This window comes from Mobula birostris, chromosome 2 (assembly GCF_030028105.1).
Source record: "Mobula birostris isolate sMobBir1 chromosome 2, sMobBir1.hap1, whole genome shotgun sequence".
NCBI classification, from domain to species: domain Eukaryota; kingdom Metazoa; phylum Chordata; class Chondrichthyes; order Myliobatiformes; family Myliobatidae; genus Mobula; species Mobula birostris.
In genome coordinates, this window is record NC_092371.1 from 201836896 (window position 1) to 201981074 (window position 144179).

At 41.5% G+C, this 144179-nt stretch overlaps 1 long non-coding RNA gene across 1 annotated transcript; it reads right to left on the reverse strand.

The window, feature by feature from the left end:
- Positions 1–44737: 44737 nt before the first annotated feature.
- Positions 44738–99034, reverse strand: LOC140210012 (uncharacterized). Its single transcript, XR_011889125.1, has 3 exons — positions 98962–99034; positions 57443–58020; positions 44738–45903 (listed from the first exon to the last, which is right to left on the reverse strand). It is a non-coding gene; the product is annotated as an uncharacterized lncRNA (long non-coding RNA).
- Between the last annotated feature and the right edge of the window lie 45145 nt (positions 99035–144179).

Sequence of the window (144179 nt, forward strand, 5' to 3'; positions counted from 1 at the left end):
ACGCTCCAGGGAATAAAGTCCTAACCTATTCAATCTTTCTCTGTAACTGAGTTTTTCAAGTCCCGACAACATCCTTGTAAACCTTCTCTGCACTCTTTCAACCTTATTTATATCCTTCCTGTAATTTGGTGACCAAAACTAAACACAATACTCCAGATTCGGCCTCACCAATGCCTTATACAACCTCATTATAACATTCCAGCTTTTATACTCAATACTTTGATTATTAAAGGCCAATGTACCAAATGTACAATATGTATGAAAAACCAAGCTTCTTTAAGTCTGGGGGTAAAAAGATACAGCCTTACGATGATGAGTAAAGTTCAGTTCAGTTCAGTTCAGTTCGTGGTATTGAGTTGAGTAGTGATGGAGAGAGAGAGGGAGAGATTTGAGTCTTTAGGTGAGCTGACGCCGTCGATCTTCTCGTTGTCCTTCGAAATCCTTTAAAAGTCACCGACTGTGACTTTAACAAAGGGGACCAGTTTTCTGTGGTGGAGCTATCCCCCAGGCGAGGGTGGACACATGGATAACTGCCCACCAGTCAACCGCTTTCCTTCTTTCCACCGTTAGAGCGATTGGATCGATACGCCTGATTGATCCTCCAAAACCCACTTTTTCTGCGGGCACAACAATGCTCATTCAGTGTCCAGATCATGTGCCTGAGGTCTGTATCATCTGACCTCCTATTTATCTCACCATACTGGGTACACCTGTCATTCAAATAACTCCTCCTTCCTCTCGGTGAAGAAATGCACAAGCAGGAGAACTGTCCTTGAAGAACTATCAACAACCTGCCTTCAGTCACCATAGCAACTTACGAGCTGCGCGGTGCTGTCTCCAACTCCAAACTCAGTAGAAATCCAAAGTTACTTCCAGTGCCTTAAAGTGACAGTCCAACCGTTAATCTTCGTCTCTCTCTCTCTCTCTTTCACAAACAAGTTGTTAAGTAGCCCTTTCTCTCTCTCTTTTCAAAATCACAGTTAATATGGGTACTTCAGGATCCCCTCACAGTTCATACTGGGAAAATAGGTGCTGTGTGTTTAATATCCAAATGTTATGATGCTATTGACCTATAAGTGACTTATAATTGACTTATCACTATATTCATGCAAGGAAAATATGTCCTGTGTGTTTAATATTAAATTTGTTAGATAAACCCTTTTAGAAATGAAATTGAGTGTATTAGCCACTTATCACCTATGTTCCGGTGGTGATTAACAGCCACCTCCCCGCACCCCCCCCCGAATAGAATCGCCAAAAACGATTTGTAGCAAAGAATCGGCACGTACACACATGCGCACTGGTGTCATGGTAGTCTTTCTTGGGGTAAACACAAAGTATTTGACTGCTACTCTAGTCCGTTGGCAACACAACCCACCCCCCCCCCCCACCCCAGTCAGCCAGTCCGCAAGAATATTGTCATTAATAAACCGGTCCGCAGTGCAAAAAAGGTTGGGGTCCCCTGGTGTAGAGGATTGTTGAAGATTGCAGAGAGACATTGATAGGATGCAGAAGTGGGCTGAGAAGTGGCAGATGGAGTTCAACCTGGAGAAGTGTGAGGTGGTACACTTTGGAAGGACAAACTCCAAGGCAGAGTACAAAGTAAATTGTAGGATACTTGCTAGTGTGGAGGAGCAGAGGGATCTGGGGGTACATGTCCACAGATTCCTGAAAGTTGCCTCACAGGTAGATAGGGTAGTTAATAAAGCTTATGGGGTGTTGGCTTTCATAAGTCGAGGGATAGAGTTTAAGAGTTGTGATGTAATGATGCAGCTCAATAAAACTCTGGTTAGGCCACACTTGGAGTACTGTGTCCAGTTCTGGTTGCCTCACTATAGGAAGGATGTGGAAGCATTGGAAAGGGTACAGAGGAGATTTACCAGGATGCTGCCTGGTTTAGAGAGCATGCATTATGATCAGAGATTAAGGGAGCTAGGGCTTTACTTTTTGGAGAGAAGATGAGAGGAGACATGATAGAGGTATACAAGATATTAAGAGGAATAGATAGAGTGGACAGCCAGCGCTTCTTTCCCAGGGCACCACTGCTGGATACAAGAGGACATGGCTTTAAGGTAAGGGGTGGGAATTTCAAGGGGGATATTAGAGGAAGATTTTTTACTCAGAGAGTGGTTGGTGCATGGAATGCACTGCCTGAGTCAGTGGTGGAGGCAGGTATACTAGTGAAGTTTAAGAGACTATTAGACAGGTATATGGAGGAACTTAAGGTGGGGGGAGGGTATATGGGAGGCAGGGTTTGAGGGTCGGCACAACATTGTGGGCCGAAGGGCCTGTACTGTGCTGTACTATTCTTTGTTCTTTTGTTCTTTGTTCTTTAAAACTGGATCAATTCTCTTAGGTACACTGTCTTGTAATTTGATGAGGACATTGGCTGGTAGGTTGCTCCAAGCATCTTGGGTAACTTACCACAATTCTTCTGCAGTCTTTGGCTGCTTCACTTGCTTCTGTCTCTCTAGGTAATCCCAGCCAGCCTCAATGATGTTGAGATCAGGGCTTTGAAGAGGCCTTAACATCTGAAACAAGATTTTAAATAATTGTGTGCCTAAGGATTTTGCACAGCACTGTACTTTCTACAAAATGCATGGCAGATACATGCCCAGATTGTTGTGACAGCACAGCCCAAAACTCCCAGCACCACAGCCAAAAACGACATTAGCAAAAGGCATAAAGTTCAACCCCATCTGCAGGTTCCCATCCAAGCTGCACATCATCCTGCTGTGCAAAGCTATCATCAGTCCTTATTCATCAATGGATCTAAGTCCTGGAACTACCAACACAACAGCTCAGTAGGAGGGTCTTCAGCAGAAGAATTGCACCAATTTAAAAAATATGTTCATCACACCTTTCTTGATGGCATTTTGGGAGAGGCAATCAATGCTGGTCTTGCCACTGAAGCCCAAAAAACTTCAAATCCTGCGATCAGTATTTATTACTAATCTATCAGACAAACATAATAAAAATGTTGTGGCAGCATAAAAGTAGCTACAATATTGTTTTGATATTGTACTTTGTGAAGGGGATGATGTTTTCTGGAGATGGAAAATTGAAATATTTTCATTCTATGCTTCACAACCAAAAGTGAAGAGAGCTCTCGTTTTTACCTAGTGCATTTCCCACTCTCTGGAAATCAAGCTCATTTTCTGGACTGTGGTGTGTATTCACTATCATTCTGCAGCCAGGCTAACACAGGTTACTGATTAGTTATTTTATGCTTGCAGTTTTGAAGTTGGTTGAAGCTAGGAATTGGTTCAGATGTTCTACCTTCAATTTAGACTAAATAAATAAATTTAGGGGAGAACTTCCTGCAGTCATTCCTATCTGGAAACTTCCAGTTAGCTGGTTATATCTTGTAAGGTAGAAGTTGGGCTTTTATTATGTAAAACTGTAAGTGTGGTCTTTAACTACCTTTAATGACATAACTTCAGTAAACAAAAGAAACTGTGCCATTCTCTCCTAACTAACTCAATATTTTCAGCATAACTGAAAGGTACAGCAAGCATAAAGATACTGCTTGAATAAACACTGACACCTTGATGCTTCCAAATAAGCAGACAATTCTTGCTGGAATGTCATCTGAAACCTTTCACAAAAATAATTACACAGGACTAACAGCAGCTGGGTGCTGAGCTGTAATAATTGGCTAACTACCATAATCAAAAGAAATAGAATATACACCCACATCTCAGTGAGGTAGCGGGAGAAAGTGACCCCGGATAATAAAAAAAAGTCATTAATAAACAGCAATTAAGCTAGTGATAATCTCTTCATATTTTGTACCAAACAGACACTGAATTATGACAACAAAAATAAAGTGTTCATAGAAATGTAACTAAATAATAGAAAGTCAGCCTTGTCAGCTTAGTCTTTAGCAGTACCAGCAGGATATTGAGCAAGATGAGTCATAAGCATAGCTAATAAAGTAACACTTACATTAGGATATGTATAGTCTAGTCGCTTTCTGTATTTCTTGTGTTTGCTTCAATCTGAACTGAAATTAAATATCTGAAGAACTCTAAGGCCAAAAGAAATTGGACTTCACCTAGTTCCTGTGTAACTCAATAAAGCAGTTTGTTGAATGCTTTTGGGTCTTTATAGAGTGTTTATCATGAAACACGACTCTGGCTTGCAGTGTAAGTTTCCACAAATAAAATGGAATGAGTTGTTTTATGTTTTATGAAACCTGTAACACATTTTATTGGACTTGAAAACCTAATCACAAAAGCACACTAAAAATCCTCATGTCACCTCGTCGTCACGTCAGACCAGCCTCTTAAAGCGAAACCCCAACCAATGTCAGTGGTTGTAAATGATGTACTTTTCTCCCAATTACGTTACCCTACACCAGTATCACAACATTCCCAGACATGGATATGCCAAACCGAGCGACCCAGGTGCTGATGAACATCCAAGCCACATCTGCACCCATTGTCGATACTAGAGGGATGACCTCTGGCCACCTGGTGGTGCAGTCCACCATGGTAAGAAGGTGCGTGAAACTGTGGGATGAGGGAAGAGGATTAAGGTCCACATTGACATGGTCAAACGCTTGCGCAGGGTCCTCAAAAGTTGCCAATGGTGACTGAGCATGATGGTTAATTTTTACCCACTGACTGCAGGTTGCAGTCCAATCATGCACGTCCTTTCTGGAACTGTACCAAACAAGCTTGAGTGAACCAGTTTCTGTAGGCCTTCTGGCCTAGATGTGAGAAGCTATGTATGGAGTTGAAAACTGTCCATCTCCAGTTTGCGGGCACAATAGGGGATGGGCAACAGGTTGAAACATCGCACAGGAGAGAAACCCCAGCCCGTGACTGCTGTTTGGTAAGCCTGATGCTCTGGGTCAGTAACTTGGTCAACTGCCATGCTGGCATAGTTAACTGCTATGTTTACAGCCACAACCCCTGGCTGGGAGAGGCAATCAGCCGCAGCATTATTCTGCCCCTTGATCTGTTGTATATCCATTGAGAACTTGGAGATATAGGTCAGATGGTGCTGCTGCTGTGTAGACCAAAGGTCTGATATTTTAACTATCGCATGCATGAGGGGTTTGTGGTTAACGAATGCTGTGAAATGGCGACCCTCTAGAAGAAAATGTGAATGCTGGACAGGCTGAAAGAGACCAAAAAGCTCATGGTCAAACATGTGGTACTTCCTTTCAAGGAGCAGTCTGCATTGGCGGACATGTTCAATAACTCTGGAATCATCCTAGACTCTAGGACCTAGAGCATCAGTGTCACCAATGTAGGTGTTTGCAAATAAAACAAAGTAAGTTGTTTCATGTTTAGTGAAACCTGTAGCACATTTTATTGAACTCCAAAACCTGAACACAAAAGCACACTAAAAATACTAATGTCACCACGTCATCATGTCAGACCAGCCTCTTGAAATGAAACCCCAAGTCAATGTAAGGGGTTATGAATTATGTACATTTCTCCCAATTATATTACCCTATACCAGTATCACAATAGGCCCAGACATGGATATGTTGGGTACACAATAGAAAATCGAACTCAGCTGCAACATTGAACAACACGTTTGGGATGAGAAAATGTTGTGGACCGCAAAGCAAACTGCAGGCACTAATAGAATGAAGTAGCCCTGCATAAGCACTAGCTAAAAGGAAATACCCACAACTTGCTTCACTGTGTGGAGACAGCGATAAGAGTCACAGGTGGATTGAGCTCTGGTGTAACAGTGAACCTGATTTCTGAATACTGATTACGTGAAGTATTTCTACGCTTTTTGTGATGGAGTGCCAAATACGTTCACCTCAGCTGTCGCAATATCAGATCAAGCATCAAAGAAGTAAATTGCCTGTACCAATGTCCATCCTGGTACTCACCCATTTCTTCCTGCAGGAATTCCAGTCAAACTTCAGCCATAATGGCACATCTTGCAGGTTAGTTTGCAAGTCACATGTGCCTCCTAGAATGAGGTATGCAGCACTGTCAGAAAGGAGGCTTTGAATCGTGCCACTTAAGTGCTACTTAAATCCTGAAAGGATTTAAAAATCGTGACTCACTCACATTGGATGAAGTTGGTGAAAGGGCATGTGCTGCACATTTCTGGTACATCGAACATTTAAATTCGAAGCAGGAGGAGGCATTCAGCCCCTTAAGCCTGCTCTGCAATTTAAAAAGATTTTCACTTTAACTCTACCCTCAGTAAACCTGTCACCTCTTACTTATCACATATCTATCTGCCTCTTCCTTTTCTTCCTGAAATTCAAGTGATTCATGGCCCTCCAAGAACCTGTCTCAAACTGAGACCTCTTACTTTATAACAGTAACTCAGGTTTCTAGAAGTCTATTCTCTCTGCGAGAAGAGCTTGGAGCATTTTGAGATTTTCAATACTTTAAACTTGCTTGTTTGCTACTTGCTGTGGGTATAGTTCAATATTTGATAGTTGTGAGATTCAGTTTTAAATAAATTACTGAACATCAATTCATGAAACTTAAGAGGAAAAAAACCTGTACAGGAAAGTTTTATTTTATTTTATTTTCCACACCACCTTCAAATTAGACTGATTAATAAATAATCAGAATCAGAATCAGATTTAAAATCACCGGCACACGTCGTGAGATTCGTTAACTTTACAGCAGCAGTACAATGAAATATATGAAACACAATGAAAGCTCACCTCTGTCCCAGCATACTGACAGCCTTTTACCGCTGTACCATTGAGAGCATACTCACCAACTGCATCTCAGTGTGGTATGGCAGTTGTCCCGTATTGGACCGCAAAGCACTCCAGCGTGTGGTGAAAACTGCCCAGTGGATTATCAGCACCCAATTGCCCACCATTGAGAACATCTACCATAAACACTGCCTAGGCAGGGTGAAAAACATTATCAGGGATGCATCTCACCCTAACCATGGACCTTATACTCTCCTCCCATCCAGTAAGTGCTACAGGAGCCTCCGCTCCTGTACCAGCAGGCACAGGAAGAGTTTCTTCCCTGAGGCTGTGACCCTGCTGAACCTCTCATCACAGCGTTAAGTAGTATTGCATCCGTATTGTACAGTCTCAGTACTTTTATATTTGTGTGCTGTAGCACATTTTTTATTCGCAGTTATTTTGTAAATAAAACTATTCTTTGCATATCTGGTCAGATGCTAAATGCATTTCATTGGCTTTGTATCTGTACTTGGCACAATGACAATAACGTTGAATCCAAACTAATAAATATAGAGAAAAAGGACTGAATTACAGTAAGTATACAGTATATATGTCTAATAAAAGAAACATGCAGAAACTAATCAAAAGAGCTTAAATATTCTTCTGGTTTCTCATGGAATGTCATGTTTACATTTTTGGACTGGGTCTTGTGAGGCAGCCGTATGCTATGAAACTGAGGAGTATGATTCTTCCTGGCACTCAAGTGCATCTGAAACATTTTGAGAGCTGCGGTCAACAGGTTGATTGCTCTCAGCAACTCTCAGAGCTACAAATATATATGTGAACTTTCTGAAAGTTGCCATGGTGATGTCCCAGACCATATTTTGAAAACTCTCATTTCCCACATGTTACAACATCTTGAGTCACAGGCCTTCACTTACATGAGGAATTGTTGTCAAACTAACATCAGACATCGCCATTGGGGAACCACGTATGCAATTTCATCCAAAGTGAGCTGAATTGGGCTAGATTGTTCTTCATTGTCAACCTGTGCCTTCAAAATATACAGAAATTCTTCTTCCCCCATTCTTTGAGAGAGTTCCAAAGACTCATATCTCTCTGAGAGAGGCAAAAAACACATATCTCATCCTCACCCTACTTGTAGTCTTCGATCAGTAGTTCGGAGGATCATCAATGGAGCTCTCGTCACAGATCAAATGCTTTCTGAGTGTTCTGCCCACATAGTAAACAGTGGGTGGGAGGACAGGTAACTTTGGTGGTGACTTTGGACATAGACCTGAATCTAGTTGGACAGGGCCTATTATATTCGTGTCCCTTCCCTCACCTTTCCATTTCGCAGTTACTAAAAGACACTTGGAATTTACTAGGAATGAAGAATTGTGCAGCACAGGAGTAATAGGAGCATTGCCACTGAATCAAACGTATCAAACTCATATCTTTCCATCTCCCAGTTTTGATCTTCTCCTGACTTCCACCTTCTTCTGAGCTTGTGCCTCATCCAGGTTTCACTTACTCCAGATTTTAACATTTGCATGATATCCCAACCCCAAATCTGTCCTGAACTTGACCATCCCTGACCTACACCCTTAATGACCGTGATATACTCCTCAAATTTCTTGATATTCTCCCAGTCTCAACCATTTCCTAAACCTCAGTCCTTCCCTGATTTCAACATTCTTCTGGCCAATATAAAGGTCTATATTGACCTTTATATTACCACCCTCCACCTCCTCCTCACCTACTCATTTCCTCTTCCATGTCAGTGTCAATGTCTGGCATTTTCCACAGACAGAAACTTCCACTGCATTTCAAGAAAATAGCTCATGTTAACTCCAGGCTTTTTTAAGCATCAACAAAGGACAATAGTATTGGATTTATATTGGGAAATACATGAGAGCTGAACGTATTTTTTTAAAAGTAGTTTAGCTCCATTTGACAAACCACCTCTTTGAAGGTGAATGACATTTTAACTTGATTCTATAAGTGGGAGTTGTTCTCCAGATAAGTTCGGATATAAATTTGGCTTGACATTTCTGGTAATGATTTAAACATTATCAGAAAAGGTTAGGTAATATAAAGCCATACAAAAAGCAGAACTTTAGGCAGTGCAGACCAAATTTGATTTCAAATGCTTCCCTGCATTGCCTACAGGCACAGAAAAAAGAGGTAATTACATTATTCTTTTTTATATGTTCAACTTGTTTGAATCCTTTCTCCTGAGGTCTTTCAAATCTTCTTCATGGCAATCACTGGTTTTATGTATCTAGAGGGATTTTGATGTTACATTCTGGAGAATAATGTGTAATAAATCAGAAATTACCCACAATATTATTTCAAGGAACAAAAGAAATTAGTCATGAGTTGTCTTTTTGCTATTATTGTATTGAGTATTCTTTACCACATCACTATCAAATTAAGATATCTATTTTTTGATTACCAACTAAATTCTCTTTTAGAATAAGAATTTCAATTGCAGTTGAAATGAACCATTTAGTCCACTGTAGATTAAAACCAGAGTGAATATAGCAAGTTATACAGTATACTGCTTGTACCTGTAGTTACATCCATGTTGATTATACAATCCAAAAGGAAAAATCTGTCAAAAATTTCTACTTTGATGTGCTTATAGTATGCTTTTGACTAATACACATATGTAATTCAGTTCTAAATATGTTCTGTGACATCTGGTGCTAACTCTGTTTTTTTTCTGCATATGCCATCTAACCCATTGAATGTTCACTACATTTTCCAATTGTGTTTCAGATTTTCAGAATCTGCAGTTGTTCTTTGATTTTTGGTCTTGCCACAAACTGTATTTTATCACCTATTAATATATTCAGTAAACAAAATTATACTGCCCCTCCATCTTACTCTTTTCAGAGATAATAGGCCTTATTTGTACAATTATTCTTCATGATCCACCCTCCATTCCACAGTCATTTTCTTTGCCCTATTCTGTTTACTTTCAACAGATTCACTTCGTTTCTCACATGTACATGTAAACAGTCGACATTTCGGGCTAGACTCTTAAACAGCTGATTACCCAAAACTTCCGCTGTTTACATTTTTCCATAGATGCTGCCTGGCCTGTTGAGTTCCTCCAGCATTTTGTGTGTATATCTTCCATCTATATATTATAGCGTTACCTCAAGCCTATCCATACTCAAGGGGTGGACAGTGCAGTACAAAAGAAATGTGTTGGTAAAATATAATCCAGACTTGCATAGAGCAAAATCAAGGAGAGAGGACCTCAAATGCTGTAGGATTTTTGTGTGTCAAAAATTATTACGTATTCATTATACACTCCTGAAAATCAGACTGCTGAAGTGAAAAGATATTTGAAACTTTAATTCAGAGGAATTAAAATAACCACTAAAGGAAAAACAAATAACAATAAAAAGGAAAATAAATGCATTTCAGTCAGGCAGCATCTGTGAAAACACAAGAGACAACTGATTCTAGAATCTGGAGTAACAAACAAAAAGCTGAAAAAACTCAACGAGTCAGGCAGCGTCCATGATGGGAAAAGGATGGTCATCATTTTGGTTCAAGACCTTTCAAATTGATTGAATCGGTCTCATTCCAGACATAGGGTCTCAGTCCAAAGCATTGACCTCTATAGATGCTGCCTAACTCGCTGAGTTCCTCCACTGATTTGTGTGTAGCATGTATGGAGAGAAAAAAAAAACTTACAGGTCAGTTCTGACAAAGGTCATGAACTCAAAGTGTGGACTGCTTTGCTGCCTGACGAGATGAGAGTTTCTAGCATTTTCTGTTTCTGTGACAAGGAGAAATTGTATTGGAGTAGGCCTGCTTACCCTTACAAAACTACAGCGCAAATACATAAAATGACTATAAACTACAAAATAATGAGGTATTGTTAATAGGTTCATGGACCTGTGGTTTAGTCCGGGCCAGGGACTGGAGACTTGAGGCCCCGAGGCAGCCTATCCTGTGGTTGGAGCCCTGTCTGCGTGTAAGTGCCTGAAACAAACATTCATTTGCCAAGACTGGAAGTCTTTTTATTCAAAGAGTAGAAGGAATCTCATGAATACAGAGTTATGTTAGTTGAGTTCAGAATGAAAATCAGAATCAGATCTATTATCACTAACATTGTCATGAAATTCGTTATTTTGAAGCAGCAGTACAGTGCAAGATATAAAAACTACTATAACTTACAAAAATAAATAAGTCATCAAAAGATGAATTAGAATCAGAATTATAATCAGGTTTATTATCACCATCTTACATGACATGAAATTAGTTGTTCTGTGGCAGCAGGACAGTGTAACTATATAAAATTACCATAAATTACAAAATAATGAGATAGTGTTCATGGACCGATGATTTAGTCTGGGCCAGGGATTGGAGATCAGAGGCCTGGAGGCAGCCTGTCCTGTGGTTGGAGACCTGTCTGTGTGTAAGTGGGTATGGGAGGGAGAAAACGGGTGTGTTTTGCAGAGTTGTTGTGTTGTCATTGCTACTTGTGTTTTTTTTCTGCTGAATCGTAAGGGCATGCTATGTTGGGTTGGAATTTGTGGTGAAACTTATGGGCTGCCCTCAGCACATCCTTAATTTATATTAGTTGTTCACGCACATCTGGCATTTTACTGTATGTTTTGACATACGTGTGATAGATGAATCCAATTTGAGTCTGAGGCTATGATGCAACCAGTCAGAATGCTCTCCACTCTATATCAGCTGAAATCTGCCAGCATCTTTTCTAATATATCAGATCTTCTCACACTGCTAATGAAGTAGAGCAACCAGTGTGTTTTCTTCATGCTTGCGTCGATGTGTTGGGCCCAGGATTGACCCTGCCATATTGACACCCGGAAACATAGAGCTGCTCACCCTTCCCACTGCCAACCTCTCATTGAGGACTTAAGTGCGTTCTCTCGACTTCCCCTTCCTGAAGTTTACAATCAATTCCCTGGTTTTGCTGATGTTGAGTGCAAGGTTGTTGTTGTAACACCGCTCAACCAGCCAAATCTATCTCACTCCTGGATGCCTCCTCATTGCCAATACAGGTTCTGCAATACAATGAAACATGCCTTTAAAGCTGCTGAAGAATGTCAGCTACCTGGATGATTAAAGCAGTATTGATTTTTTCTCCCTTTTGCGATGACAACTCAACCAATTTTGATAAATTCTGATGTAATCACAAGAACAATACAGTGGATTGAAAGAGTTTTTTTCACAAATAATTTACTGCAAAGAATTAAAGGACTTTTTAAAATGGATAAAATACTCATTGAGTTATATAGTGTAGAAATTGGCCATTGTCCCACAATACCCATGCCAACTCTTGTGCCCATCTACATTCATCCATTTGCCTGCATTAGAATTGTATCCTTCTATGCCATGCTTACTTAAGCATTTGCCTAAATGTTTAACATAGTAATTGAATACAATGTTACTACCTTATGTGGCATTGCTTTCTTGATATCAACTATCCTCTGTATGATAATTATTACAACTGAATTAGAAGTGTTCAAACTCCATTGCATCCTCGAGAAAATGCAATACAATATTGAAGATATGAAGCTGAACGAGTTCCTATCTGCTCTTAAATGAGAAATAAATTGTAAGCGAAGGGTTTGGGAGGAGAGATGGAGTAGATGTCCAATAAGCTTGTTATTGTGAAAATGCTTCCTTTCAGCCCTCAGTATGCCCAGTTAATCCTAAAGAGAATGAGAAACTGAAATTGCACTCATGCAAAAAAGGCTGTTATTTTTAATTCAAACATGAAAATGTGAACATTTGGAGCTTCACCACAGCTGTCAATGTAGACTGAAATTTCTATCATTCAAAGGATTTTATTTTATCTTTCATTTCATGGGTAGTAAGTTAAAGGGACCTAAAAATATCATGAGTCAATAGAGATTTTAATATCTCTTCTCTTTCACAGACTGAGCAATTCAGCCCATCAATCAAGCAGTTGGAAGCTCCTGCCACTATCATAGAAAATTAAGGTAATTACACAAAAATTAATATTAATCACACACAATCAAGCATCTGTGTTTCTCTGCAACTACACACAGATTTAAAATTAGATTTTTTTGCTTTCTTTTGAGATTTTGCAAGTTAAATGAGCTTCTGTTTAATCTTTGTGTAGGTAGATCACTTTACGACTGATAGGTCATAACCTCAAATAAAAAAAGGACTTTAAAAAAACCTAAATGCTTTTGTAGAAATGTGTGTGAATAATTACAATTTAGTTGTCACTGTTGTAAGTCAGATTTAATTGGTAGGTGGCAAACTGGTTTGTAATAAAGTTTGCTCTATGTTTGGATAGTTTCTTGTAATTCTTAGATGTATTTTCTAGGATGAAGCAAAAGCTTAGAGCTTAGTATGATTAGTTTGTAAAACTTAATGCTTCTGAATTTATTCATTTAAAAATGTTCTCCTCTTCAGTTATCAGTGTTGTCAAAATTGGTGAATGAGTTATTGCAGACACAAATGCCCTCAGGAATTAAATGTTTTGTGACGTATGCCAATAGTTCTCCCAAGATGTTCAAATGCTTTGATGTGTGTGTATCAAACTCTTACTTTTCCCATCACACAGTTAATCACCTGCGAAGTTAAATAAATTGGGCACTTACCTTGTTACTCAGTCTGGTTTACAGCAATCATTTCTCCCTGTAGTACATTGATATGAGCCTATTCTTCACATCTGTTTGAATCTAAAATTGTGCCACTCTCCTTGTAAATGCTCAGTTCTTCCCTAGGTATTTGTTATCAGGGAATTTCTGACAGGTAGTCTTGCTTGGCAAGTCAGCAATAGTCAAATATGGTCTTAATTTATGCCATCCACTTCTTTCTTTTCCAATATTTTTATTACATATAAGAATACAGAGCACAGGGAAAAAATATATCAATACATTATACTAAATCGCATATAAGGACTCCTTACTCTATATTCATACTGTTTAATTAATTCGTAGCATTGAAATATAGTAATTCTATTATATTAAAATAATCTAACCCACTACCAAGACCGAAGCTGATTAGTGAAGAAAAAAAGGAAAAAAAAATTATGAGTCATCATTTGTGCTTTAACAACAAATCAAAGGTTTTGAAAATAATTGAGAAAAGGTCCCCACCATGTTTGAAAGTCTTGACTAGATTCAGAGATTGAACATCGAATCTTCGCTAAATTTAAACATGACATCACATCACGTAATCATTGGGCGTCAATAGGAGGGCCACATCTTTCCATTTAAGCAAGAGGTCCTTCTGGCCATAAGGGAAATAAAAGGCAAAATCTGCAAGTCAGATGACTCCAACGATACCAAATAAAGTGGTCAAGGGATTAGGCTTAAAGTTTACTTTAAAAAGTATTGAGAAAGTTTGAAATAATTCTTTCCAATATTTTCCAAGACTCAAACATGTCCAAAACATATGAATGAGTGAAGCTTCTCCATTATTACATTTGTCACAATATGGAGATATATCTAAACAAAAACGAGACAACTTATCCTTGGTCATATGGGCCCTATGGACCACCTTAAATTGTAGGAGGGAGTGGCCGGCACATAACGCTGAAGTGTTAACCCATATAAAAATTTGATTCCAAGTTTCCTCAGAAACTGAAGTCTGTTAATCTTGGTCCCATAGAGATTTTTAACTTTATCTAAAGGAACACTTCTCATTCCCAGCAACATATTATAAATATTAGATAAAGATCCACTATAAAAAGGTTTCAAATTTAAAATTACATCTAGTAGATTCTTATCAGGACTTTTAGGAAATGTACTTATTTGAGACGGTAAAAAAATCTCTTATTTGTAGGTATCAAAAAAGATGAGTTTTGGGTAAACTATATTTAGTTGATAGTTGTTCAAATGAAAAGAGACTTTCCTCTACAAACAAGTCTTGAAAGCATTTAATACCTAATTTATCCCATTCTTTAAAAGCCACATCAATCATAGAGGGTTTAAAAAAATAATTAGAAAAAATTGGACTCGAAAGAGAAAATCTCAATAAGTCAAAGTATTTCTGGAATTGTATCCAAATTCTCATAGTGTGTTTAACTACCAGATTATCAGTTAACTTACTCAGAGACAAAGGGAGTGAGGATCCAAGAAGCGAAATAACAGATGCTATCCACTTCCTGGTTATGTTTTTTAGTGGTCCATTGATTGTCCAGTGAAAGCCTATGTCACTTTGTAGCAGCTCCATATCTATTTCTTTCCTCTTGGTGAAACATTGTACAGATATTTTAAGAAGGAATCCAGAAGTAAACATTTCAATGAAGCAATGTGACTGGTTGTTTCAATAACTGGAAGACGAAGTAAATCAATGGGAACTTACAAAAACGTTACAAACAATTAACCAATGAGTGAAGAGAACTAGGGCTCTTTGAACAAACGAGAGTGTGAGATGACTTGATGGAAGTGTACAAGATAAAAAGAGGCATAGATCGGACGAACACCCAGTGACTTTTTCCCAGGGTAGAAGTGGCTAATAGCAGGGACCATAATGTTAAGGTGATTGGAGAAATGCATAGGGGAATGTCAGAAGTACCTATACATCCTTTACTCCGAGTGGTGAGTATGTGAGTTTTCTGCCAAGAATGGTAGAAAAGACAGATACATTAGGGTATTTAAGAAAATCTTAGATCAGCAAACAGATGATAGAAAAATGGAGGGCAATGTGAGAAGGAAGGGTTAGCTTGATTTTATTTAGAGATAACAGGCCCTTTCAGCACAAGCCCTTGCCACCCAATTTCACCCATGGGACCAATTAACCTACTAAACTTTACGTCTTTGGAATGTGGGAGGAAACCAAAGTACCCAGAGGAAACCCATGTGGTCACAGGGAGAATGTACAAATTCCTTATAATCAGCAGCAGGAATTGGACCCAGGTCAATGGTACTGTAATAAGAGTAGGTTAAAATATCAGCACAACATCTTCAGCTGAAGGGCCTGTTCTGTGCTGTAATGATTTATGTACTACGAGGGGTGAATGATAAGCTCGTGGCCTAAGGTAGAAGGAGTCAATTTTAGAAAACCTAGCACATTTATTTTTCCTACATTTACACACTTAGTCCAGCAGTCGTGGAGCATACCAGTCCCTTCTTTGTAAAGGTCGGTGTCTTGGACCTCCAGAAAGTGGCTCACAGCAGGGGTGATTGATAAGCTCGTGGCGTAAAGTAGAAACAGATCAGGAGAAACTTCAATCTTTCTGCATTTTCACTCAAAGAGTTGAACTGCATGGGCATGTGATGAGAGCTGTGTAACTCATCTCCTTCTACCTTAGGCCACAAACTTATCATCCCTGCGGTGGAACATTTTCACAAAGAAGGGATCCGTATACTTCACGACCGCTGGACTAAGTGTGTACATGTAGGAGGGGAGCAACACACATCAAAGTTGCTGGTGAACGCAGCAGGCCAAGCAGCATCTCTAGGAAGTGGTGCAGTCGACGTTTCAGGCCGAGACCCTTCGTCAGGACTAACTGAAGGAAGAATGAGTAACGGATTTGAAAGTTGGAGGGGGAGGGGGAGATCCAAAATGATAGGAGAAGACAGGAGGGGGAGGGATAGAGCCAAGAGCTGGACAGGTGATAGGCAAAAGGGGATACGAGAGGATCATGGGACAGGAGGTCCGGGAAGAAAGACGGGGGTGGAGGGGACCCAAAGGATGGGCAAGAGGTATATTCAGAGGGACAGAGGGAGAAAAAGGAGAGTGAGAGAAAGAATGTGTGCATAAAAATGAGTAACAGATAGGGTACGAGGGGGAGGTGGGGCCTTAGCGGAAGTTAGAGAAGTCGATGTTCATGCCATCAGGTTGGAGGCTACCCAGACGGAATATAAGGTGTTGTTCCTCCAACCTGAGTGTGGCTTCACCTTTACAGTAGAGGGGGCCATGGATAGACATGTCAGAATGGGAATGGCATGTGGAATTAAAATGTGTAGCCACTGGGAGATCCTGCTTTCTCTGGCGGACAAAGCGTAGATGTTCAGCAAAGCGGTCTCCCAGTCTGCGTCGGGTCTCGCCAATATATAAAAGGCCACATTGGGAGCACCGGACGCAGTATATCACCCCAGTCGACTCACAGGTGAAGTGTTGCCTCACCTGGAAGGACTGTTTGGGGCCCTGAATGGTGGTAAGGGAGGAAGTGTAAGGGCATGTGTAGCACTTGTTCCGCTTACACGGATAAGTGCCAGGAGGGAGATCAGTGGGGAGGGATGGGGGGGACGAATGGACAAGGGAGTTGTGTAGGGAGCGATCCCTGTGGAATGCAGGGGGGGGGGGAGGGAAAGATGTGCCTAGTGGTGGGATCCCGTTGGAGGTGGCGGAAGTTATGGAGAATAATATGTTGGACCCGGAGGCTGGTGGGGTGGTAGGTGAGGACCAGGGGAACCCTATTCCTAGTGGGGTGGCGGGAGGATGGAGTGAGAGCAGATGTACGTGAAATGGGAGAGATGCGTTTGAGAGCAGAGTTGATAGTGGAGGAAGGGAAGCCCCTTTCTTTTAAAAAGGAAGACATCCCCCTCGTCCTAGAATGAAAAGCCTCATCCTGAGAGCAGATGCGGCGGAGACAGAGGAATTGCGAGAAGGGGATGGCGTTTTGCAAGAGACAGGGTGAGAAGAGGAATAGTCCAGATAGCTGTGAGAGTCAGTAGGCTTATAGTAGACATCAGTGGATAAGCTGTCTCCAGAGACAGAGACAGAAAGATCTAGAAAGGGGAGGGAGGTGTCGGAAATGGAGCAGGTAAACTTGAGGGCAGGGTGAAAGTTGGAGGCAAAGTTAATAAAGTCAACGAATTCTGCATGCGTGCAGGAAGCAGCACCAATGCAGTCGTCAATGTAGCGAAGGAAAAGTGGGGGACAGATACCAGAATAGGCACGGAACATAGATTGTTCCACAAACCCAACAAAAAGGCAGGCATAGCTAGGACCCATACGGGTGCCCATAGCTACACCTTTAGTTTGGAGGAAGTGGGAGGAGCCAAAGGAGAAATTATTAAGAGTAAGGACTAATTCTGCTATACAGAGCAGAGTGGTGGTAGAGGGGAACTGATTAGGTCTGGAATCCAAAAAGAAGCGTAGAGCTTTGAGACCTTCCTGATGGGGAATGGAAGTATATAAGGACTGGACATCCATGGTGAAAATAAAGCGGTGAGGGCCAGCGAACTTAAAATCATCGAAAAGTTTAAGAGCGTGAGAAGTGTCACGAACATAGGTTGAAAGGGATTGAACAAGGGGTGATAAAACAGTGTCGAGGTATGCAGAAATGAGTTCAGTGGGGCAGGAGCAAGCTGAGACAATAGGTCGGCCAGGACAGGCAGGTTTGTGGATCTTGGGTAGGAGGTAGAAACGGGAAGTGCGGGGTGTGAGAACTATAAGGTTGGTAGCAGTGGATGGGAGATCCCCTGAACGGATAAAGTCGGTGATGGTGTGGGAGACAATGGCCTGGTGCTCCTTAGTGGGGTCACGATCGAGGGGTAAATAGGAGGAGGTATCTGCAAGTTGTTGCTGTGCCTCGGCAAGGTAGAGGTCAGTACGCCAGACTACAACAGCACCCCCCTTATCGGCGGGTTTAATAATGAGGTTAGGATTAGTGCGGAAGGAGTGGAGAGCAGAGCGTTCCGAAGGAGTGAGGTTGGAATGGGGACAAGGTGCGGTGAAGTCGAGACGGTTGATGTCCCGTCGGCAGTTAGCGATAAAGAGATCCAGAGCAGGCAGAAGACCAGAGCGGGGTGTCCATGAAGAAGAGGAGGGTTGAAGACGGGAGAAGGGGTCATCGGTGGGGGTATGTAGGAGGGGGCTATGTTGTGCTAGGTTTTCTAAAATTGACTCCTTCTACCTTAGGCCATGAACTTATTAATTACCCCTCATTATGTTCTGTAACTACATAGCTTTAGTCATACAAATAGAAACAGAAAGCTCATTGTGAAGGTTTTTGATTAGCTTTATTTAAGTACTTAAATATACTCAAAATATAAGACCTAGAATATATTTTGCACTCTACATGAAGGAACTTTATGTAATCTTTATTATAAAATCAACTTTTTTCAGACTGTCTATCTGTCTTGCTGGTTACACACAGGCAAACCCAGAGATATGAACTGGGGTCAAGTGACTGTTTGTACTACTTCCATCACATTCATTTGCAATTACTTACAAATGAAAGGACTGGACACCACATACCTTCAAAAAATATATTCAGCTTACTGCAATCTAACTTAATCAGGTTCTGCCTGACCAAGTCCCTAACTCTGTGAAATTTCACGGATAGTTCTCATTTAAACGTATTAACTTGTCACATAATGTAGGTCTCCATTATGGCCCACTAGATGGATTACAACCCTGACCTTACCCCATGACCTGATCATGACCCTAATTCTAACCTCAGCGAGTCACAACCCTCTCTCACTGGCACCCCTGTCTGAAACTGAGGTCCAATCCTCTGCCTAAGTCTCCACCCCTCTCAGCAATAACCTTTCCCTAATGATCCCTCCCCTATCTGAGCTTCTAAACCAGATCTGCAGAGATGGAAGAGCAGTGATATGTTTCTTCATTTAGACTTGGCTACCTGTTCTATTGCACATGACAACTTAGTTCTGGTGCCAAATAAACTGCTCTGATTGTGGTACGTGGGGGTTCTCTAAAAGTAACGTGAGCATTATCAATTGTGGCTTCTGCTATTAGGAGTGAATTTTGGTGAAGTTCTATTCTCTCTCCAACTGGTGTTCTCTTAGGAGGGTGAAGGAGATCTGTTAGCATAGAATATTGATCAGGGTCAACCATTGATGTTGCACCTTAGCTGTCTAGATATGCAAAACCAGGGCGGTACAATATGGAGAGCAAGTTATTGCCCGTGTAGCAAGCTCCTGTCTCCACGCATCTAATGCACCCAAAGAAATGGCAGAGACCGGTACAGTTTAGCACCTGTGGCATCACTGAAGTTGTCATTGAGCACTGAACTCAATGTAAAGCTTCCAGCTCTGGATTTTCCCTCTGAGTATACACCTGAAACCTTCCCCGTGTGTGGGTATAGACGCATAGTAGCAGAGGTTTGGCATCAGAGTTTTCCTCCTCCTAGACCAGCTGTCTACCATGGCTGCCAAGCCCTATCTGCCTGAAGCGACTGGTTTTAAGGTGCCAGTAACCTGCCTTTGTCCCCTTCTCCTGTCAGTAGAAACAGTTCTGCAGGGCTTAGTAGCTAAGACACACGTGAAGGCCAGGAGCTGGACTTGGTTGTCGGAGGCTATTTCAGGCACACACCATTTAATAGGTAGTGGGAGCTTATCCCTATTACCACCCCCTGCTGTGTGAATAGAAGGTTCAATGAATAAGGTACATTTGTCTTAGCAGCTTTCTATGGCTTTCCATGATAATTCTGAGCCTTTATAGGCCGCACTTGGAGTATTGTCAACAGTTTTGGGCCCCATATCTGAGAAAGGATGTGTTGTCATTAGACAGAATCCAGAGGAGGTCCACAAGGATGATTCTGGGAATAAAGGGATTAGCATTTGGCAGCTTTGGGCCTGTACTCAGTGGAATTTAGAAGAATGCAGAGGGATCTCATTGAAACCTACCAAGTGTTGAGAGGACCAGATAGGGTGGACATGGAGAGGATGTTTCCTATAGAAATAGAGGGCACAGCATCAGAATTGAGGGGTGACCCTTTAGAACAGAGATAAGGAGGAATTTATTTAGCCAGAGAGTAGTAAATCGATGGAATGCTCTACCACAGACTGTGGTGGAGGTCAAGTCTGTATATACTTAAAGCGGAAGAGGATCATTTCCTGATCGGTCAGGGCATCAAAGGATATGGTGAGAAGACAAGTGTATGGGGTTGAGTGGGATCTGGGATCAGCCATGATGGAATGGTGGAGCAGACTCAATGGGGTGAAAGGCCTAATTCTGTTCCTATGGTCAGATGGTTTTATAATTCTCATTAATTTGAAATAACAGCTAGAATAAGTAAAATGCGAATATTTATTGGTGTTACAAATTTGTAATCAGGGTGGAATGATCATTCCTCATGTGAATCAAGAAGGGCAAAAGTACATATTTATAAAAAAAGATTACAGAGCCAAGTGATTGGAGCTCCCTTTAGAGTTGGAAATGACTGAGCCCTTTTCGAAGAGTACATGTCGGTTATTGTAAAAATGTAATTGCTTGCTTGTCAGTACTCATAGACGGTAATACAAAATGGTTGGAAGTTAAACACATTTCATTCAGTACCAGAGAAATATTGAAGAATTGATATCTATTTGCTGTTGCCATGGTTTAGCTATATCACAGATAATGGTTCTCAGTTTCACGTACTATTTGAGTGTTTTATGTAACAACTTGATGATAAGCAACTTACTAATTACACTGTACCATTCGGTGACAAATGGTTTGCTCAGAATCAACAAGAACTATCAAAGGAACACTGGGAAAGAAAGTATAGTGAGGGCGCCCAAGTTTAACAATGAGACACTGTGCAGCAAAATTCTTGCTAAGCTACAGAAAACCATCAAGTCTACAATAATTAATCTCCTGCTCAGCAGTCTCCGAACATGTTTCAACAAATCATAGAGGAAAAATAAAAGATAGGGAATTCAATTGTGAGGGGAAACATAACGTAATAGAGTTTGTGCATTAATAGCAAATAGTAAACATGACACCCGAGATGTTGGAGTGATAACTGAACTATGCAATGGAAAGAGATAAATAGTGAAAATAAGAGATAAAATGACAAAACTGTGCACATACATCGCATAATTTCTGCAAGAGATATACAAGAGAACATCAAAAAGTATGTGATCATGAGTCTACTCCAGAAATTGATCCAACGGAACTTACAAATGAAGCAACATGAGAGCGATTGTGTCAAAAACTGACAGCTACTTTGTCAAGTTGTGAGCAGAATTACAGACAAGATTTCAGAATTTTAGAAGATTAAAGTGAGTCATTAAATGTGAATAATATGAATCTTCCTTCCTTTACAAAAAAGGGGAATGAGTGTACATAAATATATGGCATCACATGCTGGCGCTGGAATGTGTGGCTATATTTGCGTACTGCCCCAGCACATCCTTAGGTGTGTTCATAGTTAATGCAAATGACACATTTCAAGTACATATGATAAATAAATCTGAATCCATGTTTGCCTTTTGCACACTGCATTGTGTAGTTAGAGAACTGAATAAACAAGATGAAAATATTCTAGATGCTTCTAAAAGCCCCATATGCTCCTCCATGATTGTTATAGCTAGAATAAGTGACATGTGCATTATACACCTTCTTTTCATCAAATTCTCAAATCTTCTAGCTTCAGACTCTCTCACTGGAAGAATAGCCTCTTGTACACTATAAATCCCCTTCAATATATTGCATTTCTCACTCCGCTAGTTGGTGTGTGGATCATTTACTGAAAAAAGAGGACAAAAGAAGGATACATTCTGTGATTTTGCTATTTAAGTAATCATTTGGTTGGGAGTAATTTGAAACAGAGTTCACGCTATTCCACTGGGAGTTTAACTGTAATTACAAATTATGTGCCAAGTCGAGATGGATTCAAGTTTGCCTTTCATTGCAGTTGAGTTGGGCTTTGAATGTTGCAGGAGAAGAACAGAGGAGATGAAGATTTGGAAAAGCCCAAAGGAGGAGAAGTAGAAGGGCTCTGGTAAAGAGCTATCTGGGAACTATACCACTTCCTCCAGCATGCTCATGAGCAATACATTCAGGGATGAAGGATTTCTAAGGCCATAATTGGAGGGTGGAGCATAGTTATGATGGCACTAAACAGCGACTCCTTTGCTTACATCTTTGGAAACAGCTCTATTTCTATCTTAGATATCTTTTTTTCCCTTTCAAGGTTATTTTGAAGACCCTGACCTGGAGTTACACTCTGACTTTGGTTCTTTGCAGGAATGAGATGGAAGATCGGAAGTAGCGGGCTTGCTGATGGCAGAGACCCAAGATCTTTGGATACAGAGCTTGGGAAAAGCGACGCAACATACCTTTAACACCATAAATCAGTGAGTTGTTTTGTTATGTCTCCCCTCTTGCTGTGAAATGGGGACACTTTTTCCCTTATTAGAGAGAGAGAGAGAGCGAGAGAGAGAGAGAGCCGAATTACCGGGTGAATGAGTAGTTTTTGGGGTACTGCAAGTCTATGTCTTTATTGATGCTTTGCTACATGCTTGAGTGCTCAGTGAGGGGGGGTACTGTTACTTTCTTGCTGGTGGGGAGAGAGGCCGTTGCCTTGCTGCTGCTTGTGCATGGGAGGAGGAGGAGCTGGGGGGGGGTCTTTGGGGTTTTAACATTTAACTGTCATTCATTCTTTGCACACTCCTCTGTTTTCGTAGATGTTTGCGAAGGAAAAGAATTTCAGGATGTACAGTTGAAGTCAGAAGTTTACATAAACCTCAGCTAAATACATTTAAACTCAGTTTCTCACAATTCCTGACATTTAATCCCAGAAAACATTCCCTGTCTTAGGTCAGTTAGGATCACTACTTTATTTTAAGAATGTGAAATGTCAGAATAATAGTAGAGAGAATGATTTATTTCAGCTTTTATTTCTTTCATCACTTTCCCAGTGGGTCAGAAGTTTACATACACTTTGTTAGTATTTGGTAGCATTGCTTTAATTTTGTTTAACTTGGGTCAAATGTTTTGGGTAGCCTTCCACAAGCTTCTCACAGTAAGTTGCTGGAATTTTGTTCCATTCCTCCAGACAGAACTGGTATAACTGAGTCAGGTTTGTAGGCCTCCTTGCTCGCACATGCTTTTTCAGTTCTGCCCACAAATTTTCTGTTGGATTGAGGTCAGAGCTTTGTGATAGCCACTCCAGTACCTTGACTTTCTTGTGTTTAAGCAATTTTGCCACAACTTTTGAGGTATGCTTGGGGTCATTGTCCATTTGGAAGATCCATTTGCGACCGAGCTTTAACTTCCTGGCTGAAGTCTTGAGATGTTGCTTCAATATATCCACATAATTTTCCTTCCTTATGATGCCATCTATTTTGAGAAGTGCACCAGTCCCTCCTGCAGCAAAGCACCCCACAACATGATGCTGCCACCCCCATGCTTCACGGTTGGGATGGTGTTCTTCAACTTGTAAGCCTCACCCTTTTTCCTCAAAACATAACGATGGTCATTATGGTCAAACAGTTCAATTTTTGTTTCATCAGACCAGAGGACATTTATGATTATGAAGACATGTAGTCCTCTTTTATTTTCATTTAGTAATGCATGCATTAAGAAATGATACATTATTTCCTCCGGTGTGATATCACAAAACACAGGACAAACCACCATTGAAAAAACTGACAAAACCGCATAATTATAACATATAGTTACAAACAGTGTAACAATACCATAACTTGATGAAGAAGTCCTTGAGCACAGTAAAGTTCAAAGTTTCTCGAATGTCCCACATCTCACGCAGACGGGAGAAGGAAGAAAAACTCTCCTTTCCATGCCGACCACAGTCCGACTCTGAGTCATCCGAAAACTTCGAGCTCTGATCAGGTCTCCGACACCGAGTACTGAGCGCCATCTCTGTCCGAATGATTCAACCTCCTTCTCGGTCGCCAAAAGCAGGCAAGGCAGAGGATTTTGAGGCCTACCCTCCGAAAGATTCACGACCACACAGTAACGACAGCAGCGAACGGGCATTTCAGAAATTTCTCCAGATGTTCCTCTGTGCTTTCACGTCCATTCTCCATCAAATCAGAATCGTCCATGGCCCCTTTTTCACCGGAGAGCTGCGCACGCGCAGCACACCGCCATCTTCTACTCCCACTGACATTTCTCCAAAAAGTAAGATCTTTGTCCCCATGTGCACTTGCAAAGTGTAGTTTGGCTTTTTTATGGGGGTTTTGGAGCAGTGGCTTCTTCCTTGCTGAGCAGCCTTTCAGGTTATGTTGATATAGGACTCGTTTTATTGTGGATATACATAATTGTGTACCTGTTTCCTTCAGCATCTTCACAAGGTCCTTTGCTGTTGTTCTGGGATTGATTTGCATTTTTCGCACCAAAGTATGTTCATCTCTAGGAGACAGAATGCGTCTCCTTCCTGAGCGGTATGATGGCTGCATAGTCCCATGGTGTTTATACTTGCGTACTGTTGTTTGTACAGATGAACGTGGTACCTTCAGGTGTTTGGAAATGGATGAACCAGACTTGACATCATTTTCTGACCTCAATCTGATAGAAAATGTGTTGACAGGACTGAAAAAGCGTGTGCGAGCAAGGAGGCCTACAAACCTGACTCAGTTACACCAGTTATGTCTGGAGGAATGGAACAAAATTCCATCAACTTACTGTGAGAAGCTTGTGGAAGGCTACCCAGAATATTCGACCCAAGTTAAACAATTTAAAGGCAATGCTACTAAATACTAACAAAGTATATGTAAACTTCTGACCCACTGGGAAAGTGATGGAAGAAATAAAAGCTGAAATAAATCATTCTCTCTACTATTATTCCGACATTCCACATTCTTAAAATAAAGTAATGATCCTAACTGACCTGAGACAGGGAATGTTTTCTAGGATTAAATATCAGGAATTGTGAAAAACTGAGTTTAAATGTATTTGGCTAAAGTGTATGTAAACTTCTGACTTCAACTCTATATTGTATACATTACTGTGACATTAAATGTATCTGTTGAAACCTATTGATGTTAGTGATGCTTCAATCTTTACTGGCTGAGCTCCAACTACATTCCTGTTGCTGGACTACTTTCTGGTCACTTCCTGAACTTCTGAGTTGAGTCCACCTGTTAGTAGCTGATATTTATGATATTTCCAATTAGAACTTGCATGCATACAAGATGCCACAGAATGTGTAGGTCAGTTTTGATGAAAAGTTTAATTTGGAAAAGTTCACTCTGTTTCTACTATTATAGATGTGGCCTGACCTTCCAAGTATTCCCTACAATTCCTGTTTTTATTTTATTATTTGAGATGCCACAGATGTTCTGGGTCAGGGAAAAGACAGCTTATCTTCATGTGGAATGGAAACCAGCAGGTCCACGGGCTCATGTTTTGCCAAGATTTTGGGCTCCAAAGGATTAGGAAAGTGATAAACTCTATTCCTATTGTATTCCATAAGACCATAAGACAAAGGAGCAGAAGTAGGCCATTCGACCCATCGAGTCTGCTCCGCCATTTTATCATGAGCTGATCCATTTTCTCCTATTTAGTCCCACTGCCCCGCCTTCTCACCATAACCTTTGATGCCCTGGCTACTCAGATACTTATCAATCTCTGCCTTAAATACACCCAGTGACTTGGCCTCCACTGCTGCTCGTGGCAACAAATTCCATAGATTCACCACCCTCTAACTAAAAAAATTTCTTTGCATTTCTGTTCTGAAAGGGCGCCCTTCAATCCTGAAGTCATACCCTCTCGTACTAGACTCCCCCATCATGGGAAACAACTTTGCCACATCCACCCTGTCCATGCCTTTTAACATTCAAAATGTTTCTATGAGGTCTCCCCTCATTCTTCTAAACTCCAAGGAATACAATCCAAGAGCGGACAAACGTTCCTCATATGTTAACGCTCTCATTCCCAGAATCGTTCTAGTGAATCTTCTCTGTACCCTCTCCAATGTCAGCACATCCTTTCTTAAATAAGGAGACCAAAACTGCCCACAGTACTCCAAGTGAGGTCTCACCAGCGCCTTATAGAGCCTCAACATCACATCCCTGCTCCTATACTCTATTCCTCTAGAAATGAATGCCAACATTGCATTCGCCTTCTTCACTACTGACTCAACCTGGAGGTTAACTTTAAGGGAATCCTGTATGAGGACTCCCAAGTCCCGTTGCATCTCAGAACTTTTAATTCTTTCCCCATTTCAATAATAGTCTGCCCATCTATTTTTTCTGCCAAAGTGCGTAACCATACACTTTCCAACATTGTACTTCATCTGCCACTTCTCTGCCCATTCCTCCAATCTATCCAAGTCTCTCTGCAGACTCTCTGTTCCTCAGCACTACCGGCCCCTCCACCTATCTTTGTATCGTCAGCAAACTTAGCCACAAAGCCATCTATTCCATAATCCAAATCGTTGATGTACAATGTAAAAAGAAGCGGCCCCAACACTGATCCCTGTGGAAAACCACTGGTAACCAGCAGCCAACCAGAATAGGATCCCTTTATTCCCACTCTGTTTCCTGCCAATCAGCCAGCACTCTATCCACGTATGTAACTTTCCTGTAATTGCATGGGCTCTTATCTTGTTAAGTAGCCTCATGTGTGGCACCTTGTCAAAGGCCTTCTGAAAATCCAAATATACAACATCCACTGCATCTCCCTTGTCAAGCCTACTGGTAATTTCCTCAAAAAATTGTAATAGGTTTGTCAGGCAGGATTTTCCTTTAAGGAATCCATGCTGAGTTCTGCCAATCTTGTCATATGCCTCCAGATACTCTGTAACCTCATCCTTGACAATCGACTTCAACAACTTCCCAACCACCGACGTCAAGCTAACAGGTCTATAATTTCCTTTTTGCTTCCTTGCCCCCTTCTTAAATAGCGGAGTGACATTTGCAATCTTCCAGTCTTCCGGAACCATGCCAGAATCTATCGACTTTTGAAAGATCATCGCTAATGCCTCCGCAATCTCCACAGCTACTTCGTTCAGAACACGAGGGTGCATTCCATCTGGCCCAGGAGATTTATCGACCTTTAGCCTGTTCAGCTTCCTGAGTACTTTCTCTGTCGTAATTGTGACTGCGCACACTTCTCTTCCCTGCCACCCTTGAGTGTCCGGTATCCTGCTGTCTTCCTCAGTGAAGACTGTTGCAAAATTCCAGGACCATGCAAATCAAGACTACTTTATAACTCACAAAGGTCATTGTTTCTCTAAACACATAGGAGATGTGTGACTAGCAACAAAAAACCTTGAGCCTCCATCATGCACTCAAGAAGCATGTACGTGTGTCAACACCAAGCAGACAAATTGATGGCTGACTCCTGTGGGACAAAGATTACCCCCTTTATCCTTGGTCCCTACCTACAAACAATGAAGATGGCATTTCTAAAGTCACATGACTGAACATTATCTTTGCCCTAACCTGTGTTTCCTGAGTCCTCTGGGAACTTGGTGTAAAGTATCTTGCCTTGCTGATCCAGCTGAAGACCATTCCTGCTATGTACAGATCTGTCTCATAATCCATTCTCCACTCCATAGTGAAGTTCCATAATTCATGCTGATGGGGCGGGCTTATTCACCAGATTCCTGTGGCTCCACTAACATTCCACAGGCAGAATCTCCTGTGTTTCTGAAATGACAAAGGCATAGGAAGGGCAGAGTGCAGGGCAGTTAAGAAGCATGTTAATGGTGTTAATACCATCTGGATTCTGAAAGACAGAATAAATTCTGGACAAGATGAGTGTGGGATGGGTTTAGAGATCAATGCACCTCCACTGTCTAAAGATTTCTCAAGTTACAACTGGCAACTGGCTCAAAACCTGGTTTCAGCTGAGCCTATGGACACAATCCAATCCTCGACTCGATGATCTCATCCCCTCAAGCACCCAACCCACCCAACCTCTAGTAACCTAACTGTTCACATCTATCCCAAGAACGAGGCAACCGTGTGTTATGATGTTTATGAAATATCCTCTTGGTTGGATGGATTTGAAAATAAAGCAGAAATAAGAAAGTAAGTATGACAGTGCAAGCATTGGAAGTTGAGGATTGCTGCTGCTGCTGCCACTGACTGACCATTCACAAGAGGGCATTTTATATCTTGAACTATTGGGACAAAGTCAGTGCAGTCATTTATCGCTTTCCCTTTATCACTTCAATATTGCACTTGATGGCGTCCTGCAGCCTTTAGCATGTAGGATTTACCAGTGAGTGGTTAAAAATGATTTTGAAGGGCCTCGGTGAATTGAATACTTGATCACAGGCCGTTAAGGTTCTGGGGCTCCTTGGCTGCATAACCGCTTTCCACAGTAACTGGATGCAATTCCTTTCAGAGGAGCAGGGAAGATGTTACATTTGTTTTCTTGAAATTATGTACGCTTAACAACTGCTAGTGGGGAGAATGCAGTGACTGGTGACACACTAGGCCTTAAGCAGAACCCATCTGCCAAAGGAGTAAGCCATCAATCAATTCCATTCTAACACATGATCTTATCAACTAATGATTTTTTTTATCTCTTCATATTTACAATGTAAGGCCAATTAAGTAATTTCAGAAAATTTTGGAAGGAAAGTGAATTTGAACAACCTTAATAATTTTCCATATGAAATTACTATGCTCATTTCACATAAATTGTTATCAACTCAACAATGCTAATCATCGTACTTGAGTATTTGATGCAAGAGCCTAAAATGTGGCTGATGGAAAATATTTTTATCACATATGATATAAGGCTGCAATATGATTTCTAAGTGAACATTGAACCCATGAACACTACCTCTTTCTTTTTATTTCTGTTTTTTTGTACGGCTTATTTTAACTTAACTATTTAATAGACATTCAGTGTAAATACTTAATGTAACTCAGTTTTTTTTCCTTTTATTTCCTGTATTGCTGTCATAGAGTTAACAAATTTCACAACATATGCCAGTGATATGAAATCTGATTCTGAATACAGCATATATTGATTGCGTGTGGACATATTTTTAATAATAGTGTTTATATGTATTTCATGTGGCGAGATGCCTGATTTACAAAGCATGTGTTCATTCTGATTAGTATCAAGGTGTCATTTATCAGGGAAATAATTTCTTTGGCCCACCAAACCTACACTGCCCATCAAAAAGCCATTTATACTAGCTCTATGCCAATTCCATTTATCCTGCCCACATTCCCACCTATTCTTCCAAAATTCTACTGTTCACCTTTACAGTGGCTAGTCAACTTATCTATCTGCAAGCCTTCAAAATCTGGGAGGGGACTGGAGCACACAGAGTGACCCAAAAGGTCATGGGGAGATTGTGCAAACACCACAGAGAAGGTACCAGAGGTTAGGATTAAACAGTCAATAGAGTTCTGAGACAGCAGCTCCATAAGCTGTTGTTAATATGCTCATTGCCTTTTTTAGTGCACATGCATGCATATGATTAAATGCCTTCACTAGAATATGTATGAAGGGTGAGTTGTTCAATGCCTAGTACACAGTGTAGTTAGTAATGCAGCTGGTATACAGCCCCGTTTAGAAGCAGTGAAGGGGAGGAGAGTAACACACCCTGTGATGAAGTTAAGGCATAATTAACAAGAGACAATGATTGCAATTGAAATATTATGAACATCTGATCAAAACTTTTCTTTATCTCAGTGTATAATTTGAGTGTGTCAATTGCATTTTACAACCATCACTCTGTCCCATGATTATACTTTGTGACAAATTCTATGCATTAGCATTGAACAATTTGGGTTTGTTAAATATATAACTTTACAAAAAACTGCTTACGATATTAACTAATAAATACTTGAAGTATTCTACATGTCTTCCTTTTCTTCACAAAGTTAATAGATATGTTAGTTAACACATTCATTTAATTGATTATAGTATCAAGTGTGCAAGACATTGCTGCAGTAATTTTAAGCAAAATACATTTGATTCTTGTTTGTCTTGATTAACATACTTTTCACAGTCCAAAGTCAAACAACCTTGGAGTAAGACCATAGCCGAAACCCTGGTGGAATTAATTGGCCTGGAAAATGCATTCTGCTCTATTTAGACTTCAATTTGCCATGGAACACTGGAGCTAAAGAATCCTGGACAGGAATGTGAGGTTAGTTCACCAGCCTTATTAATCTGACAAGTTGCAGAAACCAACCACTGCCTGGTGGCAGCTTGGCATTTACTGGTTAGGGTGGGGAGTCAGGATATTCAGGAAGAAGGAATGAAATTAACGTTCCTTCTCCTCCCTCAAGAATTCTATAGTTAGCCACTGAGCGTGACCTCTAAATATCTACTCTGTCTCTACCACCACACCTCATTCCAATTTTGGACTGGCTGATTTATGGAGCTTCCAGACTTGTGAAACCCTTGGCAATATGAGACACTACGAGCGTTGGTAGTTTGAAAACAATATTGTAAGAAGTACACCTGCAAGTGTATCAGCCATCCTGTAGAAAGACAAATGTAGTGACTTCACACCTGAATTAAAATCATCCCCAAGCAACTTCTAGAGCATAGATTCAGAAGGGCGGGTAATGGTAAAATAATAAAACACCCAAATCACATGACTTATAAATACTGCAAAAATGTTTGTGCACTACAAATTTAACAGTATAAGAAATCCCCGATTTTCACTCATCATCAGGGACCCCCACCACTCAGGTCATGCACTCTCCTCACTGTTGCCATCAGGACAAAAGTACAGGGAGTCTCAGGATTCACACTACAAGGTTTCCTCAACCAGCCGGCTCTTAAACGAAAGGGCATAACTTCATTCGAGTTCATTTGCCCCAAAACCTATCGACTCACTTTCAAGGACTCTTCATTTCATGTTCTTGGTTATTTATTACTTATTATTATTGTTTCATTCCTTTTGCATTAGCACAGTTTGATGTCTTTTGCAGACTGGTTGAACACCTAGTTGGTGCGGTCTTTTGTTCATTCCATTATGGATATTATTCTATATGGATTTATTGAGTATGCTTGCAAGAAAACAAGTCTCAGGGTTGGATATAGTGATGTACATGTACTTTGACGATAAATTTATTTTGAATTTTGAACTTCAATGCCTTCCAAGTTTAAATATTTTTACGCCATGGTTAAGAGTCCAAATAGCTAAGACTGAGAATTGCAAAAAGCCAACATTATTGACTATGAAATATCCTAATATAATTATATATATAATACTAGAAAGAGAGTAGAGAAAAAGATCAAAGGTTCTTCTGTGCTTATTAGTTAAAATCTTCAACTTCGTGAGCTGAAATAATGTAATGGAAATTGGATCTGAAATTTATGCTCCAAAGCTAAAAAGAAAGATCACCCCTTTTAAATTCTCTTGGAGCTCAAGGAAAGTCAACGTTCAGTGAAGTCCACTTCAGTGTAATGTGATCAGAGTGGTCACACTGTTGCCAAGCTGTAATGGTGATTATCGTTTGCTGGATGGTTCAAGAAATGAATGGTTGAAAGGAACTTGGTCATGTGCCACTTCTGGCTTCATTACCTCCTGCCCGATGAAAGCTTTAAAAAGATGGCATGCCATGAATGGTAGAAATCTTTGATGATAGATGCTTCCTTCATGCCCATTCACATCCTCCCTCACATCCATTCTGGGTCCCAGACAGTCCTTCCAGGTGAGGCAACACTGCATCTGTGAATTTGCTGGGGTCGTCTATTGTGTCTGGTGCTCCCGATGCAGCCTCCTCCACATTCCTGAGACCCACTGTAAATTGGGCGACAGCTTCACCGAGCACCACTGGCTCCATCCACCAAAAACAGAACTTCCTCAGTGGCCAAAAGTTTTAACTCCAATTCCCGTTTCCATTCTGATATGTCGGTCCATGGACTCCTCTGTGCCAAGATGAGGCCAGCCATAGGTGGATGAGCAACACCTCATATTCTGTTTACGTAGCCTCCATCCTGATGGCATAAATATCCATTTCTCTTTTGAAAAAAATTATCTCCCCCTTCCCGCTTCCCCCTTCTTCTCACTTGCCTATCACTTCCTGTTGTGTCCCCTCCTCTCTCCCTTTCTCTTATCATTCACTCTCCTCTCCTATCAGATTCCTCCTTCTCTAGCCCTTTACTATTCCTACCCACCTGGCTTCACCTATCACCCTCTGGCTAGCCTCCTTCCCTCCTCCCCCCCCATACTTTTTTATTTTGGTGCCTTTCCCCCTTCCTCTTCAGTTCTGAAGTAGGGTCTTGGCCTGAAACATTGATTGATTATTCATTTCCATAGATGCTGCCTGACCTTCTGAGTTCCTCCAGCATTTTGCGTGTGTTGCTTTGTATTTCCAGCATCTGCAGACTTTCTTGTGTTTATGATTTATTAACCCATGCTTGTTCTAATTTAACACAAAACAGGAGTATATCTCTAACAGGTCAAGTGACTGCAAAATCCTGAGAGACTCTTGGAACGGAAATTACACTCTTGCCTTAAAATAAAATAATTCTCATGAATAATGAATAGCTTATCTTCTTAGGCTGATGTATAATAATAACATCACTGTTTACTATCTTCACTTCTGTAGTCAATGTACCGTTCTGGGCTATGTGCGCTCATTAATAACGTTCTTATCAAACAAAATAAATGTAGCGGGATGAATGTCTTTTCTTTTATACTTAACATTAACTGCTTACAGTAAACGCTCGGTATCTTGATACTCTTATAATTTCTTGATGTTAAGGATGGACAAAATAAGCCATGATTTATTATACCATGGAGAATTTTGTTCTTGGTGGTAATACTCCTAAAACAGGCATGCTAATTCTCTAGCTCTATTTCACCTCACACTTCGTTAGTTTCTCTGAAAATATTAAGATAGTAAGGTATAAAATATGCTCATCACTTATGCATTTATGGATATTTGAATAAAAATGTGTAAACAGTTTCAAATAGCACAGTCGCATCTAAGGAGACTGCCTTGAATAGGCAATTTTTGATGAGACTAAACAAGGAGTTGGCACATTGAATGCTGCATGAAGTAAAACTGAAAGATGAACAATTTCAAGAAGCAAAGGAACTGTTGATGCTGGCCAAGTAGCATTGTTTGAGAAGGAAACAGAATTAATGACTCAGGTTTATGATTTATCATCACAAATTATTTTTTCTTTCACTTTTCACAAATAAAGCCATGTAGAAAAAAATGAAATGTTCTCTCAAGCATATGAATCAGGATCAGGGGTAAGCCACTGTCCACAGAGTTTTCTCATGTATTTAGTAGTATGATTATGGATGATTTGACTGTACTCTCAGCTCTCTGCTCCAGCCTACCTGCAGTAATGTTTCACCTGATTGCCATTTCAAATATCTATCAGCCTCTGCCTTAAAAATACTCAAAAACATTGCTTCCATTGCTCAATCAGAAATAATGTTCAGAAGACTCAAGACTCTCTGAAAGAACCAAAAGTTCTCTCATATCTGTCTTAACTGGCTGACTCCTTATTTTTAAACCATGACAATTTCCTTCAAAACTCTGCCAGAAGAGGAAGCATCCTCTCATCATCCACTCGTCAGTGTCTCTCATTCAATGCTTCTCTCAAAAATCACCATTAGTTACAACCAGAGCCTATCAAACCTCTTGTCATATAACTTCCGTTAAATGCAGCCCAGTATGTGCAGAGACGTTTGAGTTTTAAAAACAGCTGCATAACATGTGTTCTTCAGAAAGGAAGACAAGATCACGTTTTTTTTAAGTCAGAAAAAGGAAGAATTCATGGATTCATAGAGTGAGTACCAGGTAATAATAATCACTAATAAGGAGTAGAAAAGGCTGGTTGTATCAGGAAGCTTGGTGCAATTGATTCCACAATAAATAACTACCTCATGTATACTGACAACACACATCAAAGTTGCTGGTGAATGCAGCAGGCCAGGCAGCATCTGTAGGAAGAGGTGCAGTCAACGTTTCAGGCCGAGACTCTACTGTCACGTTTTCAGCTTTTGCAATTACACCGATCTATTCATCAGAATTCTCAAAATTTCAAACTAATCCAATATTCTTCAAGATTTTATACGTTTTTCACAGAGTTTCTATTGCTGTTTTCTGCTGCACCTTCGTTACGTCTGTTAACCTGAATCTCTTAAAGTCAAGCAACACACATCAAGGTTGCTGGTGAGCGCAGCAGGCCAGGTGGCGTCTCTAGGAGAAGGTGCAGTCGACGCTTCGGGCCGAGACCCTTCATCGGGAATAGCTGGGAGGGGGGGAGCTGGTGGGAGATTTGGGGGTGGGAGGGGGAGGGGGAGATCCAGGGTGGTGGGGGAGGACAGGAGGGGGAGGGATGGAGCCAGGAGCTGGACAGTTGTTTGGCAGGGGGGATGTCGGGGGATCATGGGACAGGAGGCCCAGGGAGGGGGAACCCAGGGGATGGTCAAGGGGTGTGGTCGGAGGGACAGAGGGAGAAGGGGGAGAGAGAGAAAGAATGTGTGTATATAAATATATAACAGTTATGTACCCCTTGTTGACTGACTATTCGTAGGCTGCAGGCCCCCCTTCAAATCCCCTGATCCTTACAGTCTGTTTGTATTCCCAAATCCTGCTGAACCTGCTCTAATCGATACTTTCTCCCATTGTAACCAATCTCTGAAAATTGAACTTGGACTTTAATCAGTGTGCCAAAGTGCCTCAGGAGTCTCAAAAGCCAAGGGAAGATGGATAATAAACAAATGTAAATAAAGGATTACCACCTCTAAAACACAAAAAAAAAGTTCTTGACGAAGGGTCTCGGCCCGAAACGTCGACTGTACCTCTTCCTACAGATGCTGCCTGGCCTGCTGCGTTCACCAGCAACTTTGATGTGTGTTGCTTGAATTTCCAGCATCTGCAGAATTCCTGTTGTTCATGTATACTGAGCTAATTGAACAGTATTTTGAAGCAAATTTGTATGGCCAATGAGAAACGAGTACCAATTTTGCTGAGTACATTGGATAAAAGCAGACAGTTTACTTTGGTTTGATTGTTCCAACCAAACCAGCAGAAATAAACTTTGCTAAATTGTTTAAGTAATGCAGGAACTTTTGGAACCAAAGCTATTTTGATTTCAGAATATTTTAGGTTTCATAAAAAGGAATCAAACATGTGAATGTGGCTGAATTGAAGAGACTGTCAATAATAGCTTAATGATGTGCTGAGAGATCATTGAGTTTGTGGAATCTTAGCAGAAAGCATTCAAAAGCAACTCCTAGCTGAAGCATAACTTACATTTAAAGGAGCATTTGAAATTGCTGTATCAACAGTACAATTACCCTTCACTTAAGATTAAACAAGATTGGGAAAGAGAGCTTAACATGACCTTGATAACAGAGGATTGGTTGCGAATTTTGAAGTTGGTTAACTCTTCTTCAATTTGTGCCAGTCACTCTTTAATTCAATTTAAAATTGTATATCGTTACTATTTGACAAAGGAGAGACTGTCTAAAATATTTCCTCATGTTGATAGTCAGTGTGATAGATGTAAAACCAAGACAGCTACATTGACATATATGTTTTGGTCGTGTTCTGTATTGAAACAGTTTTGGAAATCTATTTTCTCTACAATTCCTAAATCTTTAAAAATTAATTTACAACCTAATAAATTGACAGTATTGTTCAGTATAATCCCTCAATATATTCATGGTATTTCTATATCAGACCAACATGTAATTGTATTTGTTATATTATTGGCTAGAAGGGCTATTTTATTGAAATGGAAAGATGCCTCTGCTCCCACTTTGATACAATGGTTCTCTCAAGTGATGCTATGTCTTTGTATGGAGAAAATGAGAAGTAGAACTTTTGATCCTCGATTTGACTTTGAGAAAAGGTGGGGTTCTTTTGCCTGCTACTATCATCTGATTTGAGTTAATTAAGATGGTTTCCTTCAGATTCTTGTTTAAATGGATCTGAGTTGGCGGATTGATGTTTTTCTTTTATGGAAGATTGTATGGCTTATAGCTCCGGGGTTGTGCTCCCAGTGGGTTTTTTTCTTTTCTTTTTTTTTGTTAGCAGGAGTATTTTTTGTTTTAGTTAGTAGGGGTTTCTTTCATTCCTTCTTTCTTTTTTCCAAAAGAAATATTCTTAACACATTATTTTTCTTATTATTATTGATATATTGTTTAGCTTTGATATATTGTTTAGCTTTGTTAATCAGTTATTTACATAGAAACATAGAAAATAGGTGCAGGAGTAGGCCATTTGGCCCTTCGGCCCTTCGAACCTGCACCACCATTCAGTACGATCATGGCTGATCATCCAACTCAGAACCCTGTACCTGCCTTCTCTCCATACCCCCTGATCCCTTTAGCCACAAGGGCCATATCTAACTCCCTCTTAAATATCGCCAATGAACTGGCCTCAACTGTTTCCTGTGGCAGAGATTTCCACAGATTCACCACTCTCTGTGTGAAGAAGTTTTTCCTCATCTCGGTCCTAAAAGGCTTCTCCTTTATCCTCAAACTGTGACCCCTCATTCTGGACTTCCCCAACATCGGGAACAATCTTCCTGCATCTAGCCTGTCCAATCCCTTTAGAATTTTATACGTTTCATCAGGTCCCCCCTCAATCTTCTAAATTCCAGAGCGTATAAGCCTAGCCGATCCAGTCTTTCATCATATGAAAGTCCTGCCATTCCAGGAATCAATCTGGTGAACCTTCTTCGTACTCCCTCCATGGCAAGAATGTCATTCCTCAGATTAGGGGACCAAAACTGCACACAATACTCCAGGTGTGGTCTCACCAAGGCCTTGTACAACTGCAGTAGAACCTCCCTGCTCCTGTACTCGAATCCTCTTGCTATGAATGCCAGCATACCATTCGCCTTTTTCACCGCCTGCTATACCTGCATGCCCACTTTCAATGACTGGTGTACAATGACACTCAGGTCTCGTTACACCTCCCCTTTTGCTAATTGGCCACCATTCAGATAATAATCTGTTTTCCTGTCCTTGCCACCAAAGTGGATAACCTCACATTTATCCACATTAAATTGCATCTACCATGAATTTGCCCACTCACCTAACCTATCCAAGTCACCCTGCATCCTCTTAGCATCCTCTTCACAGCTAACACTGCCGCCCAGCTTCATGTCATCTGCAATTTGGAGATGCTGCATTTAATTCCCTCATCTAAGTCATTAATATATATATTATAAACAACTGGGGTCCCAGCACTGAGCCTTGCGATACCCCACAAGTCACTGCCTGCCATTCCGAAAAGGTCCCGTTTATTCCCACTCTTTGCTTCCTGTCTGCCAACCAATTCTCTATCCACATCAATTCCATACCCCAAATACCATGTCCTTTAAGTTTGCACACTAATCTCCTGTGTGGGACCTTGTCAAAAGCCTTTTGAAAATCCAAATATACCACATCCACTGGTTCTCCCCTATCCACTCTACTAGTTACATCCTCAAAAAATTCTATGAGATTCTTCAGACATGATTTTCCTTTCACAAATCCATGCTGACTTTGTCCAATGATTTCACCGCTTTCCAAATGTGCTGTTATCACATCTTTGAGAACTGACTCTAGCATTTTCCCCACTACCAATGTCAGGCTTACCGGTATATAATTCCCCAGTTTCTCTCTCCCTCCTTTTTCAAAAAACGGAGTTACATTAGCCACCCTCCAATCCTCAGGAACTAATCCAGAATCTAAAGGATCTTGAAAAATTATCACTAATGCATCCACTATTTCTTGGGCTACTTCCTTAAGCACTCTGGGATGCAGACCATCTGGCCCTGGGGATTTATCTGCCTTTAATCTCTTCAATTTACCTAACACCACTTCCCTATTAACATGTATTTCCCTCAGTTCCTCCATCTCACTAGACTCTTGGTCCCTTACTATTTCCGGAAGATTATTTATGTCCTCCTTGGTGAAGACAGAACCAAAGTAGTTATTCAATTGGTCTTCCATGTCCTTGTTCCCCATGATCATTTCACCTGTTTCTGACTGTAAGGGACCTACATTTGTCTTAACCAATCGTTTTCTTTTCACATATCTATAAAAGCTTTTACAGTCAGTTTTTATGTTCCCTGCCAGCTTTCTCTCATAATATTTTTTCACTTTCCTAATTAAGCCCTTTGTCCTCCTCTGCTGGACTCTGAATTTCTCCCAGTCCTCAGGTGTGCCACATTTTCTGCCTGATTTGTATGCTTCTTCTTTGGAATTGATACTATCCCTAATTTCCCTTGTCAGCCACGGGTGCACTACCTTCCCTGGTTTATTCTTTTGCCAAACTGGGATGAACAATTGTTGTAGTTCATCCATGCGATCTTTAAATACTTGCCATTGCATATCCACCGTCAACCCTTTAAGTATCATTTGCCAATCTATCTTAGCTAATTTATGTCTCATACCTTCAAAGTTACCCTTCTTTAAGTTCAGGACCTTTGTTACTGAATTAATTATATCACTTTCCATCTTAATGAAGAATTCCACCATATTATCATCACTCCTACCCAAGGGACCTCGCACCGCAAGATTGCTAACTAACCCTTCTTCATTGCTCAATATCCAGTCTAGAATGGCCTGCTCTCTAGTTGGTTCCTCGACATGTTGGTCAGAAGTCTATCCCTCATACATTCCAAGAAATCCTCTTCCTCAGCACCCTTACCAATTTGGTTCATCCAATCTATATGTAGATTGAAGTCACCCATTATAACTGCTGTTCCTTTATTGCACGCATTTCTAATTTCCTGTTTAATGCCACCCCCAACCTCACTATTACTGTTAGGTGGCCTGCACACAACTCCCACCAGTGTTTTCTGCCCCTTAGTGTTATGCAGCTCTACCCATATCGATTCCACATCCTCTCGGCTAATGTCCTTCCTTTCTATTGCGTTAATCTCCTCTCTACCAGCAATGCTACCCCACCTCCTTTTCTTTCATGTCTATCCCTCCTGAACATTGAATATCCCTGAACGTTGAGCTCCCATCCTTGGTCACCCTGGAGCCATGTCTCTGTGATCCCAACTATATCATATTCATTAATAACAATCTGCATATTCAATTCATCCACCTTGTTACGAATGCTCCTTGCATTGACACACAAAGCCTTCAGGCGCTCTTTTACAACACTCTTAGCCCTTATACAATTATGTTGAAAAGTGGCCCTTTTTGATTTTTGCCCTGGATCTGCCAGCCTGCCACTTTTACTTTTCACCTTACTACTTTTTGCTTCTACCCTCATTTTACACCCCTCTGTCTCTCTGCACTTGTTCCCATCCCCCTGCCACATTAGTTTAAATCCTCCTGAACAACAGTAGCAAACGCTTCCCGTAGGACATTGGTTCCAGTCCAGCCCAGGTGCAGACTGTCCTGTTTGTACCTTAATTCCTCATTGTACATATTGACATGTTGACTTGATTACTTTAATGTACTTTTTGTTGATCTTCAATAATAATTACTAAAAAATGATTTTAAAATGAAAATGAAATTGCTGTATCAATGGAAACACCAGACAGGTCAAGAATGAAAGTGAGTGTGAACAAAATTGCAATCTCTAAACAGAAGCTTGTCTGGCCAAACAAATTGTGTTACTGTTGTGGCAGGGGCTCACACACACCAGATCAATGCAGATTTAAAGGCAGAAACTGCAGAAAATGCAACAAAGTAGGACATTTACAAAGCCCATGCTGAGCAGACAAAAACAAATGGACTGCTCAGGGAAGAGAAGAAGATTTAAAGTTGTGCCAATTTTGAAAAGAGCCCTAACCTGCATGCTGATGATGAAAAATCTAATAATGATGGGAGTGAAACTGAGTATCCTTAAGATTTACTATGTGAAATCTAACAATAGACAAGCAATATGACTTACCCCAGAAGTGAACAGAAAATTAAATAAAATGGAATAGGACATTGACTCAGCTGTTTCTGTCATTCCACGAAATGTGTTTGAACAGCATTTCCAAGATACTAAACTGAAGCCTGCAGTTATCCAGCTAAGTATTTATACTGGAGAAAGGATAAGTCCAGTAGCATGGCATCTGTAAGAGTGAAATACAACATCCAACGAGTCACATTGAGTTTGCTTGCAGTAAGAACAGAAGGACCAACATTTTGGGGCTGTGGTTGGCTGATGCAACTGCAACTTGATTGGAGATCCATCAATCATTTGCATGCCTAATCCCCTGCAATGAAATCAACTGAAAGCAAATTAACAAAGGTAATGGATGATGCCATAACTGCGTCCATATCAAACACTATGCACTGTTGCCTAACAAGGAACAAGCAGATGTTAATGTAAACCTCTATGCCTCTGGTTGGACAAAGGAGGGACATGCTGCTTAGAGGAATTGTGAAAGAGATGACAGCAGTGGTCCAACTACAACAGTTTTTGTAGGCAACATATCTGAGGAAGTTCCTTACATGTTAATCAGGCAGTTACTTGCAAAATCTGGCTTGGTTTTAAGCTGGAGGAGGGTTCAAGAAGTTTCAGGAAAGTTGCAAGCATTCAGATTTGTGAATATAAAGAACCAAAGTCTACTTTGTGTGCGTCAAGGTTATTGCATGAACTTCAAATGGGAGACAAAAAGCTGCTGATAAAAGTATACGCAGAGGCCAAAGACCAGCGGGATGAATGGAAGGCCAGAAGGAAAGGAATCAATGGAGATAGGAAAACAGAGACATTGTGGATGAGGAAACCAAGACGAGAGATCAGATCATAAAGGGAGTAATAGAAGGATTAATAAGAGAATACTCCAGTGTACTAAATGCACTTTCCAAAGAATAAGATGCACAAACTAGAAGAAGAATGAGAAAGGTGTCCAAAGTTGTCAGTGGAATAAAGGAACTTCAACAGCAAAAGAGGGGAACTTTGGCCAAAGTTGACTGGAAAGAGACACCAGCAGGAAGGACAGCAGAGCAGCAATGGCTGGAGTTACTGTAATAAGTGAGGGAAGTGCAAGACAGATATATTTCAAATAGGAAGAAATTTTCAAAGGGAAGAAGGACATTACCGTGGCTGACAAGTGAAGTCGGAGCCAAAGTAATAGCGAAAGAGAGGGCATACAAGGAAGCCAGAGCTAGTGGGAAGACAGAGGATTGGGGAGCTTTTAAAAACTTGCAGAAGAAGACAATAAAGTCATTCAGAAGGAAAAGATGAATTATGGGAGGAAGCTGGTGACTAATATCAAAGAAGATACTAAAGGCTTTTTTAAGTATATAAAGGGTGAAAGAGAATCGAGGGTAGATATGGAACCAATACAAAATGACGTTGGAGATATTGTAATGAGAGATGCAGAGATGGCAGAGGAACTGAATTTCACAGTAGAAGACGTCTGCAGTATACCGGACATTCAAGAGTGTCAAGGAATTGAGGTTCGTGCAGTGAAAATTACAACTAAGAAGGTGTTTAGGAAGCTTAATAGTCTGAGGGTGGATAAATCTCCTGGACCTGATGGAATGCACCCTTGGGTTCTGAAGGAAGTAGCTGAGAGATTGCGGAGGCATTAACGAGGATCTTTCAAGAATAAATAGATTCTGGCATTGTACCGGATGACTGGAAAATTGCAAATGTTACTCCAATATTTAAGAAGTGTGGGAGGCAGCAGAAAGGAAACTATAGACCTGTTAGCCTGACATCAGTGGTTGGGAAGTTGTTGGAATCAATTGTTAGGGATGAGATTACGGCGTACCTGGAGGCACATGACAAAGAAAAATAGACAAAGGAGATGCAGTAGACATAGTGTACTTGGATTTTTAGAAGGCCTTTGACAAGGTACCACACATGAGGCTGCTTAGCAAAATGACAGCCCGTGGAATTACAGGGAAATTACTATCGTGGGTGGAGCATTGACTGGTCGACACAAAGCAGAGAGTGGGAATAAAGGGATCCTATTCTGGCTGGTTGCCAGTTACCAGAGGAGTTCTACAGGCGTCGGTGTTGGGACCATTACTTTTTACGATGTATGTCAATGATTTGGACTACAGTATTAAGGGATTTGTGGCTAAATTTGCCAATGATACAAAGATAGGTGGAGGAGCAGGTACTGTTGAGGAAACAGAAAGCCTGCAGAGAGACTTAGATAGTTTACGGGAATGGGCAAAGAAGTGGAAAATGAAATACAATGTTGGAAAGTGTATGATCGTGCAGTTTGGTGGAAGTAATAAACAGGCAGACTATTATTTAGATGGGGAGAGAATTCAAAATGCAGGGATGCAAAGAGACTTGGGAGTCCTTGTGCAAGATACCCGTAAGGTTAACCTGGAGGCTGAGTCTGTTGTGAAGAAGGCGAATGCAATGTTAGCATTCATTTCTAGAGGAATAGAATGTAAGAGCCGGGATGTGATGTTGAGGCTCTATAAGGCACTCGTAAGACCATACTTGGACAGTTTTGGGCAGTTTTGGGCTCCTTATTTTAGAAAGGATCTGTTGACATTGGAGAGGGTTCAGAGGAGATTCATGAGAATGATTCCAGGAATGAGAGAGTTTCCGTATGAGGAACGTCTGATGTCTCTTGGGCTGTATTCCCTGGAGTTCAGGAGAATGAGGGGGGATCTCATAGAAACATTCCAAATGTTAGAAGTCCTGAACAGATTAGATATGGCAAAGTTATTTCTCATGGTAGGGGATTTTATGACAAGAGGGCACGACTTCAGGATTGAAGGACGTCCATTTAGGACAGAGATGTGGAGAAATTACTTCAGTCAGAGGGTGGTAAATCTGTGGAATTTGTTGCCACGATTGACTATGGAGGCCAAGTCACTGGGTGCATTTAAGGCAGAGATAGATAGGTTCTTGATTAGCCAGGGCATCAAAGGGTGTGGGACGAAAGCAGGGGAGTGGGGATGACTGGATGAAGTGGATCAGCCCATGATTGAATGGTGAGCATACTCATTGGGCCGAATGGCCTACTTCTGCTCCTAAATCTTATGGTCTTATAGTCTTATACACTTTCCTGCAGCCTCAGATTTAACTCCTACACCCACCATGGAGGAGGCCCCAGACCTGAGATTGTTTTCACAGCTATAAATCTCACCTGCCATGCAGAATGATCTCCCTTGTCAGGAAAGATGTTATCCCACAAGAGTAAGAAGGCCTCCACAGTGATTAAATCTTTAGGCCTGATTGTGACAATCTAAAATTTACTATGCCGTGCATGTCTGTATAGTAGTTGTATCATATACTGTGTATATAGTTAAGATGCACTCTCTTTTGAGTTGGAGTTTTAGCTAAGCAGGGAGGAGTGTTGTGTACTTAATGTTTCAGTATATTTGAGTAATCCTGTATATACTGTATATTGTTTGATTAATCATTCTTGTTCAGTTAAGTAATTATGGGTTATATGCAAAAATACATGAATTGCATACAATATCATGCTTCCACGTGATATAGGCAACCCTCCATCAAAGTAAACACGAAATTAGACTTAATTTTGGGCTCCCATTGTCTTCCTGAATTAGTTTATTGTTTTAAAGTTAAAAAACATAACACCCGGATCCCCTAGTATCTCAGATTTCTTGTAGTCTCTATTTAGATATTATTCTTCCCTTTTTTTTTATTCTTTCAAATTGGGCAATCGTGTTTTCTCACATTTTCCTTCATTTGCCGGACTGTTGCATAGCTGCACAAATTACCTATATACTGTTGTTGCCGCTGTATCTCCACTTCATAGCTTAATGATGATAGTGTCATCAGCAGATTTAGCACCCATACTTTTGATGCCTTCATCCAAGTTACTTACATAAACAGTGAAATGTTGAAGCCACACCACTCAATGACTAAACCTCCACAACCTCTTAGTTAAGTAATTGTAAAAATCCCCAGTGCTCTGAATGAAGAAATTTCTTCTCCACCTAGTCTTGAACAACTAACCCCTCATAGTGATATAGTACAAAGGTGAACCCTCCGTTTTGATAGCTTAACTAGGAGAATCATCAGCTCTGCACTTACCGTTCAAACCCTGTAAAACCTTTTCTGTCATGGTGTGCATTGGCAATATTGGAGGAAAGACAGTCTCCAAGGTAGAGATGGTGACCAATGTTTATTCAGTGAATTTCAACCAAACATCCATGGTTCAGCTGAGCAACACTACAAACCGTAACATTCTCAGAGCTAGGACCCTGCGATGAGTGCTAATCAGCTGTCTGCTTAAATAATACATGTAATCGAGAATCCCTGAGCCCAGTAAAGTAAATTTAACAAGTTTAAGCAAAAAGCACCAGGAGACCATTTTACAAACAGTGAATGACTTCAGAAAAAACACAAAGAATTCCAAATGATTAACGACTCTCATTAAGCAACAGTTAACCGATTCAGGTGCTCTAAAAACATTGGAGACCAACACTCTCTGGCTTCTACACAAGCTCAAAGAGCCTGCTGCAGGTATGAACCTGAAACAAGGCAAATGACTGATAACAGGAATTCTGCAGATGCTGGAAATTCAAGCAACACACATAAAAGTTGCTGGTGAATGCAGCAGGCCAGGCAGCATCTCTAGGAAAAGGTGCAGTCGACGTTTCAGGCTGACACCCTCGGTCAGGACTGACGAAGGTTCTCGGCCTGAAGCGTCGACTGCACCTTTTCCTAGAGATGCCGCCTGGCCAAATGACTGATAACAAAGTTAACTCTAATTCACATGCATTCCAACTGAAGTCATCTTAGTGTACCCTTTACATGACCATATTAATGCCTTTTTGTACTTTATTCATCTAGTGTGCTTCATCAAACAATCAGTTGCCGGGGTACTAACCTAAGTACAAAATAAAGAACTGTAATATCCTCTTTCAATTTCCACAGCTGAGATGGCAGTCATTTCATTTCAACATGTCTCCTCCCATTACATGATAGAATGAAAATGGGCAATGTGATATGAAGAAATAAATGGTGCAGACTCTTATTGTAATTGCTTATGGGCAAAAAATAAGCATATCTATATTAAAGATTCCAGATTCAAGTACATTTATTATCAAAGAATGTATAAATAATGCAATTTTAAGATTTACTTGCTCACAGTAGCCACAAAGCAAGTAATTCAAAAGAACCCAATTAAAAAAATACAAATAAAAATAAAAGACAGTGTTCAAGAGAAATTAAAAATATAAAAATCATGCAAACAACTGAAGCGAACAACAGCATTCTGAACCAAATTGAGTCCTCAGATCTGAGCCCCAGCGCAGCCTGGAGGGGGCCCAAAATCCTGCTATCAGTTCATCATATTAACGGCAGGGAGCTACAGCTGTCTTCATAGCCTCAGTCCCACGGAGAGAGGAATGACCATTGCGGAGAACAATCAAAATCGGCTCTTGTCCGGCTTCTTGACACCATGTCTTTTCAATCTACCTGGGTTGGCCTTTAAACTGACCAAACAACAAAACAGCGAAAAGCTCTGGTACCCTGGAGAGAGGAGTGAACATTGAGGAGAGCGTACCAAATTGGCTCTCACCTTTGATCTGGGCTGGCGTTTCAATCATCTAAACAGCAAAACGTACCTCACACTAGAACCCGGCTGCAGTGAAAGGCTCTCGGCTTAGACCATGCCACCTAGCAACTCGCTCCAGGCCCAGATTTCACTGCCCAGCCCAAATCCGCTCTCAAGTTCTTCAAGTCTTGCCCAGAGTAATCCAGCATCGCACACAGGCCAGTCGTACAGGCATCGGAACTCCATAAGCAAACTTCCAGTTAAGATAGCACTACTGAACATGCGTGACAGCTCTGTGGTAGTTAAGATGATAGGTAGTTAAAGAAGTCAGTTAGAATGCATAGGATATCAGAGAATATGGTGTACTGGTTTGCAATGCTTAAGAAATCACATTTCTTTCAGATTAAACTGGTTGAAGTTAATTCATACATAATTTTCAGCTAACCTTTTGAATAATTTCAAAATATTATTTTTCTAATGAAAAGTCATCAACATGAAGCTTTTATTCTGTATTGAATTGAATTAAATTGGATTAACTATTTCTTGCATCCTTCACATACATGAGGAGTAAGAATCTTTACGTTACATCTCCATCTAAATGTGTAATGTGCAATCTTAGTAATTTATAATAATTTATAATAAATAGAACAGTCAGTGTAATATAGAGTACACTCAAATCAGCGTGAGTTAATCAGTCTGATATCCTGGTGGAAGAAGCTGTCCGGGAGCCTGTCGGTCCTGGCTTTTATGCTGTGGTACTGCTTCCCGGATGGTAGCAGCTGGAATAGATTGTGGTTGGGATGGCTCGGGTCCCCAATGATCCTACAGGCCCTTTTTACACACCTGTCCTTGTATCCTTCTTTATAGATATTACCTGCCCTGGTGACTAATAACAGCATTTTCATATTTTATTTCAGCTTTCTAGTACCCCATATAATTTTTGCATCTAGAAATCATCGGCTTTATTAGCATAAAATTGATGCTGGAGAGAAAAGGAGATGTAATAGGTCATTCTTTTATAAGCACTGATCTTAGTCATATATTTGGAAAGAGCTTCCTTTAAGTCGAGCTCAACGGAAGAAGATTGGTTCTTGAGAAAACTGAGCTTCGCTGGAAGTATAACTTTTGACCTGAGAGGGCCTTTGCATTGCTGAAGCACAGTACTAAATGCAGATTCATCATGCTTCAGCCATACACAGTCCTCTGCTGCTCAGATGTTAACTAAAAACAGCATGGACTCAATAAGATTATATCCTACGCTATTTCCACCATTCCAAATGCAATAAAATAAGCTTTGCTTCACAGCAAAATGCTGAGAGATTTTATTTTTTTGTTGACTACGTTTCATTTGCTGAACTGGATCCGAAATACAATTTGTACATTTGCAGGTTTGATGCCAAAAGTAATACATTTAACATCACTGACATAAGACGTTTGTAAAGAATTTACACATTTTATGCAATTACTCCCAAACGAGTGTCAAAGCAATTCATTTATGATTACTTCCAATAAATCAAACATTGATTTTCTGTAAATGGTGAATAAACCTATCTCATTGTTAAGTATTAAAAATGAATGGTGCAGAACCAAATAAAAACCATGATACTTATTAAAGGAGCAGAATGGTTTGCATGCTGGCTGCTCTGAAATCTTGTTGATGTTACTCAAGTGCTTAACTAGAAATAATAATAGAACTACTCACTACTCATTAAAATAAGGAACAGCAGTGTTTCTGGGCGTTCAGAACTTCTTCACCAGGCAAATGCTGGATGACAAGACTGTTTCAAATTTGACCAAAGATAAGCTGCCACTCAAACTCCATGGCAATACAGTCACACTCTAATGTGATACATCCATCTTCCAATCTGTCAGTCTTGTGGTTTTCCAAGCCTCCTATAACTATATTAGGTTCAAGGTTTGTGGATTCATGTCACCCGGGAATAGAATTGAGACTGTCAGAACTCATTTCATTCATGGTTGTCAGGCGCTGTCACACAATGAAATTTGGAGAACTCTGCACAATCTGTCCTTGTGGCTCAATCTGGCTAAGGTTTCATAATGTGGTGTGATCAGCCTTGTATAGAATCAGAGTCAGTCTAAGCCAAATAATTTATTTTTATTATTTTTCGTTAAATGACCATGCCCTCTCCCTGCACATCTATAAGCAAGCAGACAAAAGAAATATGTCAAAATCAATGTGTCAAAATACAATTAATCTCCAATTATACATTATGTTAAATATTATAATCTGGTTACACTTGTATTTTGGTTATGTCTGCTACAACTGTAAAGTAGTATTTTAGTAAGTTTTTGAAAGCTGTCTATCATTGCAAGGACAACTACAACACAACAGCCCATATTATGATTTTTTTCATCTTCAAAAGACTCTTACCCCCTTCAGCTGCTGTCATGATGTATGACTTTCATGGTTTAAAATATGCAGAATGAATCTTGATTTGAATTGAAGTGGACAACATATAGCAGTTTTCTGACATTTCAACACAGCTGACAACTTTGCCTACTGAGCAGGCATTGTCCTCTGAGGTTGGGTGGACTACAACCGGAGGTCATGGGCTAAGGGTGAAAGGTGAAATGTTTAAGGGGACTATGAGGAGAAATTTCTTCAACAAGAGAGTCATAAGAGTGTGGAACTGTGCAAGTGCAATTGGTACATGTGAGCACGATTTTAACATTTAAGAAGCATAGATAGGTAGGGGTACGGAGGGCTATGGTCTAAGTGCAGGTCGATGGAACTAAGCAGATTAAAGGATTCAGCACAAACTAGATGGGCTGAAGGGCTTGTTCCTGTGCTGTATTTTTCGATGACTCAGAATCAGGACTATTATCACAGACTGGCATGATATAAAACTTGTTGATTTGTGGCAGCAGAGTAGTGCAAATACAGAAAATTATTATGAATAGTTGAAAAGATGAATTAGAATCAGAATCAGAATCGTGCTTATTACCATAGTCCTACATGACATATTTTGGTGCTTGTGATAGCAAAACAGAGCAAATACATAAAACTACTATAAATTACAAAATAAGTAAATAGTGCTAAAAGAGAAATAGAGAGATAGTGTTCATGGGTTTGTGGACTTCTCAAAATTCTAATGGCAGAGAGGAAGAAGGTGTTTCTGAGTTGTTAAGTGTAAGTCTTCATTCTCCTGCATGTCCTCCCTAATGGTAGTATTGTGAAGAGGACAAGTAACAGAGGTGAGGGTCCTTAAAAAAAGAGGCTGCCTTCTTGATACATCCCCTCGAAGGTGGAGAGGATTGTGCTGTGATGGAGCTGTCTGAGAATACAACTCTGAAGCCTCTTGTAATTCAGTACGTAATAGCTTCCATAACACATTGTTAGCTGGCATGGCTGGCTGAGAGGATTGGGAGCATCTTTCATTTCAATATTAGAGGGTAAAAAATATTCAAGGGAAATAATTTGTGCTTAAATATAAATAACGAACATACTGTATATGTATTTCCATCTAATCAATCTGGAGCGCTGAGCAAAGAAATATGCAAATTTGTTAGGTAATATTATTCCAGTAGTTACAGTAATGACATCCAGAAGCTTCTTACCAACAATTGTTAAACAAAAGAAATAAGTAGAAATTTTGTAACCTCTGTGTGGAAAAATAAGAGAATGTTTTAATGGATGTCCAGAAATTAGTCAACAATGAATTGACAAAATATTAACACCAATAGACATAATTTTTAATATAGGCCTTTGATGACTCACAGAAGCACATAATCTAATGCATGCAAATATGTTATATAATTGAAGTCACATGACGGCAGCCCTAAAAAATGCACCGTGCTTTTCAGAAATGAAACCTGAGTCATTTAGTAATTCTTAGAAAATGATTTAAAGATACCATGTTTACTGTATCAACACACACAAAAAATGCTGGTGAACGCAGCAGGCCAGGCAGTATCTATAGGAAAGGGTACAGTTTACTGTATGTTTTAATGGAATTCCATCCAGCTTTGTTCATTATTAAAAAAAAAGACAGATCTCAATCTTGATCATATTTACAGCACCACACATTTCTTGTAAGTTATGCAAAATTTATTTACCTCTTTCTAACATCCTTAAATATATTCACATATTACTACCATTTTTTATGTAGTCATTCCTTGATCTTTAATTGCTTCAGAAATTAATGTTCAATTTGTCATCCAGGACATATTAATCTATTGAGCTTCAAATATTGATGTAACATAGTTCTTAATAATTTTCCAAATAATAAATCCATGACATATATTAATGCTTTTGTTTTTTTTAATTCTCAGTTTTATTTTTTTTCTATCATGAAAAAGGCTATTTCATCATTGAGTGATGGTGAATATGGCAACACTGAATATTAATTTAAACACAGCTCCTTCAGAATTAAGCAGATTACTCTGCAATCAGCATTTTATCTTCTAGCTGCACAGACCAGTAGCCAAGGGACTTTATTTTAGTCCGTTTTCAAGTCCCCAACATTCCCAACAAAAAGAAAATATGTGAAATGTAATGGAGAGGCTCAGAAATACTTTGAGTTTTACCCACTGCCTGAAGGAAAGTCTTGGTGTAAAATCTTGATTCAGGAGAGGAATATAACAGGCAGTTGACAGGCAAGTGAAAGAGCCCTCTTTATACATTACTCCATCTCAAAATTGCCTTCAGTGCCTTTCCATGTGTATAAAGTGAGTGATCTCAGGAACAATATGCAAAATTACGTGCTTTACATTACATTAGGGATGCAATATCACATACCAATGCAATTCTCTATTCATTTCAATTCAACTATCGAATTAAACAAATGTTGAAATTCAACATTTCTTCAAATCTTGTACTCTTGTTTTGACATAAAAACTTGTCTTGATATAAAATATACACGTATAAGCATTGTGCTGTTCTCAAATCAAATAAACATAGCCATGCAATTACTTCTGATAAATAAAATCTATATATAACAAAGGAAAATTACTCAAAATGTTTATCAGAAAAGTTGTTTTTCCTCATTGTTTTGCAAATTGTCCAATAAAAATAGAAATAAGTCAAAGATACCGTGCAGCAAAGATGGCAAGAAGGACAGGCAGGTGAATCAACAGGATAATTTGCTGTGCGATAGAAATACAGCAAAATCTGTAACAGATACTGATCTAAATGCACTGAACTTAAATGCACGCAGCATTAGAAATAAAGTGGATGACCTTGTTGTACAGCTACAGGTTAAAAGGTATGACATTGTGGCCATCACCGAGTTATGGCTAAATGATGGATGTGATTGGGAGCTGAATGTCCAAGGATACACAGTGTATAGGAAAGATAGGAAGGTAGGTGAAGGGGGTGGCGTGGCCCTGATGGTCAGTAACGATATCAAATCACTAGAAAGAAGGGACAGAGGATCAGAAGAGGTAGAATCCTTATGGGTCGAGTTAAGATATGGCAAGGGTAAAAAGACACTAATAGCAGTTACATACAGGCCTCCAAACAGCAGCCGGGATGTGGACTACAAGTTACAGCTGGAAATAGAAATAGCGTGTCAAAAGGAAAATGTCAAGATAATTATGGGGGATTTTAATAGGAACGTGGATTGGGAAAGTCAGGAAGGTACTGGATCTCAGGAGAGGGAGTTTGTAGAATGCCTACAGGATGGCTTTTTGGAGCAGCTTATGCATAAGCCCACCAGGGGACCGGCTGTTTTGGATTGGGTGCTGTGTAACGAACCTGAGGCGATTAGGGAGCAGGAGGTAATGGAACCCTTGGAAGTAGTGATCATAATATGATTGAGTTCAGTTTCAAATTTGAAAAGGAGAAGCTGGTATCAGGTGTATCAATATTTCATGGAACAAAGGAAATTACAGTGGTATGAGAGAGGAACAGGCCCAAGTAGATAGGAAAAGTAAGCTAGATGGAGGGACGATAGAGCAGAACTGGATGAAATTCCTACAAGAAATAAGGAAAGTGCAGGAAAAATATATTCCAAGAAAAAAGAAAATCATGAATGGAAAAATGGCACAAATGTGGCTAACGAGAGAAGTTAAGGCTAAAATAAAAGCAAAAGAGACGGCATACAAGGAAGCAAAAATTAGTGGGAAAACTGAGGACTGGATGACTTTTAAAAACTTACAGAAGGAAACTAAGAAAGTCATTAGGAAAGAAAAGATGAATTGTGAAAGGAACATTAAAAAGGATACTAACAGTTTTTTTAAATATATGAAGAGTAAAAGAGTGACACGGGTAGATATAGGACCAATTGAAAATGATGCTGGAGAAATTATAATGGGTAACGAAAAGATGGCAGAGGAACTAAATGAGTATTTTGCATCAATCTTAACAGTGAAAGACATTAGCAACATACCTGATAGTCAGAAGTCTCAGGAAATAGAATTAGGTACAGTCAAGATTACTAGAGAGAAACTGTTTGGGAAGATAAATGAACTAAGAATAGACAAATCTCCTGGACCAGATGAGGTGCACCCACGGGTTCTGAAGGAGGTGACTTTGGAGATTGTGAAGGCATTGGAAATGATCTTCCAGGAATTAATAGACTCTGGCATGGTTCTGGAGGACCGGAAGGTAGCAAATGTAGTTCTGCTGTTTAAGAAAGGAGGGAGGCAGCAAAAAAAAAAATTACAGACCTAGTCGTCTGATATCCGTAGTTGGAAAGTTATTGGAGTCGAACCTCAAGGATGAGGTTATGAAATACCTCGAGGTGCATGACAAGATAGGCCCAAGCCAGCATGGTTTCATGAAAGGAAGATCCTCCCTCACCAGCCTATTGGAATTTTCTGAGGTAATCTCAAATAAGGTTGATAAGGGAGAGGCTGTGGATGTTGTGTATTTGGATTTTCAAAAGGCCTTCCATAAGGTGCCGCATAAGAGGCTGCTTAATAAGGTGAGAGACCATGGAATTACAGGAAAGATATTGGAATGGGTGAAGCATTGGCTGATAGGCAGAAAGCAAAGGGTGAGAATAAAGGGATCCTATTCTGATTGGTTGCCGGTTACTAGTGGTGTTCCACAGGGATCGGTGTTGGGCCGCTTCTTTTTACAATGTACATCGATGATTTAGATTATGGTTTAAATGGTTTTGTGGCTAAGTTTGCAGATGACACCAAGGTAGGTGGAGGAGCAGGAAGTTTTGAAGAAACGGAAAGGTTGCAGAGAGACTTTGTCAGTTTAGGAGAGTGGGCAAAGAAATGGCAGATGAGATACAATGTTGAGAAATGTACAGTTGTACATTTTGGAAGAAGAAATAATCGGGCAGATTATTATCTAGATGGGGAGAAAATTCAAAAATCGGAATTACAAAGAGACTTGGGGGTCCTCGTGCAGGATACCCTAAAGGTTAACCACCAAGTTGGATCGGCAGTAAGGAAAGCGAATGCAATGTTGGCATTCATTTCAAGCGGACTAGTGTATAAGGGTAAGGATGTGTTGATGAGGCTCTATGGGGCACTGGTGAGACCTCATTTGGAATACTGTGTGCAGCTTTGGGCCCCCTATCTTAGAAGGGACGGTCTGATGTCGCTGAGGGTTCATAGAAGATTTTTGAGGATGATTCCTGGAATGCAGGTACTAACATATGAGGAGCGTTTTTTGGCTCTTGGACCGTATTCATTAGAGTATAGAAGAATGAGAGGGGATAGACAATAGACAATAGACAATAGGTGCAGAAGTAGACCATTCAGCCCTTCAAGCCTGTACCGCCATTCTGAGATCATGGCTGATCATCTACTATCAATACCCAGTTCCTGCCTTGTCCCTACAACCCTTGATTCCCCTATCAATAAGATACCTATCTAGCTCCTTCTTGAAAGCATCCAGAGAATTGGCCTCCACTGCCTTCTGAGGCAGCACGTTCCACACCTCCACAACTCTCTGGGAGAAGAAGTTCCTCCTCAACTCTGTCCTAAATGACCTACCCCTTATTCTTAAACCATGCCCACTGGTACTGGACTCTCCCAGTATCTGGAACATATTTCCTGCCTCTATCTTGTCCAATCCCTTAATAATCTTATATGTCTCAATCAGATCCCCCCTCAATCTCCTTAATTCCAGCATGGACAAGCCCAGTCTCTCTAACCTCTCTGCGTAAGACAGTCCAGACATCCCAGTTATTAACCTAGTGAACCTACGCTGCACCTCCTCCACAGCCAGGATGTCCTTCCTTAACCCTGGAGACCAAAACTGCACACAATACTCCAGGTGTGGTCTCACCAGGGCCCTGTACAAATGCAAAAGGATTTCCTTGCTCTTGTACTCAATTCCCTTTGTAATAAAGGCCAACATTTCATTAGCCTTCTTCACTGCCTGCTGCACTTACTCATTCACCTTCAGAGACTGATGAACAAGTACTCCTAGATCTCTTTGTATTTCTCCCTTACCTAACTCCACACCGTTCAGATAATAATCTGCCTTCCTTTTCTCGCTCCCAAAGTGAATAACCTCACACTTATTCACATTAAACGCCATCTGCCAAGTTTCTGCCCACTCACCCAGCCTATCCAAGTCACCTTGAATTCTCCTAACATCCTCATCACATTTCACATTGCCACCCAGCTTAGTATCATCAGCAAACTTGCTGATGTTATTCACAATGCCTTCCTCTAAATCATTGACGTAAATCGTAAACAGCTGTGGTCCCAATACCGAGCCCTGTGGCACCCCTCTAGTCACCACCTGCCATTCCGAGAAACACCCATTCACTGCTACCCTTTGCTTTCTATCTGCCAACCAGTTTTCTATCCATGTCAATATCCTCCCCCCAATGCCATGAGCACTGATTTTACCCACCAATCTCCTATGTGGTACCTTATCAAATGCCTTCTGAAAGTCAAGGTACACCACATCCACTGGATCTCCCACGTCTATCTTCCTGGTTACATCCTCAAAAAACTCCAATAGATTAGTCAAGCATGATTTGCCCTTGGTAAATCCATGCTGGCTCGGCCCAATCTTATCACTGCTATCAAGATATGCTGCTATTTCATCTTTAATAATGGACTCTAGCATCTTCCCCACTACTGATGTTAGGCTAACAGGGTGATAGTTCTCTGTTTTCTCCCTCCCTCCTTTCTTAAAAAGTGGGATAACATTAGCCATTCGTCAATCCTCAGGAACTGATCCTGAATTCAAGGAACATTGGAAAATGATCACCAATGCATCTGCAATTTCCAGAGCCACCTCCTTTAGTACCCTAGGATGCAGACCATCTGGACCTGGGGATTTGTTAGCCTTCAGTCCCATCAGTCTACTCATCACCGTTTCCTTCTTAATGTCAATCTGTTTCAGTTCCTCTGTTACCCTATGTCCTTGGCCCATCCACACATCTGGGAGATTGCTTGTGTCTTCCCTAGTGAAGACAGATCCAAAATACTTATTAAATTCGTCTGCCATTTCTCTGTTTCCCATAACAATTTCTCCCAATTCATTCTTCAAGGGCCCAACATTGTTCTTAACTATCTTCCTTCTCTTCACATACCTAAAAAAACTTTTGCTAACCTCCTTTATATTCCTAGCTAGCTTGCGTTCATACCTCATTTTTTTTTCTCCCTGTATTGCCTTTTTAGTTAAGTTCTGTTGCTCCTTAAAAATTTTCCAATCATCCATCCTCCCACTCACCTTAGCTCTGTTATACTTCTTTTTTTAATGCTATGCTATCTCTGACTTCCTTTGTCAACCACTGTGGCCACTTTCCCCCCTTTGAATCCTTCCTTCTCCGGGGAATGAACTGATTTTGCACCTTGTGCATTATTCCCAAGAATACCTGCCATTGCTGTTCCACTGTCTTTTCTGCTAGGATATCCCACCAGTCAACTTTGGCCAGCTCCTCCCTCATGGCTCCATTGTCTCCTTTGTTCAACTGCAATACTGACACTTCTGATCTGCCCTTATCCCTCTCAACTTGCAGATAAAAACTTATCATATTATGGTCACTACCTCCTAATGGCTCCTTTACTTCAAGATCACTTATCAAATCCTGTTCATTGCACAACACTAAATCCAGAATAGCCTTATCCCTGGTCGGCTTTCGTACAAGCTGCTCCAAAAATACATCCCGTAGGCACTCTACAAACTCCCTATCCTGGGGTCCAGTACCAACCTGATTTTCCCAGTTCACCTGCATGTTGAAATCCCCCATAACTACTGCGACATTTCCTTTACCACATGCCATTGTTAACTCCCTATTCAACTTGCACCCAATATCCATGCTACTGTTTGGGGGCCTGTAGATAACACCTATTAGGGTCTTTTTGCCCTTACTGTTCCTCAGTTCTATCCACACTGACTCTACTTCTCCTGATTCTATGTCCCCCCTTTGCAAAGGACTGAATCTCATTCCTCACCAACAGGGCCACCCCACCCTCTCTGCCCACCTTTCTGTCCCTTCGATAGCACGTATACCCTGGTACATTCAATTCCCAGGTCTGATCCCCCTGCAGCCATGTCTCCGTAATCCCAACAAAATCAGTTACCCATTCGCACCTGAGCTTCAAGCTCATCCGCCTTATTTCTGACACTTCATGCATTCAGATATAGAATTTTTAACCCATTTCTCCTCTCTCTGTTTAAATCGCTGCCTATTGTGCATAACACAGCTCCCTAAACTCTCACCGGGCTATACGCCCCTTGAATTTTGTTGTCCTTCTTAAATTTACTTACTCTTTCTGCACATTTAACTCCATGCTCCATCAGACCATCCCTCTGCACATGTATCCTCCTTATCATTCGTTCCGCCTCACCTTTCTCTACTTCACATTTAATATTCTGGAACTGTGTAATCCCCACCTGTCCTTTATACTTCATCTCGCTATCTCTCTCACATTCTGGATCCCTGCCCCCTGCAAATTTAGTTTAAACCCCCCCAAGCAGCACTAGCAAACTTTTCTGCAAGAACGTTAGTACACCTCCAGTTCAGGTGTAAACCGTCCCGTCGGAACAGATCCCACCTTCCCCGGAACAAAGCCCAATTATCTAAAACCCTGAAGCCCTCCCTCCTGCACCATCCTCTCAGCCACGTATTGATCTGTATAATCCTTTTGTTCCTCGCCTCACTCGCACGTAGCACAGGTAGCAATCCTGAGATTGTTACTCGGGAGGTCCTGCCCTTCAGCTTCGCACCTAACTCCCTGAACTCACTACACAGGACCCCCTCACTCTTCCTACCCACGTCGTTGGTCCCTACATGGACCACAACATCTGGATTCTTGCTCTCCCTCTTGAGAATAACCTGCACCCGATCTGAGATGTCCCGGACCCCGGCACCAGGGAGACAACATACCATCCGAGACTCCCGATCTCCCCCACAAAATCTCCTATCTGCCCCCCTGACTATAGAATCCCCTATCACTACCGCTGTCCTCTCTTCCCTCCTCCCCTTCTGTGTCGAGGGTCCAACCTCAGTGCCAGAGACAGGACCACTGCAACTTGTTCCTGGTAGGTCATCCCCACCAACAGTATCCAAAACGGTATACTTATTGTTGATGGGAATGGCCACAGGGGTGCTCTGCTCTCTCTGCCTGCTCTCCCTCCATCTCCTGACAGTCACGCAGTTGCCTACCTCCAATCTTTTCGGTGTGACTACCTCCCGATAACTCTTATCTATCTCTGTCTCCCGAAGGATCCGTAGTTCATACAGCTCCAGCTCCAATTCCCTAACTCGCTCTGATAGGAGCTGCAGCTGGATGCACCTTCTGCAGGTGTGGTCATCAGGGACAACTGCGTTGACCCTGACCTCCCACATACTGCATATGGAGCACACCACTGCTCTTACTATCTCCCCCATTACCTGATCCCAGATTAATCAGAATAAATGAAAAAGTACCTACCGACCTTACCTTTTTTCCTCAGTAAGCATGTACTCAGGCTCATGGATTATCTCTCACCGAAGACCCCCTTACGCCGAAGCCCACTGAGCCAAAGCCCAGCACTCTGCTCCCGTGCACTCCGCTGCCCGCACCTGAAAATGGGCCTCTTTTTAAACTCTGCGCTCGCTGCTGACGTCACCCACGCCTGCGCAGTTTTACCTTCCTCCTCAGGTAATCTCATAGAACATTTCAAATATTGAAAGGGTTGGACAGAGTAGATATGGAAAGGCTGTTTCCCTTGGTGGGTGAGTCCAGGGCAAGAGGCAACAGTCCTAGAAGTAGAGGGCATTTTAAAGAGATGAGGAGAAAATATTTTAGCCAGAGGGTCGTGGATTTATGGAATTCGTTGCCACATACAGCTGTGGAGGCCCGATCATTGAGGGTGTTTAATGAGGAGATTAGTAGGTATTTACTTAGTCAGGGTATCAAGGGATATGGAGAAAAAGCCAGAAATTGGAACTAGATGGGAGAATAGTTTAGCTCATGGTGGAGTGGCGGAGCAGACTTGATGGGCCGAATGGCCTACTTCTGCTCCTTTGTCTTGTGATCTGAAATATAAAGAATTTTAAGAGAACTTCTAGTATGTTCATATTTAATGATTTTATAGTATTAAATTCACAAATTATCTATTCATATGGATTTGGCCATGTTTAAACAAGTGCTGTCTTAAAGACTTTGAGAAAGCCTTTCAAGAAATTTCACAAGGTCAAGCCACATTTGGATTATCAGGACTGCTTTTTCAGTTGGAGTGCTCTTGTTCTTCAAACTTCAGTATCAGTTGTTGATAATCCAGATGGCACACTTAACTCCTATGCACTAAATGACTTTCACATCTAGAGATCCACTTTTCACAGTCAGATAGCTAAAAGGAAATGAAGGTCAATGATATTCACAGGTGAAGTAAAATTACTTCAGTCTTTGACTGTTCCCTGGTTGACATGAGTGTCTAACAGTAATAAACTCCTCAAATTCAACACCTAGTTAATCATTCAGCTTCAAAAAGCAAAATAAAATCCTAAATTAGACAGACCTGCATTTTAATTTGCTGTTGTACAAGGAACATTTCCAAGAATGGATTGTCAATCAGTTTTACTTTTGAACCCTGAACATTATCTGGCACAGTAAGGATTGATACTCATATGTTCCGATTTCCAGACCTCTCTTCAATTCACATAATTGAACATGGTCTATTAGTTTGAAATGACTTTTAATTTACTTGGTAAGTGATCAACTAACTTTATTTTAACCTCCAACCCTTTCTTCCTTCCACTTTCACCTTTCTCAGAACTACTTCAAATTACATAGCTCCATCATTATTTATGAAACAATGTTGGTTAGAACACCAAATGGGTATTTGCTTTCAATCAGAACCATCATATTATTTAAATATCCTTCAGAGCATTTTCAGAACATAACCAAACAAAAAACAGCAACCATTATTTCAAAGCTATAAGTATTAGTGTTTTGAGATATTACTAATAATTATTTCAGTTTTCTGCATTCTTACAGTACATTCTAGTTTATTGTTAAACTAGTTTTGATGTAATATCAGAAACATTCAGTATTTTTTGACAATTCTGACACTCAGCTAACCAGGCACTATGGGTTAGCCACCTGTCACAGAGAAAGTAAATCTCTATTGTGTTTGTCTTTCTACCACTACTTTACCATATAATAGACTTAATGGTGGAAAGTTTTGTCAAGCTGTGAGCACTCTGAGGACCTCATTAACTTCTCTCAACAAATTCTTAAAATTACGTAACTGAACTCTTTCTAAGGAAAAGTTTAGTGCATGCAGACAACTCACTACTGACTATAATTCTGCTAGTTTCCCATTTCAATATGATTAAGCAAATGGCTGAATTTATATTTACTTGCTGCTATCCCTTCTCTTCAAACCATAAAAATTCTGATGATGTATATAGACAGGGCTTCTCAACATAGTCCGTTTCAGGGAAATCACATGCATGCTGCTTCTTTAATTTGATGCCTCGCAATACTTAAGCTTTTATTTCCCTCTCATTTATTACATAAACTCAAGGTTTATTTTTATTCTGAGGCATGCAATATGTTTTTTTTTTGCCTATGAACTAATAAAACTTCAGACAGTTCAGAAGGAGCAAATTCACTGAAAAGGCCAACAGAAAAATTAATTTAGGGAAAGTTAGTAGGGTTTTTATGACACAGCTATATCATATACTTCCCATTAAAGAACAAGATTTGAATGTATTTCTAGTTATTATGTCTACTAAACTTCTTTATGCTGATGTTTGAATCTGTGCTTCCTGATGGCTCTGGTCCTGTATTCACTAGAATTCAGAAGAATGAGGGGTGACCTCATTGAATTCTATCGAAAGGTGAAAGGAGTTGATGGAGTGGATGTGGAGAGGATGTTTCCTATGGTGGGAGAGTGTAAGGGCAGAGGACACGGCCTCAGAATAGAGGGGCATCCTTTCAGAATAGAGGTGAGGAATTTCTTTAGCCAGAGAGTGGTGAATCTGTGGAATTCTTTGCCACAGACAGCTGTGGAGTCCAAGTCTTTATGTATATTTAAGGCAGAGATTGATAGATTCTTGATGGGTCAGGGCATGAAGGGATATGGGGAGAAGGCAAGAGATTGGGGCCAAGATAGAAAATTGGATCAGCCATGATGAAATAGCAGAGCAGAATTGATGGGCCAAATGGCTGATTCTACTCCTATATCTTATGGTCTCTGTTCGCCCTCCTGGCACTTATCCGTGTAAGCGGAACAAGTGCTACACGTGCCCTTACACTTCCTCCCTTACCACCATTCAGGGCCCCAAACAGTCCTTCCAGGTGAGGCAACACTTCATCTGTGAGTTGGCTGGGGTGATATACTGCGTCCGGTGCTCCCGATGTGGCCTTTTATATATTGGCGAGACCCGACGCAGACAAGGAGACCGCTTTGCTGAACACCTACGCTCTGTCCGCCAGAGATAGCAGGATCTCCCAGTGGCCACACATTTTAATTCCACATCCCATTCCCATTCTGACATGTCTATCCACGGCCTCCTCTACTGTAAAGATGAAGCCACACTCAGGTTGGAGGAACAACACCTTATATTCCATCTGGGTAGCCTCCAACCTAATGGCATGAACATTGACTTCTCTAACTTCCGCTAATGCCCCACCTCCCCTCGTACCCCATCTGTTACTTATTTTTATACACACATTCTTTCTCTCACTCTCCTTTTTCTCCCTCGGTCCCTCTGAATATACCTCTTGCCCATCCTCTGGGTCCCCCCGCCCCCTTGTCTTTCTTCCCGGACCTCCTGTCCCATGATCCTCTCGTATCCCCTTTTGCCAATCACCTGTCCAGCTCTTGGCTCCAGCCCTCCCCCTCCTGTCTTCTCCTATCATTTTGGATCTCCCCCTCCCCCTCCAACTTTCAAATCTCTTACTCACTCTTCCTTCAGTTAGTCCTGACGAAGGGTCTCGGCCTGAAACGTCGACTGCACCTCTTCCTAGAGATGCTGCCTGGCCTGCTGCGTTCACCAGCAACTTTGATGTGTGTTTCTTTCAATATTCCATAGGTTTCAATGAGATCCAAAGACCAAAGCTACACAAGATACCGACAGCGAAGCTTAGAAGATATCCTTCACTTGCCCAAAAGCTATTTCTAGAGGTGGGTTAGTGAACCGTGCTCATTTAATAAATGCCAGAGAATCAGAAGGTTCAGTCTGGAGTTCTAACCAGAGTTTCATTGATTCGAGACTAGTTTGAATGACAGTTGGGGAATTCAAATTCATGTCATTAATTACAGAATTTTAGAAAATATACTGACAGGAAATTATCAGATTGTGAAATTGTTAAGACTGTTCCTAAATTACTACAAGTTGGTCATCAAGGTCTTTTGCCTTTTGAGATTGAGCAGGAGAATGAGAAGGGGGGATGTTCTGGATGGTGAGGGCCCTTAATAACGGATATACACCTTCTTGAGGCACCGACTTATGAAGATCCATACCAGGCAGTGATGCAACTAGTCAGAATGGTATAGCTAGAAATATTTGCTACTGTCTTTGGTGAAATCTCCTCAAACTCTGAATGAAGTATAGCCACTGGCATGTCTACTTCAAGATTGCACTTGTATGTTTGGCCCAGGACAGATCCTTTGAGATGTTGATCCCAGGAATTTGAAGCTGCTCACCCTTTCTACTTGATATGAATCTAACCATCTCTTGTGCTATACCAACTAAAGAGTGGGGATCTGGGTAAATGCCAAGTGAGAATGGTTACTATGAAGATGCTCCCTCTGTGTGAATATTTTCCCCAAAAGAGAAAGAATAAGGAGAGGCTAGATACACTCAAGTATAAAGAAGGGAATTTGTGTTTAGAGTCAGATCAAGTGGCCGAGATACTAAATGAGTATTTTGTGTTGGTATTTACTGAAGAGTAGGTTTTGGAGGATAGTGAAGGTAGAATGCAATGTACTAATGTGCTGGAACATTTTGAGATTACTGAGTCACCTGAAAAGCTTTAAGGTGGATGAGTCCCCAGGGCCTGTTGGCATATATCCCAGAATATTGAAAGAAGCGAGTGAGGAGATTGCTTGGCCTTCACAAAGATCTTTGTGCCCTCACTAGCAACAGGTGAGGTCTCAGAGGAAAGGACAGGAACAAATATTGTGCCTTGTTGAAGAAAGGAAATGTGGATAATCAAGGTAGTTATAGGCCAGTGAGCCTCACAACAGTGATAGGGAAGCTATTAGATAGAATAATGAGGGATAGGATTTGTGCACATTTGGAAAGGCATGGCCTGCTTAGGAATAGTTAGCATGGCTTTGAGTGGGGCTGGTAATGCCTTACAAACTTGAACAGATTTTTGAGGTCACAAAAGAGCTTGATGAAGGTAAGGCAGTACATGGACTATAGTAAGACTTGATAATGTCTCTCATGGTGGGTTGATTCAGCAGATACAGATGCACATGGCCAAAAGAGAATTGCAAGTTTGTATTTGGAACTGGCTTGCCTGTAGAAGTCAAAGAGTAGGGATGAAAGGCTATTATTCTGGCTGGAGTGCTATGACCAATGGTGGTCCTTAAGGATTGGTTCTGAGATCTCGGTTGATTTTGATATCTATTAATGATTTGGATAGAAATATACAATGGGCAGATTAGTGGGTTTGTGTGCAACGCTGATATTGGTGGAGTCAGATGTTTATCAAATTATGAGAGACATAGATAGAATAGACAGACAGAATCTCTTCTGCAAGATGGAAATGTCAAACAGCAGAGGAGATCATTTTATGGTTAAAGGGGGAAAGTTTAAAGGTGACATGAGGAGCAAGGATTTTTTACATAGAGTAACAGGTGCCTAAAATGAGTAACCTGGGGCTGATAGTGGATACAGACAGGAGGTGTTTAAGAGGCTCTTAGACAGACATTTGACTATGAAGAGAATGAAAGGATGAGGATGATAAACAAGAGGAGAATGCTCAGACATAAATGTCTAAGGCACAACGTCTGGGGTGAATAGCCTGTCTAATGTGGCATTGTTCTGTGTTCTATCCTGTATGTTCATCATCCATTTGTTCCACAGGATGGGTGGGGGCTATGAGGGAGAATAAACACATTAATTTGAATTGCTAAAACAATGATGTTAAGCATAAATTTGTGCAGATGAATATTGTCACCCACTGCTAACTTTAGGTTCCCATATATATGTGTCATATGCAATGTAGCTGGAAGTAGTAGAGCCACATTAGAAATGTTAGTCCCTGCTTTGAACAGCCTGATGATGATGTGATTATTTCCATTTCTGCTTCAATCTTAGGGTTGACTGGGTGGGGTGAGGAAAAGAACCAGTTACCCACCTTTTCATGTTCCATGCTTTCTTCTCCCCAACTACAGGAGAAGAAAATTTGAAGTGGGGGGCCATAGCTTTTTAAACCGGAGAAAGAAGACGATTTGGTGAATGTATCACAGGGCTCACTTCTTCTGCTCAGTGCTTGTTTGTTGTGTCCAGAAGTGAGAGAAAACAACACCTTTGCTTATTTTTATGCAGAACATGGAACATGAACACACTTATTTTCCTGTGATTCCGGGTATAACATGCAGCACTGGGCTTATTAAATATTGAGAAAGACCTGACACGTCAGCTGATGGTTTTTGCCTTCTTTGTATGGTGCAGACTAATCTGAAGCCCACGATGTTTGATGCTGGCAATTAAGGCTTCCAACAGTTGAGTTAAAATAGTGTCATGTGCATTAATATAATTCTCGCTTGGGCAAATTCATTGGAAATACAGAAGAAATATGCCTGGACTTTGATCCTCAGTGAATGGTGTAATTGAATCCAAGTATTGCACCCCACTCCTTATATTCAATTCCATTCAAGCCAGCGAAACTGACTGACAGAAGGAATAAAGAAAAAGTTGACGGTACATCATGGGCACATTTCCCCAGTCTGAGGATGGATTTCTAATTGCATTACTGCTATATCATGGTTTTAGTCACCCTGACAAACATCCAGCAGAAAAATCAATCTTCAATCCTATCCTTTGGCAGGTTAAAAAATTAATTCAGCTTAAGCATGGTCTAAATTCTCAAGCAAAGTTTTTTATGAAATGAATTGAGTTTTATATTTAATGGATATTCTTAGCCATATTGTGAAATTGGATTTTTGCTTTGAAATCTGTAATAACCCATATTTTACCTGAACATAATTTCCAGATTGACAATAGAAAATCTGCAGAACATATCCAGATAAGGACCTCATAAAGTAATAATGAATTTCTTCCTCTAAATTTCAATTGTTTGCCAAGAGTTAAGAAGATATCATATATCCAAGTTTGCGGATGACACGAAGCTGGGTGGCAGTGTTAGCTGTGAGGAGGATGCTAAGAGGATGCAGGGTGACTTGGATAGGTTGGGTCAGTGGGAAAATTCATGGCAGATGCAATTTAATGTGGATAAATGTGAAGTTATCCACTTTGGTGGCAAAAATAGGAAAACAGATTATTATCTGAATGGTGGCCGATTAGGAAAAGGGGAGGTGCAACATGACCTGGGTGTCATTATACACCAGTCATTGAAAGTGGGCATGCAGGTACAGCAGGCGGTGAAAAAGGCGAATGGTATGCTGGCATTTATAGCGAGAGGATTCGAGTACAGGAGCAGGGAGGTACTACTGCAGTTGTACAAGGCCTTGGTGAGACCACACCTGGAGTATTGTGTGCAGTTTTGGTCCCCTAATCTGAGGAAAGACATCCTTGCCATAGAGGGAGTACAGAGAAGGTTCACCAGATTGATTCCTGGGATGGCAGGACTTTCATATGAAGAAAGAATGGATGAACTGGGCTTGTACTCGTTGGAATTTAGAAGATTGAGGGGGGATCTGATTGAAACGTATAAGATCCTAAAGGGATTGGACAGGCTAGATGCAGGAAGATTGTTCCCGATGTTGGGGAAGTCCAGAACGAGGGGTCACAGTTTGAGGATAGAGGGGAAGCCTTTTAGGACTGAGATTAGGAAAAACTTCTTCACACAGAGAGTGGTGAATCTGTGGAATTCTCTGCCACAGGAAACAGTTGAGGCCAGTTCATTGGCTATATTTAAGAGGGAGTTAGATATGGCCCTTGTGGCTACGGGGGTCAGGGGGTATGGAGGGAAGGCTGGGGCGGTGTTCTGAGTTGGATGATCAGCCATGATCATAATAAATGGCGGTGCAGGCTCGAAGGGCCGAATGGCCTACTCCTGCACCTATTTTCTATGTTTCTCTAATCATATGATATGCTGGAAAACCTGTGAATCAAGTTCTCAAATGCATATGAATGGAATTAACCAATCTTCAGACCAGGCCTCTCGGGGACTTGTGCAAATAATATTTTGTCACAGTGTGTGTTATCATCACTCATGCTGCGTCCTGTGTGTGACTGTGTGTGCTGTATTTGCACCTTGGCCCCAAACAAATACTGTTTTATTTAGCTGTATACATATGTCTGGTTGCATGACAATTAAACCTGAACTTGAAAATATTCTACTAAGTTCATAATTATTTATATTTCTCAGTGTGATTTGTTAGTTCCACTTCAGATGTGAATTCATCTTATTAATTGTGGTATTATTATGCTTTTTCTCCAAAACCACATCTACTAATGGGGAAATCACCTCGTTAATGTAGAACATGACTACACTCTCACTTGTTTAAAATCAACAGCTGATCTATGTTCTGCAGCATTTGTAGAGTACAAACAATAATCAAGTCAATCACACAGAAGTGTGCCTGAGATGACATAAAATAATTAGCTACTGAAATTTAATTGAAAATATCAATCTTATTGGACTGTCTGAGGTTTTCATTATAATAATGTTAACATGATTTGTGCTTCATAATGTCTACACTCCATGATAAATTCACAAATTGACCTTTTTCCACATATTGATTGAACCTATTTTAACTTACTAATCAAAAAAAGGTATTTAATAAACTCAAAAATAGGTGCAAAATCTGGGTCACTTATAATGCTTAATTAAAAAAATAAATTCTATTTGGAAAAGTCATTGAATTCAATTTCCATTAGACTCACTGAGGAATAGTATACAAATTGAACTGCTTTATCTATATGCTGTGAAAATAGATTAAAAACAACACCATAAGACCATAAGAAATAGGAGCAGAATTAGGCCATTTGGCCCATCAAGTCCTCTCTACCATTTCATCATGGCTGCTCCATTCTTCCTCTCAAACCCAATCTCCTGCTTTCACTCCATTTTAATTCATGCCCTGACCAATCACGAATTCTGACTTAAATATACATACAGACATAGAAACATAGAAACGTAGAAAAAAGGTGCAGGAGTAGGCCATTCAGACTTTCGAGCCTGCACGCCATTCAGTATGATCATGGCTGATCATCCAACTCAGAACCCTGTACCAGCCTTCCCTCCATACCCCCTGATCCCTTTAGCCACAAGGGCCATATCTAATTTCCTCTTAAATATAGCCAATAAACTGGCCTCAACTGTTTCCTGTGGGCAGAGAATTCCACAGATTCACCACTCTCTGCGTGAAGAAGTTTTTCCCAATCTCGGTCCTAAAAGGCTTCCCCTTTATCCTCAAACTGTGACCCCTCGTTCTGGACTTCCCAAGATCGGGAACAATCTTTCTGCACCTAGCCTGTCCAATGCCTTTAGGATTTTCTACGTTTCAATCAGATTCCCCCTCAATCTTCTAAATTCCACCGAGTATAAGCCTAGTTCATCCAGTCTTTCATCATATGAAAGTCCTGCCATCCCAGGAATCAATCTGGTGAACCTTCTTTGTACTCCCTCTCTGGAAAGGATGTCTTTCCTCAGATTAGGGGACCAAAACTGCACACAATGCTCCAGGTGCGGTCTCACCAAGGCCTTGTACAACTGCAGTAGTACCTCCCTGCTCCTGTACTCGAATCCTCTTGTTATAAATGCCAGCATACCATTCGCCTTTTTCACCACCTGCTGTACCTGCATGCCCACTTTCAATGACTGGTGTATAATGACACCCAGGTCTCGTTGCACCTCCCCTTTTCCTAATCGGCCACCATTCAGATAATAATCTGTTTTCCTGTTTTTGCCACCAAAGTGGATAACCTCACATTTATCCACATTAAATTGCATCTGCTATGAATTTGCCCACTCACCTAAACTATCCAAGTCACCCTGCATCCTAACATCCTCCTCACAGCTAACACTGCCGCCCAGCTTCGTGTCATCTGCAAACTTGGAGATACTGCATTTAATTCCCTCATCTAAGTCATTAATATATATTGTAAACAACTGGGGTCCCAGCACTGAGCCTTGCGGTACCCCACTAATCACTGCCTGCCATTCTGAAAAGGTCCTGTTTATTCCCACTCTTTGCTTCCTGTCTGCCAACCAATTCTCTATCCACATCAATACCTTACTCCCAATACTGTGCGCTTTAAGTGTGCATACTAATCTCCTGCGTGGGACCTTGTCAAAAGCCTTTGAAAATCCAAATATACCACATCCACTGGTTCTCCCCTATCCACTCTACTAGTTACATCCTCAAAAAAAAAAGGCTTCCACAGCTACCTGTAGCAATGAATTCCACAGATTCATCAGTCTCTGGCTAAAGAAATTCCTCCTTATCTCCATTCCAAAAGGATGCCTCTCTATTCTGAAGCTGTGTTCTCTGGCCTTAGAATGTCCCACCACAGGAAACACCCTCTTCACATTCACCCTATCAAGGCCTTTCACCATTCGATAGGTTTCAATGAGGACACTCCTCATTCTTCTGAATTCCAGTGAAATCAGGCCCAGAGCCATCAAACACTCTTCATATGACAAGCTATTCAAAGCTGGAATTATTTTTATGAACCTCTTTATGGCCCTCTTCAGTTTTAGCAAATCATTTCCAAGATAAAGGGCCCAAATTGCTCAGAGTACTCCAAGTGAGGCCTCACCAGTGCTTTATAAAGTCTCAACATCACATCTTTTCTTTTATATTCTTGTCCTTTTGAAATGAATGCTAACATTGCATTTGCTTTCCTCACCACAGACTCAACGTTTGTGGCAGAATCCTGCACAAGGACTCCCAAGTCCCTTTGTGCCACGTTTTTTTAAAAAATACTTTCTCCATTTAGAAAATAGTCAACTCTTTTATTTCTTCTACCAAGGTACATGATCATACACTTCCTGACATTGTATTCCATCTGCCATTTCTTTGCCTATTTTCCTAATCTGTAAAAGTCCTTCTGTCGTCTCCGTACTTTGTCAGAACTAGCTACCCCACCATATACCTTCATATCATCTGCAAATTTTGCAACAAAGCCATCAATTCCATCATCTAAATAATTAGCTACTAACATTAAAAAGAATTGGTCCCAACAAAGGCCTGTGTGGAATACCATTAAGACACCAGCAGCCAACTAGAAAAACCTCCCTTTATTCCCACTCGTTGCCTCCTGCCAGTCAGCCACTACTTTATCCATGCTAGAATCTTCCCAGTAATACATGGGCTTGTAGCTTTTTAAGCAGCCTCATGTGGGGCAGCTTGTCAAAGCTGTCTGAAAATCCAAATTCACAGCATCAACCAATTCTCTTTTGTCTATCCAACATGTTATTTCTTCAAACAATTCCAACAGATTTGTCAGGTAAGATTTTCCCTTGAGGAAACCATGCTGTCGACAGCCAATTTTAGCATCTGCCTCCAGGTAATCCAAAAAACCATCCTTAACAATCGACTCCAATATCTTCCCAGTAACAAAGGTCAGACTAACTGGCCTATAAGACATATGAGCAGAATTAGGCCATTCAGCCCATCAAGTCTGCTCCACCATTCCATTATGACTGATCCTGGATCTCACTCAATCCCATACACCTGCCTTCTCGTCACAATCCTTTGATGCCCTGACCGATGAGGAAACTATCAGCTTCCGCCTTAAATGTACACACGTACTTGGCCTCCTCTGCAGCCTGTAGCAGACCATTCCACAGATTCACTACTCTTTGGCTAAAAAAAATCCTCCTTACCTCTGTTCTAAAGGGCTGCCCCTCAATTCTTGGGCTGTGCCCTCTAGTTCTGGTTACCCCCACTATAGGAAACAACTTCTCCATACCCACCCTATCTAGTTCTATCAACATTTGCCAGGTTTCATTGAGATCCCCACATTCTTCTAAATTCCAGTGAGTACAGGCACAAAGCTGCCAAACACTCCTCATATGTTAACCCATTCATTCCTGGAATCATCCTCGTGAACCTCCTCCGGACACTGGACTTAAAATAAGATTTTAGGCGCATGTTTAGACTAAGTTTTAACTTGCTAACAGTTAGCATTTGAAGACTTTGATTTTTTTCTGCTGTGTGCTTGTCAAAGCAACCCTAACCATGATATAGCAATAATGCAATTAGAAATCCAACCATTGACTGGGAAATTGTGCCCATGTTGTAATGCCATCTTCATTTTTTATTCAGTTTCACTGGCTTGAATGGAATTGAATAGAAGGAGTTGGGCACAACACTCGGATGCAGTTACACCATTCACTTACTGGGACCCATCTGAGGATTAAAGTTCAGCCATAATTTCCTATATTCCCAATGAATTAACCTAAATGTAAATAATAATGCTGCACATGACATCATGTTAACTCCAATATTGGATTAGTAGACTTCTTTGTGTATATAATTATTGGTGGGCCAGCTTAAATATTTCACTTGTGCATTAACAATACCATAGGTGGTAGCCTGGACTAATAGTGCATTGCATTATACGTATTAGCTTATGTGAGGCCTTCATAGGTCAGCATCAATCATGGATGTTGCATCCCAGCTGTCAGGATAAGCAAGCCAGGCCAGTACGATGTGGAGAGCAAGCTGTTGCCCTCATAGCAAGCTCCCTCTCTCTACACAACTGATGAACCCAAAGGAATGGCAGAAACCAATACAGCTTGGCACCAGCAGCATCGCAGGAGTTGCCAGTCAGCATTGGACTCAGCGTAGGACTGCCTTAGGGACTCCAGCTCCAAACCTTTCCTATGAGTGTGCATAGCTGCAAGGCAGAGGAAATTTGAGATCAGAGTTTTCCTTCTGCTAGGTGAGCTGCCAGCCACGGCACCAATAACCCACCTTTGCCACTTCTCCTGTTAGTAGAAACAGTTCTGCCAGGCTTAGTAGTTAAGCCACACGTAAAGGCCAGGAGCAGGACTCAGTTATCGCACGCTATTTGAGGTAATGCCATTGGGAACACTTAATAGGCTGTGGAAGCTTATCCCCACTGCCATCCCCAGCTATAACAAGGAAATTTCCTTTCAACCACTCTGTTCTTGAACTAAACTGCACAACCCTGATCACTACCTCAGTATAGCTACACTACCATCACTTCAGCACATTACACTACAATGGTTCCAATTGTTTTTGTCATAATAGTTTTCTTGCTTGCATGACTTATGTTTAATATATGTTTTTCTTGTGAAAGTTGTATATCTGATGCTAAGTACTTGTAATGCTGCTGCAGGTAAATGCTTCATTGCATCATTGCAAACATATACTTGTCCTTATGACTAGAAACTCACTTTTGAACTTTCAATTGGCCATGTTTTTGATATATTCCAAGAGATTGTTAAAGAAACTACTATATATTTTAACTCAGTACATAGTTATAATACATAATCTGCATAATAAACCAATGTCAATTTGTAATAACTCCATATTAAGCATAAAATAATGTCGAGAAGCAAAATAAGATGGTCAGTTAAGTCAAAATTAACCGTTTAAGAGTACTCGGCAGAGCCCAGAGTACCCTTAAACAGTCAACATTCCGAACCAAGATCCTTCATCAAAAAAAAATCATGGAAGACACCAGAGTAAGAAGATGGGGGGAGGAGAAGGATGAAAAGCTGGTGGGTGATAAGCGAAGTTAGATGTTTGTTGGTGGGGGAATGAAGTAAGAAGCTGGGAGGTGATAGGTGAAAAAGACAAAAGACTGGAGAAGAAGGAATTTGATAAGAGACGAATGTGCACCATGGGAATGAGGGGGCACGGGGGGAGCTGATAGGCCAGTGAGGAGAAGAACTAAAAGGCCAGAGTGGGGAATTAAGGAAGAAGGATGGAGGATGTGGAGGGGGAGGGGGGAAATGACTGGAGGTTGGAGAAATCAACTTTTAAGACATCAGGGTGGAGGCTACCACGATGGAAAATGAAGTGTTGTTTCTCTAACCTGAGACTGGCCTTATTGTGGCAGAATACATACGCCAGGCATATCAACCTCACCTTCCACGTCTCCTGCCTAAAGTCCCTTCTGTGCTGACCGTCCCCGGCACCTCATGTTATTGACTGTGAGCCGGCGTACCCCATCGGTTGGTTTCTGGATGTCTGGTTTATGGCTAGTTTCAGTACTTGGGGGTTATTGAGAGTCACAGCCCAGAGGAAATGTTGTAGTTTCCCTCCCTTGACATCTTGGACTGGACCTGATAAGACGCTTCCACGGTTGTCACCCAGATTACCCTGAGGTGTCAGATGGAGGGAGAGAAGGTCCTGGAATGTTTGAACTGATCACCAGGGACGCCAGAGACCTCCAGGCTATGATGCTCTTCCTCTACGACTATTACTTGATTATTTCCAGCTGTGTCTTGTTTTAGCTATCAGTACACCTATCAAAAACCATGGTCACCAAAGTCCGCATCGGATATGGTATCTAGACGGACAGCAGACACCTGTGCTTTGTTTTGTTTCTCATCTTAAGTTCCCTCTGTTTTGTTTGCCTTTGCTCAGTTTGAGTTTATCTGCCCTGTGTATGGTGATTCTTGAGTCCTAGCCTGCGGTCTCTACAAGCCAATTCTCAAGTAAAGATTTTTCGTTCAATTCCATTCTCATCTCCGGTCAGTTCTGCACTTGGATCCTCCTGGTCTACATCTCTCCTCGTAGTACATGCGTTAGAGATACAAACTTCTCCATGCAACCCCAGTTCAATGCGCCTGGCACCCACCTCTGTAAAAGCCACAGTTAGAAGATGAGCACTGACTTTGTAAAGAGCTGACTATGACCATCACCTCAGCATACTTCTTCATCGCACCAGACGCAATTTCTAAATAAACCTCTTGACTTTAAAGTTAGTTCATCTTTATCCACAGAGGTTTCTTCATGCAAGATCTTCAGTTAAAATAAACTTGGAATTGTGAAATGAAAATGAACTAGAAGTGGCAGAATCTTAAGCTGCTGTCTTAGAAACATAGAAAAGCTACAGCACAATGCAAGCCCTTAGGCCCACAATGCTGTGCTGAACATGTACGTACTTTAGAAATTATCTTGGGTTACAAAGAGCCCTCTATTTTTCTAAGCTCCATGTACCTGTCCAGGAGCCTCTTAAAAGATCCTATTGTATCCGCCTCCACTACCGTTGCCAGCAGCCTATTCTACGCACTCACCAATCTCTGCGTAAAAAACTTACCCCCTGACGTCTCCTCTGTACGTACTTCCAAGCACCTTAAAACTGTGCCATCTAGTGTTAGCCATTTCAGCCCTGGGAAAAAGCCTCTGACTATCCACACAATCTTTGATTGAGATTTTAAATTAATCCTAGTCCATGCTTAGCTCAGTGCTCTATTCTCTATACACTCAGGACTGTGTGGCTGAGCAAAGATCAAACACCACTTATAAATTTGCAGACGACACTACTGTTTTTGATAAAATTTCAGATACTGACAAGGAGGCATACAGAAGAGAAATAGATGGGCTGATTGAATGCTGTAACAACAGCAATCTTGAGCTCAATATCAGCAAAACAAAGGAATTGATTGTTGACTTCAGGAAGGAGAATACCCATCAGAAACAAAAGAAAATCTGCAGATGCTGGAAATCGGAGCAACACACATAAGATACTGGAGGAACTCAGCAGGCCAGGCAGCATCTATGGAAAAAGTACAGTCAGCGTTTCGGGCCAAAACAGCCCTGCTGAAGGGTTTCGACCCAAAACATTGAGTGTACATTTTTCCATATTTACTGCCTGGCCTGCAGAATACCCATCAGTCCTCATTGAGGGGTAGGCTACGAAATGGGTGAGCAGCTTCAATTCTGGATCTCTTTATCGCTAACTGCCGACGGGACATCAACCGTCTCGACTTCACCGCACCTTGTTCCCATTCCAACCTCACTCCTTCGGAACGCTGTGCTCTCCACTCCCTCCGCACTAATCCTAACCTCATTATTAAACCTGCCAATAAGGGGGGTGCTGTTGTAGTCTGGCGTACTGACCTCTACCTCGCTGAGGCACAGCGACAACTCGTGGATACCTCCTCTTATTTACCCCTCGATCGTGACCCCACTAAGGAGCACCAGGCCATTGTCTCCCACACCATCACCGACTTTATCCGCTCAGGGGATCTCCCATCCACTGCTACCAACCTTATAGTTCCCACACCTCGCACTTCCCGTTTCTACCTCCTACCCAAGATCCACAAACCTGCCTGTCCTGGCAGACCGATTGTCTCAGCTTGCTCCTGCCCCACCGAACTCATTTCTGCACACCTCGACACGGTTGTATCCCCCCTTGTTCAATCCCTTCCTACCTATGTTCCTGACACTTCTCACGCTCTTAAACTTTTCGATGATTTTAAGTTCCCTGGCCCCCACCGCTTTATTTTCACCATGGATGTCCAGTCCCTATATACTTCCATCCCCCATCAGGAAGGTCTCAAAGCTCTCCGCTTCTTTTTGGATTCCAGACCCAATCAGTTCCCCTCTACCACCACTCTGCTCCGTCTAGCGGAATTAGTCCTTACTCTTAATAATTTCTCCTTTGGCTCCTCCCACTTCCTCCAAACTAAAGGTGTAGCTATGGGCGCCCGCGTGGGTCCTAGCTATGCCTGTCTTTTTGTTGGCTTTGTGGAACAATCTATGTTCCGTGCCTATTCTGGTATCTGTCCCCCACTTTTCCTTCGCTACATCGATGACTGCATTGGCGCTGCTTCCTGCACGCGTGCTGAGCTCGTTGACTTTATTAACTTTGCCTCCAACTTTCACCCTGCCCTCAAGTTTACCTGGTTCATTTCCGACACCTCCCTCCCCTTTCTAGATCTTTCTGTCTCTGGAGACAGCTTATCCACTGATGTCTACTATAAGCCTACTGACTCTCACAGCTATCTGGACTATTCCTCTTCTCACCCTGTCTCTTGCAAAAATGCCATCCCCTTCTCGCAATTCCTCTGTCTCCGCCGCATCTGCTCTCAGGATGAGGCTTTTCATTCCAGGACGTGGAAGATGTCCTCCTTTTTTAAAGAAAGGGGCTTCCCTTCCTCCACTATCAACTCTGCTCTCAAACGCATCTCTCCCATTTCATACACATCTGCTCTCACTCCATCCTCCCGCCACCCCACTAGGAATAGGGTTCCCCTGGTCCTCACCTACCACCCCACCAGCCTCCGGGTCCAACATATTATTCTCCGTAACTTCTGCCACCTCCAACGGGATCCCACAACTAAGCATATCTTTCCCTCCCCCCCCCGCTTTCCTCAGGGATCGCTCCCTACGCAACTCCCTTGTCCATTCGTCCCCCCCCATAGCTCCCCACTGATCTCCCTCCTGGCACCTATCCTTGTAAGCGGAACAAGTGCTACACATGCCCTTACACTTCCTCCCTTACCACCATTCAGGGCCCCAGACAGTCCTTCCAGGTGAGGCAACACTTCACCTGTGAGTCGGCTGGGGTGATATACTGTGTCTGGTGCTCCCGATGTGGCCTTCTATATATTGGTGAGACCCGACGCAGACTGGGAGACCGCTTTGCTGAACACCTACGCTCTGTCCGCCAGAGAAAGCAGGATCTCCCAATGGCCACACATTTTAATTCCACATCCCATTCCCATTCTGACATGTCTATACACGGCCTCCTCTACTGTAAAGGTGAAGCCACACTCAGGTTGGAGAAACAACACCTTATATTCCGTCTGGGTATCCTCCAACCTGATGGCAAGAACATCAACTTCTCTAACTTCCGCTAATGCCCCACCTCCCCCTCGTACCCCATCTGTTATTTATTATTATACACACATTCTTTCTCTCACTCTCCTTTTTCTCCCTCTGTCCCTCTGACTATACCCCTTGCCCATCCTCTGGTTTCCCCCCACCCCCACCTTGTCTTTCTCGCCAGACCTCCTGTCCCATGATCCTCTCGTATCCCCTTTGCCAATCACCTGTCCAGCTCTTGGCTCCATCCCTCCCCCTCCTGTCTTCTCCTATCATTTTGGATCTCCCCCTCCCCCTCCAACTTTCAAATCTCTTACTCACTCTTCCTTCAGTTAGTCCTGACGAAGGGTCTCGGCCTGAAACGTCGACTGTACCTCTTCCTAGAGATGCTGCCTGGCCTGCTACGTTCACCAGCAACTTTGATGTGTGGAGCAGCTTCAATTTCCTGGTTGTCAATATCTTGGAGGATTTGTCCTTGCTTAACACATTGACACAATCACAAAGGCAGCACACTAGTGGCTCTTCTTCATTTTGCTTTTGAGAAGAATTGGTATAGCACCAAATAATCTTGAAAACTTCTGTAGATGTATGGTGGAGAGAATTCATCAATTGCATCACAGCCTGGTATGGGGTCTTTGATGCCAGCTCTATATCACAGACAGAAGACTTTCACCATTGAGAACATCTTCAAGATCCAGTGCCTCAAGAAGATGACATTCATCACTGGGGACCCTCACCATTTGGAACATGCCCTCTTCTTGTTACTACAGTCTGGTAGAAGGTGCAGCAGGCTAAAGGCCCACACTCAATGAGATGGAAACATCTTTCCAACTGATCCGGCAGAATCTTATACTGCTGTCTTCTGATGAATGGAGCCCTTCATGTTCTTTTCCACAAAATTTAACATCTTTACGACATAAATTGTTACTAAAACCTTTGGATCCAGGACTGCCTGTGTTGCTACTGCCTCCTGGATAGTTACTTTTCAAAGCTCTTGTTCTGTTTCATCCTTCGCCCTTCTGAAAGTATCATATCCAATGCTCATTTTACTTTTCTTGTTAATTGCACTGTCAAATTCTCAACAGATTTGTCAAGCTTGATTTCTCCCTCATAAACAATACCAAATTATCCATATGTATACAGTGAACATCATAAAAGAAGCAGAATGGTGCAAAGATTGCAGTGCAATTTGAGGTAGAGCAACAAAACAATACCAAAATGACAATGGTAGGGTAACTGGGGAGGTAGAGGTCAGAGAGAGTAACGTGGCAGCACCATGTGCAAGGGGGTATGAGAGAGGTGACTGATTCAGGAGTCTGACAGAAGGTGTACAAATGATGAAGCGTAGATCAAGTGGATAGCCAGAGACATTTTCTCAGGATGGAAATGGCTAGTATCAGGGGGCATAAATTTAGGGTGATTGGAGGAAAGTATATGGGGAATGTCTGAGGAAAGTGCTTCAAGTGAAGAGCGGTGAATGCATGGGGTGTGTTGCCAGGGTGGTGGTGGAGGCTGGAATATTACCAACATTTGAGAAACTCTTAGATAGGCACAAACATGAAAACAAAATGGAGGGCTCTGTGAGAGGGAGAGGTTAGATTGATCTTCATCGGTTAAACAGTCAGCGTAGCATCATAGGCTGAAGTGCCTGTACTTTGCTGTAGAGTTTTATGTTCTATGTTGATCAACATAATAACATTGCATTTTTTCTTTTCCAGAGTTTGAAATCATGCCCAGTATATGATTTATGAATCTGATCCCTAAAGTTACTTCTTAATCAATGCTCCCTGCTCTCCTGGCTTTGTCAATTGTATAACCATTCTGCCATTGTCTTTTTTAATGTTTTAATTTTACTAATAAATCTATCAAATGACAGTACATCTAAAGACTTCTGTAACATATCAACAAAATGACCCTCAGCAATAATAACCATTACATCAAAGGAATCGAATCGAATGAGTGAAACACAGTTACCCTTCACAGATTCATGTTGATTTTCATTTTATTTCTTAGAACTCACAATTTCAAATGCTGATTTTATTTTATATTCCTATCGTAGTGACCTCTAAAACTTACTGAACTATTGACATTTGGGTGATTGGCCAATAGTTGTTGGGGTGTCTCTTTCCTGCTTCTCGCAAAAAAACAGGCAAGAAATCCCCTGTATCTAAGAATTAGTTGAAAAAAAATTCTACCCAATTCCCCACTGGGAGCCTAAAATAATCAGGTGGCTGTTCTACTATAAATATTGCCATTATTAAATGCCTAAGCCAATTTTACACTGTCTCTTCTAAATTTATCCAGTATTACATTGTGATCTTTACTGCTCTGTTGACAACTATGATTTGTCTAGTGATGTCAAAAGCAAAGTAATCTCCTCATACCACATAAGACGCATGAGAAATGGAAGCAGGCAATGAGCACTTGAAGCTGACTGGGCGATTTGACTTATCATAGCTGACCCACTTATGGGTTCAGTAACATTTTCCTTCTCCCTCTTCATATCTACTGTAGTTGAGATGTTTTGACTCTCTATCCTAAATAAATATTTAGTGATTCTTCCTCCACAGGTCTCAAAGATTCATCATAATCTGAGAGAAGAAATTCTTCCTCATCCATGTCTTAAATGGGCAGCTCCTCATTCTTCAACAATGCTGCCTAGCTCTGGACTTCGCATACTACCCGCTCTCAGCATATCGACTTCCTTTATAATGTTATATGCGGGGGTGCAGAGCAGCCAGAGCTCATCGGAGCACTGCTGCGGCACCTCTGTAAAAAAAAAGTCAAGATAAACAGGCGGGGAATTTAACAGCAGCCGCATATTAAATAGAGGGAATTTTACCGAAGCGGGGGTTGGGGGGGGGGGTGGTGGCTGGTGGGGAAAGTACCACTAATAACATTAGGATATTTGATCATTTTTGGTGAAATCCTGAAAAAGCTGTGACTGCTTTTTATTTAGGTATTTGTGAAATTCCTCCTTGCTCGAACCGTTGTCCCAGCATACCCTGCTGTAGCTTCTGCCATTTCACAGATACTCGGTCTCTCTCCAGCACTGGTTGTTTGAGCATTGTTCGCTGAGAACATAAAAACCTTAGATCTTTTGAGAAGTGGCATGTCGCTTGCCAAAGTGGGTCATAAGGTCGGTAAGAACGAATCGAGCATTCGCACAGTAAAGCAGAAAGAAGCTGAAGTTCATGGATGTGTTAGTGCTACCCTTACAACGGCAAAAATGGTCTCTCTGGTTTGTGATAAAGTGCTTGCAAAGACTGAGAAAGCATTAAGTGTGTGGCTAGAGGACACGTCACAGAAGCATATCTCTGTTGATGGCAAAATTATGTGTGAAAAAGCACTTGGCCTCTATGAGCACTACTGTGAGGGGGTTGAGGAGAGCGAGAGGAAGGAGTTTAAGGCTAGTAAGGGATGGCTGGCTAGCTATGTAAAGCGCTATAGTCTCAAGAACTTAAAGATCACGGAGAATCGGCATGGCAGATGTACCAAGTATCCGATTATGGAGCCAATCGAAGTACAAGCTTGAAGTCTCTCAGAAAAAGAGTTGTTGATCACGAACTATCAAAAGCTCACACTGCTGGTCTAAGTGTTGAAAATATAGCTAGTGAAGATGCTCTTGGAAAATTATGTGACACCATGAATGCTTCGCATTTAGAGGCAACTTGTTCAATTTTTACTCCTGCATATTATTTAGCTCAGAATGACAGACCATACTCTGATCACTTTGGCTTATTGGAACTTCATTAAAATGATATTGACATTGGAATTGGACTGCATTCCCGCACTAGTGCTACAGAGATAATTAATCACATAGCGGTTAATATGAAAAAGAAAATTTGCCAGCATATCAAGCAGATAAATAGCAAATTTTCTGTTCTCATTGATGAGTCAACAAGCCTGAGCATTAAGACCATACTAATAGTTTATTTGAAGCGTGAAAGTGATAAGGAAGGTGATCCCCATTTTACATTTTTAGATCTAATTGAACTGCCTGATCAGAAAGCTACAACTATTGCTAAGCATCTATTGAACTGTCTCAATAACCATGGGTTTGATGACTCTTACTTGAAACAGAACCTTGTAGCATTTGCTAGTGATGGGGCAAGCGTAATGCTTGGTGTCAAACCTGGTGTTGCTACAATTCTCAAGGAACATTACCCTGATGTGATAATTTGGCACTGTCTTAATCACAGATTAGAACTTGCAGCAGATGATTCGGTGAGAGAAGTTCATGGAATAAATCATTTTCAATCATTTATGGACAAATTGTACTCTGTTTACCTCTAAATCAAAAGGAACTGTCTGAATGCGCCTCTCAACTAGAACAACAATTCTGCAAAATAGGCCGTGTTCTGGGCACCAGGTGGGTTGTTAGCTCGTTTCGAATAGTTTCAGCAGTGTGGCAAAATTATGAAGCACTGTGTTTTCATTTTGGAAAAACAATGAAGGATGAAACAAGATCTCAGAGTGACAGACAAACCTATGAAGGTCTGTTGAAAAGACTCTCTTCGGAACAGTTTCTATTGGACTTAGCTCTAATGTATGACATGTTGCAGGAACTTGGTTTACTGTCAGAGTGTTTACAGAAACGCACTATCACGATTGTTTATGCAGACAAACTGATCCAAAGTAGCATAAGATCACTGCATGGACTGAAAGAGCAACCTGGTACAAAAACTCTAGAAGCTCAAGAGGCAGTTGAAAAGGGGAAGTTTAGAGAAGTTACCTTAACAAGCAACAACAAAATTGTCTCCATTAATTATCTACAGTTTCTTACTAGTCTTATAAACAACTTACAGCATTGTATGTTCACGGCAACATCCTTGAAAGGTTCTCAAACTTCTAAACCTCAAAGTATGTATAAATCCCTGCTAAATGAAATGTGCATCCTTGATGAAGATAACTGGCCTGCTGAAATACTGCCTAATTATGGAGAAGCTGCAATATCATCTCTCTGTAAGAGGTTTAAGCTTTCTTCCTCCTCTGTAATAAATGCCTTCAGAGATTATGTGGAGGATCGTGGAGGGTCGTTGACGCTGCATCCCCCAAGATTTACGTCCACTTCTGAGCTGTTCTCAAGTTATTCCTATTAGTACTGCTGTGTGAGAGAGGATTCAGTCACATGAACTTGATAATAACAACAACACACTCAAGAATTCTCATAAATAATGTATCATCACTTATGTTTGTTAAACTACACGGACCTCCCCTAGTTCAGTGGAATCCTGAGCCATATGTACATCAGGGCTGTGGTACCACAGATCAGCAGATCTTACCAGGACAAGAGTTGCTTCAGATCCTCAAACATATATTACGCCAGACCCTTTGTGGAAATTATTGTGAAATTGGTAAGTAGGTAATTACTTTTAAATTGGTAAAATACATGATTGCTGTCTTTTTCTTTACTTGCTTGATAATTATATTTTATGATAATTAGTGAGTGCAACCGTGCAATACTTTGTCATATTATTAAATTAAGTATTACTGTATATGTTTTATTGTACCAGTTATACACAGAAATGTAGTGATAGGCTATAATCTTGTTAATGTCTTAACTATCATTATATTTCTGTGGAGCTCTGGAATTCATATATTTCTTTCATATTGGTTTAGTGCTTGACATTATAAGAAGCCTTATTCATATATATATGTCACACCCAATTTGTGCACCTGCTCATTACATGAATGGGGCAAGGAAGTTGCCCAGTACATGAAATGAGCAGGTACACAAATTGAATGTGACATATATATATATATATATATATATATATATATATATATATATATATAAAGAGGATATAGGAAATGACAAGTATTTTGTCAGCTCCGGCACCTAAAATATTAACACTGCACCCCTGGTTATATGTTCCAATAACCATCCTTCATTCTTCTAAACTCCAACAGATAAAGGCCTAAAATGCTTAACTTTCTTCATATGTCAGAGTCTGCATCCAAAGAATCAACAAAGAGCCTTCTCTATACTGCCCAATATAAACATATCCTACCTTAAATACAGGGGTAAAACCCATATGCATCCTGTCTTATCTACTTTTATACTCCATATCCTCTGCAATAAAAGCTGGTATTTCTTTACTCTGCTTACTTGAATGCTACCTTTGTGTGTCTCAACCATGTCCTCTATCTCCACATGAAAATTTCCTTGAGAATCTAATTGGATTTGTCTTTCATTTGAGTGCTCATTAATTATTTATACATTGATGAGATTTCTTTTACTTTTGGCCACAGATCTATTCTCTTTGATGATTTTTTTCCATTCAAATACAATTTTAATACATTCCTCAATATTCTCAAAATGCAGCTTAAAACTATTTTATTATGAATTATAAATTGTAAAATTGTCTTCATTTATGCATATTATTTTAAGCCCCGTGAGACATACAGGGAGATCTAGCTTACATTGCTATTTCATATCAAGGTAATTTCTCACTGTTTGAGCCATGTTCTTTTTGTAGGCTTCTTTTCATTCACTTCATGTTTGACAAACTTTGATTCAAATCCACTTAAACAGATAATTTTATACTGCAATAAAGCCAGGTTTTCTCCAGTTGACTTCTTTGACTTAATTGCAAGTTGTCTCCTTGTTGAACAATTTGAAGGTTGATGAAATTGTGGCCATTGTATTCTTCAGTCACTTCTACTGAACACTGAATAGCTGCATTTTGTAATTTGTTTTTTTATTTTAGTTCCAATTACTTCAATAGATCTAAGCTGCAAGAGCAGACCACAAAGTAAAACTACTGATTCTATTTGCTTTTTTCAAGAAAAGAAGGACAAATGTTGAAACCCATGGCATTTTGTCAATTTGGTATTCCTCTTTCCTTTAGGTAGAAGCTTAGCATTCATCAATTTTGGTCTTTATCTTTGAATGTGGTCTAAGTAGGATATAACAGTGTCTTGTAAGAAATCAGTTCAGTTTAACTTCTGCTCATCTTGAACCCCACTTAAATTTCCACTGGGATTGAAGCAGTCAGCATTAGATCCCATCTGAAGGTGTTTCATTTCAACTGTTAAAAAGGAGTAAATGGAACCTCAATAAGTTTCCACAAAATAATCTAAAAGAAATTCAGTTACTCAGGCCTTTCTTTAGGAGACATTGGAATCTACAGGATCAGTAGTGTCCTGCCCATTTGAAGATTTACTTTTGCAGTTGGTTCTGAGGTTTTGATGAAACACTAAACCTGTCATGCATACACTTCTCCCCACCTCCCTTTCTTGGCATTGAATTTTCCAGTGAGAATTCCCAATTCTTCAAAAATCTATAATGACACAGGCAGATCCAAGTGATACCTCAAGATATATTAACTTTTAAAGGTCCTTAATGTCATCCTATTGAAGTCTTGAAGCAGTTATAGAGGTTGACATTTTGGGAGGCTCCTATTGATCTGATGTTCCAATATTGGTGTGCTGCATGAGAAAGATACGTCAGACTGAATAAATGGGTTAATTTATAGGAAGCCTAGATTTTCGGAAATGGAACAGAGGGCCAAGAAGGAGCTGATGAAGATGGTTACAGTTGCCTGCCAGTTGGCATCTTATGTGCCAACCCACTGTGTGAATTCATGAAACAGTAAGTGACAAGGATGTGTTATCTGCTGCTATTTGAATTGCATCCTTACCATATCACAGGCACAGCAGTGCTAGGGGCTGTGAGGATGCTATCTCCTAACACTTCACAATCTTGCTCTTTTTCAGCCATTCTGCATACAGTGCCTGAGAGCAGATAACCTGATATGTTACATGGTGGAAACCCCTCATACAGTATCTATCTCATCTAAGCAGACTATTATATCAACCATACAGTCAGTTGCTGTACTGCTCTGTCATTTTCCAAAAAATCTACGAAGCCATTCCACATAGCGTTTTCTCTTTGATATCTGCTTATTTTCCTTTTTAAAGTCTGCAATTTGCCCAGAGACAGTAAATGATTTACAACAATGTGACACCACCTCCCTTTACTTTTCACCCCCCACAAAGAATCTCTTCATACAATTTGCTCTTTCTAGAGAAGCAAAATTAAATGCTGTCAATATTATAATATTCTGACCAGATAAGCATCATTCAATTATAATCAAAGTAGGACAATGCACAAAATGTAACATATGAATTATGAACAGAAGCACATCACTTGGACTCTAATATCCATTCTGCTATTTAATAAGGTGATGATAGATCTGACTGTAACCTCCATTCTGTGTTTCTGTTTATATGCTATAATATTTCACCTTCTTACTTATCAAGTATCTCTCTACTTCCATCTTATAACTATACAAATATGCAATTTTTTCCAAACACGTACAATTCTCTGAGGGGAAAACACATCAATAAATATGTGACCATTTTCCCTACTTCTAGATTGTTCCACAAAAAATACATTCCATCAAATTCACCCTGTCAGGATTTAATGCCTCAGTAAAGTCCCCTGCAGGTGATTTCAACCTCATTTGATGCAAGCCTCACAGATCCAACTAGTCCTCATAAGACAACCTGCCTATTCCAGGTACTGGTCTTCAATGCCTGCTTCTAAGCCACCAACATCCTTCCTAAAACAAGGAGATCAATATGCTACATAATACTTCAGAAGGAGTCTCTCAAATGGCTACATAACTGTGTTATAATCTTTCTGGTTTTGAACTGGTTTTGCATTCAAAACTGGGGCAATCAGAAGTTTGAGCATGGTGCAACTAGTGTCCTGAGCTGCCTGTATTTCAATGCAAGAAGAATCATAGGAAAGGAGGATAATAGTGCTGAAAATGAGGTAGCTGGTTTACAAAAAGAAGCAATGTGTATTGAGCAGAGGCTGTATGGAGGACAAAATTGCAGTCAACAGCAAGAGGTGCAAGTTAAGATGCTGGCATAATCGAAAAGGGTGAAGACAGGACTGAAGGTGTTGTAGTTGAATGTGCGCAGTATAAGTAGTAAGGTAGATGAACTTGCAGCACAGTTGCAGATTGGCAGGTATGATGTTGTAGGCATCACTGAATTATGGCTGAAAGATTATAGATGAGAGCTTAATGTCCAAGGATACACATTGTATCGAATACGTAGGCAGGAATGCAGAGGGGACAGTGTTGCTCTGTTGGTAGAAAATGAAATCAAATCATTAGAAAGAGGTAACATAGTGTCAGAAGTGTTGAATCATTGTGGATAGAGCTGAGGAACTTCAAAGGTAAAAAGACCATGATGGGAATTGTATGCAGACCCCCAAACCGTAAGACCATAAGATATAAGATAAGATATAGGAGCAGAATTAGGCTATTTGGCCCATTGAAACTCCTCCACCATTTCATCATGGCTGATCCAATTTTCCTCTCATTTCCAATCTCCTGCCTTCTCCCTATATTCTTTCATGCCCTGACCAATCAACAATCTAAGAACTTTTTGCCTTAAATATATATAAAGACTTGGCCTATTCAGCTGCATATGGCAAACAATTTCACAGATTTACCACTCTCTGCTGAAAGAAATTCCTCATCTCCATTCTAAAAGGATACCCCTCTATTTTGAGGCTGTGCCCTCTTGTCTTAGATGCTCCCACCACAGGAAACATCCTCTCCACCTATCTTCATACGTTCTGCAAATTTTCAACAAATCCATCAATTCCATCATCTAAATCACTGACAGAAAACATAAAAAGAATCGGTCCCAACACAGACCCCTATGAATCCCTACTTGTCTCTTCTTCCCTTTATTCCAACTCTGCCTCCTGCCAATCAGCCACTGCTTTATCCATGTGACAATCTTTTCTGTAATACCTCGGGCTCATAGCTTGTTAAGCAGCAGCCTCATGTGTAGCACCTTGTCGAAGGCCTTCAGAAAATCCAAAAACACAACATCAATCAATTCTCCTGCTTGTTACTTCAAAGAATTCCAACAGATTTTTCAGGTAAGATTTTCCCTTGAAGAAACTATGCTGACTATGCCCAATTTTATCATGTGCCTCCAAGTACCCTAAGACATCATTCTTCATAATTGACTCCAACATCTTCCCAACCACTGAGGTCAGACTAAGTGGTCTCTTGTTTCCTTTCTTTTGCCTCTCACTCTTCTTGAAGAGTAGAATGACATTTGCAATTTTCCAGTCTTCTGGAACCATTCCAAAATCTTGTGATTCTTGAAAAATCATTACTAATGCCTGCACAATCTCTTCAGCCACCACTTTCAGAGCTCTGGGGTGTATACCATCTGGTCTACCTTCAGAACTTTCAGTTTCCCATGAGCCTTCTCTCTAGTTATGGTAACTTCATACAATTCATTCCCCTTGACACCAGAAACCTCCACCATACTACTAGTGTCTTCCACAGTGAAGACTGATACAAAATACTTACTCAATTTGTCGGCCATTTCATTGTTCCCATTATTACCTCTCCTACATCATTTTTCAATGGTCTGGTATCCACTCTTGCCTCTCTTTTACACTTTATGTATCTTTTGGTGTCTTCTTTAATATTATTGGTTAGCTTACTTTCGTATTCCATCTTTACCTTCTTACTGACCTTTTTCATTGTCTTCTGTTGGTTTTTCAAAGCTTTCCAATCCTCTATCTTCTCACGAATCTTTGCTCCATTATATGCTCTCCTTTGTTTTTATGCTGACTTTGATTTCTATCGTTTGCCATGTCTGTGTCTTCTTTTCTTTAGAATACTTCTTCCTTTTTGGATGTATATATATTATGCCTTCCAAATTGCTTCCAGAAATTGCAGCTGTTGCTGCTCTGCTGTCACTCATGCCAGTGTTCTTTTTCAATCAATTCTGGCCAACTCCTCTCTCATGCCTCTGCAATTCCCTTTACTCCACTGTAATACTGATATATCTGACTTTAGCTTCTCCTCAAATTTCAGGGTGCATTCGATCATATCATCGTCACATCCCCTAAGGGTTCCTTTACTTTAAGCTCTCTAATTAATTTTGGTTCATTGCACAACACCCAAAGCAGAATAGCTGATCCTCTAGCGGGCTCAACCATGAGCTGCTCTCAAAAACTGTCTCGCAGGCACTCTAGAAATCTCTTCACCTGTAATCTTTTCTTCTCTGTTCGATTAACTGCTGACTTACTTTTTGAAGATTTTCCTGTCCCTCACGTTCTCACTTGAGATGTCCATCTCCTCCACAGTTGCAACAGAAAGTATCGGTTGCCTCACTAGTCAAGAGACCTTTTCAGCAGCAGTCTGCTGCATCGTAAGTCCTACAGGTGGGTCGAGTTTCCCAATGGACATATCTTATTTAGCTGAAACATTAGCAGACATCCATCGAATCAGCTCAGCTCGAAGATTTTCCACCTCATTCCTCAAAAGCTCTATCTCCATGGTATGAGGAGCCACTTTAGCAATAGAGACTCCCACTGAAGACACTGGAAATGTCCCGTTTCTCAATTATGTTCTCCTCCTCTCTAACTTCTCTAAGGAACTCGGTAAAAGACAGAGTAGGGTGCATCTTGTGGGTCATTTGAATGCATAGAGCAATCACATCATGTAACAGCCTGCGCCTCACAGCTTGCTGCATCCTCAAGCAATTTCTGCCTCCTTTGTGGCACAAACAGTCCAGCAGTTTCTCCAACCTGAAAATGCAGGCAGATGGCTTCTCTCCTTCCTCTGGGAAAGTGTGTCTAAATTTCATCATCAGATCAGCTGCACTTTCAGCAGTGCCAAAAGAATCCTCCAGAGTTTGCAGGAAATTAGCTGATGTGACTAATGGCTATTCCGTTTTCAAAAACCTCACTATATCAGCCACCGGACCCTTTAAACTCTCTACCAGTGTGTTTTTTCATATTATCTGAGCACTGCCATTCATCCAGTAATTGCGATGTTTGCTCAGCCCAAGACTCATATTCTTGTTGAAGGGTTCAGTCCCTTCCCACCTACATCCGTGACACCTCACACGCTCTTGTCCTTTTCAAGGATTTCAGATTCCCTGGCCTCCATCATTTTATTTTTGCTATGGGTGTCCAGTCCCTATACACCTCCATCCCCCCCACCAGGAAGGCCTCAAAGCTCTCCCTTTCTTTCTGGACACTAGACCCAACCAGTTCCCCTCCACCACCATTCCCCTCTGCCTAATTTCTCTTTTGGGCCCTCTCACTTCCTTCAAACAAAAGTGGTAGCCATGGGCACTCACATGGGTTCCAGTTATGCCTGCCTGTTTGTCGACTACATGGAACAGTCTATGTTCCAAGCTTACACTGGTGACCCATCCTGCACTTTTCCTAAGCTGCATTGGTGCTGTTTCCTGCAGCCATGCTGAACTTGTTGATTTCATCCACTTTTCCTCCAACTTCCACCTTGCCCTTAAATTCACCTGGTCCATTTCAACACTTCCCTTTCCTTTCTCAATCTCACTGTCTCTGGAGGCAGCTTATCCACTGATGTCTATTATAAACCAACAGACTCTCACAGCTAAATGGACTATACCTATAAAAACACCATTCTCTTCTCTCAATTCCTCTGTCTCCGCTGCATCTGCTCTCAGGATGGGGCCTTTCATTCTAGTATGAAGGAGATGTCCTCCTTTTACAAAGAAAGGGGTTTCCCTTCCTCCACCATCAACGCTGCCTTCAACTGCATCTCTTCCATTTCATGCACGTCTGCTCTTAACCCATTCTCCCGCCGTGCTACCAGGGACAGGGTTCCTCTTGTCCTCACCTACCACCCCACCAGCCTCTGCATCCAACACATAATTCTTCGAAACTTCTGCCACCTCCAACTGGATCCCAGCACCAAACACATCTTTCCCTACCCCCACATTCTGCTTTCCGTAAGGATTTCTCGCTGCACGACTCCCTTGTACATTTGTCCCTCCCCACTGAAGCAGAGCAAGTGCTACACCTGCCCCTACACCTCCCCCCTCACTACGATTCAGGGCCCCAAACGGTTCTTCCAGGTGAAGCGACACTTCACCTGTGAGTCTGTTCGGGTCATATACGGTGTTCAGTGTTCCCGGTGTGGCCTCTTGTACATTGGTGAGACCCAATGTAGGTTGGGAGACTGCTTCGCTGAGCATCTATGCTCCATCCACCAGAACATGTGGGGTCTCCCAGTGGCTACCCATTATAATTCCACTTCCCATTCCCATTCCAATATGTCCATCCATGCCCTCCTCTACTGTCAAGATAAGGCCACACTTAAGTTGGAGGAACAATATCTTGTATTCTGTTTGGGTAGCCTCCAACCTGATGGCATGAACATCAATTTCTCAAACTTCCAGTAATGCTTCCCCCCCCATCCCCTTCACCATTTTCCATCCCCTTGTCCCTCTTTCATGTTATCTCATTGCCTGCCCATCGCCTCCCTCTGGTGCTCCTCTCCCCTATTTTCTTTCTTCCATGGCCTTCTGTATCTTTCATCAATCAACTTTCTAGCTCTTTGCTTCATCCGTCCCCATCCAAGTTTCATCTTTCACCTGGAGTTACTCTTTCTTCTTCCACCACCTTTCAAATCTACTCCTCAGCGTTTTTTCTCCAGTCCTGCTGAAGGGTTTCAGCCTGAAATGTCGACTGCACTTTTTTCCTGGCCTGCTGAGTTCCTCCAGCACTTTGTGTGTGTTCCTTATATTCTTCTTCCCCTTCGGATGTCGGCTTGACTCCAAAGAACACTCCCCGCATATAATAACTTTAGTTCTCTTCAGGTACACTTCTGCATGCATCAGCCAGTGATGTAATAGCCACAATCAGCTCAGAATTTAAATCAACCGCTGAAGGTCCCATTAGACCTTTCACATAAGACAACTATTTTCCTTCACTTTACAGAAAAGGGAACAACTTGTCTTTAATGTCTTCACCCTCAGCTACATGCCCCTCCTCTAAAAATATGGACAGCCCTTGGCTGCACCTCTCCAGGTGTCCCTACCCTATCAGGATCATCAGTCACATCACTACTAGTCTGGACTAACATGACTTCTTTACCCGCCGATTGAACAAAACACTGCTCAACCAGTGTAACATTCCCCAATACTTTCACAGAACTTAACACTCTCATCAGCAATTCATCAGGGCTGTGGATATCCACCCCGCTCAGAACACAAGCATTATTTGTGAATAATCTCTTTGAATCACACCAGAGCTTAATCACTGCGGTGCCCATGGTGAAGTACCATTGTCACTGACCCCAACACTAGTTTAAACACAAGCTTAAACACACAAACTGCTTAATCAATTCTTAACAGCAATGAGTGTATCCATGATGATAACCCCCACAATGCGGCCCCCTCCTGAGGCTTGCATATAAACTTGGCTTATTGCTGGCCCCGTTAACAGCCACGGGACTCAGTGGTGAGAAGGCCACCTTTCATAAACAATGGGTGTCTAGGGTCAGTATTATTTGGGGGTCAAGCAAACAGGAACTTCATTAATGTTCCTTTAATGTTCCGATTAAAGAAACTTCGATTTGAGTGAATGCTGCGTAAATACTGCCCATACGCAATTGTCAAGTCAGCAAGAAATAACAAATCGTACACTGTATAATGTTATAAAGAAACTACATTTACAAGTTTCAGCTTTATCGAACAGTTAGTAGGAAATAAAGAAAAACGATAAAAGAGGCCATTTCAGTCATAATGTGCGGGAGGAGGAGATGGCGGCGCGCCTGCGCGTGCACAGCCCTCCGGTGAAAAATGATATCGTATCTGTTAAATAGGGGCCGTGGATAATTCTGATTTGATGGAGAATGGACATGAAAGCACAGAGGAACATCTGGAGAAATTTCTGAAATGCCTGTTTGCTGCTGTCATTACTGTGTGGTCCGGAATCTTTCAGAGGGTAGGCCTCAAAATCCCTGGACTTGCCTGCTTTTGATGACCGAGAAGGAGGTCGAATTATTAGTACTCGGTGTCGGACAGCTGATCAGAGCTCAAAGTTTTTGGATGACTCTAGAGTTGGATTGTGGTCACCATGGCAGGGAGAGTTGTTCTTCCTTCTCCCGTCTGCATGAGGTACGGGACATTTGAGAGACTTTGAACTTTACTGTGCTCAGGGACTTCTTCATCAAGTTATGGTATTGTTGCACTGTTTGTAACTATATGTTATAATTATGTGGTTTTGTCAGTTTTTTCAGTCTTGGTTTGCCTTTGTGTTTTGTGATATCACACCAGAGGAAATAATGTATTATTTCTTAATTCATGCATTACTAAATGACAATAAAAGAGGGCTACGTGTCTTCATAATCTAATCTAATAAAGCTGGAATTCATACTGGAGTCATCTTTAAATGACGTGTTGGACCCACAGTCCGCATGAAAACACACACCACATTCCAACCGTCTCTCAAAATCCATCTCAAAACAACTTTTGCTCTCTCGGGAATAATGTCCCTTCCTCCTTGGAGAGATCCATCTGTGCAAAGCACTTTGTGCAAGGGGACACTCCTTCCCACGCCAGCTTCAGGCATCTTCACTCCCGTCCCCTCCACAACTCCCACCAGAAGAAAACGGAACCGCACTGTCTCAAATTTCTGTCTGTCCCGCTCTCTCGTACTTTCTTCCAGTTCCAAAATCCTGACTGGCTGCTGCAACATTCCGAGGTTGAACATCATTGTGGCTTATCTTTTCACCAAAACCGAACATTCGAAAAGCAGAACTCAATGCTTTTACAGACCTGCTAAAATGAAATACCAACAGCATGGCAGATTTTGCTGAAATGTTATGCTGAAACCTTATAAGGAAAAGATGGGGCCTCACTTGGAGTATTGTGAGCAGGTTTGAGCCCCTTATCTTTGGAAAGGTGTTCTGAAACTGGAGAGGTTTCAAAGGAGGTTCAGAAAAATGATTCCAGGATTAAATGGCTTGTCATATGAAGAGCGTTTGATGGCTTCAGGACTGTATTCACCAGAATTCAGAAGAATGAGGGGAGACCTCATTGAAACCTATTGAATGCTGAAAGGCCTTGATAGAGTGGATGCGGAGAGAATGTTTCCTATGGTGTGAGAGTCTAAGACCAGAAGACACAGCCTCAGAATAGAAAGCATCCTTTTAGAACAGAGATGAGGAGGAATTTCTTCAGCCAGAGAGGGGTGAATCTGTGCAATTCTTTGCCACAGGCAGCTGTGGAGGCCAAGCCTTTATGTTTATTTTAGGCAGATATTGATAGATTCTTGACTGGTCAGGGGAAGGTAGGAGATTGGGGCTGAGGGAAAAATTGAATCGGCCATGATGAAATGGAGGAGAAGACACAGTGGGCCAAATAGCCTAATTCTACTCCTATATCTTATGGTCTTATGGAATTCAAGTGAGTTTTTCAATTCAATTGAATTCCTCCATCAACAGACAATAACATATTCTGTACCTCCAGTAGCCTATCAGGAGTCCAGCCAGATGCCTCTGCAACCTCTGTTTAGATAATATGATGATTATTTTTGTTGTTTTATAAAATCATTTTTTTTGTTTTCCTGTGTTATGCACTATTTGCCAGTTATTTGCTTCCTTACATAGTCTATCCCTTTCTTACTTCCTTATTTCATCTTAACAACTTAATTTTGTAGCTAATGTCAAATGGAATTCACTGCCATCCCAAGTAAGATAAGGTGAAAAGCTGTAAAAACCCTGGTCAGTAGTATTAATCGTATTGTGTAACATTGTCACCCTATTATATCCTTCCTCCAGGATGAATTTTAGGGGCAGATGGAGTAGAATACGACAACACATTAAATAGCATATGACTGACAGGAGTTGGAAATCCAGATACTGTATTGGTGTTAGGGTAGCAAACTAACAATTCTTTTTTGTCATTTCTTTATAAAAAAATAATGTGGATGAGGAAAAAATAAATTAATTGGAATATGCAACACATACTTCCAAAGAAAATGCAGCCCCTGGGAGTGAATTTTCTGACACTGTGTTTGCAGTTGTGCCCTCAGCTTAAAAAAGGGAACAATTTATCCAGTCTTTCTCTGGCATTTACACTGAAAGATAGATAGATGCACTGGAGCCCCTGGGACCCAGCAATTCCAGAAGACCCCCAGTATACCTGTGAATACCATATCCCCCTTCTCAATGGACACACAGGCACAGCATAATCCCAGAAGAAAGCCAGGTAATCAACTCAAGCAGAACCCTCAACATTAGTGTAAGGTTAATGTAAATTGATGGTTGATGGTTAACACGAGCTTGTACCAAAGGGCCTGTTTTTGTACTGTAAATCTCTAAGGTTCTCTTACTCTGTTGTCTTTAGTATGTCTTCTGAATAAGTAAATAGTGACAACAACAACATTACAGATACTACAAGTAGTTTTAAATAAATAGAAACATCTATTTTATTTTTTTCACATATTATTTTATATCATCCTTCTAATAAAATGTTTGCAAAGTTCTTCAGCAGTTAAGAGGGTGTTAACAGACTTTATTCACTTCTGTTGAATTTCTGGCAGTGATAATTTCACTGCATTTAGTAATCAAACTTCCACAGATGTGGTTAAGTATACTGGGTAGATCTGTTGGACGGGGGCGGGAGGGTGCGCGTGTATTGAAATCAATCACATTATCATCAGAAAATGATAGGTACCACTGGCCATTGGTTGTAAAATCTGGACAAGGAATAAACACAGCATTATCACAAAATGTTCCTGACCTTCTAGTTCTCCTGGTGGTTAATTGCTCCATATGACTCAGGTGAGAGAATAATTTATATATACTAATAAGGGTTCTGCCATGCAACATAAATTTTAGCAGTCTACTTGGTAAGCATGAATGTTTTTCGAACACAGTTTACTAAGCTTTTCAAAGAAACCAGCAGAGAAACCTGGAGAGAGGGAAGTATGAAGTGTTACTGTTTGGTGTTTGGAGAGCAGAAATATCCCTACCTCCTTCACTATCCTTGACATCACTCCAAATCACCAGCCGCTCGGGTGACATACTTTGCAGACAGCCAGGAGGCCACTGGACACAGTAATGCCATAAATTGCTCATTTCAAGCAAAGAACATGACCAGATCTAACAATAATAGTTGCAAGATGGTTTCTGCTACATTCAACAATGCTGAAAGACAGAAATGACATTTTTTAGTGAGGCTTCATTTCTTTATGGATTCTTACTAAAATTGAATGTCAGAGAGCTATTGTTATAGAATCATACAGTACATGAATAGGCCCTTCAGCCCATCGTCCATGATGACCATCAACCATTTTACAAAATTCCTACATGAATCTTATTTTATTCTCACCATATTCTAAGATTCCACTGTTCATCTATTCACTAGGGGCAAGTTATTGTGGGTAATTATCCTCCCACCCTGAACATCTTTAGAATGTGGGGGGAAACTGGAGCACCTGACTGTCACAGGGAAAACATAAAAACTCCACACTGACACAGCTCCTGAGGTCAGGCTTGAAACAGGCCACTGAAGACGTGAAGCAGTGAATCTAGTAACTGCATAATTGTCCTGCCCTTTGGATCTAACTGATCAAAAAAATGACATTAATGAACAAATGGGTGAAAGCTGACACCTGTCTAACCTGGCGCCACACTGGGAATGGAGAGATGCTAATGCATCTCTTTAAAACCAACCTTGGCTGAGTGTTTACAGAAAGAATACATTGAAAACATTTCCGGGAAAAGTTCGTCTACATGGGGTATACATACAGTATATTATTGCACTCTTAGACTCAAGGAATTACCAGAACTATTGTCTGTACTCAAATTTCTGATCCATGACTATTTCACAGTGGCAGTGTACAGGTTGTATCCTTATATTTGAAAAATGTTTGGAATAAAATACGTATTACTCTAACCCAAGATGCCTAATTACTATATGTTCTTGCAGTATAAACACCAATGGGGATCAACCCTAATATGTTTTGCCAACATTCAAAAGCAAAGAGAGAGAAACTTCATATCAGCACATAAAATATTTGCAAAGGAAGCACCACCAACAACTGTGATTTCGAACTTTATGAATATAATAGTTACCTAGTTTGTTCTTCTGTTCTCTGATGTTCACCCTGGATGAGCCAATGACTCTTGTTCATTAAGGGAACATGCCTGTTAGATTAGCCATTGCAAATATCTTCTATATTAAAATCTTAGTTATTTCCAGTGGAGAAATTTTTCAGCTCATGTTTTGTTTAATGTTCTCCACAAAGCTCCTCAATGTACATAACGCACACAAAATGCTGGAGGAACTCAGCAGGTCAGGCAGCATCCATGGAAAGGAATAAACAGTCAAGTTTTCAGGCCGAGACCCTTCACCGATGTTTATGTTTCACTTTCAAGCATGCCTAATCAAGTTGTTGCTTCCTTGGCAATTTTATTAAGTGTGGTATCAAAATCAGAATCAACTTAATATCACTGGCATATCTCATGAAATTTGTTAACTTAGTGGCAGTAGCACAAAGCAGTACATGATAGATATAGAAGGAAATGAATTACAGTAAATATAAATATGTATATTAAATAGCTAAATTGAAATATGTAATACAAAAACAGTCATAAAAAAGTAGTGTCCATGGTAGGTTCAATACCTATTTTCAATAGAATGACAGAGGGGAAGAAGCTGTTCCTGAATTACTGAGTGTGTGCCATCAGGTTTCTGTACCTCCTTCCTGATGGTAACAATGAGAGGAGGTCACATTCTGGGTGGTGGGAATCCTTGATGATGGACGCGTCCTTTCTGAAGCACCGCTCCTTAAAGGTGTCTTGGATACTATGGAAGCTGGAACTCATGATGGAGCTAATTTTACAGCTTTCTGTAGTTTCTTTTGATCCTGTGCAGTAGTCTCCCGCATACCAGACGGTTATGCAGCCAATCTGAATGCTCTCTACGGTACATCTGTAGAAGTTTTTGAGTGTTTTAGGTGATATCAGGGTTGGAGTTCTCCACATTGCCCATTAAGACTGGCACTTGGTTGGCCAGATTAACTGCTAGTGCTTCATAGTCATAGTCATACTTTATTGATCCCGGGGGAAATTGGTTTTCATTACAGTTGCACCATAAATAATTAAATAGTAATAAAACCATAAACAATTAAATAGTAATATGTAAATTATGCCAGGAAATAAGTCCAGGACCAGTCTATTGGCTCAGGGCGTCTGACCCTCCAAGGGAAGAGTTGTAAAGTTTGATGGCCACAGGCAGGAATGACTTCCTATGATGCTCTGTGTTGCATCTCAGTGGAATGAGTCTCTGGCTGAATGTACTCCTGTGCCCAACCAGTCCATTATGTAGTGGATGGGAGACATTGACCAAGATGGCATGCAACTTAGACAGCATCCTCTTTTCAGACACCACCATCAGAGAGTCCATTTCCATCCCCACAATATCATTGGCCTTACGGATGAATTTGTTTATTCTGTTGGTCTGCTACCCTCAGCCTGCTGCCCCAGCACACAACAGCAAACATGATCACACTGGCCATCACAGACTCGTAGAACATCCTCAGCGTCGTCCGATAGATGTTAAAGGACCTCAGTCTCCTCAGGAAATAGAGATGGCTCTGACCCTTCTTGTAGACAGACTCAGTGTTCTTTGACCAGTCCAGTTTATTGTCAAGTAGTGTAAAGCTGCAGCGTGCAGAACTGTCACAATTCTCAGCAACTGGCCAGGAAGGACTGTAAGCTACTCTGATCTATTCAAATACCAGCACCCTGATTTCTGCATCCCTGCAACCCGTCTATGCTCTTCACAACTTGGTGCCTGCTCTTGTCTTCACTGTTGTGTTTCTCCTTCACTGCTGGAAGGTGACAGCCTAAGTGCAGAGATGATGTTTCCTTGGCTGAGGAGCCTAGGAACAGAGAGCACAGTCTGAGAATGAGGAGTAGGCTGTTTAGGTTGGAGATGAGGAGAAATTTCTTTACTCTGAGAATGCTGACCTTTGTAATTCTGTACTACAGAGAGCTCTGGAAGGTCAGTCTTTATGTTTAGCTAAAGCATAAATCAATACAATCATTGATTATTTTGCTGGAAAATGGTACTGAGGGAGATGAATGGACATAATCAAAAGTAGAATGGTCATGAAGGCCACATGGCCTAGTCTTTCTCTTATGTTCTTATGTGTCATCAGCCATGATTCCAATTAATGGGCATTGTTGTTTGGTCTCAATAAAAATCATGACATGCTCTGTCAATGGGTATGTAAGCCTGACTGCAAGAGGACAAAAGAACAGTCCACACAATTCCAGTGTTCTATATTGATATTTGGGATTCATATTTGCTCTTTTTTTGGAATCAATACTGAAATGAAACCCCCTTTGGTGATAATAACTCCTCCTTGCTGATGACCAGCACTAGTATATCTCAGGGATGTGTGCTTAGCTCACTGCTCTAATCGCTCTTTACCCATGACTGGGTGGCTAGTTATAACTCAAATTGCTATAAATTTGCTGACCATTGTTGGTAGAACCTCAGATGGAGATGAGAGGGCATACGAGTGAGATATACCAGCTGGTTGAGTGGTGTCACAGCAACAATCTTGCTCTCAGTGTCAGTAAGACGAAGGAGCTGATCATGGACTTCAGGAAGAGTAAGACGAGGGAACATGACCCAATCCTCATAAGGGGATCAGAAGTGGAGAGAGTGACCAATTTCAAGTTCCTGGGTGTCCAGGTGTTTCAGGATCTAACCCGGTCCCAATATTTTGATGCAAGAAGGCAAGACAGTGGCTACATTTCATCAGGAGTTTGAAAAGATTTGGTTTGTCACCTAAAACACTTGAACACTTCTATAGATGTACCACGGAGAGCATTCTGGCAGGTTTCATCACTGTCTGGTATTGCGGCACTAATGCACAGGACTGAAAGAAGCTGCAGAAAGTTATAAAATTAGCCAGCTCTATCTTGGATACAAACCTTTATAGTATTCATGATTTCTTCAAGGGGCGGTGCCTCAAAAAGGCAGTGTCATTATTAATGACCCCCATCACCCAGGATGTGCCTTCTTCTCATTGCCACCATCAGGAAGGAGGAACAGAAGCCTGGAGGTACACACTCAGTGATTCAGGAACAGCTTCTGTCCCTCTGCCATACAATTCCTGAATGGACATTGAACCCATGAACACTACCTCACTTTTTAAATGTATATTATTTCTGTTTTTGCATTATTTTTAATCTATTTAATATACATGTATATACCTACTATAATTGATTTATTTATTTTTTATTTCTATATTATCATTTAATGAACTGTACTGCAGCTGCTAAGTTAACAAATTTCACCACACTTGCCGGAGTTAATAAACCTGATTCTGATTCTGATTATTTGTGATGATTTATAGCTTGGTGCATCAATCCAGGTCTTCATTGAGATGGGGATTCTGTTCACAGCCAGTTGAATTTTGGAAAGACAGTGACATTACTGAATGTAAATACTGTCTAATTATTGGGCAAGTATTTAAGGTCTGGGAGCACAGTTGTTAGATTATTGGTTTAACATCCAGAGGCCTAATCTTTTGATCCAAAGACAGCAATTCCAATTCTTTGATGTGGATTTAAGTTTTAGAGCACAAATAAGTAATTTTGAAAATCCTGGATATCTCTGTGATTCCAAACACATGAATGTGGTTTGGCGTTTAACTACCTCCTGAAATGTTCTTGTAAACTACCAATTACAGGGCAGAGTGATGGAAGGAGAATAAATAATGTCTTGGCCAATGTTAGCTATGTTCAAGGAACAAGTTCATTTTAAAAAAGCCAGTGACTTTAGTGAGCAAGGAATATTACTGTGCACAACCAGACTCTGATAATATGCTGTCCAGATATCTCAAAAACACAATAATTCGGGATCTGTCTCACAATCTACTGATTGCCACACTCTATTTAACACACCCCACATTCCTTTATTGCTCCAACCCCTGGTTCCTGCACTCTCTTTAACACACTGGGCCCCGGTTCCTATACCCTGTTTAACACACAGGCACTCACAGACACATGTGTTGTCTCCATCGGTCGTGGTTGACCATGTGTACTGCGCCTCTGGTAGTCACTGATTTGTCGAGCAGCGTCGACTGTGGCTATTGAGGTCGATCCTGGAACAGCAGGCTCTGCCACAGTTGCTGCATGTGTAGGGCGCCGTGGAATCGCTGTCCGCTGTGCTCTCTGTTTAGCACCCTTTAATATAAGGAGGGAGAGTTCCGTTCCTACATTCATTTTAGCACACAAGAGCTGCAGTTCTCACACTCCCTTCAACACATTGGGCGCACAGCTTCACGGTTCCCTTAACACAGCGGTCCCCAACCACTGGGCTGCGGACTGGTAGCGGGTCGCAAAGCATGCGCTACCGGGCCGCGAGGAAGCGATATGATTTGGCGATAGGAGTCAGCTGCACCTTTTCTCATCCCGTCACGGCCACTGTTGAGCCATTACGCATGTGAGGTCATTACCCGCGCGTCATCCATGTTAGCGCGGGAAGAAGATCAACTCCTTGAGCTTGCAAATGACGGCGAGATGAAAAATATGTTTGACATAACATCTCTGCCGGCATTCTGGATCAAAGTCAAGGCTAAATATCCCGAGACAACCACGAAAGCACTGAAAACGTTGCTTCCATTTGCAAGATATCTCTGCAATGAATGCAATGAAAACTAAATTGCGGAATAGACTGGACATAAGGAACACCCTTCGAGTATCGCTGTCTCCCATCACCCCTCGATGGGACCGTCTTGTTGCAGGAAAACAAGCCCAGGGCTCCCACTGATTCAGTGATATTGGTGTGTTGCAATGATTTTATATGTTCATACGGGGAAAATATGTGCTGTGTGTTTAATACCCAAACGTTACTTAAAATGTTATAATGCTATTGACTTATATAACCATATAACAATTACAGCACAGAAACAGGCCATCTCTGCCCTTCTAATCCGTGCCGAACGCTACTCTCACCTAGTCCCACCGATCTGCACTCAGCCCATAACCCTCCATTTCTTTCCTGTCCATATACCTATCCAATTTTTCTTTAAATGATAATATTGAACCTGCCTCTACCACTTCTACTGGAAGTTTGTTCAATACTTCAAGCTCCCCTGATAATTGACTTATCACTATGTTCATGCGAGGAAAATATGCGCTGTGTGTTTAATATTAAATTCGTTAGATAAACCCTTTTAGAAAGGAAATTGAGTGTATTAGCCACTTACCACTGATATTCTGGTTGTGATTAACACCCCCCGAACAGAATCGCCAAAAACGATTTGTAGAAAGAAATCGTACATGCAGGCGCAAGTGACACATGCGCACTGGTGCCTGCGCAAGGCTTCATGGTCATGGTAGTCTTTCTGGGTAAACACAACGTATTTGACTGCTACTCTTGTCCGTCGACAACCCTACCACCACCACCACCACAGCACCCCCCCCCCCACCGCCGTCCGCAGTGCGAAAAAGGTTGGGGACCCCTGCCTTAACATACTGGGGCCCCAGAGACCACATTCCCTTAAACACACGGAAGCCCCATTCCTTCGTTTACTTTGACAGGAAATGTTATAATTTACCTATGCAATATCCAAAAAAAATGTGATTTAGAAGAACTGGCCATTCAAACACGAGAGTGGTTGACATGCCTTTCATTGTCTTTCCAATAGTGCAGAATATCCATTAGTCCAGCACCATCCAGGTGTGCTGGATTAATGCAGAGCCACAGAGTATCTTTGTCAGCAGCCTCTGGAGTTGGAATGGCAGACAGTGGAATTTACTATTTGGTTTACTTTGTTTTGGTAATGAGTACCATTATCAATATAACATCAGTGCTGCTGTCATCCTTATCTCTCTCTGTTCTTTGACACTTGATTACATTTTAGTCTCTTTTCCTTTCACTGGTTGATTGCATAGCCCTTGGTGAGCAACTTTTCCATTGCTTCTGTTGTGCTGGTTTACTGCATTGTTTTGGGCTAAAGATACAACTTGTCTCAAGAGCCTTGCTTCTTACAAATTATCTTGTAATCCACAAACTGTTCTGTTGTTTTATTTGCTGATCCTGTCATTTCAATGCATCTCCATGCCTAACTAGAAACTCTAATTGTTTTAATTTATTTAAAGTCTGGTGTTTCCTAAACATTCATTATCGTCAACGTTGCTTTCTTCCTTAAAGTTAAATTAATTTCAAATGCACAATAATTCTTGACAGCCAATACAGTAGAAGGAAATAACTGGCATTAATTTCTGCAAAATCTGCTAAGGTCAACTGCAGCTAAAAATAATCTTACACCCCTAGGCAGGGTGAAAGATGGAATTTAACCTTTTTATTACACAAATATAAGAACATATGAAATCACAGCAGGAGTAGACCATTGGGCTCTACAAGACTACTCTCCCATTCATCCAGATCATGGATCATCTCCAATCCAGTGCCAATTTTCAGCACTTTTTCTTAATGACTGGATTTACTGATCTTTGTTTTGATTGAACACAATAACTGAGCTTTCACAGCCCTCCGCAGTATAAAATTACACACTTTTGCTATTCTAAGTAAAGATAATTCTCCTTGTCTCAATCCTAAAAGAACTTCCCCTTAATCTCAAACTAGATTCCCCAGTTACAGTCATAGAGTTCTACAGCACAGAAGAAGACCCTTCAGTCAATCTAGACCATGCTGACATGATCTTCTGCCTAGTCCCATCTACCTACAGCAACCATACCTCTCCCATCTAAGTTAACAAATTTCACAACACATGCCAGTGATAATAAACCTGATTCTGAATCACCCTTGTACCTATCTAAACTTAAGTGTAACAATTCAACCCACATCTACCAGATCAGCTGACAGATCATTCCAACTCGCACCATACTGAGCGAAGATGTTCTTCCTCAGATTCCCCTAGGATATTTAAACTTTCATCCTAAAATTATGACCTCTAGTTCTAGTCTCACCCAACATGAGGGAAAAACGCCTGCATTCTCACTCCTCATAATTGTTATACCTCTATAAAATCTCTCATTTTTCTCCTGCGTTCCAAGGAATAATGTCCTAAACTGTTCAACATTTCCCTATAACTCAGGTCCTTAATTCCTTGCAAGACCCTTGTAAATGTTCTTTGTAACCTTTCAGGATTATTGATCTCTTTCCTGCAGGTAGTTGAGCAGAACTGCACACAAAGTTCACAGTAAGTTTATTATCGAAGTACCTATGTATATGTCACCATAAACAACCCTGAGATTCACTTTCTTGCAGGCATACTTAATGAATCCAATAACCATAATGGAATCAATGAAAGACCACACCAATAGGGTGGATAACAGTGTGCAAGAGACAACCAAGTGTGCAAATACAAAAAGGATAGAAAAGAAATAAATAAATAAACAATAATACCAAAAACATGAGATGAAGAGGCCTTGAAAGTAATCCCATAGATTATGGGAACATGCAGTGATGGGGCGAGTGAAGTCACCCCTCTGGTGCAAGAACATGATGGTTGAGGGGTAATAACTATTCCTGAACGTGTTAGTGTGACGCCTAAGGCTCTTGTACCTTCTTCCTGATGGCAGCAGCGAGAAGGGTGGTGGGGGACCCTGATGATGGATGCCGCTTTCCTACAACAATGCTGTGAGTAAATCTGTTTAATGGTGGGGAGGGCTTTATCCGTGATGGACAGGGACGTATCCACTACTTATTGTAGGATTTACCATTCGAGGGCACTGGTATTTCTATACTAGCCAGTCAATATACTCTCCAGCACACATCTATAGAAGTCTGGTAACATATTAAATGCCATGCTGATTCTTCGCTAACTGGTAAGGAAGTAACGGCACTGCCATGCTTTCTTTGTAATTCAACTTATGTGCTAGTCCCAGGACAAGTCCTCTAAAAAGCCAAAGATTTGGCCTCATCAATGTCCTACACAACTTTAATATAACTTCCACTCCTGTGCTCAATGCTCTGATTTATAAATGCCAACTTGTTAAAGACTCACTTGAAGATCCTATTGATCTGTGATACAACTTGCAAGGAATTAAAGATCTATGTTCCCAGTCTCCTTTTCCTACCACACACCTTACAGCCTTACCATTAACTGGTTAAATCTTATCCTGGTTTGTCCTTCCAAAGTGCACCATTTCCCACTTGTTTGCATTAAATTCCATCTGCCAGTTTTCAGCCCATTTTACAAGCTGCTCTAGATCATGCAGAATGCTTTGACAGTCTTCCTTGGTGTACATGGCACCCCAATCTAGATGTCTTCCACAGTTTACTGATCCAGTTTACCAAATTACTATCTTCTAAATCATTAAGGTAGATAACAAATAGCAACAAACCTAGAGTCTTCCATCAGGACAGTTTCTATCCCACAGTTTAAAACAATTTATTGGTCCCCTAGTACGATGTAATGGACTCTTGACCTCGTAATCTACCTCATTATGACTCTGTGCCTTCTTGTCTACCGACACTGAACTTTCTCTGTAGCTGTAACATTTTATTCTGTATTCTGTTATTATTTAAACTTGTACTACCTCAATACATTATTGTAATGAATTTATCTGCATGAATGGTATGGAAGATAATTTTTTCACTGCACCTCTGTGCACATGACAACAATAAACATATTTACTAAATTTACCAAACATCCTCCCTATTTTTAGATCGATTACTCCACTTAAGTGTGGTAGAAATTTCATTGAGATCTTATTTTGTAATTTTAAACTTGGGAGAATGCATTCTCAACCTTTCTTCATGTCACAAAATGATCATCCTTACAACTAGTCCACTTATTCCTCTCTTTCTAAGGCAAGTGTATCCTTTCTTAGGTAGGATGTCAAAAACTGTGTACAATACTCCAGGTGCAATCTCATATACTGTAGTCCTAAACATTTGTGGTAAGATTTCCTCACTCCTGTAATAAAATGTCCTGTTGTAAAGGCTAGCGTACCACTTGCACTCCTAATCATTTGCTGCACTTCGCCTTTGGTGTTTAATAACATATAAAATCACAGCTTGCTCCCTTTGAATATGAATATGACCCAATCTCTCACCATTAAAAAATCTGTTTTATGTTCATCAATGAGGATGACTGCACACTTTTGCATATTATCTTGTATCTTCCATTTCCTTCCCTACTCTCTCAGCCTGTCCATATCCATGGCTAGTGCAATGTTATTCCAGATTGGGGTACCGGCGTTCAGAGTTCAGTACAACCACTGCCTGTAAGCAGTTTGTGTGCCATTCCTGTATATGCGTGGGTTTTCTCTGAGTGCTCAGTTTTCCTCCCACATTGCAAAGATGTACCAGTTAGTGGGTTTAATGGTCATTATAAATTGTCCTGTGATTAGTCTAGATGGGTTGCTGGGCAGTACAGCTCATTGAGCTGAAAGTACCTGTTCTATGCTGTATTGCTAAATAAAATAACAAAATAAAAATAATACTATCCTCTTGAATACTATTTATATTTGTTCTGTATAGTCAGTCTCGCATATTTTAGACCATAAGTCCATATGATATAGGAGCAAAATTAGGCCATTTGGCCCATCAAGTTTGCTCTACCATTTCATCATGGCTGATCCATTTTTCCTCTCAGAGCCAGTCTCCTCCTTTCTTCCCATATCCCTTCATGCCCTGACCAATCAAGAATCTATCAGAATCTGCTTTAAGTATAGACCCAGTCTCCACAGCTGCCGGTGGCAACGAATTCCACATATTCACCGCTCTCTGGCTAAAGAAATTCCTCCTCCTCCCCTTTCTAAAAGGACACCCCTCTATTCTGAGGCTATGTCCTCTGGCCCTAGACTCCCTCACCATAGCAAACATCCTCTCCACATCCACTGTATCAAGGCCTTCCAACATTCAATAGGTTTCAGTGCATCACCCCTCATTCTTCTGAATTCCAGTGAGTGCAGGCCCAGAGCCATCAAACGCTTTTCATATGACAAGCTTTTCAATCCCGGAATCATTTTCATGAACCTCCTTTGAACCTTCTCTAGTGTCAGCACATCCTTACTCAGATAAGGGCCCAAAACTGCTCACAATACTCCAAGTGAGGCCTCACCAGTGCCATTTAAAGCCTCAACATTACATCCTTGCTTTTATATTTTAGTCCTCATGAAATTTTGGTATTATTACATTTGGAAATATGGCATTTGGTCCCTTTAGCCGATTTGTTGATGTAGATTGATGGAAGGTGATAATAGCTGTAGCCCAGTCACCATTCCCAATAGCACCCCACTAATGTCAGCCTGTTTGCCTGAGAAAGAACGCTACCAATCCCAGCTCCAATAATGGCGGTGCTGTGACCTTAAAAAGTACTAATATTCCTATGAAGCAACTTATCCTACACCTAGATTGAATACCACAGCTGGAGGACTTACTCTAGGCATGTTGCCTTTCATATTAGTAAGTTGTGACTGTCTTTGCAGATTCACGCACTGTCCCCTTTTTTGCTTTCTGGCCAGCAAACAATGTTCAATCCATATTAGTATGTTACCCCCAATTCCAAAGTTGTTCTAAACTTGTTAACCAACTTACTGGTTAGGACCATATCAAACAGCAGTAAAAAACACTACATCAACTGGTTTCCCAATTTACTGGAGGAAAATTATTCATCAGGTTCCTTATCTCACCTCTGTAGTATTCTATTATTCTTTTTGCTGCTCTTGGATTTCTAGAGCAATAGTTTACTCCAACAATATGAATGTGGATGGAATTTCTGGGAACCTTCACAAAGCTATAAATTCATATTAAAATACATTGAGGAACATCTCCCCTCCAGAGCCTCCATGCCTTGAATGCATGACAAGATACTCAATCCCACCAACAAACGAGAGCCTGCCCTGCCAGTTTGCAACTTCACACCAGAACAGTTTTTCATAGATAACACCTTCACTAAGTGGTGATATGGATTTTGAGTAGTTGAGGATGAAAGAGGGAAGTACATGTAGGCAAATAATTACTCTATCTGTTATCCCATCATCAGAAATGCTCGCATATTCCTGCCACTTGGATGCTGAGAAAAGAGTTAACGGTGTCAGCAGAAGGGAAAATACCAGTCCATTATAAAGGACGTAATAACTGGCAATTTTGAAAATATCAACAATTTGGGAAATACCAAAGAGGATTTATAAATGAGAAATTCATATTTTACCAAATTTATTGGAGCTTGTTAAGAATGCAACTTGTAGAGCAGGTAGGGAGAATCATAAGATACGACATACTTAAATCTTTGGAAAGCCTCTTACAAAGTCCTGCAAGAGTGGCCAGACTGCTGAATAGAGAGACATGGAAAAAGACTAACACAGACTAAACATTGTGCAACCCAAGTCGCTGAATAAGTAGATGGATAGACACAAAGAACAAAGAAAAAATATAGAGTGGCAACAGGATTATGAGATTGAATTAGATAATCAACCATAAATTGTACAGAATGGCAGGGCAGTCTCTCGTGGATGAATGGCTAATTTTTCTGTTTTTCATCTTTCTGTGATTAGTTCATTAGGCTTTTGTTCTGATTAGCATTAAGCTGAGTCAAAAAAATATTCATTATTTCCAGAAGACACATTTCCATTGTGATGATTGCTAACTTTTCTTATTTAAGAAGACAAAAATTGAACAGAGTGCTCCAAATTTCATTTAATCACTCCCTCTATAAGTGTAGAAGAATATCTCTGATCCTGTGTTGCTATGAGAGCCAGCAAATAATTTCCTTCAACTGCTTGATGTATCTCTTCATCCATCAATACTTCAAAAGTTAACAGCTTTCTGTTTTCGCTCTCCAATGTAGATAACTTCACATTCATCCACATCTGCCAAGTTATTACTCCATATATTATCACTTTAATTTATACATTAATCTTTTGCCCAGAATTTTATCAAGGGCTTTATATATTTTAAAAAAACAAGTTTACTACATCATAAACATAAGAGATTCTGCAGCTGCTGGAAATCCAGAGTAACACATACAGAAAATGCTGGAGGACTACAACAGGTCAGGCAGCATTTATGGAACTGAATAAACAGTCGACATTTCAGATTGAGACCCGTCATCAGGACTGGAAAGAAAGGAGGAAGATGCTAGAATGTGAAGATGGGGGTAAGGGAAGGAGGGCAAGCTAGGAAATGATAGGTGAAGCCAGACTGGAGGTGTCAATATGTTCAGATATGGCCCAAGTGCAGAGAGAGACACACACTGAAGTGAGTCAACAGTTCACTGACTTTAATTACAAATATTGCAGAATATAAAGGAAAAGAAAATCAATAAACACTAGACCAACAGGGCTGAACTAAAACTCCCAAACTGAAAGTTAATGCCAACGCTGCAGCTGGAACCATTCACAAAATACCAAATGAATAATGCTCCTTGACAGCATCAATTGAAACAGTAGTCTTTTTTCCCAGACAAGGATGGGGTAAGCAGGGATCGTAAATGCTGCTGTGCTTTTGGTCAAGTTTTGACAAGACTAGAGCAAAAAAGTGGGAGTTAAATACCACCATAATAGAACACTAATTAGATTAGATTACGAGGACACTCAGTCCTTGTTTATTGTCATTTAGAAATGCATGCATTAAAATATGATACAATGTTCCTCCAGAATGATATCACAGAAGCATAGGACAGACCAAGACTAAAACTGACAAAAAACACATAATTATAACATATAGTTACAACAGTGCAAAACAATACCGTAATTTGATAAGAGCAGACCATGGGCACAGCAAAAAAAAAAGTCTCAAAGTCCCGATAGCCCCAACATCTCATGCAGATGGTGGAAAGTAGAAAATCTCCCTGCCATGAGCCTCCAGCACCGCAAACTTGCCGATGCAGCATCCTGGAAGCACCCGACCACAGCCGACTCTGAGTCCGTCCGAAAAACTTCGAGCCTCCGACCAGCCTCCGACACCGAGCACCGAGCACCAAGCACCATCTCTTCCGAGTGCTTCGACCCTGCCCCGGCTGCCGGGCGACAAGCAAAGCTCGGGGCCTTCCCCTCCAGAGATTTCGGACCACACAGTAGCAGCAGCAGCGAAACAGGCACTTCAGAAGTTTCACCAGATGTTCCTCCGTGCTCTCACATCTGCCTCCATCAAATCAGAATTGTGCGCGACACCCTACTTGACAAATAACAGATATTGATCACTGGAGTGGCTGCGCGTGCTGAGTTGCATCGCCATCTTCTCCTTTCCTCTCTTAGATGGAAAATGCATACTCATAAACACAATTACTGACCCTTACTCTGCAGTCGGCCTGCGTGGTGGCGTAGGCCCCACAACAGAGTCCATGGTTGTAACAGCTGGGAGGGGCGTAATGAAGTAAGAGGCTGGGAGGTGATAGACGGAAAAGGCAAAGGGCTGTGGTAAAAGAAATCTGATAGGAGAATCGGTTGCACCATGGATGAAAAGAGGTCAGAGGTGGGGAATTGAAGAAGAGAGAAAGGGGAGGGAAACAATACCAGAAGTTGGAGAAGCTGATGTTCATGCTATCATTGGAGGTTACCTAGATAGAATACGAGATGTTGTTCCTTCAAACTGAGAGTGGCCTCATCATGGCAGAAGAAGAGGGCATCGACTGATAATGTTGGATTGGAAATGGAAATAGGAATTAAAATGGGTGGCCAGTGGGAAATTCCACTTTTTGTGGACTAAGTGATGGTGCTCAACAAAGTTTCCCCCCAAATCAGGTCTCGTCAATGTAGAGAAGGCTGTATCGGGAGCACCAGATACAGTAGACAACCCCAGCAGATTCACAGGTGAAGTGATGCCTCACCTGGAAAATGAAAGGTTAGAAATTGACCACATCTACTGCTTTTCTCTTAACTAGCTTCATTATTATAGTGGTCCCATAGGTCTATCAAGCATAATTTCCCTTCCAGAGTTCATTGCAGACATAGTTAGTCCACTTCATGGTATCTTAGAGTCCTGTTTTCTCATGTATTGCAATAACATCTGGCCTGTTTGCCACTGGTAATGCTTTTCTGATCATTCTGTAGGTTCTTCTCGCCGTCCTTTTTAATATAGAGGGATTATACTTGTCACCCTTCAATCAGCAGGAGCTTTTTCATAAGCTGTAGAATACTGGAAAGCAGTAACTAATTCACACATTTCCAAACTTTTCATCAGCCATAACATTAAGTACAGCAGTTGGGATGTCATGTTACAGCTGTTCGAGGCATTAGTACAGCTTAGTTTGGAGTACTGTGTACAGTTCTGGTTGCATTACTGTAAGAAAGACATCATTAAACTGGAAAAGGTGCAATATAGGTTTACAAGGATGTTACTGGGACTGGAGAGTTTGAGTTACAACTTGAAGCTGGGTAGACTAACCCGTAGAGCATAGGAGGCTGAATGTTGACCTTATAGAGACTGACAAAAAGAATCATGAGGAGTGTCAATAAAGTGAATAGCAACAATTTTTTTTATTCCTCAAGGAGTGGAGTCCAAAATTAGCGGGCATAGTTTTAAAGTGAAAGAATGCAACTTTAAAGGGACCTCCGAGGCAACCTTGTCACACAGAGGGTGCTGGGTATATAGAATGAACTGTCAGACAAATTGGTAGAAGTGTGAACAATTACAACATTTAAAATAAAGTTGGACAGGTTCATGAATAGGAAAGGTTTGGAGGGACATGGATCAGTGAAGCACAAGCAAATGGAATTAGGTCAGTTAAGCAGTTTGGTTGTCAAGGGTGATTTGGGCCACACGACCTGTTTCATGTTGTGTAACTCTATGACTCTATTTCTGGAAAATTACTCATGACCTTATTAGTGAAGGCAATTACTTTGCAATTCTCTTGCTCTCCATACTGAATTATTCTGTTTCTAACTGCGCATGACTTCAGTTATGTTTTCTTTTTCCATATCTATAGAAGCCATTACAGTTCACAAAGATCAAAGTGTATCACTCGGTTTAAGGGGTAATGAGGGAGGAACAATACATACTAGTCTTACCATTGATGTTCCTTCCTCTTGAGCATTTCAGTATTGATCCTGCAGACAGCTATATAAATCAGGGTAAGAATTCTATCAAACACTTTGTCATTGGCAGAGAGGCTGTGGGAATCCAGTGCTGTGTCCATCCTTCTTATTCACTATGGAAAAGGTGATTGCAGGGATGACTTACAGCGGATTGAAAAGCTTGAGCATGTAGATATTAAGGAAGATGATGTGCTGGAGCTTTTGGAAAGCATCAAGTTGGATAAGTCACTGGGACCGGACAAGATGTACCCCGGACTAATGTGGGAGTTGAGGGAGGAGATTGCTGAGCCTCTGGCGATGATCTTTGCATCATCAATGTGGACAGGAGAGGTTCCGGAGGATTGGAGGGTTGCAGATGTTGTTCCATTATTCAAGAAAGGGAGTAGGGATAGCCCAGGAAATTATAGACCAGTGAGTCTTACTTCAGTGATTGGTAAGCTGATAGAGAAGATCCTGAGAGGCAGGATTTATGAACATTTGGAGAGGCATAATATGATTAGGAATAGTCAGCATGGTTTTGTCAAAGGCAGGCCGTGCCTTACAAGCCTGACTGAATATTTTTTTTTTTCAAATCTTTTTATTGTTATATACAGGAAAAATAACATGAGTACATCAAAGTAACAACACTTACAATGCCTCAAAAAAAAAATTATCTTAAAGATTGAAAAAAATTTTGTGATAACAAAAAAAACCTACTAAGCAGAGAAGTGAGAGGAAAAAAAAGAACCCATTAGGTGTACAACCCCGGAGTCATGCATCATACAAAAAGCTTCTAAAAATAAACATCAAACCACCAGCAAGAAAAGAAAATATACTAAAAAAATTTACAATTAGATCATGGAAAAATTATATCAATTAACTCAAATGATAATAATGAGCAAATAAGCCCCATCTTTTCTCAAAATCAAATAAAGGTTCAAAGGTTCGACTTCTAATTTTCTCCAAACCAAGACATAGCATCAGAGAACCATTGATGCTATGCTTGAGAGGACCATTGTGACAAAGTGGGAGCTGATGTATCCTTCCACTTCAACAAAATGGCCCTCCTAGCTATCAATATAACAAATGCAATAACATGTTGGTCAGACACAGAAATACCATGAATATTTTGAGGAACTATTCCAAAGAGCACAGTTAATTTATTAGGTTGTAAATTAATTTTAAGTGCTTTAGAAATTGTTGAGAAAACCGATTTCCAGAACTGTTCCAATATAGAACAAGACCAAAACATATGTGTCAGTGTAGCTATCTCAGTTTTACATCTATCACAATGACCATCAACATTAGGAAAGATTTTAGAAAGTCTCTCCTTTGTCAAATGATAACGATGTACAATTTTAAATTGAATCAATGAATGGCTAGAACAAATTGAAGAAGAGTTAACCAACTTCAATATCCGCATCCAATCCTCCATCATAAAAGTCAAATTAAGTTCCTTTTCCCAATCCTGTTTAATCTTGGATAAAGGACGCTTATCCTATTGTAATAATAAATTATAAATTCTTCCAATAGAACCCTTAATCAAAGGATTCATACTCATAATAGTATCTAACAGGTCAGCCTCCAATATGTAAGGAAAATTACTTAAGTATTTTTGTAAAAAATATCTAACTTGAAGGTATTGCAGAAAGTGTGAGTATGAAAGAGAACTGACTGACTGAATACTTTGAGGATGTGACTAAACACATTGATGAAGGTAGAGCAGTAGATGTAATAGATTGCAGCAAGGCATTTGACAAGGTATCCCATGCAGGGCTTATTGAGAAAGTAAGGAGGCATGGGATCCAAGGGGACATTGCTTTGTGGATCCAGAACTGGCTTGATCACTGAAGGCAAAGTGTGGTTGTAGACGGGTCATATTCTGCATGGAGGTCAGTAACCAGTGGTGTGCCTCAGGGATCTGTTCTGGGACCCCTGCTCTTTGTGATTTTTATAAAAGGCCTGGATGAGGAAGTGGAGGGATGGGTTAGTAAATTTGCTGATGACACAAAGGTTGGAGGTGTTGTGGATAGTGTGGAGGTCTGTCAGAGGTTACAGTAGGACATTGATAGGATGCAAAACTGGGCTGAGAAGTGGCAGATGGAGTTCAACCCAGATAAGTGTGAGGTGGTTCATTTTGGTTGGTCAAATATGACAGCATAATATAGTATTAATGGTATGACTCTTGGCAGTGTGGAGGATCAGAGGGATCTTGGGGTCCTGGTCCATAGCAGCCTCAAAGCTGTTGTGCAGGTTGACTGTGGTTAAGAAAGCACGTTGGACTTCCTCAATCGTGGGATTGAGCTTAGAAGCCAAGAGGTAATGTTGCAGCTATATAGGACCCTGTTCAGACCCCACTTAGAGTACTGTGCTCAGTTCTGGTCACCTCACTATAGGAAGGATGTGAAAACTATAGAAAGGGTGCAGAGGAGATTTACAAGGATGTTGCCTGGATTGGAGAACATGCCTTATGAGAATAGGTTGAGTGAACTCAGCCTTTTTTCCCTGGAGCGACAGAGGATGAGAGGTGACCTGATAGAGGTGTATAAGATGATGAGAGGCATTGATCATGTGGATAGTCAGAGGCTTTTTCCCAGTGCTGGAATGGCTAACATGAAAGGGCAGCATTGAAGCTGCCGTAATGAGGCCACACTCAGGTTGGAGGAGCAAGATTTACTTTCCGTCTGAGTAGCTTTTAACCTAATGGCATGAACAGTGAATGCCCCCTGCCCCCCCCACACCTCCTTCACCGTTCCCCTTTCCCATTTCCCTCCCTCACCTTATCTCCTTACCTGCTCATCACCTTCTTCTAGTGCTCCTCCCCCTTTTCTTTCTGCCATGGCCTTCTGTCCTCTCCTATGAAATTCACCCTTCTCCAGCCCTGTATCTCTTTCACCATTCAATTTCCCAGCTCTTTACCACTCTCCCCCAGTTCTAGTTTCACCTATCAAGTTGTGGTTTTTCCTCCCCTCCCTTCACTTTCATACTCTGACTCAAACGTCAGCTGTATTTTTTTCCACAGATGCTGCCTGGCCTGCTGAGGTCCTCCAGCATTTTTTGTGTTGTGTAGCTTGTGATTAGCCATGGTTCTTTATTGCTGCCAGCAAAACTGCTTTAAACAAAGAAGCAATGACTTACAACCTTTCAATGACTCAAACTTATCTGACCAACTGGTTTAGCCACTCTTTATATCAAAGCAGGGAGACATACTTAGCCATCTTATAAATGGTAGCAGTCCTAAGTTTATACTGAAATAGATCACTGAAGTGGCAATCTTAAGCTGAATCCTTACCTTTTTTTTAAACAGCAGTCATTAATAAATTGATTGTCACTTCACCCCGTCTATCCAGCAAGCTACGGACTTTGACAATGCCAGCCAGGGGGTCAGTGTGGACATGGTGGAGGATTACAAATATCTTGGGATACGAATTGACAATAAACTGGACTTGTCAAAGAACACTGAGGCTGTCTACAAGAAGGGTCAGAGCTGTCTCTATTTCCTGAGGAGACTGAGGTCCTTTAACATCTGCCGGACGATGCTGAGGATGTTCTACGAGTCTGTGGTGGCCAGTGCAATCATGTTTGCTGTTGTGTGCTGGGGCAGCAGGCTGAGGGTAGCAGACACCAACAGAATCAACAAACTCATTCGTAAGGCCAGTGATGTTGTAGGGATGGACTATGTATCCATTGACCCTTACCAAATTTTTATCAGTGCACCATAAAAAGCTTCCTGTTTGGATGCATAAGAAAAGAAAGATGTAAGAGAAGAAGAAGAAGCTGTTTCAAGGATGAACTGGAAGAAGTTGCTTGGGTCTGCAAAAACTGCTCATAGTACCTCCCAGCAATAGCACTTACATTTTGTTCTGCATTGCTTTACATTGTTCTAGCTCAACACACTGTGTAACAATTTGAACTGCATGAAAACTGTGCAAGACAAGCTTTTCACTGTATTTTGGTATATGTGACAATAATTTTTATTTCTGTTTCATTTCTTAATTTTTCTAATTCTTAACTACATGCATTTAAAATCTTCCTTCATAGAAAGATGGCACCTAAGATTTCTGGGAACCATTTTGGCAGCAGGAATGCAGTGGATAGTACTTCCAGCTGCCAGACTTGAGTTCACGCCAAATGATGGGAATTAAAGCCCCACCAATAGCAGTTCCAAGCTAATACACACAAAGCATCTGTTCAATATAAAGGTAGCTTTTCTGTGAAAGTAGAAATGGCATGGCATCTTGCCCATTCAATTGATGGCATCAGTTGACAATGTAAAAGCACAAATATAAAAGATCATCATCTCTCTGCCTTCTCAAAAATTCAAAAATGTAAAGGTTTAGTTGTTGTTGAGCCTGGTCATGAGTGGAGAGAGATCCTGCCTCCATCAGCTCGGATCCACAAGTCTGTTTGCTTAGCTCCTTGCTCTACTCACGTGATTGCAAGGCTAAGGACATTTCCAATGCCATAATTAAGTTTGCTGATGATATCACTCTTACTGGCCAAATCAAAAGTGATGACAAATCAGCATGTAGGAGGGAGATTGAAAATCTGGTTGAGTGGTGCCACAACAACAACGTTGCAACACCAACCTCTCACTCAATGTCATAAGACTACGGAGCTGGTTATTGACTTCAGGAGGAGGAAACCAGAGATCCATGAGCCAGTCCTCATCAGGAGATCAGAGGTGAAGAGTGTCAGCAAGTTTATATTCCTCGATGTTATCACTTCAGGGGATTTGTGCTGGGCCAAGCACATCATTTTAATTACGAAGAAAGCATGGTAGTGCCTCTACTTCCTTGGAAGTTTATGAAGATTCGGCATAACATCTTACACTTGGACAAATTCTGTAGGTGTGTGGTGGAGAATATATTGACTGACCTGGTCTGGAAACACCAATCTGTCAAATGGAAAATCCTACAAAAAGTAGTGGATATGGCCCAGTCCATCATGGGTAAAGCCATCCCCACCATTGAGCACATCTACATGGAGTGTTGTCACAGGAAAGCAGCATCCATCCTCAAGGACCCCATCATCCAGTCAATGCTCTCTTCTCACTGCTACCGTCAGGAAAAAGGAACAGGAGCCTTAGGACTCACACCACTGGGTTCAGGAACGGTTATTACCTGTTAACTATCAGGGTCTTTGAACCAGAGGGGTAATGTCACTCAACTTCACTCACCCCATCATTGAACTGTTCCCAACAGGCTCATTTTCAAGAACTCTTAATCTCATGTTCTCAATATTATTTATTTATTTATTTATTCATTCATTCATTTATTTATTTATTATTCTTATTTCTTTTTGTTTTCTTTTGTATTTTCAGTTTGCTGTCTATTGCACATTGGTTGTTTGTCCTGTTGGGTGCGGTCTTTCATTGATTTTATTTATGTTTCTTTGATTTACTGAGTATGTCCACAGGAAAATAAATCTTAGTGTTGTGTGTGGTGACATGTCTGCACTTTGATAATAAATAATAAGTTTGCCCCACACTCCAGTTTCCCTTGCTTAACTTACACCACGGTTTTCTTTCCTCATATCAAGGACTTTCAGGTTTACTAATGGATGCTTACGCAACAACATTCGTTGAGAGTTTGCTTGCAAAAGAAACATTGCATTCATGGAACTATTTTGCTACTTTTTTATGAGGGGAATGACAAGGGCCATAAGCAATTTTTCAATTCTGATTCATGTGTGAGTGATGTCTGAAATCTTGTTTGCAGGTTTGGAGAGTGGGGGCAGAAGAGACTCACAACTGATGTAAGAAGGTTATCTATTTATTTGCAATTCAAGACAGACACTAAACATTCTGTAAGCGCATCAAGCTAAACTCAGTTATGATTAGTTATCTAAACTGAGCACTTGCAATGGCAGGACAAAATAGATAATAAACTTACACACAGTGGAAAATACTTAATTAAAGTCTGCACCCAGGCCCTCTTTACTGCAGCACACCCCCAATGTTTATCGTTTCCATGGCACCCTTGACTACCTGGTCCATGGTGACCCAAGAACGGAAAGAAACCGCGTGGTTACCATTTGCCAGATTTCGACTCTACTAGTGCTTTTACATCATCAGCTAAATGGCAAGTAGCGGGAGGGGCTACAGAGCTCCTTACACAGATCAATCCCTAACTAGCATGGTGAAGCGTCTTTCGATGTACAGATAAGATGGACACTTACTGCAACAGTGATGTGATGGAACCTTTCATATATATGATTTATATACAAAAAATCAAATAAAATTGAAAAATGAGTGGTCTTTTTTAAATTTCTGAAAACAACATTTTAAATAAAAGGTTATTATATCAGCATGATCTTTGCCATTATAATTAATTTGTTTTTTCCAGAAAGCAGAACAACAAACCGTTAACATTAGTGCACAAATTTCTCTTATTTTTATATAGCTTGCTGGTTCTGCTGAATAGAATTTTGTCAGCAGTCTTGGGTTGACAGCTTCATGAAACATGTCAACGTAGTATAAAAAGTTATTAATTCTGATGTAAAGCCTAAATAGTCTTCATCTTTTACAACACACATAGAAATTTTGGCAATGTATTAACTCAGCAGTAAGCATCAGTAGGTTTCTAAGATGCACAAAGTAAATTTATTATCAAAGTACATATATGTCACCAATACAGTCTGGAGATTCATTTTCTTGTAGGCATACACAGTAAATCCAAGAAACACAATAGAATCAATAAAAGACCGCACCTGACAGGGAAGACAAACACCCAATGTGCAAAAAAAAACAACAAACTGTGCAAATATGAAAGAGAAAAAATATGATAATAAATAAATAAACAATAAATATCAAGAACATGAGATGAAGAGTCCTTGAAAGTGACTACATTGATTGCGGAAACAGTTCGGTGATGGGGTAAGTGAAGTTGAGTGAGTCTTCCCCCTCTGGTTCAAGATCCTAATGGTCAAAGCATAATAACAGTTCCTGAAGCTGGTAGTGTGAGTCCTGAATCTCCTGTACCTTCTTCCTGATGGCAACAGCAAGGAGAGAGCATGGCCTGGATGGTGGAGGTTCTTAATGATGGATGCTGCTTTCCTGCAAAGGTGCTCTGTGTAGATATGCTCAATGGTTAGGAGGGCTTTTCCCATGATGGACTGGCTGTATCCACTAATTTTTGTAGGATTTTCCATTCAAGAGCACTGGTGTTTGCATACCAGGCCATGATGAAGCCAATTAATATACTCTCCACCACAGATATTGAAAGATTACTCTGTTTTATTGATTTATTTATTGAGATACAGCAGTGTACAGGCCCTTCTGGCTCTTTGAGTTGAACTCCTCAGCAACCTCTGATTTAACCCTGGCCTAATCATGGGACAATTTATAATGACCAATTAACCTACTAACCAGTATGTCTTTGCACTGCTGGAGGAAACCGGAGCACCCAGAGGAAACCCATGTGGGTCACTTTCTTACAGGCAATGGCAGGAATTAAACCTGGGTTGATGGTACTGTAAAATGTCACGCTAACCATTATGCTACTGTGCCACCCTTTAATTTGATCGCCTGTGATAGACTTGCAATAGAGCTGAACCACAATAATAATTTTAGAATGAATCTGTTTGGTATTCATGCTTTTGGGACATAGAAAATTACACATAGGAACAGGCCCTTCAGCCCAGCATGTCTGCGCCAACAACAATGCCAATCCACTCCCAGGTCCAGATGCACATGGTCTGCATCTTTGTATTCTCTTCATGTATCTTCTAAATAACGCTTAAACTTAACTATCTCATCTGCTCCAGGTAATATCCTGGTGACCCTTCTGCATCCTTTACAAATCCTTCCAATTTTGTGGCAACTGAACTGCACAAAATGTTCCAAATGTGGCCTGAGCAAAGCTTTATACAGCCTCAACATGATTTCCTGGCTTCAGTGTTCAACACCATGATCGATGAAGGCAAGTGTCCTGATGATTTCTTTTACAGCCACCTTGGGGGCTATCAACATGCGCCTCAATTCTCTTTCGAATCCTTTATTGTATATATTTTTCTCTTACAATTGAGTTCCCGACATACCAATCCCCACACTTCTCTGGATTAAACTCCATGTGCTGTTTCTACATCCAAATTTCAACATGGTCCATATTCTGCTGAATCCGTTAACAAACTTCCTGAATATTCATAAATCCATCAATGTTTGTGTCATCTACAAACTTACTGAGCAGACTTCCAGCATTTCTATCCAGATCAGTTATATATAATACCTTAAGACATAGGAGCAGAAATAGGATACTTGGCCCATCGAGGCTGTTCCACTGTTCCGTCATGGCTGACTTATTATTCCTCTCAACCTCATTCTCCTGCCTTAGTCTTGTAACTTTTGATACCCTGACTAACGGAGAACCTACCAACCTCCGCTTTAAATGTACTCAATGACTTGACCTCTATAGTCATCTGTGGCAAATAATTCCACACATTCACCACACTAAAAATGTCCTCCTTATGTAGTTCTAAATGGACATTCCCCTTTTCTGAGGCTGTACCCTCTGGTCCTAGATTCACCTACTATAGGAAGCATCCACTTTAGTTATGGCTTTCAATATTCCATAAGTTTCAATGAGATTTCCTCCTCATTCTTCTAAACTCCAGTGAATACTGGCCCAAAGCCATCAAACGTTCCTCATACATTAACTCTTTCATTACCAGAATCATTCTCATGAACTTGCACTGGATGCTCTCCAATGCCAGTACATCGTTTCTTAAAGGGCCCAAAATTGCTCCCCAGTACTCTTAGCATGGTCTGACCAATGCCTTATACAGCCTCAACATCTCTTCTTGCTCTTACATTTTAGTCATCTTGAAATAAATGCTAACACTGCATTCACTTTTCTTACCACTGACTCAACCTGCAAGATAATCTTTAGGGAATCCTTAATGAGGCCTTGAAAATCCCTTTGCAGCTCTGATTTTTAAAGATTTTATTCCTATTTACAAAATAGTCTATGCCTTTATTCCTTCTGCCAAGGTGCATGACCATACAGTTACCTACATTATATTCCATCTGCAATTTCTTTGTCCATTTTCCCAATCTGTCAAAGTCCTGCAGACTGCCTGTTTCCTCAACATTCTCTGCACATCCATCTATCTTTATATCATCTAAAAAATTGGCCACAAAGCCATCAATGCTGTCATCAAAATTGTTGACAAATAACATGAAAAGAATCCCCAATACTGAGCCTTGCGGAAGACCACTAGTCATGGGCAGCCAAACAGAAAAGGCTTCCTTTATTCCCTCTCTTTGTCTTCTGCCAGTCATTCAACCTTCTGTCCATTCTAGTACCTTTTCTGTAATACCATGGGCTCTTATCTTGTTAAGCAACCTCATATATAGCACCTTGTCAAAGGCCTTCTGAAAATCTATGTAAACAACATCCATGGACTCGCCTTCGCCTATCCTGCCTGTATTCCCTCAAAGTTTTCCAACAGGTTAGTCAGGCAAAATCTCCGCTTGAAGGAACCAATCTGACTTTGGCATGTGTATCAAATATCCTGAAACCTCATCCATAATAATGGACTCCAACACCATCCCAACTACTGAAGTCAAGCTAACTGGCCTATAATTTCCTTTCTTTGCCTCTCTCCCTTCCTGAACAACAGAGTGACATTTGCAATTTTCCAGTCACCCAGAACCATTCCAGAATGGAGTGATTCTTGAAAGATAATTTCTAATGCCTCCCCAGTCACTTCATCTACCTCTGACAGAACACTGGTGTGTAGTCTATGTGATTCAAGTGAACCTTCGAACATTTCAGCTTCCTAAGCACCTTCTCCTTAGTAATAAACTACACACTTCTTCCCTCTAGACACTCTTGAATTTCTGGCAAACTGATAGTGTCTTCCACAGGGCAGACTGGCACAAAATACTTACTAAGTTTGTCTGTCATTTCTTTGTTCTTCACTACTACCGTTCCAGTATTATTTTCCATCAGTTTGATATCCACTGTCACATCTCTTTTACTCTGAATATACCTGAATAAACTTTTGGTATCCACTTTTATATTATTGGCTAGCTTACTTTCATATTTCATCTTTCTCTCTGTATGCTTTTTAGTTGCCTTCTTTTGTTTTAAAAGCTTCCAAATCCTTTAAATTCCTATTAATTTTTGCTGTAGAATACATATTGCCCTTTAGAATATATCTTCATCTTTGCGATGTATCTATCCTGCACCTTCTGAATTGTACCGAGAAACACCAGCCATTGCTGTTCTGCCATCATCCTTGTGCGTGTCCATTTACAATCAACGTTGGCCAGCTCCTCTCTCTTGGTTGGGGTGGAGAGCAGCACCATAACTTGACATACAAGACCTGACTGACAGGCACTTCCAAAGAAAAGGATGAGGCACTAGAACACATAATAACCACAGGTCAGCAGGTGTTGAGCGCTCGTCGACACAACGCGCCTGAAACTCAACAATCTCATCCGACCTACTCAACCAAACAGGCATTATTGGGGATGCATAATTTAGCAACCAGGGTGCCCAACAGTTCCCCTTGACTGGTGGCCGGAGGGAGTTTGTGCAATTTAACAGTTGGTAAGTCAATTACATCCTCTCACCTTTCTCTGCAGATCTACAGAAAATGGGTCACCCAACGACACAGTGCTGGCCAGAACCAAACAATGAAATAGAGCAAGTCAGTGAACCTATCGACCCTGAGGATTCCTCTTGTGGTGTCCAAAGTGGCTTCACATGTGCAGTCAAGGACCATTATTTGGGGATTATGAGACCTCATGTGATTGGTTAATTGCACTAAGTAGAATAGTATAAAGATGGCTTGCTTAACACCAACACTATCCTGACTAACATTCAGATTCCAGTGTGAATCCTTGTCAACATAATTTTCACTGTTGTGATCATCTTCATCTTCTCGCCATTCCTTTACATGCCGCTACCATCGTTCCATCCGTGTCAACTCGCTGCTGTAGTCGACATCCAATAGGCATTCCCCATTTCTGTTAATTTTTAAATTTTATTTTAGCCCCATTCATGATGGATAAATACGTACGGAGTGATCTCTATGAGTCTGAAGGCCTTGAATTCTAATCCTGCTAAGAAACAGAAACTACAGAATAGTCATAGTCATAGTCATACTTTATTGATCCCGGGGGAAATTGGTTAACTATGTGAAAGTGCATCAATTCAACATTTTGTACCTGGAGCATGGTTCTATTCCCTTCCCATCAGATCAGCGATATCGCATATGTTTTATTTGTAAAATTGTACTGTCTAATGAAGCCATGAAACCATCAAGCTCGCAGGAACATGCCCGTAAAAGACACACTGAAAAGTCCACTTATGGTATTACTCAGTTCCAGAAGATGAAAGAAGCATTTGAAAAGCATTGCACACTTGAGTCCTTTGGCAAGAAAGCTAGAAGTGACCTTGATCATGGTCTTATTGCTTCTTATAACATTTTGAAAATGATAACAAAATATGGAAAATCTTATACAATTGGTGAAAAATTAATAATGACTTCTGTATCAGAAGTGCTCACCGCTGTTCTCAAAATGGATACCAGTATTTTAAAATCAATTCCCCTGAGTTAGAACTCTGTAGCTCAATGTATTGATGAAACCAGTGAAGACATTGAGTACCAACTATGCACAGAGCTACAAAAAACAGAATTTGGGATACAACTGAGTGAGACAATGAGGCATTGCTAATGGCATATGTGTGATTTATTAAAAATGGAACCGTTTGTGAAGAGATTCTTTTTTGCAAAAATTTAAAAACAAATATCAATGGAGATTCAATCTATAATGATCTCAAAATGTATATTGAGGATAAAAGTATTCCAATTAGGAACATAATTTCTTGTGCAACAGGTGGAGCACCATATATGACAGGTCACCATGCTGCTTTAGTGGCATTTATGAAAAAAGAAATTCCAAATCTGTTTGCAATTCATTGTGTAATTCATCACCAGCATCTTGCAGACAAAAACCCTCAGCCAGTGACTTTTTTAAGTATGACTCTTGTAATATCTGCTATCGACAAAATTAAAGCTCGTCCAGTAAACAGCAGAATACTTCACCAGTTATGCCAGGATAACGATGAAGAATTTGAATGCTTGCTTCCTCATACTGAAGTATGTTGACTGTCAAAAAGCTGCTGCTTAAAATGTTTATTTGATCTTTTTGACTCTGTGGTTGAATTTTTGCTCAGAGTGGACAAGAACTTGTGAAGCAAGATCAAACTTCTACATGGAGATGTAACATACTTTGCTGATCTGTATCACAAAATTAACATTCTAAATATGAAACTGCAGGGTGAGAATTTCAATTTAATCCAGGCAAAAAGTGCAGTGCCAACTTTTATCAGAAAATAGGTAATATATAGGCAAAATATTGGGAGAAGAATGTTCTCACAGTTTTCCTGCCTGGAAGGTATGGCACTCTCTTTCACAGACAGTGATTTGCAAGAATAATGCTTACACCTGCGGTCATTGAAGAAAGATTTTCAGAATCAATTCAAGGATTTGAATGATATGGACATTCCATACTGGGTAATTAACCCATTTCTTTACAAGGTGGAAGAACAAGAAGAGAGCTTGCAAGAAGAAATTATCAAAATTCAGAATGATGAAGAAACAAAAATGTTGGCTTTTGTGATAAGTCACTACACTGTCGTATGAATTTTCCTATTCTTTGGAGAAGCGCTAAACTGCTCTTCATTGATTTCCATCCTCCTATCTTGGTGAAAGGGGCTTCAGTGCAGTGAACCACATTCTCACAAAATACAGAAACCGCTTGGATATTGTTACACATGGGGACCTAAGGTTTTTGCTGTTACCACTTGAACCAGATATTTCAACTCTTGCTAAAAACCACCAAGCTCAAGGATCACATTGATATTGAAGCTGCTGTACCGTACACAGGTACTGTGTAAGCCAGGTTTAAAGGCAAATAAAAATTTAAAGCAAAATTATTTTTCACATGTTAGCATATGGTAGACACAACATGTTTTTACACTTTGGGGGTGCCAGTAAGCATATTGTGCTTAAGATGAGTGTTGGCAAGTATGATAGTGCTTTAGGGGGTTGGGCTAAAAAAGACTGGGAAACACTGACCCACCTTATTCCATCTACTGAGATCCTGTATTCATCTCCATTTCTAATGTTGCCACCATGTTATAATTCAACTCATCCCACTAACTGCAATTCTGCCCTCTCAACTGCCTGTCTATCCTCACAGTCTCACTACACACTCTATTGACTTGCATACAAGTCACCCTATCTCTCCGATTTCCATCCCCCCTGTCAAATTAGTTTAAACCCTCCCCAACATCTCTAACAAACAACAGAGCTCCCAGTATCGATCCTTTGGAACAACACTCATCACAGACCTCCAGTCAAAGAAACACTTCTCCAGCTCCACGCTTTGTCTTCTATGACCAAGACAATGTTGAATCCAATTTACTCATTGTAAATCCTATGTGACTTAATCTTCTGGACTATCCTACCAGGAGGGACCTTGTCAAATGCTTTACTAAAGTTCATGCAGACAAATCCACTGTTCTAACCTTAGCAATCATTTTGTGGTAGATGCAAAAGATGCAGTAGACGTGGTGTACTTGGATTTTCAGAAAGCATTTGACAAGGTGCTGCATATGAGGCTGCTTAGCAAGATAAGAGCATATGGAATTACAGGGAAGTTACAGTGTGGGTGGAGCATTGGCTGGTCGGCAGAAAATAGAGAGTGGAAATAAAGGGATCCCCTTCTGGCTGGCTGCTGGTTACCAAGTTCCACAGGGGTCGGTGTTGGGACCACTGCTTTTTACAATGTTTGTCAATGACTTGGACTATGGTATTAATGGATTTGTGGCTAAATTTGCCGATGATACAAAGATAAGTGGAGGATTGGATAGTGTTGAACAATCAGAGAGCCTGCAGAGAGACTTAGATAGTTTAGGGGAATGGGCAAAGAATTGGCAAATGAAATACAAAGTTGAAAAGTGTATAGCCATGCATTTTGGTGGAAGAATTAAATGGGCAGACTATTATTTAGATGGGGAGAGAATTCAAAATGCAGAGATGCAAAGGGACTTGGGAGTCCTTGTGCAAGATACCCTAAAGGTTAACCTCCAGGTTGAGTGAGTTGTGAAGAAGGCGAATGCAATGTTGGCATTCATTTCAAGAGGTTTAGAATATAAGAGCAGGGATGTGATGCATTTCCAAGAGTTTCTTCAGTTCCTTTCAACAGGAGTGTTTGGTGTCAGAGGCAGGAATTCCCTAAGCTGATCCTCAGCTAGAACACACTGCTGCGCTGACCTTCTTGGAGAAATACTTTACGATTATGGGTGAGGTTCAGGCCAAGTAGAGCTCACAGGACTCTAACAATTGTAATCGAGCACACGCTTTTTTAATAAATAGTTAAAAACATCAAAATAAAGCAAAATCATTTTGAAGTAGTATTTACCCTTCATCTTTTGCCCTGTCATCTTCAATGAAATCAAGGGGCTCTTGGACTTTGTGCTAGATCTGACCGATCACAATATCTGAGAGGCATTCTCAGCAAGACTTGGATCATGAGGAGGACTCCAGCAGAGTGAATTGGCAGATTTGCCCATTCAAACCTTTCAGTTTATTGTGTCTGGGCAGTGGTCCAAGACCAACAGTCATTTAAAGGGCTGAACATCAAGGTTCTGACAATACCCAGTATGATCCCGACAGCAGCTGCCAGACCTGCTAGTGCTCTCCCAGTGTTTATTCTTGTTTCAGATATTCTGCATCCTCACTTTAGCTTTAGTACTTGTTCTGTTTTGCAGGACACAAAGAAAACTTAGCTTGGTTGAAATATACTTTCAAGGGTAGCTATTTGCAACTGTTCAGAGAAAGTGGACTATCCTGCAACACCATTTTACTATTTATATCAGAAACACTGACTTGTCCAGTGGAGAGAAATAGCTGATATTTTATTTGCAGGGAAGGTTTCTACTGTGCACTGCGTGCTGCAAGTTGATAAGAACATAAATAACTAGGAAGTTCATGATTTTGAAAGTAACATGTGGCAAGACATTGTGTTCCACATAGTTAAAAGCAAGCTGAGCTCCTAATGGCTCTAATTTCACTCCATTTTAGTATTTTTTTATTTAAATAATATAAATAGTAATATTGAATAATATCTATTTGATAGCAACACACATAATTGCTACTGTATCATTTAACACCTTCTAGCTGGTCCTCCTTCCTCTCCCTCATCTTCTTATTCTTTAGTCTTATCCCTTCCTGTCCACTCCTGATGAAGAGTCTTGGCCCAAAATGTCAACTGTTTATTCATTTTCATAGTTGTTGCCTGACCTACTGAGTTCCTCCAGCATTTTGTATGTGTTGCTCCAGCATCCGCAGAATCTCTTGTATTGATATCTATTTGATAATTTGTTAGAATTGGAACACAAGAGACTGCAGATGTCAGAGCAACACACACAAAATACTGGGGTAACTCAGGGGTTGAGCAGCATCGAAGGGAGGCAAGACTTTGTCACTATCACGATCACATGCACATTGTTGCTTTGGATGCCAAGAGTGCATAATAGAGAGAAGCCTGCATCTAGTTTCTCTGCATCTTGTGTCATGCAAAAATACTGTATAAACTTGCATTTAGAAGTTTTGTGTCACAAATACAAACACACATACGAATACGTTACCTTAGGGGCAAGAGTAGGCTACTCAGCCTCTGGAACACCCCTTGCCATTCAATAAGATCATGGCTGGTCTGACTAAATCTTTAACTCCACATTCCCACTTATCTAGGGTAAGAGCTGTAAGACAGAAATAGCGTTAGCTGAGTCATGTATGTGACAGGAATATTTTACTTGAAATAACTATGTACAGAACTTCGACAATTGTACTGGATGAAGAACTAACTTGAATGATACTGAAATCATTGAAATGGTGTTTAACAAGGAAGGAGTGGAAGTTGGAATGGGAGTTTAGATCAACTGAGGAAATGCTGACAACAGAGTCTCATTTATAGACAGATATTATGTTGCTTTGTCTCCAATCTCCAAAGGGGATTGTGGAGTGTGAGACTGGTGTCTTGCTGAGCATCTCTCAGTGTCTGCCTGTTGGGAAACCTGTGCAGTTCATCAGAAGTAAGAGCAGGAAGAGGCCAAAGGCATATTGAGCCTATTCAATAAAATCATGCCTGTTCCATTCTTGAAGCAGACGTCTATTATTCTTAATTTCCATGTAGCTTGGAAAATATTTAATGGTTCAGTCCAAACAAAACAGGATCAGATGCAGAAAATAGACTTCTAGAGGAAATTGATGAATCCGAGGTTCAAAGGTTCAATTTAATGTCAGAGAAATGTATACAATATACATCCTGAAATGCTTTTTCTTTGCAAAATATCCACGAAAACAGAGAAATGCCCCAAAGAATGAACAACAGTAAAATATGAGAACCCCAAAGTTCCCCCCCCAGCTCCCCCCTCCCTCCACCAGCAAAACAAAAAGTGCACCCACTGCCGAGCACAAGTGTGAACTAAGCGATAGCAAAGACACAGACCTTGCAGTTACCCCAAAGACTATCGCATTTCATCTGGCATTCGGCAATCCGCAGGTTCTCTCTCTCCCTAATAAGGGAGAGGGAGGTGTCCCCCATTATCACAGCGGGCGGCAGATATAACAACAACCCGCTGGTTTATGATGTTAAAAAAGTCCATTTCATTGCTTCTTTTACGAGCCCTGTGCCCAAAGATCATAAAGATCTTGAGTCTTCGGGCCCACAGCGACAGATTTTCTGGCTCCCTGACAACACACGAGTCTCCTGCTGTGACACAGACCCTCGATCCGCTCATCTCCAGAGCCCAAACAGTAGGCCTAACCCCAAGAATGGATCCCATCCCAGCAAAGAACCAAAGTCAGCGTCTAACTCCAGGTCAGCGTCTTCAGAAGAAACATTTGTTGAAGAAATGGACGGTCTGCGAGGACTAGAGACCAGCAGCGCAACGTGGGCTGAGTGCCTCAGGCTCTTAGGTTCAAAGACACAGTTGATTCACAGAAATAAAGAGTAGGAGAGCAATGACAGACATGTAAGGATCCTCAGTTCCATCCAGCCTGCATCATTAAGCCACAACACCTTGTGAAGCCAACATGTGCTCTCTGTTTAGACAGAGGACAATTGACCTGGAAGGTTAATTGTGTTTCTCCTTCCATGGTTGAAGCTGGACTTGCCGAATATTTTCATCATTTACTGCTTTCATTCACATTTCCCAGCCTGCCCAAAAGCCAGCATGAAGCCACTCCTTCAGAATTTCTCCAAAGTCAAATGCAAAATGCTCCGCTAACTTCTTCCTCTGTGGCAGGGTAGTCTAATGCATATGGCTGATTGACGGAAACAATACAGGAATTTATTAACTGATCAGCCATCCTAATGGCATTAGCTTATGGCTAGTTCTCATTGACAAGCAGCAGGCATTGCATTAGCTAGGATTGTACACCATTGAACATATGTGCAAATACCACATCATTTACAGAGCTAGTTTTTAAATGGTTTTCAAGTATATCAGGGGTAATTCCAGATTCCATTATGGTAGTATTAAGATTTGATTCACCTAAAGCCTTTTACAAACATCTCTACATAGAAGCAACATTAAACATCAGAAATGCACATCTTAATGAACATTTAAATCAAATGCACAGCAGAACAGAAAGAGGGAAGGACTGAGCAAAATGTAACGAAAGCTCTGTTCACCACAGCTATGTGAGCTGCAATCAACAAAAAGATCTTGAACAGAATCTGCCTGTCAGAGCCAAGGGAATTTTGTTTAAGAGAATGGAGCAAGTGCAAATGCTGGGTTTGATGGGGTTGGGGGAAAGGGGCTTTGTGAGGTGAAATATCATGGGACAAAAGCAGGCTATAAGTCTCTGAAGTTATTTGTAAATTCCGCAGAACTGCCCTTTCAGTTTCCAAGTCAAAATCCTTGAGGGATTTTAAAGGGAAACTGAAATCCTTGAGGGATTTTTTTGGAGCTGCATTCTCTCAAGAACAGGAAATTAGCTTCTTAATTAAATCAGTATCTAAGCCCAGATTTCTAGAGCTTGCCCTCTTCTCATTTCTATCTTCAGGGAGAATGTTCAGAAGCCTGAAGACCCACACTCAATTTTTTAGGTACAGCTTCTTCCCCTCGAGCATCAGATTTCTGAATGATGCATGAACGTATTAACGTCATCTCATCATTCCTTTTTTGCACTATGTACTTATTTGTTATTGTAACTTACAGTGACTTTTTTAATGCCCTGCACTGTATTACTGCCAAAAACGACACATTTCATGACATATATCATAGGCAATGAACATAATTCTGATTCTGATTCTGAACTGATGAACATTCAGAAGATGAATCCTGAAATTGGAATAAGAGCACACATACAAAAGTTTACTACAAATTGGGCTGCAATATCAGTGTAGCAATCAAGTAACTGTCCAGGCAAATTGGGCATGGGCCTTCTCTCTATCAAATTATGTTTTAGATATTTACAATGAATCTTAGCACAAAACTTCTAAAATATCATCTACTGTAACACTCTATGCAATATTCAAGATGTTTAAACTAAGCTGGTAAAAATGGTTTGTTTTGTTCAATGGTTTAGATTTCTAAGTTTTACTAAAGGCCAAGGAATATTTAAATAGCATCGTACTCACTGGCCCAGTCTTCCATTCCCTCCAACAACTCCCCTTTTTTATGGCTGTTATCCATTCAACTCTAGTAGATGCAAAGCCTTGCCTTTCTCCTTTTCACTTCCCACAATCCTGGGAGAAAAACAGTTATCGACTTACACTTCTTCCAAACTAGTGCACTAGAATTGTGGTTCAAAGTAAATGTATTATCAAAATACATGTATGTCTCCATATACAACCCTAAGATTCATTTTCTTGTGGGCATACTCAATAGATCCAATAACTAAAATAGAATCATGAAAGACTGTTCTAACAGGGCAGACAACCAGTGAGCAAAAGACAACAGACTGTGCAAATACAAAATGAAAGAAAAGGTAGATAGTGATAATATTATTAGGAACAAATAAGCAATAATATTACCTCAGCCCATCACAGATATTCCCTGCATCCTCAGCATATGTCTTCCATCTTCTCTGCAACTTAAAATGAACACATTTTTTTTCACTTCAGCAGTTCTAATGACACCAATCAAGGTTAACCTTGTTTCTCTTTCCACTGACCTATGGAGTGGTTCCAGCATTCTGTGATTTTAATTGAGATTTACATCTCCTACATTATTTTTATTTAATGCGTACAACCTGTTCCACAGTGGTCTGACTGAGGAAAAACCACTTTAATACTTTATGTGTCGTCATACCCACTGCCGCTGAATTAACAGTGAGATGGCTTTAATTATTATTGTGGGAAACAGTTTGTGGAATATTGAGTAGCAGGCCTGAGGCATAGCTCAATAAACAGTCTGATGTGAGAAGTCAACGGGTTGAGCAGAATCGGTGGAAGGAATGGAACTGTCGACATTTCAGATTGAAACTCTGCATTCACTTGCTGAGTTCTTCCAGCAGATTGTTGCTCAAGATTCCAAAATCAACAGTCTCTGGTTTCTCCTGAGACACAGCTCTTTTTTTTTTGGGAGAATAAAGGACTGGAAGGAAGAAAAGTGCTTTGAAATATTTGCCACTAATGTATTTTTAAAAGATTTAAAAGATTGGGATCTGTCATGGAGAGATGGGGATATTGCTGAGCGGGGAAGTGTTTGCAGAGATTGAGATTTGAAATGAATGAAATGCAGATTAATTGTAAAAGGCTGAAAAACAGTTCTGCTGAAGCTGTCACTGATTGCCAGATAGACAGATGGTTAAGTCAGTAAGGCAAAGACATTCTGCTGACGTTTGCACATCAACCTAAATTTGAAATCTTTATGGGAAAAAACAAAGGTTAATGTCCATGGGCTACAATATACAAACACTAAGAAATAGCTGAAGCTAAAATTAATTAAAAAATAGTTAAAAGGTCTGAAAGAATAGAGAGGAATTTCAGATTAATATTTAAGTATGTTTAAATACTTATTAAGTGTATTTTATATTAGTGCTGCAAGCACAGTCCTAGTGTATTTCATTGCCTATAAAATCTGAGGTCATAAAACCTGCTGCATAAATCCAAGCCTTTTTATTTTTATACACACAGTTATTATCCAACAGATTAATTTTAAGACCCTACTTCCTTTTTAATGACTGCGGATCAAAATGCTGCCGGAGAACAATTTTCCTATAGCCAATTACATGGTGTCTGGTTTCATCATCAGGAATCCGGGCATATTTGATATCTATATTATGAGGAAACACAGCTGGGTATAGGTACAGGCTAAACTTGAAGTGAGGTATTAACAAGATGCAGAAGCCCAATGTCCAAACACTGCTGCAGATGTGGGGATGCCAGAAGCAGGGAAATCTCTGTAACTGAACTATAAAAACAATTTTATTGATACTGACAAATGCTGAGAAAAATGATGAGATTATTGTCATATACATGTACGAGATTACTTCTTTGTATGTTAAATTTAAAATGGCTTCTTTGTTATGTTAATCTTTTAATGTGTATGTGGATTAAAATGGCTTCTATGTTATGTTAAATGCTGAGAAAGTCTCCAGCTGGACATTTGCCTGGGTTAGTACAGACAGCAGGGTGCTATTAGCCAATGGGTGTTCATTTTATTGTTTCTGGGGGTGATAATGCTGTCTCATATGACTGGGAACGGGGGTTTTTGGCAGGAAGTCAGAGGAGAGACGGGGAGGACGACGGACGTGCGGGAAGGCTCCCATGGATCACTCTGGGTGGTCCCGAGTCGTGAGTCGACGGGGTCCGGGCGGTCCTGAGCCGCGAGTCGACGGGGTCCGGGCGGTCCCGAGCCGTGAGTCGACAGGGTCCGGGTGGTCCCAAAGAACTTTCTGAGCAACTTGTGCACGAAGAACTTGAGCTTTGATAAGTCCGGCGCCTTTTTCTATTACTTCTTTTTCTGTATCTAACTTATACTAATTTCATAGAGTTAGTAATGGCTATAAAGTGTACTTGGGAAAACGTACTGTATGTGCTGGCTGATAATTGATGTTTGGGATTGATTTGGGTGGCAGTGGTACAGCAACCGATCCAACTGGAGGCGTCCAGGCAGGTGCCGGGCGGGATTTCCCCTAGACATATATGAGCTAATATAGCGGAGCGTTACATTGTGGGGGCTATTGTCTGGGATTTGGATTTTCGGTAGAGCTGTAATAGTCACCGCGTTAAGTAGTGCGAAGATGGATCGAGAATAAGATTGTAAGCTGGTGTGAATTAGAGGGCATACTAGTGAATTATGTGTGTGTGCTAAATGGGGAGGATTTCTGCATTTCAGGAGATGTACTAGTGCAAGGGTTGAGTTTGATTAAAGATATCGGGCAGGTAGAATTGATAGCTAGAAGGTGTGGGAAAGAAGTGGAATCAAGCTGGGTGTTGGTTCGTACGAGTGCTGACGTCATGACGTTGGAACTGCCAGCGACAGTCAGCATTCAGGGGGAGGCGGGGCCATGGGGTCTCCACACCCTCTCAGAGGAAGAAAGTGAGGAGACACCGGAGGAAGAGCTTGATGAGACGCCGGGGAGGTGCCAATAGCCAGAGGTGGAGGGTTAGAGTGGGAAGGCTTGTCCAGACCCTGTCCCCAGCCAGGGGTGAGACCTCCGAATTAGCAGCTGCCATTACCGCCTTGGTAAGAAGGGTTGAGGGGCCCTGCCGGAAGCTGAGAATTTTCTCAGGAGCCACACCCACCCCGGAAGGGGTGGACGAATATCAGGTATGGAATGAGAATACGTCCCAGTTGTTAGAGACGTGGTCAGGTTCGGATGAGCAAAAGAGGCAGCGATTGGTGGAAAGTTTGAGGGGTGGGACAGCAGGTGTAGTCCGCGAGTTGAGTGCGGAATGACCCTCGGCTTCCCTGTCGGAGTGTTTGGACATTTTGGAGGGAGCGTTTGGACTGTCAGGAGATCCCTGGCAACTTTTAGTGGAGTTTCAAAACATGGGGCAGGGAAGAGGGGAAAAGCTCTCAGAATACATTTTCCGGCTGGAAAGAAGGCTTACTGGGTTGTGGCGCTGAGGGGTAGTGAAGGCGGACGAAGAGGAGAGGTTGAGGATGAGTCAGACATTTAATGGTTCCCTGGAGGAGGACAGGGTATCTGGCAGTCATATAAGAGGAGCCCCCCTCCATCATTCAGGCAGCTGATTAGAGGGGTGTGGGAGGAGAGAGAGCTTTGGGCCGCAAAAGGGGCTCGGACCACCGGGGACAGTCTTCAGCGGTTCAGGAGGTGGTAGCTGGTTTGAGAACAGATAAATCCAAGGGGTCCCGGGGTGGGGGAGGGGAGGGACCCCCCCCCCCCACTTGAGGCAATGGATAGGGGTAGTACCCCCTTTGGGGGACAGCCCACACCATGGGTTGGGAGTGAGGGGCGTCCCGGGAGGAGAGAGGCGGCAGATAGTGTGTGCTATAACTGTGGGAAAGAGGGGCATTTCCAGCGGGAATGTGAGTGGCTGGGGGTGTGCTACAGCTGTGGGGAAGTGGGTCACTTTCGGAGGGATTGTGAGAGACAAGATGCCCCGAGGAGGGAGAGCCCCTGGGCCACTAAGAAAGGAGAGGTGTCAGAACACTTAGGAGAGGCTCAGTGAGGGAACGGACTGGAGTCTCAGGAAGAACACATTCCCAGAAATCAGCCATGGAACCCCCGAAAGCACAAGCCCTTATTCCAGATGGATTGGTGGGACCCCGTTCCAGCGTGTCCCTACGGATAGAGGGAATCTTTGCAAGAGCCATTCTTGACACAGGATCGCAGGTTACCTTACTGTACCGGACATTCTACAACAAATATCTGAAGCATTTGCCAGTAACCCCATTTAATGCACTGGAGATTTCAGGCATAAGTGATGGTGATTACCCGTACGATGGGTACTTGTCAGTGAGATTGCAATTCTCGGAGGGCGATGTGGGAGTGTCGGAAGCTCTTGAGACACTGGTGTTGGTCTGTCCGGAACCGGTGGAAACCGGTGGAGCTGCCCTGCTGGTGGGGGCTAACTTCCCTCTGGTGCGACGGCTCTTGGGAGCCTGTAAAGAGAAGGCGGGGGAGAACTTTCTGGAGACCCTCTTGGTACACAGTATTTCGAGCTGTGTTCAAAGAAGTGGGTGACCCCCAGGGGCCGGATCCTGAGTGGAAACGAGGGACGGTGTGGAGTACTCAGGCGAGGCCTAAGGTGATATGGCCAGGGGAGGTGGCACTAATGATGGGGACCCCCAAATTCCCCAGAGTACCGGCAGGCGAGGCCCTGCTAGTAGACGCCCCAGAAGACCTTGAAGGGGAGTCCCGGTTCCCGGCTGGGGCGCTGGTGAGACCTGAATTGCAGAGGTCCCCGGTTGTACAGGCATGGCGGATGGGGGTGATTGTAAGGAACACAATGGAGAGGGAGATCACCTTTAAGCATGGGATGCCCCTCGCGCACTTGTTCTCGGTGACGGTGATGTCTAGCGCCCCCATGAGGCCCACTGGAGGAAAACTATTGGAGAACAAGGGGCTGACCGAGGAGGCCTTTAATTTTAAAGACTCCCCTGTACCGGCGGCGTATAAGAGCAGGCTGGTGGAGAAGATGCTGAAACTAGGGGATGTCTTTTCTCAGGGCGAGTTTGATGTGGGATGTACCAAGAGCACTCGGCACACTATCTGGGTGACAAATGACACCCCGTTTAGAGAAAGGGCGAGGCGGCTGGCCACAGCAGATGTGGAAGATGTGCGGCAGTTGAAAGACGCAGGGATTATCGAGGAGTCCCGGAGCCCATATGCGTCCCCCATAGTGGTGGCAAGGAAGAAAAATGGGAAGGTACGCATGTGCGTGGACTATAGGACCCTGAACCGGCGCACTGTCCCCAACCAGTATACGGTCCCGAGGGTGGAAGACGCATTGGCCTGTTTGAGTGGGGTGCAGTGGTTTAGTGTATTGGATTTGCGGAGTGGGTATTACCAGATTCCGATGAGTGAGACCGATAAAGAGAAGACGGCCTTTATCTGCCCCCTGGGATTTTTCCAGTTCAGACAAATGCTCCAAGGCATCTCGGGGGCCCCAGCCACCTTCCAGTGGCTCATGGAGAGGACAGTGGGGGACATGAACCTGCTGGAGGTATTGGTATACCTGGACGACCTGATAGTGTTTGGATCTACGTTGGAGAAACATGAGGAGCGGCTACTGAAGGTGCTGAGTCGGCTGAAGGAGGAAGGGTTAAAACTTTCCCTTGGATAAATGTCAGTTCTGTAAGACGTCGGTCAGTTATGTCGGGCACATAATCTTGCAACATGGAGTGGCCACTGATCCGGGTAAGATAGCTGCAGTAACCACCTGGCCGAGACCTCAGAAGGTGAGCACCTTATGCCCATTTTTGGGGTTTTGCGGATATTACCGGCGATTCGTGAAAGGATATGCAAAAATGAGTCACCCATTGAACCAGCTGTTGTGTGGTTATTCACCTGTGGGGAAGAAAAGGAAGGGAGACCAAGGGCTGGAGGTAGGAGGATACTTGAACCCGGGGGAGCCTTTTGGATCGAGGTGGGATGCTCAATGTGAAGGGGCGTTCCAATCTCTAAAAAGGGCGCTGACACAGGCCCCGGTGTTGACCTTTGCTGATCTCCAGAAGCCGTATGTTCTACACACTGATGCTAGTCGCGAGGGTCTGGAGGCTGTCCTGTACTAGGAACAGGGCAACGGATTGAGGCCGGTAGCTTGTCACCATCTGAGAGAAACTATCCCACTCACAAGTTGGAGTTCTTGGCGTTGAAATGGGCGGTGGTGGACAAGTTGAGCGACTATCTATACGGGGCCCAGTTTGAGGTGAGAACTGACAACAACCCTTTCACTTATATCCTGACCTCGGCAAAGCTGGACGCTACTGGACACTGGTGGTTAGCGGCCTTGTCTGCCTTTGAGTTCAGCCTGAAGTACCGGCCGGGGAGCCGGAACATTGATGCAGATGCTCTATTTCGTCGGGCGCTTGACAAATCGGGCACGGCTGAGGAGGGGAAGAGTGTCCCTGCCCCGGGAGTGAAGGCCATGTGTCAATTTGCGAGCAACATGGAAGCAGGAGCCCCGATGGGACCGAATCAGGCAATGGATCAATTGGGGGCTGATGATAACGCGCTACCCACTGTTTACTGTAATTTGACTGCTCTGAGGAACAGACAGTTGCCGGAGTTGAGCCCCCAGGAAGTGGAGACGGCGCAGCGGGAAGACTCGAGCATTGGCACTATTTGGTACGCAGTTAGACAGGGGGATATGCCTCAGGTGGAGAAAGGGAAGCACGCATCCGTGCCCCTACTACTGAAAGAGTGGCCTCAGTTGAAGCTGAAGAACCAAGTCTTGTACCGGGTCAGGTTGCCCCCGGACCACCCCCGGCGCTGGCAGCTGATCATGCCTGAGAAGCATCGGAAGACTGTGCTCCAGGCACTACATGATGATTCCGGGCACTTGGGGGTAGAAAAGATCTATGGACCGGTTTTACTGGCCCCAGATGAGGGGAGAGGTTGAAGAATACTGTAAGACCTGTAGTCGTTGCATCAGGAGGAAGACCTTGCCTGTGTAGGCGTCTCCTTTGTCCCTCTTGCAGAGTGCGGGACCCATGGACCTGGTATGTATGGTTTTCCTGTCTATTGAGCCAGACACCAGCAACACCGCCAATGTCTTGGTCATCACGGATCACTACACTAGATATGCACAGGCCTTTCCCACTAAGGACCAGAGAGCGACTACAGTGGCGAAGGTGTTATGGGAGAAGTACTTTGTTCATTATGGCCTCCCCCAGAGGATCTATAGTGATCAGGGACGGGACTTCGAGAGCAGGCTTATCCATGAATTACTGGGTATGCTTGGGGTTGAGAAATCCAGGACCACCCCCTATCACCCGCAGGGTGATCCTCAGCCCACGAGGTTTAACCGGACCCTGCTGGACATGCTTGGCACCTTGGAGATTGGACAGAAGAGTAAGTGGAGTCGGCACATTGCCCATTTGGTTCAATGTTATAATTGTACTGGCAATGATGCTACGGGGTACTCGCCCTACAATCTGATGTTCGGGCGGGAAGCGAGGTTGCCCATTGATCTGTCTTTTGGGCCTGAAGCGGGTGAAATACCTTCAAAGCCATATCTAAAGTATGTGTCCGATATGAGGAGAGAGTTGAAAAAGGCGTACGAGTTGGCTGAGGCAGCGGCCACCAAGCAGAATCAGTGGAATAAGAAGAGGTATGATTAGAAAGTAAAGTTCGCCCAACTATTGCCGGGAGACTGAGACCTTATCCGGAATTTAGGACTACCTGGTAAGCACAAGTTGGCGGACTGTTGGGCAGCCACCCCCTATGTGGTGGAGAGTCAGATGCCGAATCTCCCTGTTTACCGGGTGAGACCTGAGGACGGGAAGGGGTCTGTCAAGGTACTCCATCGAAACCACCTGTTGCCTCCGGGTCGAGAGGTGAAGATGGACCCAGAGCCCGAATGGAAGTTTATGCCTAGTACGAGGACTCTGCAAGGGCGCAGGGCGAGGGAAGAGCCCGCTGCGAAGGAGACGGGGCCGGTCCCCACCTCGAGAAGGGATACGTCATCGGAAGACGATGATTCGGACGTGTGGCACCTGTTTCCGTTCGCTGATTCCCCAGTGCCTAGAGAAAAGGCTCCCGGTCCTTCCCTCACAGAGTTAGGGGCGAGGAGGGAGGGTGTTGAGGAGCCGCCTGTAGTACAGCTGGAATTAGGGGAGGAGAGGGTGGAGCCAGAACCTGAGGCAGAGGGCTCACAGGTGCTGAGAGGACCCCGTGAGGGTGAGGGTGGGGGTCCAACAGGTGGGCCCAGGTGTCACCTGGGGTGTCTGAACTGGAAGAGTCAGCAGAGGAAGTACAGAGGTCTCAGAGGAGAAGGCACCCCCTGGAGAGGTTGACTTATACAGCGCCGGGAGAACAGGGTGTGATCTCTACTGCCTTGGGAAGTTATGTCACTGCTTTATGCACCTGGGTTGGGTTTTGTGTTTTGCAAGGAGCAATGGTGAACCCTGATAATGTCATAAGGGCATGACTTTTCTTTGGTGGGGGGAGAATGTACGAGGTTACTGCTTTGTATGTTAAATTTAAAATGGCTTCTTTGTTATGTTAATCTTTTAAACTGCTGCGTATGTGGATTAAAATAGCTTCTATGTTATATTAAATGCTGAGAAAGTCTCTCTCTAGACATTTGCCTGGGTTAATATAGACAGCAGGGTGCCATTAACCAACGAGTGTTCATGTTATTGTTTCTGGGGGTGATAATGCTGTCTCATATGACTGGGGACGGGGTTTTTGGGGGGGAGTTGGAGGAGCGACGGGGAGGACGGCGGACGTGTGGGAAGGCTCCCGTTGATCACTCCGGGTGGTCCCGAACCGCGAATTGACGGGGTTCGGGCGGTCCCGAGCCGCGATTTGACGGGGTCCGGGCGGTCCCGAGCCGCGAGTCGACAGGATCCGGGCGGTCCCGAGCCGCGAGTCGACAGGATCCGGGCGGTCCCGAGCCGCGAGTCGATGGTTTCCAGGCGGTCCCGAGCCGCGAGTCGACAGGGTCCGGGCGGCCCCGAGCCGCGAGTCGACAGGGTCCGGGTGGTCCCGAACTACGAGTCGACAGGGTCCGGGTGGTCCCGAAGAACTTTCTGAGCTCCAACTTGTGCACGAAGAACTTGAACTTTGGTAAGTCTGGTGTCTTTTTCCATTCCTTCTTTTCCTGTATCGAACTTATATTAATTTCATAGACTTAGTAATATCTATAAAGTGTACTTGGGAAAACGTACTGTATGTGCTGGCTGATGATTGATGTTTAGGATTGATTTGGGTGGCAGTGGTACAGCAACCGACCCAGCTGGAGGCGTCCAGGCGGGCGCCGGGTGGGATTTCCCCTAGATAGAAATGAGCCAATATAGCAGAGCGTTACATACGTTTCCAGGTAGAGTTTTAAATCCTATATCAATACAATCGCAAAGTTTACTTTCTCCACCCTAAAAAATTGCTTAAATCTGTGTCTGTTTCAATTCATCTGCTGTTGACTGCTCCAAAGAACTGCTGGCCTGCTTCACAGTTTTCACTGGAGCCAACCTAACCTCTGCTGCACATGTCTTTAATCTCGACAAGCATTATTACTTTGCTTGCTGATCTAAGTTAGTTCCTGTCTTGAGAATCAATGCAGTTTTCAAGTCTCATTATTTTTCAGATTTTACAAAGCATCACTCTCTCCCTCCATCTCTGCAATCTCCCTGAGTCATACCACAGTCAAAGATCTCTGCATATTTCCAATTTTGGTTACTTGATCTTATCCAAATAGATTTGCACTTCCTTTGATCATTTCCGACTACTAAGTCCATACGTAAATATTTGCCCTCCCAGGAAGACTTTGCCTTTTGATCCTTTTTTGTCTAAATTGTCTCCTTAATTCACTCTTTAACCATCTTTTTTGTGATATTATATCTCAAATGTGGCTATATTTAAAACTTCTTTCTCAGTTCTGTCCCTGTGGAATGCATTTAAACTGTTAAAATTTAATAAAAAAAATACAAGGGCTTAGAAATTCAATGGCATTGCACTATCCATTTGCTTTGTGCAATTAAAAAGTAGTTTTACTGGATTGAAATATTTCACAATTATTTTTATGTCACTTTGTACCTGAGAGGTTCCTGGCATGAGTCACGCAAAGACTAACATCATTTTTCATGGAATATTTCATGTGCTGAGGAATTCAGGCTCGAAGTGCCATCACTGCACATTTGAAATATAATGTGGTTTTACTAATATAGCGCTTCCTATAACCAAGCAAGACTCTTCTTTGGTTCTTGTCTCCTCTACCGTGGCATCAGTCACTTCCCCACTGTAAAGCCACCACCACATCCTCTCCCCTCCCCTACCTGGCACTGCTTCCCTGTCACCTTAAACCCCTCCTCAGTTCACCGATCATCTCAGAATCCTTTCTTGCTACTCCACTTCTCCTTTTTATATTGGCCATCTCACCTCTCCACTCCCAGTTCCGATACTGATTTTCAAAATGACAATTTCTCTCCTCCTTGTCTCCCAAGCATCACCTTCACTATGGATGTCTAGCCATCATACACTTCCATCCCCCATCAGGAGGTTTAAATGTTGTCTACTTCTTTTTACACAAAATGCAAGCAGTTTCTTTCCACTAATCTATCTGGCTGAACTTGATCTTACCTTAAGCAACTTTCTTTTGATCCTTCTTAGTTTTCCACAAATCAAAGATTCAGATTCAGATGAGCTTGAATTCATCCACCAGAGAGGTAAATTTTCTAATACATTAGATTGCAAATTCTTAATTAAAGTGCTGTTTAGGCTACTATGCATGAAAATCCAGTTGTACAAATAAATTACCTGTTACTTTCATAACATTTTTATTGCTGTTAATAATGCATTGGATTCCTTAGGGCAAAGTTATTGATACCGCTAGCTACGACTCTGGAGAATGCTGATTCACCAGAGAGAATGGTTTCTTGCTACTCTATCAATGATTTGTTTGATTTCCATTAAAATATAGATCTCTTGTCAATAGGGCTGCAGTTAGTGCTGCAATAAATGGGAATTAGCCACAGATTCTCACTCAGGTACCATATGTACCAGTTAGTCTCTTGGTCTCTACTCCAAAGGTGAATGCTGAAAAATCCTGTTGTGCTGTGCAACATTTTAAATACAATATCTTTACACATAATTGAGAACCAACTGTGTAGATCACAATGGCTCGTGTATGTGGGGTGTGATAATTCATGCAGACACCCAGATATACATGGTACAGTCTAACAGGACTCAATGCATGGATAGGCACCAGTTGCTTCAAATTCTTCTTTGCAAACGTGGTCTGCAAAATTTCAAGTTTCCACAGCCAAAGCATGCATTGAGTTACCACATTGAACTGAATTGACTTTATTTCTTATATGTTTCACATACATGAGGAGTAAAAATCTTTACGTTACATCTCTGTCTGAATGTGCAATGTATAATTTATAATAATTTGCAATAAATAGTATGTACAAAAGAACAGTCAATATAACATAGAAATACAATTGTATCAGTATGAGTTAATCAGTCTGATGGCCTGATGGAAGAAGCTGTTCCGGAGCCTGTGGTCCCGGCTTTAATGCTGCAGTACTGCTTCCCGGACGGTAGCAGCTGGAACAGTTTGTGGTTGGGGTGACTTGGGTCCCCAATGACCCTTTGGGCCCTTTTTACTCACCTATCTCTGTAAATGCCCTGAATAATAGGACGTTCACATTTACAGATGCGCTGGGCTGTCCACACCACTCTCTGCAGAATCCTGCAATTAAGGGAGGTACAGGTCCCATACCAGGCAGTGATGCAGCCAGTCAGGATGCTCTCAATTGTGCCCATGTAGAAAGTTCTTAGGATTTGGGGACTCATACAAAACTTCAACTGTCTGAGGTGAAAGAGGTGCTGTTGTAATTTTTTCACCACACAGCCGGTGTGCACAGACCACATGAGGTTCTCAGTGATGTGTATACTGAGGAACTTAAGGCTGTTCACCCTCTCAACCCTAGATCCAGTAATGTCAACAGGAGTTAGCCTGTCTCCATTCCTCCTGTAGTGCACAACCAGCTCCTTTGTTTTTGTGACATTGAGGTTGTTTTCTTGACACCACTGTGTCAGAGAGATGTCTTCTTCTCTGTAGGCTGCCTCATTATTATTTAAGAATAGGCCAATCAATGTAGTATCATCTGCAATTTTAGTTAGCAGATTGGAAATGTGGGTGGCGACACAGTCATGGGTATACAGGGAGTAAAGGAGGGAGCTTAGGACAAACCCTTGAGGGATTCCTGTGTTGAGGATCAGAGGGGCAGAGGTGAGGGAGTCCACTCTTACCACTTGTCAGTGATCTGACAGGAAGTCCAGGATCCAGCTGCACAAGGCAGGGTGAAGGCTGAGTTCTCTGACCTTCTTGTCAAGCCTGGAGGGAATTATGGTGTTGAATGTTGAACTGTAGTCCAAGAACTGCATTCTCCAGATGTGTAAGGACGGTGTGTAGAGCTATGGCTATTGTGTTATCTGTCGATTGGTTGTGTTGGTAAGCGAATCATAGGGTGTCCAGTGTGGGTGGTAGCAAGCTGCAGGTGTAGTCCTTGACCAGCCTCTTAAAGCATTTGCTTATTATTGAGGTGAGTGCAACAGAACACCAGTTCGTTTAGAAATATTACCTTGGTCTTTTTAGGTACAGGAACAATGGAGGATGTTTTGAAGCAGGAGGGCACCCTACACTGGGAGAGGGGGAGATTAAAAATGTCTGCAAGCACACCAGCCAGTTGTGCTGCACACGTCTTGAGTACCCACCCTGGGATGCCGTCTGGTCCCACAGCCCTGTGTCCACTCATTGGAAACACCTGCACACTTCAGAGATGACCAAGGTGCAGGTCGCATCGACGGCTCTCCTCAGGGGGCTCAGTGTTGGCGATATCAAACTGAGGGCAAAAAAGATTTAGCTCATCTAAGAGAGGGGCAGCGATGTTGGCAGCACCACTGTGCTTAGCTTTGAAGTCTGCGATGGTGTGCAGACCTTGCCATAAGCTGTGTGTGTTGTTTTTACCAGTGTACGGTTTTAATTGTGGCCACCTCTTGTTTCAGCTTCTGCCTGTACATGGTCAGAAGCAAGATGGAGGAGTGGTCTGACTTCCTAAGCAGCAGAAAGAGGAGAGCTTTGTAAGCATTGTGGAAGTGAGAGTAACAGTGGTCAAGTATGCTATCTCCCCATGTGCTCGCCTGGATGTGTTGACAAAATTTCGAAGAGACTTTAGTCAACACTTGATTAAAATCTCCGGCGACGATGAAAGCAGGGTGTACAGTCTCCAAGGTGTTGATGGTCTCGTACAGTTCCTTGAGAGCCAGATCAGCATCAGCCTGTGGCGGAATATACACAGTTGTGATAATAACAGTCATGAACTGCCCAAGCATCCAGTAGGGTCTACACAGTAGCACCAGGAACTCCAGGTGCAGGGAGCAAAAGGATTTGAGGGCATACATATTCTGGGGGTCGCACCAGGCATTATTGACCCTGAAGCATACCCCACCTCCTTGACTCTTCCCAGAGAGGTTGTTAGACCTGTCCACCCAGAACAGGGAGAACCCGGAGGACTCGATGGCGTGGTTCGGTGTCTCCTCCGTCAGTCAGGTCTTCACGAAGCACAAAAACATTACATTCCTTTGTTTCCCACTAATTGGAGATTCTGGCTCTTAGTCACACAGCTTGTTGTCCAGGGGCTGAACGTTAGCTAGCAGATTGCTGGGGATCAAGGTCAGATTAGCACGCTGTCTCAACCTCACCAGGACACCAGCCCTTCTCCCTCACCTCCGGGGTCGCTTCCGAGATAACAGCAGTGCAATAAATGAGCCTGCCATCAATCACGTAAGGAGACGTTCCCAGTGTAGAAAAGGTGGCACGTTGTGAGTAAATACCATCTTCGCAATGTTCAGTTGATCTTATCTGATGTGACTATTAGCTTCATGAGCAAGAAATGAGAAGGAATTTGCAGAAGTTAGTAGTACACTGTAAAGTTGGTACAGAACTCACAACATGGCTTCCATGGGAAGCCATGGGAGCAGGAGGTAGATGGTTATATGAGCAGCTAATGCATATCACAAGCCCTGGTTGTGCATCCACTGACGTCAGGCTGACAATCTTTGAAGAGTATTGATAATGACTTGAGTCACCTGTCTTGTAAAGTCACTGCCTAGAACAGGGCAATGGCAAACCACTTCAGCAGAGAAATTTGCCAAGAACATGGTCACCCATGTCATACGGCATGGCACATAATGATGATGATAATGATGTGACTGGTACACCAGATTCCTTTGTATCTCAGATCTCAGCAATCTTTCACTATTTAGATTATATACTTTTCTTTGGCAATATAGACAGTTTCACACTTATTTACATAATGCTGTATTCGCTTACTAGTTTAACCTATTATAACTTCCTTACATGGTCTTCTCAATTTATTTTCTCACATGCCTTTGTATCGTTGGCAAAGTTAGCAGCCATACCATCAGTGCTCACAAACAAGTCACTTACATAAACTGTGAAGAATTAGGGTGGATCATATTGCAAACCAGGAAAAAGATGTTTCCAGTTGCCAGTCAGTTGTGATCCATGCCATTAAGTTTTTACTTCCTGCAATAATTCTATATATATTCAATGGAGGGCATTCTGACTGGTTGCATCACCATCTGATATGGAGACTCTAAAGCACAGAACTGCAGACAAAAACCTCAAAGATTTGTGGACTCAGCCAGCTCCATCATGGGCACAGCTCTCCCTACCATCAAGGATGTCTTCAAAAGGCGGTACCTCAAGAAGGTGGCATTCACCGTCCAGGAAGCGCCCTCTCCTTATTACGACGATCAGGAAGGAGATACAGGAGTCTGAAGGTGAACAGTCGATGTTTCAGCTTCTTCTCCTCTATCATCAGATTTATCAATGGCCCATGAAGCCATGAACACTCCCTCACTATTTGCACTGTTTATTGTTTACAATGTTTATTTCTTATTGTACCTTATAGTACAATGCATTGCACTGCACTGTTGCTGTAATACAATAAATTGCACAATGTATGTAGTGATAATAAAACTGATTCTCATTCCAAATCTGATTCTGACAATCTATGATGCAGCATCTTATCAAATGTCTTCAGAAAAGCTATGTCATTTCCCTTTAACTACAACCTGTGCTACGTCTTTAAAAACAGCTCCAAGAGCTGTGGAGACACAACTCAGATTTTGTTGTTTATTAAATGTTTAATTTTTAATTATTTTGTTAGGTTTGTGAGGATGGTTTTGGAAACAAGGAGGGATGTTAGAGTTCAGGTTAGGGCTGGGAATAGGCATGTAGGGCAATTAGAGGTCAGGCCAGAATCTAACTTTTCGCTCTGCATTTGAAGACCAGTACAGGCATGGGACATCTGTGGTCAGATGTCAGGTGTCAGATATCGGACTGCCAGATCAGGGCGTCGTTGGTGGGTTCTGGAACTGGAGTTCTGTGTGAGCAGGAGGAAGGAGTTCCGGTGACCTTTGGGTTCACAAATCCCTGAGATTGGAGATCGAGGCCTAACGTTCAGGATCCCACTGTCAGTAAATCTAGAATTTGAGGCTTGGTACTTGATGATCAGCATGTCTTGGAACCATTGCCGAGGATCGAGGCCCAAGGACAAATCTAGTCTAGTTCTGTTGGCCGGAGCCTAGTCTGCAAATCTCTGTGAGTCCGCTCAGGAGATAAAAGCCTGGTGCCTGCAGGCCTGAGTCCATGTCTGCTGGAGTTTGGAACTGAAGGCCTGTCCTGCTGTTAAAGGGTTGCCTTTGTGCGTGGATGGGAGGGATGAACGGGGCTTGTTTTTGCTGTTATATTTTGGTGATTGCTGTGTTTTTTTTTGATCTGCAGAGCATTGTGGGCGTACTATGTTGGTGCCAGAATGTGTGGCAACACTTGCAGGCTGTCCCAAGCACACGCCCAGTATGTTGATTGTTAACACAAACAACTCATTTCACTGTACATGGGACAAATAAACTTGAACCCTGGAATTTTGAAACTGTTCAAGCTTGATTTCCCATTCACAAGTGCATGTTGACTTGATATGATTTCCTTGACGTTTTCTAAGTGTCTGTTCTAATATCTTTAATCATAGCTTTTTAAAATATTTTCTCTAAGGCAAATGTTAACAGTTTGGTACCCTTCTGTTTTCTGTCTGCCCGCTTTCTTAAAAAAGAAGGCCTTATTTTATATAGCTAACAGAACCACAAAACTAAAGGTCTTGGGAAAATTAAAAGACAATTATTACACAAACCATTTTTTAAAAATCCTACGATAAACCCAGCCAGACTTGAGGACTTGCTGGTACATAGCTCCAACAACTTGCTCAATATCTTTGTTCTGTAGCATGGATTTTTCCTAAATTCTCTTCTATTGAAATTCGTCATCTACAGCTATGTCTGGAATGTGACTGTATCATCAACAGTGAATACTGATACTGCTTAATTTATCGGCCTCTCGTTATTTTATACCAATAGTACCGAAAACTCGTATTGTTAGCTGTTCTAAAGATGGTTCTGCATGGAACTGCTGACATTTCAATTTGAAGAATATTTCAAGCCATACTCCAGCTGCTGAGATGACATTATTCACTTCATTCTCCATGTAATTGGCATCTTTTTTTATCATTACTATTTGACAATTCAATAGTTTCCAGACTGTGCTTGCCGCAATTATAACCTTAATGTTCCTGTTGATATTCTGTCATTACATGTACATGACCTGCAGCTAATGATTTAAAAAATTGCATTTTCAGGTTCCAATCAAATGCACAGCATGCCTGTTCCAACTGCTAATTTATTTTACATGAAAATTTTCAAGTCAATAGGATCTTAGAACAATAAATGGTGAAATTAC